Source organism: Dromiciops gliroides, chromosome 3, assembly GCF_019393635.1.
Source record: "Dromiciops gliroides isolate mDroGli1 chromosome 3, mDroGli1.pri, whole genome shotgun sequence".
NCBI classification, from domain to species: Eukaryota; Metazoa; Chordata; class Mammalia; order Microbiotheria; family Microbiotheriidae; genus Dromiciops; species Dromiciops gliroides.
This window is the reverse complement of record NC_057863.1, coordinates 170,278,522-170,422,700: the sequence shown is the minus strand read 5'-3', so window position 1 is coordinate 170,422,700 and position 144,179 is coordinate 170,278,522. Positions and strand designations below refer to the sequence as shown.

At 36.1% G+C, this 144,179-nt stretch overlaps 3 protein-coding genes across 11 annotated transcripts; 1 reads left to right on the top strand and 2 right to left on the bottom strand.

Annotated features, from left to right (window-relative positions):
• Positions 1–10,815: 10,815 nt before the first annotated feature.
• TNFSF13B (TNF superfamily member 13b) lies at positions 10,816–57,061 on the bottom strand. The gene is made up of 6 exons (XM_043998783.1): positions 56,699–57,061; positions 56,502–56,589; positions 44,198–44,254; positions 15,763–15,875; positions 15,520–15,670; positions 10,816–10,928 (listed from the first exon to the last, which is right to left on the bottom strand). Exons 1-6 carry the CDS (start codon positions 57,059–57,061, stop codon positions 10,816–10,818), a joined length of 885 nt encoding a protein of 294 aa, XP_043854718.1.
• Positions 57,062–85,557: 28,496 nt separating this feature from the next.
• Positions 85,558–111,588, bottom strand: ABHD13 (abhydrolase domain containing 13). 2 transcript variants are annotated; one of them, XM_043994594.1, is made up of 3 exons: positions 111,446–111,588; positions 89,976–91,009; positions 85,558–86,383 (listed from the first exon to the last, which is right to left on the bottom strand). In XM_043994594.1, exons 2-3 carry the CDS (start codon positions 90,972–90,974, stop codon positions 86,363–86,365), a joined length of 1,020 nt encoding a protein of 339 aa, XP_043850529.1. In that variant the 5' UTR covers positions 90,975–91,009; positions 111,446–111,588; the 3' UTR covers positions 85,558–86,362. The 2 variants fall into 2 exon arrangements, with proteins under 2 accessions (XP_043850529.1, XP_043850530.1); XM_043994595.1 differs by lacking the exon at positions 85,558–86,383 and having other exon boundaries at positions 89,832–91,009.
• A 287-nt stretch (positions 111,589–111,875) lies between these two features.
• Positions 111,876–126,338, top strand: LIG4 (DNA ligase 4). 8 transcript variants are annotated; one of them, XM_043994588.1, is made up of 4 exons: positions 111,884–111,955; positions 114,693–114,902; positions 116,383–116,486; positions 122,568–126,338. In XM_043994588.1, exon 4 carries the CDS (start codon positions 122,596–122,598, stop codon positions 125,329–125,331), a length of 2,736 nt encoding a protein of 911 aa, XP_043850523.1. In that variant the 5' UTR covers positions 111,884–111,955; positions 114,693–114,902; positions 116,383–116,486; positions 122,568–122,595; the 3' UTR covers positions 125,332–126,338. The 8 variants fall into 8 exon arrangements, 7 of the variants coding, with proteins under 7 accessions (XP_043850528.1, XP_043850523.1, XP_043850525.1 ...); XM_043994586.1 differs by having other exon boundaries at positions 111,896–112,030; XM_043994587.1 differs by having other exon boundaries at positions 111,940–111,955; positions 114,588–114,902.
• The last annotated feature ends 17,841 nt before the right edge of the window (positions 126,339–144,179 follow it).

Genomic DNA, 144,179 nt, shown 5'->3' with positions numbered 1-144,179 from the left:
ATTCTAAATACCCTGTGTAGCTACAGTAGCAGAGAACACAGTATAGAAAGCAGCACAGTATAATGGGAGTCAAAGCATCTATTTTTAGCTTTGCCACCTATTTAAAAGTCTATAGGAGGGGGGGCAGCTAGGTGGCGCAGTGGATAGAGCACCGGCCCTGGATTCAGGAGGACCTGAGTTCAAACCTGGCCTCAGACACTTGACACTTACTAGCTGTGTGACCCTGGGCAAGTCACTTAACCCTCATTGCCCCACAAAAAAAAAAAAAAAAAAAAAAAAAGTCTATAGGAGGGCAGCTAGGTGGCGCAGTGGATAGAACACTGGTCCTGGATTCAGGAGGACCTGAGTTCAAATTCGACCTCAGACACTTGACACTTACTAGCTGTGTGACCCTGGGCAAGTCACTTAACCCCAATTGCCTCACCAAAAAAGAAAGAAAGAAATATTGAAGTTCAAATACAGGGAGGTAAGAATGGCAAAGTAAGTATGATATATACTCATATATGAGCTGAATGAAACATTAGATATAATTCCATCATTACTATTATTAATTTATTTTGTATATATTTTGTTTTGACTCAGCAAAAAGTTAAACAACTCCACTTGCAAAAAACATTTCTCCCAAAAATCTAGCAAAAACAATGGATTTCATGACTATGATCGATAGTCCATTTTCAATTTTTAAAGTTGACCAATTATTACCAGAAAGAAAGAATGTGTACTTTAATTCTGAAGAGTTTGGTGGCAACTTAATCCATTATCTTTGGATATTTTATTTCAGCAATTTCTCATAATTGGAATCTTAGCAAGGAAGAGAATACAAATGTGGAGAAGGGGTAGAAGGGAGGCATTCAACCTTATCTGAGATGGACAAGGAAATACTAAATATACATACATAGAGATACAAATACACAGTTTGTATAGAAATACATCAAATTCAACAGGAAGACAAGCCAGCATGGTGGAGAGGAGGGCTAAGAGAGAGGATAATACTGGGGAGGGTATAGTCTCAAGCTAAACAAATCGTCAAGCTCCTGAATCATCCATTAAAAGGAAACCAACTTTGGGGGCAGCTAGGTGGCACAGTAGATAAAGCACTGGCCCTGGATTCAGGAGGACCTGAGTTCAAATCCAGCCTCAGACACTTGATACTTACTAGCTGTGTGACCCTGGGCAACTCACTTAACCCTCATTGCCCTGTAAAAAAAAAGGGGGGGGGGAACCAAGAAAGGCAAAGAAATAGTATTTAAGAGAGTTGTCTTCATTTGGAGAATCCTTTAACAAATAATGTTATGTGGATGCAATAAAATATTACTGCACTGTAAAAATGATTAAACTATTTTTAGAAAATCCTGGGTATTATGAATTGACACACAGTGGAATGAGCAGAACCAGGAGAACAATTTATATATTAACAACAACATTGTAAAGAAAAACAACTTTGAAAGATAAGGACTCTGTTCAATGCAATGATCAACCATATATCTGGAAGTCCTATGAAGAAAGAAGTTACTCATCTACTGACAGAAAGGTGATCTCCATGACTACCATAGAATTTTCAACAAGATCATTCCCTTCCCATACCTACTTTAATGCTACATATAAATATATTATCATGTGGAAATACAAAATCAAGCTGCCTGTTTAAACAGAGAAAGAGCCAAATAAATTACGGTGCCTGCATTTGGGGTATATTTCATGGAGAAGGCAATCAGTCTATAAAGACTGCAGACTCCATAAATGGAAAACAGCTTTAATAAGAATCATAAACTCCTTACTGATAACTCTGCTGGAAGAGTGCCTACATTCATTATTTTTACCTTGAATTGACAGAAATACCTTAAAATTTTTGCTAACAAAGCACTACTTTTAAAAAAAGTGGAAGGAAAATTATTATTTTGTAAATCAACAAACCAGAAATTACATTCCATAAAGGATTAAAATGGGTAATACAGATGGTAATCCCTCTAATTCAGCATCAATGAGATACTGAATTTTCCAGGTAATTAAATTCCATGCCAGCAGCCACAGATTGCACCTATTAGATGAGATTACTAAATGTGTTCTAGGAACCACAACTTAAATACATATGTAAATTATAAAGATTATCATACACGCACTCAGGCTTAAGCATATAACACTATGTTTAGAAGCCCCATTAAGTGTGATTAATTAAAATGACAAGAAAGCTATTCCCAAGTATACATTTTATTTCTGATCTCCCTGCCTGTATGCATGTGTTTTCTGGGTACTGATTGAAGATGATTGATATAAAAACAACAATTCTGTGGAATTTTAAGTGAACATGCAGTCTTAAGACCAAGCCCCAAAGGCTATGTGAAAGTGTTTGGGAGAAGAAATAAACTCACTAATGATGGGCTGTCTAGACATCCCAGTTGGTTGTTCATTTAGAACTGTTATCTCAGCAACTACAGTTCCCTGAAGGGAACGTCTGGGGATTGACTCAGGAACACCTGTGCATTGGCTGGTACCATTGCTGATGTACAAGGCCTGAAATTATTCCTGGCACGAGTTGTGCATTGCATAAGGGGTTATACGGAGGTGGCAGCAGCAGCAGCACTAATCAGCTGGCCACATTCTCTTTAGCTTTCATACATACTTAAAATGAAACAGGGAAAAATGGAAGGAAGTCAGTCAATGCAGAACTGACAAGCTCTGAGTCAAGGCCTGTGGTTGGGATGGACAACAATGACTTTTCCTCTTTATTGTCATTAGCAGTTTCTATCTGAACATCAAGTTTCATGCCAAAGCAACAGCATCTCTGTTGAATCTATTGACAAAAATAACCAGATGGATAGATTCTTCCTCCTTATTCTTTCTCCCTCTTGCCCAGTAAGGAGCTGCTTATCACCACTGGGCTGGCAGGATGGAACATATTCAAAAAGCCTACCTCACAGTGATATGGGCATTTGATGCCTTCTTTCACTGATGGGTTTGTCCAGGATTCAAAGTGGAGTGCACATAATCTTGTAATTACCCTTAAGGAAGGGGCACAGTGTGCCATGGTGGGTGTTTGGGTTCACATCTCCCTCCTGACACATTCTGTCTATTACTCTAAGCACCTCTCCCTGTTTCAGGCAACTAAGACTATGAAATACAGAACAGGTGTTGAACCATATTGGCAGAGGAATTTCCTCATTAGGAGTTCCCATTTATAATGAAATCACAGGCCCAGTAAAAGCAACAAACAATTATAATACCTTGCAAAGCACATTTCCTTAGTATTCTATGATACTGAATCTGATTTTGTTCTTCTTGGTTTTCTCCTATCCGTTTAGTTCTTAAGTCCTAATATGGTAACTAGAAACAGAGATGATCATGGGCATGGTAAATTTAAGGCAATTGTCAGAGGTTGAACATTGGGGGTGGTTAGAAGTATGAGCTAGGGCAGTGCCTTAAGGAAGCTGCCAGCAGGGGGAAAAATGGTATTTCTCTGAACTTGTTTGAAAAAGAAACTCAAGAATAATAGAGATATGGGTAAAGTAGATAAAGTCCTTCCTGCCTCTCCAGATATCTGCCTAATATGCATCCTGTTATATTAGGCCTTCCTCTTGTGATTTCCCTCTGCTCGAAGCACCCCTCAATGTTCATTTTAACATGGTTTCTTCTGTTTCAGAGGCTCAGAATTAAGCCCCATTACCTGTAGGAATACCAGGCTGTTAGCCTATAATCTGATAGGTGATGAAATTTGCTCCTCACCTCTTCTGCAGCATTGCAAGTCAAACATTTTCCAGGCATTGGAAAACCTTAGGAAAAATAAATTTTCTCTATTCTTTGGGATCTACAGTTTAATGAAGGGCCATTTAACCAGATTGAGATACCACATTATTGTGTCCAGGCTTGTGGAACCAGAAAGAACAACAATGCTCAATTATTCATGTTTAAGTGACATCACAATACTTGCCCCAATATCCTATATTCTCATTAACTTGCTATTTAATGTTTATATAGTATGTACTATTATTATTGGACATTAATGACAATAGAGAGGATAATTAAACCCACGTGAGCTGATGAGTATAGAGAAAAAGACAGAGAGGATCATAAATTTAGATTTGGGGGACATCTAAGGCCAATCAATCAAATAATCAATAAGCATTTATTAAGCATATATTAAGTGCTTATTTCTTTATTAAGCACTTATTAAGTACTGTGCTAGGCACTGAGGATAAAAGAAATACTGGCCTTGATGATAGAACATGAACATATATAGGTATATACAAATTAAATACAAAATAGATCAATTTATGGGGGAAGGAGGAAGATAGCGAGTGATCAGAAAAGGCTTTATGTAGAAAGCAGCGTTTCAGCAGAGCCTGTAAGGAAGCAAAGAATTCACAGAGGTGAGGAAAGAGTGTGTTCTAAGGCACAAGTAAAACAAAGGCATGGAGACAGGTCAAGGAGTAATGCAGAGCTACAGGAGTTTATTGAGCAGATTGATGACAAACAGATCTGCCCTTTAACAAAGTCACTTTTTAGGCCATTTAGTCCACCCCCCCCCACTTTGTAGATGAGAAACTTGGGGCCCCAAAAGGTTATAAGTTGCCCAAGGTCACAGAGATAGAAGGGGACAGAGATAGTTTTTGAACCCAGATACTCTGAACCTAGAACTAGTGAGCATGCCATTAAACTATGATGCCTCTTCATTTCAGAATGGAAATCCATTCCAAAATTATCTCCATAAGCAAAGAAATAGGGCTTTAGAGTATAGACTTTGTATAATGTTAGACCATGTATAATTATTTATTCTGATGTCTTGACCATTTATTATTTTATTCCCTATTTATTCAAGTGGATTTCACTGGGGATTTTATGTAATTAGTTCTGTGTTTGTAACTGATTTGGGAGTTGTAGAAAACATGGGCATACATAACAACAATTTTCGTAAGACATTTCCTTCTCCTATAGCTTTTCTCGATACCGACGGCCCCCCCCGCCCCCCGCCTTTTGCTGTCACCACACCCACCAAGTGTCTCATCACATTGAATGTCTATGAGACTAAAATGAAAGGAAGACTAGTGAAAACAACCAGAACTTCCTATTAATGGATATGTGGTAACATTTCCCAAAAGTGGTGATTCATATATGGGGGAAATTTGCTAATACAAACCATACCTGCTGGGGTATCTGTTGTTAGCACCTTCATGGTGGCCTGACATAGTTACTTGACACTTGTCCTATCCCAATTTTGGCCAAAAAATATTTTGGTCTCATTTTCTAAATACTATCTTCTTCAAAAAATCTATTTAATAGAGAGGCTTAGGTTATATTAGCAGACTACTACATTGACTAAAAATAATAATAAATAACAAGCAGATTTTTATTGTCTCAACTCTTGAGAGTTAAATGCATTTCACAAATTTATAGTGCTTGTATGTGAAAATATTTAATACTATGAAGATTTTTTCAGATGGGGAAGGTAAAACAAAGACTTATAACTTGTTCAAAGCTATGTATCACATAGCATAGTTCCTAATTATCTATTTGTAACTTGGTACAGACTAATTTTTTGCTGGTATTATTGATTCAATTTGCTCAGCCATCTCAAACATCTCACCACTGGATTAGCCATTCCATGTTATTCATTTTGAAGGTATCTGAAAATGACCAGTCAGACATTTCTAATATTTTACTTTTATATGATAATAAAGATAAGTATTGTCACTTATCCTAAGAAGCAAATGTTTTTGCTGGTATAATATGTGTTAATATTTGGGTCTAGAAATTAAAGAAAAACAAGGCAAAATAATCCTCAAACCTAGATTTAACATAAAAATCAACAACAAATATCACAATTCACTACTGTATTTTTTCGTGTGGGGCAATGAGAGTTAAGTGGAGACTAGAACACAGGTCTTCTGATTTCTAGTCCAATACTCTCTTTACAATATACTCTTGCTCTTCTCCATTTAACTCTGAATTACATACCATCTGGTACTATTCTTGTCCTCTTGCTCCCTGGGTCTACTTTTTTTTTGCAGGGCAATGGGGCTTAAGTGACTTGCCCAGGGTCACACAGCTAGTAAGTGTCAAGTGTCTGAGGCCAGATTTGAACTCAGGTCCTCCTGAATCCAGGGCTGGTGCTTTATTCTGCACCACCTAGCTGCCCCCCCACTACTGTCTTCTTAAAGTATTTTGTGGGAATTCAATGGTACAAGCTTACAAAATAATTTCAATTACAAAGCAAGGCTAACTCTACAAATTTAATATGCTAGTAGAATGATGTAAACATCCTTTTTTACATTTTGACTTAGACTTGTGATCTTATGGCTACAGAAATTTCCTTGGGAGGAAGTGAGGGAGAAAACTCTCTACCAATGCAAAAATTGCAATTGTCTTGCAACTTATACTCTCAGAATTGTCAGGTGAAGGGACTTCCTGCAGGTCACACAATTGGTACCAGTCAGAGGTGAGACTTGCAACTAGGTTGTCCTGATTCTGTGACCAGCTCTCTATCTACACTCAATGTGCCCTCCATTTGCCTAGGCCTAGGGTTCTGTCTTTTGTTGTTAATGATCAGGGTTATTTGAAGACTGATATTGTGAGAGAAGTACTGGGTCTAGAGTCAGAAGACTTGGGTTAAAGTCCAGGTTCTAGTACTTATTAGTAATGAGAAGGTGGGAAAAATCAGATAACTTCTATAAACTTCAGTTTACTCATTTGCAAAATGGTATTAATAATACTTATGTCCACTACCTCAAAAGAATATTGTGAGGATAATTTTTGTAAACCATAAAGCATCTTATAAATGGAGGTTGCTATTATGATTGTTTTTATTATAGCAAAAAGAGACACTAGAGCATTGATGTCTATAGTGAAAAATTTTATTAGAATTAATCAGAATAACAATTTTGAATGCTTTTATTAACATATGAAATTATATTAAAAAGACGGTCTCCACTTCCAAGAACCTTAAAGTGTTCAAATAGATTGTCCTAGGATATTTATCACTCCCTTATATAAAATGAAGTTTCACAGGAAGCTGTATTAACCTTCTAGTCCATCACAGAGCAGCTACATGATGTAGTACCTTAATAAATCAGAATGGTGTCAGGACAGGATTATAAGCTATTTTGGAAAACTGTCATGCAGTGGAATATCAAACAAAATTATTTTCTTTTTATAGTTACATTTAGGCAGGCCTTTGCCCCCCAAAATAATAATTCAATAGCCCCTGTTATCTCGGAAATAAAGTCCAAATTCCTGATCCTGGGATTCAAGACCGTCTTCAATTTAGCTCAACCCTCTTTCGAGAATTAACTCACATAGCAGGAAACCTAGAAGAACTATTAAATCCCAAACCAACACTCTACTTTCTCACTCTTCTATGCCTGGTTCATGCCATTCCCTATGTCTGGCAGGCTCTCCTACCCAGTTCCTTCTGTTGAACTACTACTTATCCTTTCAAGCTCAATTCATCCACCAAGTCTTCCATGAAGCCTTCCATGATATTTCCCTCCCCCATTCCTTAATGATTTTTATGTTTTCATATTTTGCATTATACTTGTGTGTATGGGTGTGACATTGCCATACCAGATCATAAGCTCCATGTTTTATCTAGAATAGAGAAGCACACAAGTGGCCTGGAGTCAGGAAGACTTGAGGTCAAATCTGGATTTAGACACTTACTAGCCATGTTACCATGGACAAGTCATTTAGTCTCTGGTTTCCTGAACTTTAAAATGGGGATTAAAATATTCCCATACAGAGTTGTTATGAGGATCAAATAAGATAATATTTTAAAAGAACTTAGCCAAGTTCCTGGCACATAGTAGACACTATATAAATGCTAGTTGTTTTTTAAAATAATAGTAGCCAGAAGAACTTAAATTTGAAGGAGCCTCTGGATCATGTAGTCCAACATTTACCCAAGTTAAGAATCACATTGACAAATAATAAAGGGTCATTCACTTTTCACTTAATGATCTCCATTGACAAGGGATTCACTAAACCAAGAGAAGAGCATTCCATTTTTGTGCAACTCTAATTGTTAGGAAGTTTTCTTTTCCTTTTGTAGAGCCAAAATCCAGCTCCTGGAACAAAGATAACAGATTCAATCATTCTTCCATATTTATTCCCCCCCACAACAGCCAACACAATGACATAGCAAGTACTTTAAAAGAATGGTCATTGAGTTGAATTTGATTAATTTATCCATTTATTTTCACATTTACCAATGCAAAGTGAACCACACTCAAAATCTTTTGGAAAATGGATTAACATAAAACATTTAATGTTGCCATTTGCTCTCCCTTACTATCAGAATTTGTTCAAATCATTTTTTAAAAAGATGCTTGCTCTGGGGTATATCTATATGTGTATATTTCCTACTAGGATGTTCTAATGTCATCTTGAACTGTATGAAATAAGAGCTTAACTCAGATCTTAGTTCACTTGCAAATTTTGTTTTCATTTTGGGTACAGATACGTGATTTCATGGGTACAGGAACTCTCAGGGAAGAAACTTCCCCCATCCAATAAGGACCTGCAGTTATTCTGCAACTTAATAAACTACAGAGTTGCCATGGATGTAAAGAGGTTAAATGACTTATAAAGGATCACATAGTCACTATGTGTCAAAAGTCAGACTTGGAAGCCAGGTCTCCCTACTTCAGAGACCAACTCTCTACGTACTATTCCATCCTATTTATATTTTACTGTAATATCTTTTGTTGTTCATGATCAGGGTTATGTGAAGATGGTTCTCATGTAGTTAGTCTAAGTTCCGGCTTTAAAATGTGTTCATTGTGTGACTGTGGACAAATCGTTTCATTTCTCTGAGCTTCAGTTTCCTCATCTGCAAAATGGCAATAACACTACTTATGCTGACTGCTAGTTAAGTAACTTTCCCAGAGGCTCATGGACAATGTTTCAGACGAAGACCTTGAATCCAGGTCTTCCTGACTCAGGCCATCCTTCATATCCACTATGTCATGTTGTCTCTTTCAAGTGTAATAGTCAATTCAATCATTTTCAAATATAGAAAAAAATCCAGATTTTATCATCTATTTGAAATATAAACATGTCAATTTTGAAATGTTTTATAACTGTGAAGATGAAAAATTGATTTGGTGACACATGGGAACAAACCAATATACTTGGTATAGGTCTTTCATATAGGGAAAATGAGGAATAAAAAGTTAAATTATTTAGTTAATTCAAATTGGCAACAATGTAAGTAATATATCAAAGAACTCCACATTAGGCATAGTCTACCACTCAAAGTTTCCTCTTTTTCAATTATGTGTAGGGGAAATGCATTGATTTAAAAAAAATTTTTTTTATTATTTTTGCAGGGCAATGAGGGTTAAGTGACTTGCCCAGGGTCACATAGCTAGTTAAGTCTCAAGTGTCTGAGGCCGGATTTGAACTCAGGTTCTCCTGAATCCAGGGCTAGTGCTTTGTCCACTGTACCACCTAGATGCCCCTGAAATGCATTGATTTTTAAATGAAAACTATTAAATTAAGTTTTAAACAATGTGAGTGGAAGTTAATTTTAAACATATTGCATAGTTGGAACCAAGGTTTCTTATTTTTGAAATCTTCTCATTTGGGAACTTAACCAATTCAATTGATTTTTTTACACTATAAAATGAGAGAAAAGGTTGCAACAATGTTAGCCATGGTTCTTACTGAAAGAAAACTCAGGAGATGTGTTGGCTTCCGGATTAACACAATTAAAGATCAGTTATAAAATGTGACATGTTGTACATGCTAGAATGCTACGACTGCTAATTACCAACATTTTCAGTACCATTTAATTGTAAATTACAGTAGAAGTAATTTGAAACAGTTATAGGAAACAGGATATCACAGGCTATCAAACTATAAAAATAGAGTATGCTCATTTCTTATGTCACTGGAATTGCAATCACTTCTGCAGTTCACGTAGCACATGCATCCAAATTTTAGATTTGGGATTTGTAACCAAACCACATCAAATTACTTGTTGCTGTTTAGCTGTTCAGTCCTGTCTGACTAGTCTTGCCCCCATGGACCATAGCACACCAGGCCCTTGTATCCTCCACTATCTCCTAAAGTCTGTCCAAGCTCTTGTACCAAATTGTTTAACTTCTTTTCATTTTCTCTGATGATTCTGATACATCCTCATACTTAATTTTTTGTTTACTTCTTATGACTTTGTATGTCATAAAGTAATTCATAAAACTAAATATAAAGAGAAACATAATATAAAACAAATCAAGGCTCTAATACTCTTAAGACAATGTTTTGGACAAAATTATTTAATATACTACTATAATTGTAAATCTCTTAAATTTTGTTTTTGTTTCATAGATATGATTTTGTTTCTGGAATGTCTTACTTTATATAACTTTAAGTAGAAAAAAACTGGTCTAATGGACACAACATAAAAATTGACTTCTATAATATTCTTATCAATGGCAACATTTTGTTGACACCCTCACTTAGTTTTATGAAATTATGGAATGTGACATTTGAATGAATCCTCACTTTTTAAGTGAGGATTTTAAGTTAATGTGACCTCCTGAATATGAAGACATAGTCAAAGGACAAAATATATCAACAAAGTTTAAAATTGTTTCTAATTCCTTCTCTATTAAAATGGGCTAAATTTGTTATCATTCATATGACTGTAATTTGGCCATGGCTGGCTGTTAGGTTTCCTGTTTGGGTCTAGGTTCATCAAACCAGGACAAATGGCTCACAGAAAAGACTAATGTAAGCCACTTTTTGGAAGTTCCAGTTCCAGTTCCCCAGCCCCTTTCCAGGAGGTATAGGAAAACAGAAGGAAACATGGTGTTAATGAGTATGTCACAGCAGCTTCAGTGCACCAAAAAAAGTGCCATCTCCATCCTGGGATATTTTGGCATTCTCACGAGGTATAGCAAGTTGAAGTTCATCCCCTTCTTCTAGCTTTGCAATGCCTGGGGAAACAATTTACAAGAAATTTAAGTGCATATGCAAAAAGGAGAAAAATCCCACCTTACATAATCAGACACTTTATGTAGAAGCAGAAATGGGTTTTACTATTAGTCATTACTTTGTAATTCAAACAGATTTAAATCTAAGTAGAGTCTAATCTAAAATCAATGTGGGTACTGTTCAGTTTGAAAACAACTATTAGCAGAACCCTGCAAATTTATTTTTTCTTTTTTTTTTTTTGAGGCAATTGGGGTTAAGTGACTTGCCCAGGGTCACACAGCTAGTAAGTATTAAGTGTCTGAGGCCGGATTTGAACTCAGGTCCTGCTGAATCCAGGGCCAGTGCTCTATCCACTGTGCCACCTAGCTGCCCCTAGAACCATGGAAATTTCAAAAGTAAACTAGGTAATTTTTGATGCAGTGTGTATACATTAAAATATCCTTTCACTTTTCCAAGTAGAAGAGCAAACAAGACAGATAAATACACATTTTGAAAAGTTCTACATAACAATTCATAAATAATCCCATCATTCACCGTCTTCACCAAATTGTTTTTTTTTCATGATTAATTATAAAAGACAATTGAACTGAGACTAAATAAATAAATTATCCAGAAAAATATTTGTTAACTATGGATTATCTTAATAAATAGGAATAGATAAAAATAATTATAAAATTATATGATACACATTATTTTTAATTCTTTAGGGCATAATCTTTTATCCTTAAATTTTCCAGGGGGCATCTAGGTTGCACATTGGATAGAGCACCAGCCCTGGATTCAGGAGGACCTGAGTTCAAATCCGGCCTCAGACACTTAACACTTACTAGCTGTGTGACCCTGGGCAAGTCACTTAACTCTCATTGCCCCACCCCAACCCCCCAAAAATTTCCAGACTATACAATAAATCTTTTCAGTAAAGTTATTTTTCCCATCTACAATTAGCATAGCTATATATGCCAATTTTTTTTAGAAAAGGTAATGTGCTTTGTTTTTTGGTTTTTTTTAGGGAGGCAATTGGGGTTAAGTGACTTGCCTAGGGTCACACAGCTAGTAAGTGTTAAGTTTCTGAGGCCGGATTTGAACTCAGGTCCTCCTGACTCCAGGGCCGGTGCTCTATCCACTGCGCCACCTAGCTGCAGGGGTAATATGCTTTTTAGGGAAAAGATAGTGGCAGTGGGGAGGGAAAAGAAGATGGAATTAAAGGATTGGCTATTTGAGATTTTTTTCTTCTTTATCCCTTCTTCTACCTACCTGCCTCATCTTAGTTGAGATCTAGATCCCCATTCTAAGAACACTCCTGAATAGTAATAGTCTAATATTGTAGGGGAAAGGTTGAGAAATTTTGGTTCTTAGGACAGAGAAGGTACTGTTTAAATGGAACAAATATCTCAGTTTAATAAGAACTAGGATAGAAAAGCAAGAGTGGTAAAAATAGGATTATATCTGCATATATTACCATATAACAATAAATTCAAAATGGATATTCAGCCTAAATGTTAAAGGTTGCATCATTTTTTTAAAACTGGAAGAAAAGAAAAGGAGGTAACATTCAAGATTATGCCAAGATGAAGAATTCTTAATAAAAAAACCAAAAGAGTAGATAATAAAAGATAAAATAAATAATTTTGGTCACATAGAATTAGAAAAGTTTTGCACAAATGAAATTAATGCAGCTAATGGAAACTACTGATTAGGATGAAAAAATTTTCATCAAATGATTCTAATAAATTTCTGATATCCAAAATATGTTGGGAATTAATGTAGATGCATAACCAAAAGCTATTCTCCAATAGATAAGCAGTCAAAGAAATGAGTAAACATTTATCAGAAGAATCACAAACTATGGACGATTGAGCCAAATCAAGAACAAGAAAATTATTAGTTAAAATAACTCTGAAGTTTCATCTGACACCAAATTGATAAAGATGACAAAAGTGTTAAGTTTTTGTACAATGACAAGTTGGATTGTGGTAGGGCTGGGATTCAACCATTCTAAAAAATAATTTCAAATTATGTATGGGTGGAATGGTGACAAAAACTCAGAGATCCCACTGCTAGACATATGACTGATGGTCAAAGACAGAAACTTTTCATTTAAGGCAAAATATACACATCTATACCATTTTTTTTTTGCTAGCAAAGAACAAGAAACTAAGTGGATACCCAACAATTGGGGAATGGCTAAAGGAATTCTGATAGAAAGCTGTAATAAAATGTAATCATTGTGTTGTGAGAAAAACAGCAATTATGAGTAATCTCTAGAAACAAAGAAATATTGTATGAGCAGTTGCAAAGGAAATAAGGAACCAGAACCAGGGAAAAAATCCATGAGTATAGAAATGTAAATTATAAAAATAATCAAACAAAACAGAATGCTGGGTAATAACAATAGCCAATCTTGGCCTCAGAAAAGAGCAAATGAATCCCCCATCTTTTATTGCCACAATAGGGAACTAGGGCTTCAGATGAGGTTTTGCTTAACTAATTTTTTTTTTGGTCTTTGTAACAGAAAGAAAACACACTGCAAGGAAGTGGTATATATGGTAACAACTATATAAAAATAAGGAAGAGCAATAAATTTTTTAGAAATAAATGCTGGAAAAAAGAAATGGTATCCTGTAGCCTCAAAGAGTTCATGAATATGACTAGGTACTAAATAATCAAAGGGAGTTTGCTATTAAGGATGCTCAGCAACATTAAAGCACATGGGTTCCATCATTATCAGATTATCAGTTACATTTCTGATTTTTTAATCAAGTTTCTTTATGAAAATTAAGTGATTCCATCTTAATGTACTTCTTCATAATGCCTACTGTGTGTTCTTTGACAGCAGTTCTCCAAGTGATCTCAGCTTCTTAATCTTGAAGTGTTTTATTTTATTGATTTTTTTTAAAGTCACTAGATTTTCCCCCTCTATACTTCTGAAAAGTAAGCCTGTTTTTTATTTCATCATTAGAGGCTACTAGAAGCACAATGGATAGAGTGCTGGGCCTGGTGTCAGGAAAATCTGAGTTAAAATCGAGCCTTAAATACTTACTAGCTACGTGACCCTGGGCAAGTCACTTCATATCTGTCTGTCTCAGCTTCCTCAGCTATAAAATGGAGAAAATAATTGTGCCTACCTCACAGGGTTGTTGTGAGGATCAGATGAGATAACATTTGTAAAGCAGCACATTGCCTGGCAGTTATTAAAGGCTTAATAAATGCTTATTTTTTTCATTCCCAATGGCACATTAAAACAGTTATAACAGCCTTCAATGCTTTTAATAAAGAAAAATAGAGAACATGAAATAAGGAGTTTTCTAAAAACCACATTTAATCATCCTCTTTTTGCAGATGCTATTAAGTGGACTACTGTTCAGGCATGAGTTAGACTAATTGACCTCTTAGGTCCAACCCAGAGATTTTGTAAAAGGCAATAAAAATTACACAAGGAGTTTTGGATCTCAAAACAACTGCATTCCTTCCAAGAAATGTTGCAAAACACTCTAAAGATTCACTTCATACCCAGGAAATTGGCAAAGATAACAAAAGATGGAAATAGTTAAAGTTGAGGAGTTTTGGGGAAGACTAGCACACATTATCACACTGTTGATGGAATTAGAAACTGCTCTAATCATTCTGTAAAGCAATTTGGGATTATGTTAAGAGATCTTGGTGTACAACCCAAGGATCCCATATGTACCAAAATATTTATATCATCTGTTATTTTTTTTAGTAGCAAAGAAGTAGAAAAAATAGGACCCCACTGATTGGCTAAACAACTTGTAATAGAGGAATGTCATAGAATAATTACTATCCTTTGAGAAACAATTGCTATGATAATACAGAAAAGCACAGGAAGACATATGAACTGATATAAAGAGAAAAAGAAAAAGAAGCACTGAATCAATAGACACAATAACCAAAACAATGTAAATGGAAAGAATAATAACAAAAAAGTGATAGTGAATGCTGTGAAATTACAGTGACTGAGCTTAGCTCCAAAGAAGAAATATGAAAAGTCACTCTTCTTTTTTTTTTTTTTTTGTTGGGACAATGAGGGTTAAGTGACTTGCCCATGGTCACACAGCTAGTAAGTGGCAAGTGTCTGAGGTTGCATTTGAACTGAGATCCTCCTGGATCCAGGGCTGGTGCTTTATCCACTACACCACCTAGCTTCTTACTTTTTAACAGAGGTTGGATCTATGGGTGTGAAACAATACATATAATGGCAGAAAATTTTGATACGTTGGTTAGTTTTGTTCAACTTTTTCCCTTTTTTAATTCTCTGTCTGTTATAAGCTATACCTTTCTGGGAATGGAAAGACTATATATTGGGGAAATATGATATGAAGTAAAAAACCCAAAATATTTCAATAGAATTTATTTTTTAAATGTCACATATCTTAACCTAAATTTTATACTCTAATTTTCCTCCACCTCTCAATAAATACACCTAAAGTTAAATATGACTACTGAAAGGAAAAATGTCATCTCAAATCATCATGAAGTAGGAGCTTGAGTTGTATCCTGGTTATACATTAGTGGCTATTAGCAGACTTTCTTGATTTTAATGCCCAGTAATCAAGTTTGAGAGCCAACATTTACCAGCTGTGTAACAGGAATTATTAGGGAGAGTTGCTGGCATGTTTTGGATACACCGGAACAAAGTCACCAAACTCAGCTCATTCCCAAAAACGTGGACCTTTTTCCTCTGTATGAGATGTCCCATAGCAAAGGTGGTATCTGTGTACAAAACCTGAGAAACAAAAAAATAAAAAGTCTTTAAGCACTGAGGTGGAAAATCATAGACATACAAAAAGCTGTACATAAAATTATCCATGAAAATACCTGGCCATATATGAAAAAGTAACCAGTTTCTTTGACAAGTATTTTATTTTCTCTTTCTTCTAGGGCTCTTCCTCTTTTAAAACTGAGAAGCCATGGAACAAAGGTGTAATGACCTATAATGAAGAGAATTTATATTAAGAAAGGAAAAAAACCATGAAAGATACAAAGTTTTTTTTTTTTGTCATTTCCACTTAATTCATTGCCTCTTGGGGGAGAATTTCCCATGAAAATATCCCCAAATACTGCATTGGTCCCAAAGGTTCATTAATGCCTAACCAGAGTCCATCAGACAGCTGAAGTTGTGTATTTTCTGTAGACAAATATCTTCTCCTTTGCTCCTTTTACATTGTTTCCAATGTTAATTAGAATTAATTATTTTCACAAGGAGTGAAAATAAAAGTTCCAATGTAATGAAAATTATCTTTTCCTATACCTGGAATGCACTAACTCCTCACCTCTAGCTCTAGTAGTCCATCACTTCCTTTAACTCCTAGCTTCCTACATGAAGCCTTTTGTGATCTCCCATTTTCAGTGCTGATTCTCACCCCAACATCCTTGTATTTACTTATTTGTATGAATGTCACATCCCTAGAAAAATATAAGTTCCTTGAGGACAGGGTCCTTTTCATGTTTATCTTCAGAGTGCCTAACACAGTAAATTAAAGATAGTAAGTATTTAATAAATGTGTATCTAATGTAAATAATACCCTATCCAAAATTTGCTCTTGTCAATACTAAACCTGAGAAGCCCTCAAAACTATAATTGCTGTTTCAAATTACATTAGCCTGTCATACCAGGGTTGTTCCTCCTTTAAAGATATTTTATTGTAAGACAAAACATACACACACACACACACACACACACACACACACACATAAAAGATGCTGAATTTTTCACTTCCACTTAATTTTATCTAAAAGGACAAAGAACTGGCCATTAAAATCTCCCCTAAATACTTCATCAGTTTCAAAGATTAATCAGTACATGTATCATTTCTTCCTATTTAGTATTCTTAGAAGACAAATGATTACAGGACCCTGGATAAAGCACTGTGTACCTTGACATCTATGGAAATTTTACACAGGTTAAATTTGGTTTATATAGAATGATCACTGGCTGTGCTACCAGCCTGGATGAGATTAGGAGATACAGGCTCCAAAAAAAAGTAGTCATGGAAGGAATGTGATATATTAGAAAGATCAATGGGCATAGAAGCAGAAGGTCTAGATTTGAATCCTGGCTCTGCCCAATGTAACTGGGTGACCATGGACAATTCAGTTAATTTCTCTAGGCATATCAGTATTGATTGGCTGTGCAGATATTCAGTGTAATGGTAGAGAATGTAGGGACAAACAGCAGTTATTAGATTGGAATTAGATGGGATTAGATTAGAATTCTAATTAGATTGATATGCCTAAAAGTGAACTACTTTGTATGTATTTTATATGTCTCTATCTCTACACCTGTTGTTTTCTCCATGAGAATATAAGCTCTTTAAAGGCAAGGAAAGGGGTGTTGTGAAGGTCAAATGAAATAATGGATGTAAACTACTTAAAAAACCTGAAAGTGTTGTATAAATACCTATTTATATATCCTCCTCCTCCTCTTCCTCCTCGTCCTCGTCCTCTTCCTTCTCCTCCTCCTCCTTCTCCTCCAGTTACCAGGCCTCCATTCTGGTAATAACTTCATTCCCTGAGCCTTCTACTGAACTGCTGTTGAGGTCAAGTACTATTTATAGAGCAGTACAGGAGTGTGCTAGTAAATATTTAACAACCAGGCTGAGGGAGGACGGGAATGTATGACACACTATTTTCAATTTAATTTGTATTATTGTTGTTTTCCCTTCATTTTGAAGAGAATCAATGATATGGGGGGGTGATTTCTTCAATCATATGTGAATTGCATTTAAGTGAGGCAGAGGTGCACAAAGTCATCAGTTTCATTCTCTCTTCCAAAATTATTTCTATCCATTGGGAAGACAAAAGTCATGATGACTGGTGATAGCCCAGGAAGCAGTGGATGATCTTGGCTTCATCTGAACAATCTCTAAGTACTCCATAGCACCTGCTTCAGCCACTTTCATGGCTGTTGGAACAAATTGTTCTCATCTGCCCATTCCAACTGGAGGCAGGAGCGGTGGGGAGTCTTCACATGCTCAGGACAGACATCCTCCTAACTCAGAGACAAGTTTGAGGCCCTTTAGTTACTTTCAACCTGGTTTGGCCCAACTATAGAGATGGTTTTACCCAGGTGTGGCCACTGTACCATGCTACAGCTTCTTAAAGCCACAGGTGAGACTTGAGTGAAGATGGACACCACAAATGGCTTGGTAAGCTCTCATACTAGAGGTGCTAGTCCTCCTTGAACACCCCATACACCTGCAATTTGCATTATTTTTTTTGGATGAGGCAATTGGGGTTAAGTGACTTGCCCAGGGTCACACAGGCAGTAAGTGTCAAGTGTCTGAGGCTGGACCTGAACCCAGGTACTCCTGACTCCAAGGTTGGCACTCCATCCACTGCGCCACCTAGCTGTCCCCTGCAATTTGCTAACATTTTCTTAAATCTAGACAATCAACAAAATGATAAATCAAGCCTGGATCTGTAGGGATTTTGATTTCTGAGGAGCAAATGATCACACTAAAGTGAGTAGAACTGTTCAGCTCAGCCCTTGGTATCCTGGTATCCCTAGGATTTAGTACAGTGCTTAACTGACTTACTGATTGAATTCATCATCTTCCACTACACCCCCCCCCCAACTTCTTTATTTTTTGTGATGTCACCACCGTTCCATTAAATTCAACATACATTTATTAGCACTGTGGGGGAGGGGGAATGATTACATGTACCCAGGTAAGCATAATGAAAAGTCAAAATATCATAAGGATAAAGGAGAGAACCAGATAAAATCTTCTAAGAAATCTAAGGAGAAAGAGATTGATTTCAATTTAGGGGAACAAGGAAGACTTTGTGGAAGAGATGGCAAACAAAGGAAACAATGGCCATGTGTCAAGTAGTATGAAATGGAAAAAAAAAAAAACCTGACAGAAGAGAGACTATACCTGGAGGCATTTATTTGCAAGATATTCATGGACAGTTGATCACTGAAGCCATGAAAGCTGAGGAAATGGTTAAGGGTGAGACTGGAGAGAGAACAGAGAAGAGAGCAGTGGACAAAGCTTGGGGGAAGTCTATACTTGAGGGTCAGGGGTAGGGAAAGCCAGAGCTCAAATGTCATCTGCTTTAAATAAATTCCCTTGATTATCTCAGCAGAGAAAGAGAAAGTGAACTCTTTCCCCTTTTTACAATCATAATATTTCAGATTAGTCTTATCTGCTTTACAGAGGGGGCAGGGCCAAATGGCTAGAGAGCTGACCTCAGAACCAGGAAGAGTGGAGATCAAATCTTGCCTGACATATACTGGCTGTGTAGTTATAGGCAGGTCAGTGAAAATCATAAGAAAGTACTGACTTACATTGATAGAGGATGTTTCTTTGATCAAGGAGTTCCCTATACCAATGAAATTACAAGTCCTTATACATTTAAGTACTCAATTCCAAAAAAACATATATGTTTTAGTGTGGTTTTAAGCTATTAATAAATGAAATCCATTAAAATAATTTCATAGTAAGTATATAACATTAATACATAAATTTATTAAAGCTTTAATGGCTTAAAATTGCAATAATTTCTTGGAAGCCAAATTTTTGGCATTTTGGGAACACCTTGTATTTATTATTGAGAAGATAAGCCACCTTTGGGATAATTTCCAACTCTAAGATTCTGTGAAACAGAAAGGGAAAGTCAGAGAAGTAGCAGGAACTATACTAGAAGAGTGTAGTTTCACAAAAGCCAATGGAAGAAAAAGTATGGAGAAGAAAGTGATGGAAAAGGTGCCAGATGCTACAGAAAAGTCAGAGGATTAAAGACTGTGAAGAAGCCATTGATTTGGCCATCAGGAGGTCACTGGTGATCTTGGAGAAAGTAAATTGCTGGGAGTATAAGGAGTAAGTGGAGGTAGTGAATAGAAGCTACTTTTGAGGAAGTAAGACCATGAAAAGGAGGTGAGTGATAGGACATTAACTTAAGGGAATAGCTTTTCATTAATTGCTCAGTTACAAATTCAGAACAGCAAATGATTATAAACTATATACTCATACACATGTTAACAACACAAATACACTATTAAGTATTAAGAAGCTTCTGGTTTTATTCAAGATTTATAAAATTCAGTTGCTATGGTAGCATATCAATTATCATATTCAGACTATCAAGAGTCAACTTAAAATTTATAGATGGTATAAAAATGATGTTATTTTTAGCACATTTTCTCCAAAGAAAAATACAAAATGGTCCTCTATCCTATGTAGTCCTGTAGTGCTTCATAAATCTTATAAGAATACAATTAACATAATTAAATGATAAGAAAACTTTTATTCTCACAATGGAGTGGTTGAGGTAGATGAGAGTCAGGTTATATGTATTACAAATGTAGGTCTTGTCTAAAATTCTGAAATTACTGTGAAGATTTACTTTTGGTACAATTTGAAACAATTTCTAAATATAAAAAGTCAGCAGTATAGAAAATAAGTGCTGTCTGATTTAATCAGAGCTATTTAGCAGCCATTGATTGGAATTAATTATATTTCCAAGGTCTATGACTTGGTAAGTAAAAAGCTTTTACAAATAAGCTGCATTTCCATCTCCATTTTGTTTAGTAACCTTTTTTTATTTAAAAATATTTGATGATACATTCTAAGTAGTGTGCCATTTGGGAAAACCTTTAGCTATTCAGATAACATATGTCTAAGGCCAACACCAAGTGATGTAGTAAATATATAACAGTACTCTGTGTAAGCAGTGTTGGGTTTAAGAATCACTTATATTAATATTAATATAAAAACATTAAATAAAAGTATGGATGTAAAAGATAAATAGGGAGATAGGAAATATAGGAATGATACCTCTTCAACATGGAACAGAGAAATGGTAAACTCCACAGGCTCCGGAGAGAAGGTAATTGGAACATAATTTGGATCACTTTAAATATGCCATACTTAGGAATGCCAAGTAGAGAGCAAAGAGGTGTCCACAAATTATTTGCCCAAGGCACTCTATCTTTTCAGATCACATTGGAATAGGCAGTTAATTCATTCATCACTGTGTCTAATTTTAATGCTATAAAAGCAGGGCTAGAAATGAAAAAACTGAGAGGTCCCGTGTTTGTTCTAAAAAAGGTTGCTCTACCTAACAAAGATTTTTGAGGGGGACAATGAACACAGTCCAATAGATATTTTCTTTCTTCTTTTTAAATTTGTTAAATAGAGTAACAAACCACCTTAATTATGATCAGTGTAAACATTTTATTGAATTTCAGAAGCTTAAAGAAAGTGCTACATTCTGAAAGTTCTTATCTGGGCTATTTCATACCATTCTGAGATAATCCTTATACACTTCCCATATTTTCATATTTATTTTAGTTACTTATTCATCTATATTATGTGCAAAACAATATCTTAGGTGCCTAAAGGGCAGGGATTGTTTTTGTGTAAAGCAATGGATATGGTCTTTCTGGAAAACTATATTTTTGTTAAGACTGTGCATCAGTCCCACAAAATAATGATGTCTCCACATTCCTACTACCATGCTGTTACTAAAGGTTCCTAGCAAGATGCACAGAGGCTTTGGAAGGAAGACCAGAGGGAAGCTGGAAGATAAAAGGACATTATGTTCTCCATGTTTATTTTAAGTAGAGATTAGAATCGGGGGCAGAAGGGCAGGATGGTTAGTATTGAGACGTGAACCACTAAATGTCCCTTCTGGTCTCTGTGCACCTAAGACTTACTTCTATAGCAAGGAGAAAAAGGCAGTACCAATGGTAGCCCACATTATTACCCAAAGTCCTTTTCTGCAGTGATGAGAAAAAGAAGGTTTACTTGGGAAAAGGTAAAACTGCATAGACTGCTCCCCATCTATTGGGTCAAAATACAAGGAAAATTTAGCACCGAATTTTCAACCTAGAGATTGGGAGGGGGGCTTTCTGAGATGATGTTAAGAGAGTATGTGGTGAATGTATTTTCCTGATTTTGTCCCACATTTATATTTTAAATAAAATTTCCCTTTTTAACACAACAATGAGTGGCATGTAATTAATATAGTGGCTGTTCATGGGGAGAAAATTCAGAAAGAGAAGTCAACAATAATGGGGACTTTAAGTATTTTAGTTTAGGTAGATATGAATTCACATTCAGTTTAGATATCTCATAGTAACAAAAGGAATTTGTTATATTTCTCTCTCACAGTGCTTAACACAGTACCTTACCTAAGAGAGTAAATATTTTTTATTGAATTATTGCTGTTTCTCCAAAACAGGATATTTGTTATGTCCCAAAAGCATGCCACAGATTAAAAACAGAATTGGATAGACTCAAGAGTTAACATTTTTACTTCTTTTTCTAATTTATTTTTATTGGCATGATTCTGGCTTGCTTGTCCAATTAATCTACCACTTCAATTAACTGCCAAATGACAGAAATCCAAAACGTAAAGTATTAACTTATACTCCTCAAGTTAAAAAAAAAAGGGGCAGCTAGGTGGCGCAGTGGATAGAGCACCGGCCCTGGAGTCAGGAGTACCTGAGTTCAAATCCGGCCTCAGACAATACTTACTAGCTGTGTGACCCTGGGCAAGTCACTTAACCCCAATTGCCTCACTAAAAAAACAAACAAACAAACAAACAAACAAACAAAAAAAAAACACCAAAAATCCTCTGTCAACAAGCATCTACCAAGTGACAGACAACTATGTGGTAGAATGGTCAGCCAGGTGGAAAAGTAAAGTGCCGTAGAGTGCCAGACCTATGTCAGAAAGACTTATCTTTATGAGTTCAAATCCAGCCTTATATACTTACTAGGTGTGTGACCCTGGGTAAGTAATTTAAAACTCTGTTTCCCTCAGTTTCCTCATATGTAAAATGATCTGGAGAAGGAAATAGCAAAACACTCTAATATCTTTGCCAAGAGAATCCTGAACTGGGTCACAGAGTTGGACACGACTGAACAGTGACAGACACTATACTACCTTCTGGGGGCACAAAATCATAATCAAAGTAGCTCCTGCTCTCAAAAGGCTAAGGGAAACCATATGCACTAATATCAGTCTATATAAAATAAGTAGCCACAAATTAAATACAAGGTAATTTGTGGGGAGGGGTCATTAACAACTGTAAGGATCAGGAAAGCCTCACATATAAGTATGTGATTTTGGAGAAACAGATTCCCACAAGGAGGGAAATGTATGTTGCAAAGTTAAAAAGGGAAATGGTGAAATCATATATGGCAGACAATTACTGTGACTCACTAAACAGGGATACCAGGCTCCACTTTCACCCAACTCATTACGAAAGAACAACAATTCCTTTCACTCATTAGAAGAAACATTTTAAGAATGAGATAATATATGTGAAGTGCTTTGCACGTTTTGGAGAGCTATATACATGTTAGGTATTATGATAACAGAAGTAATAAAAAATAGCTGGCACATAGTGCTTTGTAGTCTTCAAAGTGTTTTTATGTTCAGTGATTCATTTGATCCTGACAGCAGCCCTATGAGATAAAGTAGGTAATATCTCTATTTTGCAAAATATATCTTTGTACTTTAGGGCATCACACTCTGACCCTTATTTATTTTACCTAAAATAAGTGGCACATGTTAATATTCACAATGGATAGGTTATATAATAAATCTGCATAAGCCTAGAAGAATATAAAAGTATAATAGTAGAGAAATAGTAAACAAACAAAACAACAACTAGGTTCTTTAGATCACTTTAAATAACTTGATCCAGAAGAATTCTGTGCAGGGAATTGAAATAATTGGTAGGTGTGGTTATTTAGACAAAGTCAGTGATCACTGAAAGGTTGTGGAGCATGGAAGAGGGGGCACATCCCTGGAGAAAGGTGATCATTTTCTCAACTTAAAAAATTTTTTTTAAAAGGAGAGCAAGGGATATGCAAACTGTAGCCCAGTGGAGATTAACTTCAATTCCTGGTAAAAATTTTAGAATATATTACTAAGGAGATGACTAGAAAAGATTTAGAAAAAGAAGACACAAACACAGAAATCATTATGGCTTTATCAACAGAAGATCATGCTAGATCAATTTAATTTTCTTTCTTTTTTTGGATATGATTACTAGACTGGTAGCCAAATGCTATAATCATTTAACAATATATTTTATGAAATTTTTATGGATGAAATGGAGAGAAGGGAACTCAAGTATAATACATTTAAGTGGATTCATGAATGATTAAATAGTTAAAAGAGTACTGGTTAATGGCCCAGTATTAACAAAGGAACTTTACAGAGTCTCAGAGATGTGTCCCTGGCTCTTTGTTATTTAGCTCTTTATAAAAAATTTGGATAAAAACATAGATATACACATCACATTTATGTATGACAAATAACAGGAAGGGTTTGTATTAGATGAGAAAGTCAGAATCCAAAAAGATCCTGACACCTTAGAACACTGGGCTGAACTTCACAGGTATAAGATGGGAAGGATACAGCTAGAATGGAGTTCATCTGAAAAGTCTTAGGTGTTTCAGTGGACTGAATGCTCAATATGAGTCAATACTGTGATAGGACAGGCAAAAAACAACTGACCCAAACTTAGGCTGCATTTGAAGTGTTCTGAATGAGGGAAGTAATAGTTCAACTGTGCTCTGGCCTAGTTAGACCACATATAAAATGTTCAGTTCTGGGTGCCAATTTGAAAAAAAAGGGGGACCTCGTGACAAGATGGCTACCTAGAACAAAGATAGACTACTCAAATCCTATATATCTACTCCAGCAAAATCTTAAAATTTACACCAAACCAAATAATGATACAAAGAGAAACCATAGTAAATGATTTCTACCCCAGAAATATACAAAAAGCCAGCCAGAAACATAAGGGAAATAGAAAAGGAAGTTCTCTCAAGCAAAGCAAACCCCAGCATGACCAGAGATAGAACACATATCGATTGTAGGACTCTGGATCCAGAACCAGTGAGAGTAGAGACTTCCCCTCAAAAGCTTTGGTGTAGTCAGAAAGCCTCAGGGTGAGAATCTTGGAAGCCAGGGGGAACAGTGATAGATAGTGACCTATATGGTGCCAATTAGTACTCAGAGCTGAACTACCCAGGCCCAGGAGCCCTAAGGGTTCCCTAATACTCTGTCCTGAGATGGCAGAAAGGGTCCCACATATATAGCAAGGAGAACATTAAAGAGCTAGGGGGAGGAGGAAAGAACACAGGGAGATCAAAGTTAGCAAAAGAATCCAGAGGGTCCATAGCAAGACTAGGTAGAGTCAACTACCCTATTTAAAAGTTAAGCAAGAGCTGAAGCCTGGCTCTGGCTCGAAGCTCCAATTCAGGAACTAAAGCTGCAGAGTTAAGTAAATACAATTTTAAAAAACCGGGGCAGCTAGGTGGCACAGTGGATAGAGCACCGGCCCTGGAGTCAGGAGTACCTGAGTTCAAATCCGGCCTTAGACACTTAACACTTACTAGCTGTGTGACCCTAGGCAAGTCACTTAACCCCAATTGCCTCACTAAAAAAAAAAAAAAAAAACAAAAAAACACCAACCAGTATGTTTTTAAATGCATATATAACTCTACAACAATAGCAAACTCAAAGAATAAAATGGATTTTTCCACAAGGATTACATGAATAGCTTAAAGAACTGAATATATATAGAGATAGATAGATAGATAGATAGATAGAGATGAAAATATATGTGTGTGTGTGTATGAATACATATATATACACACACATGTACACACATATATATCTATATATGTTCCCCCCCCCCAAAAAAAAGAATTGGAAGGAAAAAAAAGCTTTGATCAGAAAGTGGTAAACATTATCCAAGAAATAGAATTACTGAAAACTAGAATAGGCCTAAACTAAACCAATGAGACAACAAGAAGTATTAGAGCAGAATCAAAAGACAAAATAAAAGATATTATATTAATTATTTTTTTCATTCTTTTGATTCTGTTTGATGGATTCCTGGTGTCTCATAGAGTCATTAGCTTCCATCTGTCCAATTCAAATTTTTAAGGCATTGTTTTCTTCAGTAAGCTTTTGTACCTTCTTCTCCATTTGATCAAATGAATTTTTTAAGGAATTGCTTTCTTCAATCTTTGTGCTTCCTTTTCCAAACTGTTGATTCTTTTTTTCATAATTTTCTTGTGTTGCTTTCATTTCTCTCCCTATTCCTCTCAATTAGTTTTTTAAATCCTTTTTGAGCTCTTCCAAGAAGGCTTTTTGGTCTTGAAACCAATTCCTCTTCCCTCTTGAGGCTTCACATCTAGGCAATTTGAGAGTATTGTCCTCATCTGAGTTTGTGTTGACACAGAAGCTCTCAATGGTAAGAGCCCTTTTCTGTTTCTTACTCATATTGTAGCTTATTATTATTTTTTTTGGTGAGGCAATTGGGGTTAAATGACTTGCCCAGGGTCACACAGCTAGTAAGTGTCAAGTCTCTGAGGCTGGATTTGAACTCGGTTCCTCCTGACTCCAGGGCCGGTGTTCTATACACTGTACCACCTAGCTGCCCCATGTAGCTTATTTTTTTAAAGTTGAGGTCTGCTCCTGGGGCACAAGGATCACTGACAAGAGTCACTGTGCTGGGAGATAGGGGCTGTGTCACTGGCTTTCTGATCTGAGGCATCTATGGCTTGTGGATTCCTCACTGGAGCTTGCTCCAGGTGCTGGGATGGCCAGGTCCAGTTGCCTGTCCCATGGGTGGCCCTCCAGTTGGCAACCTGCCCTCTCAGCTGGTGCCGGTGGATCTCACAAATGGCCTGCTGCACCACCAGCTTGCTGAACCAGGATCAAGGTGCCTCAGTTAGTCCACTGTGGCCAAAAGCTTCTTGCTGATTTGCCCAGATCCCCTCTGTGCTGCACTGCTCTGTGTTGAGCTGTGCTGCACTCCCCTTTTGCCCAAGTGAGAACGACATTTCCTGAAGTCTTCTAAATTATCTCAAGTTGGAAGATTTTTGTCTCTCTGTCTTTTTGTAGGTTCTGTTGTTTCAGAATCCATTTAGAGGCTTGATTTAATGCTCTTTTTGAGGGAACCACAGGAGAGTTCAGGCAACTTGCCGGCTTCTCTCCACCATCTTCGCTCTGCCCCCACCCCCATGTCAGATATATGATATTTCAAAAAAGAGATTTGGGGAAAAGGTCAAGGAGAAGTACTTAAAAATCACTGAATCCCCTGAAGGTCATGATTTTTTAAAAATCATTGATATTATATTTTAGGGAATCATAAATGAAAACTGTCCTACTTTATTAAAATCAGAAAGTAAAGTAAGGATAGAAAGAATTCACTGATCATCTCCATAAAGGAACCCAAAAAGAAACAAACCCATGCATGGCATAGCCAAAATATGGAGCTCCCATTTCAAAGAAAAAAAATACTGAAAGCATCCAGAAGAAGCAGTTCTAATACCAAAGAATTATAATTAGGATCACAGGTTCTAAGATAAAGGCTTCCAGCCAAAAATAACTTATTTTACAAAGCTGAGTATAATCCTACAAGATAAAACATTAACCTTTAATGGCATGGAGTACTCTGAAACTTTTCTGAAGAAAAGACCAGAACTCTGTAGGATCTTTGGAACACAAACACCAAAATCGAGAGAAATCTAGAAATGTATGGGACCAATTGTTAAAGAGCTTTATTAGGAAGAACTGATAGGTATCCTCAAGTATGGGGAAAACTTTTATGTGAAAGAATCATTTTCTTTTTTCTTATTGGCTCCTGAAAGCAGAACTAGGTACAATGAGGAGAAGATGGAGAGGCACAGATTTGAGTTCAATATAAGGGGAAAATGTTAGAACAAAAGGGAAATGGGTTTGCTTGGTAGGCAATCCTTTTCTCTTTACTAGAGGCCTTCTAGCAAAGGCTGGATAATAACTTGTCAGAGATGATGTTTATCTGTATGGTTAAGAATTGATGACATCCCTCCCAATCCCGAGACACTACTTACTAAAAGCAAAATATCAGTGTAAAGCTATGTGACTAAAACCAAGCAGGAAATGTCTTAATGGGGATTACTATTCTTAGAGTAATATTGTTATTTTGTTGTGACTGTTTTTCTTAACATTGATATATTACTTTTCCTTACTGCAGATGTTTTACAACTCCAAATTATAAGGACTACTGTTTCATATTAGACATTATTGCTTCACATAAAAAGGGTGCAGCATGAGGGAATAAAATTCTGGGATTTCCCCTAACTCCCATGATGCAAATTGTATGATACCATTTCCAAATTTCCTATTACTGTGGCTTAAGTTTTGATATGAAGGCACTTTGCCTATTTGTTTTCTGATTTCCCCTCCAAAAATCTTGAGTTTCCATGGTTTACTAAACTTAAAGAATCAATTCCTAATTAAGACTCACGAGAATAAATTTTGTAGTCAAAACAGTTTTAAAGTATATTTTTTATATCTGTTGTGTGTGTTTTGTTTACTTTATTTTTGGTGCAGGAAAGTACTTATCAAGCCAATATCCTGCTACCTTTCTCCCTTCCATAATTGGAAACGAAATGCTATGAACTGTGATATAGAAAGAACTAATTTTACACATAGCACACATGATAAACATTTTATATAAAGTTTTTTTACTTTTTTTTAATTACATGTAAGAATTTCTAAAACACTAAAATTTTTTTTGAGTTCCAAATTCTCTCTCATTTTCTCCCTTTCACTTTGATAGAGCAATTTGATAACAATTGTGCTTGAGAAGTTATGCAAGACATATTTCCACATTACCCATGTTGCAAAAGAAAATAAAGACCAAGATAAAAGTTAAAAAAGTATGCTTCAGGTGCAGCTAGGTGGCACAGTGGATAAAGCACCGGCCCTGGATTCAGGAGGACCTGAGTTCAAATCCAGCCTCAGACACTTGACACCTTAGTAGCTGTGTGACCCTGGGCAAGTCACTTAACCCTTATTGCCCTGCAAAAAAAAAAAAAGTATCCTTCAATCCACATTCAGACTCCATCAGTTCTTTCTCTGGAGGTGGATGGAATTTTTTAGCATAAGTCCTTCAGAACAATAGCTAAGTCACTCACAATGTATTATTGTACAATATTCCTGTTACTATGCACAATGTTTTCATGTCCTGCTCTCTTCACTTTGCATCAATTCATATCTTCCTAAGGTTTTTTTTCTGAAACAATGCTGCTTGTCATTTCTTGTAGCACAATCTTATTTGATCACAATCATATACCAAACTTGTTTAGTCATTTCCTAATTCATGGACATTTGCTCAATTTCCATTTCTTTGCAACCATAAAAGGCTGCTATAAATGTTTTTGTACATAGAAGTTCTTTTCCTTTTATATCTTTCTTTTTTCTTTTAGGGCAATGAAGGTTAAGTGACTTGCCCAGGGTCACACAGCTAGTAAGTGTCAAGTTTCTGAGGCCAGATTTGAACTCAGATCCTCTTGAATCCAGGGCTGGTGCTTTATCCACTGTGCCACCTAGCTGCCCCCTTTTATCTCTTTGAAATATATACCTAGGAGTTGATAACCTTTATCAGTTGGGTGGCTCAGTGGGAAAAAGTATTGAGCCTGGAGTCAGGAAGACCTGAATTTAAATTGAGCCTCAGACACTTCCTGGCTATGTTATCCTGCCCAAGTTACCTAACCTCTACTTACCTTAATCCACTTGAGAAGGAAATGGCAAACCATTCTAATATATTTTCCAAGAAATCGTCATGGACATAATGGTCCACCTGGTCATGAAGAGTTGGACATGACTGAATGACTTAACATCAAGAAGTGCTATTGCTGAGTCAAAGGGTTAAGCCCTCTAGGTATATTTCCAAATTGCTTTCCAGATTTGTTGGATCAATTCACAACTCAACCAACAATGCATTAGTGCCCCAATTGTTATACATCCCTTCCAACATTTGTCATTTTCCTTTCCTGTCAAATTAGCCAATCTGATACTTGTGAGCTGGTATCTCAAAGTTATTTTAATTTGCATTTCTCTAATCAATAGTGATTTGGAGCATTTATTCATATGATTGTAGATTGCTTTGATTTCTTCTGAAAACTGCTTGTTAATATCATTTAGCAAATTATTATTAAAGAATGACTTGTATTCTTCTTAATTTGAATCAGGTCTCTATATATTTGAGAAATGAGGATAGATGTAAAGAAACTTGATGTAAAAATATACATTTTCCCCAGTTTCCTGCTTTCCCTCTAATCTTGGCTATATTGGTTTTGTTTATGCAATTTAATTTGATCTAATCAAAATTATCCATTTTTCATCCCATATTGCCCTCTATTTCTTGTTTTGTCAGAAATGCTTTCTTTATCCCTAGATTAAAAAGGTAAAATTATCCAATGCCCTCCAAATATGCATATGCTATTACCCTTTCTGTCCAAATTATGTATCCATCTAGACCTCATTTTAATATATTGTTTTTAGATGTTGGTTTCTATAAAATTGCTCTCCAGTTTTGCACAAAATGTTGTGAGTTCTTGTCCTAATAGCTTGGATCTTTGAGTTTATTAAACACTAGATTATAACGTTTATTTATTACTGTGTATTGTATACCTCATCTATTCATTGTTCTGCCACTCTGTTTCCTAACCAATACCAGATTGTTTTGATCATTGTTATTATTGTTCTTAAGTCATGTTCTACTTTTTGTGACCCCAAGGACCATACTGTCCATGAGGTTTTCTTGGAAAAGTACTGGAGTGGTTTTCCATTTCCTTCTCCAGTGGATTAGGGCAAGTAGAGCTTAAGTGGCTTGCCCAGGGTCACACAGATAGTGTCTCTGAGAATGGATTTGAACTCAGGTCTTCCTTACTCCAGGGGCCATATTTTTTCCTTTGTTTTGCTTATAGCTGTTTTGATATCATTGTCTTCTTTTGAATTTGTGTCTTGATCTTCCCTGTCATCATAGTAACTTTTTTATGGTCAGGTTCTTTTTTTGTTGTCTGTTTTTCCAGCCAGTATTTTTTTTATTTTAAACTTTATCTTATTTTGTTTTTCTTGATAGTATTTTATTTTTTCTAATTACATATATAGTTTTCAACATTCATTTTTGTAAGATTTTGAGTTCCAAATCTTTCTCCTTCCCTTCCAGCTCCCCAAGACAAGAAGAAATCTGATATATATTATATGATAAACACATTTCCACATTAGTCATATTGTGAAAGAAGAATCAGAACAAAAGGGGACAACCACAAGAACAAAACAACATCAAAAGTGGAAATAGTATGCTTCAATCTGTATTCAGACTCCATAATTTTTTCTGGATGTAGAGAGCATTTTCCATCATGAGTCTTTTGGAATTGTCTCTGATCATTGTATTGCTGAGAAAAGCTAAGTCTATCACAGCTGATCATCACACAGTGTTGCTGTTAATATGTACCATGTTCTCCTGGTTCTGCTCATCTCACTCAGCATCAGTCCACTTAAGTTTTTCCAGGTTTTTCTGAAATCTATGTGCTCCTCATTTCTTACAGCAGAATAGTATTCCATGGCATTCATATACCACAACTTGTTCAGCCATTCCACAATTGATGGGCATTCCCTCCATTTCCAATTCTTTGCCACCACCATAAGAACAGCTATAAATATTTTTGTGCATGTGGGTTCTTTTCCCTTTTCTATGATCTCTTTGGGATACTGACCTAGTAGTGGTATTACTGAATCAAAGGGTATGCAGTGTTTTATAGCGCTCTGGGCATAGCTGAACTTTATTTCAAAATTGGGATGTGCTTCCTAGAAGGAAGTCCCAAGCTTCAACATTTTCATGCTGCTCTTTTCAGAGCTTGTTCTGGGGTCTATTGATTTTTTTGGTGGTTCTAATGTGGCATGATCTAAGGAGAGGTGTAGTCACTGGTCTCCTGGCCTTTGCTCTGGTCTTTACCCAGGAAGTTATCTTGCTCCCCATACCTAAAGGTGCTAATGCTCCTCTTGGCCCTGTAGTAATGGCTAGTTCCATTGCTCTACTATAGCAATAAGTACTAGTGCTCCTTTCTGCCTTACAACTAAGACCAGTGTCACCTTCCTCCTTATGAACAATCACGAACACTCTTCTCTACCTTGGAACTTTGACCAGAGTCCCTACTCCCTTGTGGCCATAAGTGTCAGTGTACTAGCACTCCTCTTTGCCCTGAAACTGTGACCCTGAATTGTATTGTGTATGGGCCATGCAATAGGGTCCTGAACCTAGTACTATCAAACCCTGTAATCTTTTTCTGACGAGTTGTCAGACTCTTTTACCATATGTAGGCTGAAAGTTCCTGAAACTGCTTCTGCTTCTGATGCAGCTACCTCTAAGGCCTGCATCTGGCATTGCTGTGGAGGACCTACACTAGACACCAGACCCAACCATCACCCCAGTGAGACAGACTTTTCCTGGTGATCTCCTAAGTTGTCTTAGATTGGAAAATTGTTCCACTCTGACCTTTTGCTGGTCTTCCACTCCAGAATTCAATTTCAGGCATTATTTTTGTTGTTTAGAGGGGAGTTTGGAAGAGTTAAGGTGAGTTCCTGCCTCTGCTTAACCATCTTCAAGGAAAATATTTTTGAGAATGTTGCTCTCATTGTGTGTTCATTTATGATTATGAATTCTAGATGTAATAGGGAAAAGTCCTGGATTTAAAAAAAATTCTACCTAACTTCAATATAACTCAAATATAATCAAAACTCATCTAGTCTACTCCAATAGGCAAATAGAATGAACTGTTCTTTTACTAACTCTTAAAATTTACCAATTGTTTTTCTTTAAGTTAAGCCCCAAATATTACTCACATTTGACAAATCTTCCAGAGTCCTAAAGTTTTATTTTATTTGCAAGAAATCAAATACTTTATTTTACATGTTGTAAAAGGCTAATTGTTTGCTTCTAGCATTAGACCCCTCATACAGCTGGTATCCATAGCAACCAAATGACCATCTAAAAGAAAACAGAGGGGGCACCTAGGTGGTGCAGTGGATAAAGCACTGGCCCTGGATTCAGGAGGACCTGAGTTCAAATCCTGCCTCAGACACTTGACACATATTAACTGTGTGACCCTGGGCAAGTCACTTAACCCTCAATGCACCGCCCCCAAAAAAGAACCCAGAAAACTTCTGTTTCAGATATTGACTAAGCATTCTGACCCAAAAAGTACATCACTATTGCTGAATTATTTTATCACTAAGAGCCAATAAACTGAAGATCACATGGAAACTTCTAGTGGTCCATTTGCTTCTGTTAGCTCTCTCACATTAAAAAAAAATGCTTGTTACTTCAATATTGATTTTAGTGTGTAATGATACTTGTTTCACTGAGAGAAGTTATAGTCCCCACTGTGTTTTATTACATAGTCCCCATGGGTTAATTTGGTCAAAAAGATTTCATCAACTTCACCCCAAAATCTCTCAACACTGTTCTTGGACAACAGATAGAGCATACTAGTCTCATACTCAAAGCCTCTCCAACCTGGGATGCTCAAAAGTCAAGGGTCACTTTTCTGATATGATAAAGCCTAAGAGTAGTAGGAAAACATGTATTTTATATTGACAAGATCTGATGTGATCTGCATTTCACATGTGTTATGTGAATCTTCAGTGGTCAGATGGATTTTAGTCACTGCTCTTGGGAAACAGTGATGAAATCAAAGTTGTTGCTGCTACTCCTGTTTTAAAGTTTCAAGTTTATTCTCCTTTATTCTATTCCATAATTTGTCAGTGGCCAATGAACTATATTATTCAGTCTACATATAGATCAATCACTTTCACTTTTTCTCCCCCCAATAGGCACAAAATGCAGACCTGCCATTACACAAATATGTGTTACAATCGAATGCGGTTGGTTCAGTATAAACCCATTACCATTACTGAAAGAATAAGACCTGAGCTTCCTCAGGATCCTTCTTCCATTCCTCAAAATTTCTCTGCATATGGTCTTTTTCACCTCCCTCCCTCTAGTCATAGAAGAAAAGACATTCCTACTCCTCTTTAAAGTTAGCTGATACATTTAACTCTACCCTTATTCATATGTCTTCTCATGTTCTTTGAGACCTTGCTCCAGCAATCATTGAACTCTTTCTCATAAATCTTCAATCTTTTCCTTTAGTATGGAAGATTGAAAAAATACTAGATTTATAATCAAGAGGCCCTGGGTTAAACTATTGGCTTTGCTATTCACTATCTGTGTGACCTTGGGCAAGTCATTTAACTTCTGGTTCTCCACTGCAAGAGGGAGTTGGACAAGGTAATTTCTAAGGTCTCTTCCAGGGCTAGATCTTATTATCTTTGCCACTGGATCTCCATCCTCATATTTTTCTCAGTATGTTAATGTTTCTCTAATATGTGAAGAAAAAAATTAAAACCTTCCTTTGATTTTTCTGCCATCCAACCAATGTTTCATCTTTTCTTTCTCATCAGGGGAAGGTTACATTCAATGCCTCACCACCGACTTTCTTCATACCCTTACAACTGGATCTTCCCACCCTCAACATTATACTGCTATTGCTTTCTGGAAGATCACTGCTACTCATCAAATGTAATTGCCTTCTTTCAGTTCCTATCCTTGTTGACCCTTCTTCAACATCTGACACCATTAACCATTCCCTCTTGCTAGGTAATCTCTACTCTGCTGGCTTCTGAGACAACACGTTTTTCTGATTCTCCTCTAAACCCTCCAACTATTCCTTTTCTTTCTCCTCTGGCTCCTTTCTTCGTTATCCCCTAATGTGGGTATTATTCAAGGTAATGTCCTTATTCTTTGTCTCATCTTAGAGTACATTCATTCTTTGGATATCTCATTCATTCCCAGGGCTTAAACAACCATCTCGGTGATAGGTGACACAGTAGATAAAGAGCTAAAGTAGGAAGCAGGAAGATCTATATTCAAATCTCTCCTCAGATATTTATTAGCTATGTGATCCTGGGCAAGTTGTTTATCCTCTCTGCCTCAGGTTCCTCATCTGTACAATGGGGATAAGAAGTGCACCTACCTCACAGGGTTGTTGTGAAGATAAAATGAATTATTGTTTATAAAGCACTTTCCAAATATTAAACATTATATAAATGCTATCATTTATGCACAGGATTCTCAAATCTCTATCTTTAGCCCTAAACTCTATTCTGAGCTTAACTTTAACACCTATATCCTTACTGGTGTGGCTCAGTGATGAAAAGGCACAAAAGACCAGGCCCAAGACTCCAGCATAAGTCAGGGACAATGTATTCATAAAGAAAGAAAAAAACACTAAAACTTTGGAGAGATGGCTTAAGTCAAACTGTCAGTTCCTTTGATACAACTCTGATCTTGCCTTCTTGATAGTAATGCATGCTGAGAAGAAATAGTCCTTGGATTTCAGAGCTCTGACAAACCTCTGGCACTCTCATAGCCTGATCTTTTGGTTATGCTTCCTTCATAGAGATTGCATTCCTCCATCCTGGAATTTGCTTGATCAGCCAGCCACACATGTAAGCCCTGTCTTGAATGGAATAGACTAGACTTCAGTTACCTGAGCAATCAACTATAATATCCCAATTCAAAATGACTAAAAAAAAATTTCCTTCTTCTCCCCCCCCAAAAAAAACCCCTGCTCTTTCTCAGCTTCCCATTTTTGTCAGTGATGCCATCTTTCTTCAAGTCTCCCAGATTTGAAGCTTTTGGGTTATCTTTGATTCATCCCTCTTCCTCAGCTCACAGATCCAAGATTTTACCCATTCCTGTTGATTTCACATCCACAGCATCTCTTTTATCTCTCCTCCCCTTTTTCTCCCTACTCCATCTACGCTAGTTTGGGCTTTATTATTCTATTTCAAAATTCTCCAGACTGATATTCTTACCTCAACCCTTTCACCCCTATAATCAATGTATTTACTTTGTCTTTTCTTATTCCATTCCCTCTGCCTGGAATATAGTTGTTCCGCACCCTCACATGTTGAACTTGTATTTAGCCTCTAAAATTCAACAGCTCAATTGAAAAAAAAAACACCACCTTCTATGTGAAGGCTTGCCTTGTTTCTATAAGATTTTCAGTTCCATTTTTTTCTCCTTCCCTCCCTTTCCCCTTCCCCAAGACAGAAAACAATCTAATATAGATTATATATATATATATATATACAATTCTGTAAATATTTAATAAATGCTTGTTGAATCAATGATCGGATGAGTCAATAGTATCAATTTAATATGCAAAAATTACAGCTTAGAATTATAAAATACTTTACTGCATTAATTTACAATGCTTTGTAAGTAGGTATTGTAAACATTTTTATTCCCAATAATATGTAAGTAAATTGAAACAAAGGGAGATTAAATGACTTAGCCAAGCCCACATAGATAATAAGCTTCAGATCCAGAATTCAAACACAGGACCTTAGCCTCTAAGTCTAGTGTTCTTTCCACAAAAATAGATATGACCTCATAGAGAGCCAGATTCTCACAGTATCTCAGTTATCTCAGGGTAAGTTATCTCTGCAAGTTATGTTACCTCTATCACTATTATTTCCCAGATGATGTTCCAACACTTAGATATTTGTGTCACTACAGTTATTTACTAAAATAGTGTACAGCACAATGCAAAGTCAAAGATCCTATCCCATGTGAATCAATTAGTTCCACTCTGTTCTGCTGCATAGGAGGTTACCTCTAACCTCAGCCAATGATCTTATTGCTACAATATTGTCAGTGACCAAGAGGAGAGGGTGCCAGATGTCATAAAAAAATAAGTCCCTATTTAATGGAGAAAGAACTTAAATAAAGTCTTCAGTGACGGTAAGTCAAAGTATCATCTTAAAACATGAAACATAGCATATTTATTTACCAAGTCAGACAAATCCTTCCTTCATGTGTCTCCCATGTGAACCAAACTGCCAAAGATTATCTTGATAAATATGGTGATTTTTTCAACAGCTTCCAGAAGTTTCCACGTTGTTTGAAGCTAGGATTTGATCTGAATATAATTTTTGTGGTTTTATTTTAGTTCTGAAAAATTTGTTTTTGCTTCCAGTTAAATGTTACATACATCTGTTGTTGAAAACCAGGACAAAGAGCAAATGCTTCTTTAAATTTCCTTTTACCCTTTAGTAAAGTTTGTGAGGAAAATCAGATTTTACAACTTTGAAAAATCATAGTCAAGAGAGCAAATATTTTTAGTCACTTAAAAAAATTCATAAATCAACTTAGTAAGAAATTTTCCCTGGAGAAAATAAAAATTAAACTTTGGTTTTAAATTCTGTTACAACATACATTATTTCCCTCATGAACTAGGTACTTTGCAGATATTAGCATATGACATTTATAATATCACTTTAACATTTGCAAAGTACTTTACATACATTATCTCATTTGAGCCTTGAACTACTCTTTGAGCTAGATACTATGGGTATTATTTTCATTATTATTCAGAAGAAGAAACTGATATTCATAGAGGTTAAGAAAAGTTCCCATGACTAAATATTTAATTAATATCAGGGGTAGGATTTGAACATATAGGTCTCTGTGACTCTAAGTCCAGAAGTCTATCCAGATGGTGTGCATATGACCTAAGGTAACCTTTAGGAAAACTTTTTTTTTTTTTTGGTATGCTACAATAAATTAATTTTTATTCAGAACACAGACAATAGGATGTTGGAGTTCTGGGAGGAGGAGGATTTTTTAAAAAAAGTTTTCCTCATGACAAAGTGACAAAAAATAAGAATATAAGCTGATAACTAAAGAATTATTTTTGAACAACAAAACCACCACCACCCAAAAATCAAATAAAATTTCCACATCACATCATAAAGTAATTTTAGCTTTAAGCTGGCTTCATATGCTTTCTATATCTATACTTCTGTTTCTTGGAATCCCTTATTTCCCTGCACTACTGCTATTATCTTTCAGAAGCTTGTGTCAGGACTAAGAGACTAAAAAGCACGACCAATCAGAGTGTCTCTTTCTCTGTCTCTCTCCATCTCCTGTCTCTCTCTGTCTCTCTCTTCTTCTACCTCTCTCTGTCTTTCTGTGAGTCTTGATTTGTCTCGATCTTTGTGTCTCCATTTTTGTTTATTCTTCTTTATTTCTCTGTCTTTATTTCTCATCTTAAGGAAGCTGGCAGAGCAGAAGCTTGTAAGATAAAAAGTAAGTCACCTGAGGATGTGTGTGTGTATGTGTGTGTTGTGTATGTGTGTTAGTAATGTCAGTAGTGTAGTCATTAGTGAGAAGGAAGCTATCTACTTGAGCGAACTTGAACTGAAGCCACTGCCAGGATGAAAAGAGGAAAGTACAGCCACTGCTGCCTGGAACACCCTGCCTAAGCAGAAGAAACCGAAGTGAGCCGATGCAAATTGCCACAATACTGGAGGAAAAACCTGATTTCTACTCTTCCCAGTCAATAAAGGGATGATTCTGCTTTGCTAATTTTTTATCTTGAAGAGTTTGTTTTGCTTCTTCATCATTTGTTTTAAAAGAAACCAGTTTCTCTACGATAATGTGATCATTATTTGTGGCACTGATTGTTACGTACCCTTATGAGTTAAATGGAGCTGAGAGTGTGATGATGGGTGCAAAAGTACCCAGGGTGAAGAGAGGTCAAGTAAGACTAAAAAGAGATTTCTGTGATTCATATTTCTCTAGCAGCCCTAAAGCAGCCTAGAATGAGAGTAGAGGGATGATGTAACAGAAAAGTACCTAGAGTTGAACCAAATGAGTCTACCGGTGTATGGGGTTAAAGCTAAAAAGGCTGGTGATTGAGACACCTAGTTATTTTTTCTTGACTGGCCCCCACTATTACATGAGAGGTTCCAACAACTATTCTTAACTTCTAGAATCCACCCAACTACCTCCTTGTTGTCCATTTCTCAGACCACTATGCATTCCTAGAGAAAGTCACTGAATCATTCTGACTTCATCCACAATAAATTTGCATAACTTCAATTGGGCCTTCATTATTGGTCAGCAGTCCTTCTATTCAGCTCTTATTATGCTCTACAAGGATTATCTCAAACCATTTCCTTCAGAAAATTACCTACTCTATTATTTAGGTCAAGACCATTTGAAGTCCATCCTTTTGACCACCTTAATCTAAACCTAACAACTCAGTATAATCACCCATTCGCTCTCTTTCCCATCTTAGAGGATTAAGTGTTATTATTTCCTGTCAATGTTAACTTCTCCACTTACATAATGGTCCCATCCCTGCTGGATTACTTCAGGGACTTTACTTCATTAATTTTCTCTACTCATTCATACTTCTTCAGTATCACTCTCTAAAGCCAGTTCCTTTCCATCTGCCCACAGGTTTTCTCTGATCCTATTCAGGTTTCCCTGATCCTAAAAATGTTTTTTCTTTAATTCTTTTACCACATTAAGCTATCACCCTATATTCTGGCCTCCATTATGTCTAAATTAGTTTTAAAAATAGCGACATCTAATGTCTGTACTCCTTCACCACCTACTTATAATTTGAAAAGCATCTCAAACACTCTGACTAAACTGCTTACAGTTTGTAACACTGGTGTCCCCTCTTTTTGAATATATATTTCCCTTTTCTTCAAAGGCACTGCATTCTCTTAGTTTTCCTCATACTCCCTAACTTCTTCTTGCTTTGTTAGCTTTTTCTTCTCACCAAAGCCCTTATATTATTCTCCAAAGTCCTGTTCTCAGGCCTAGTCCTATTTCTCTAAACTCTCCCCTTTGTTGATTTAATTCCCTCCCAGTTCAATAATCGTAAGTATATAGATAACTCTCAAATCCCTATCTACAGCATTGACTTTTCTCTTGAACTTCAGACATGCATAGAAAGCTTACCATTAAGATGTTTCCACACTGAATGTCTGTGATAGGAGAAACACCTATCTGGACAGGAAAGTTGAGGGGGGAGAGCCAAGATTGAAGAGTAGAGGCAGCAACCTAGCAGAACTATACCAAAATTCCCTTCCCGAAAACTTTCAAATAACACTTCAAATTAAATTCTGGAGTAGTTCAGGAACTCTAGACTCAAATAGCAAGGAAGTTTGACAGCTGGTCAGAAAGAGATAACAGGGGACCCTTTGCTGGAACTGGATGCAGGGCCTGGTACTGTTTGGCAACTCTATGGCACAGGTGCAGTTCTGAATTGCAGTCCTGGGTTACAATTCCAAGACAGAAAGAAGCCCTTGTGGTCAGTCACAAGGGAGCAGGGAACTTGGTTACAGTTCCATGGACAAGAAGAATGCTAGTGCTTGTGGCTATAGGGTAACACCTTTCTGGGTAAAAACCAGAGCACAGACCAGGAGAGCAATGACCATACTTTTCCCTAGGTCACACCACCTTAGAAGCACTGAAAACTTGGAGACCCCCAGAACTAGCTCTGAAAACAGCAGCACAAAAGCCTCAAACTTGGAACAGTGCCTACCCTGTTCTAAATTGAGCAGAACCCAACTTTAACACAAAGTCTAAAGTCAAGAAAGGGGATGAGAAATTGAGAAAATAAAAACTTCATAAAAACTTACCTTGGAGGCAGGGAAGACCAAGATATAACCTCAGAAGACAACATAAAAACATTTACAACCAAAGCCTCAAAGAAAAAAATGTTTAGGACAAAGGTCCAATAGGAATTCCTGGAAGACTTAAATAAAGAGATATGGGTGGGAGAGGAAAAATTGGGAAAAGAAATGAGTGATGCAAGAAAACTATGAAAAGAGAATTAACAGCTTAGTAAAAGAGGCACAAAAACTAACTTACAAAAAGAACTCCTTTGAAACAAAGTTGTCCAAATGGAAAAAGAAGAACAAACACTCAGTGAAGAAAATAATTACTTAAAAATTAGTTGAGCAATTGAAAGCTAATGACTCTGTGAAACATCAAAAAACAATAAAACAAAGTCAAAAGAATGAAAAATACAAGAAAATGTGAAATATACCATCAAAAAATAAAAAACCAACTAACCTGGAAAATAGAATGAAGAGAGAGGATTTAAGAATTATTGGACTACCTGAAAATAATGATTTTTTAAAAAAGGTCTATACATCCTATTTCATGAAATTATAATGAAAATTGCTGATATCTTAGATCTAGTGGGTATAATAGAAATTGAAATAATCATTGATTACCTCCTGAAAGATATCCCAAAATGAAAACTCCCAAGAATACTATAGGCAACTCCAGAGTTCCCAAGTCAAGGAGAAAATATTATAAACAGCCAGAAAGAAACATTTCTGTAGAGCCATACTCAGAATCATGCAAGACTTTGTAGATTCCACATTAAAACAACAAAGGGGGGCAGCTAGGTGGCACAGTGGATAGAGCACCAGCCCTGGATTCAGGAGGACCTGAATTCAAATGCAGCCTCAGACACTTAACACTTACTGGCTGTATGACCCTGGGCAAGTCACTTAACCCCAATTGCCTCACCAAAAAATAAAAAAAATTAAGTTAAAAAAAAGAGCAAAGGACTTGGAATATGATATTTCAAAAGGCAAACAAGCTAAGATTATAATCAAGAATAACTTACCTAGAAAGGAGTGTAATTCTTCAGGGGGGAAAATGAATATTTAATGAAATAAAGAACTTTCAAGCATTCCTGATGAATAGACTAGAGCTGAATATAAAATTTGACATTTAAACATGAGACCAAAGAGAAGCATAAAAAGTTAAACTTTATAAAAGATAAATCTTAAGGTATTCAGTATGGTTAAATTGATTGCCTTTCTATATGGGAAGATGATACAAATAACTCCTAAGAACTTTATTGTTATTAGGAACCTACATAGACTGAAGTGCTGGGTATAAGTCAATTATGTTGGGATGATCTAAAAAAAAAATGAAGTAGTGAAAAAGAAGCATACACCAAGAGAAGTAGAAATGAGAAGAAAATGGAGAAAATAGCTTTGAGGGAAGATATATACACATATACATACATGCATACATATATACACCCACAATTAGGTGGGTGTAGAAAATCTATCTTACCTAGTAGGGAAGGAGGGGAAAGGATTAAGAGAAAGGTGGGGGAGGGTGACAAAAAGGAGGGCAGAATAAACGAGGCAGTAGTCAGAAGCAAAGCAGAATTTTGAGAAGGAAGAGGGTCAAAAGAGTGAGAAAGATAAAAAGAAGAAAATAGGATGGAGAGAAATACACAGTTAATAATCATAACTGTGAATGTGAATGAGATGAACTCACCCATTAAACAGAAGCAGATAACAGAATGGATTAGTAACCAGAATCCAATAACATGTTGTTTACAAGAAGCACACTTTAAACAGAAAGAGAAAAACAGAGTTAAAATAATAAACTGGGGTAAAATCTATTATGCTTCAGCTAAAATAAAAAAGGCAAGGGTATAATTATAATCTCAAACAAAGAAAAAACAAAATTAGACCTAATTAAAAGACAAACAGGGAAACTACATTTTGATAAATGGTGCCATACACAATGAAGTAATATAAAAAATTTTTTACAGCAAGTTTCTCGGATAAAGTTTTCTTTTCTCTAATATGTAAGTTATTACATCAAGTTTATAAAAAAAGAAAAGAGACAATCTCCAATTGATAAATAGTCAAGGGATATGAACAGGTAGTTTTGACAAGAAGAAATCAAAGCCATCTTTCAATAGTCATATGCAAAAATGCTCTAAATAATTACTGATTAGAGAAATGCAAATTAAAACAACTTTGAGGTACTACCTCACACCTATCAAAAATGCCAAATATTGGAGGTAATGTGGAAAAATAGGTACACTAATGAACTGTTGCTGGAGTTGTGAACTGCTCTAACCACTCTAAAGAACAATTTGGAATTATGCCCAAAGGGCTATAAAACTTTGCATACCCTTTGACCCATTATTACCAGGTCTGTATCCAAAAGAGATTAAAGGGAAAATAATTTTTTGTACAAAAGTATTTATAGCAGTTCTTTTTGTGGTGGCAAAGGACTAGAAATTAAGAGGATGCCCACTGGGGAATGTCTAAACAAGTCATGCTGGAACACTATTGTGTTGTGAAATGTCAAGGGAGATGGTTTCAGAAAAACTTGGAAAAACCTATTTGAACTGGTACAAAGTGAAGTGAGCAAAACCGGGAGAACATTGTATACACTAAAAGCAATATTTTATGATGATTGCCTGTGAATAACTTAGCTATTGTCAGCAATGCAAAGATGCAAGACAATTAGGAAGGATTCATAATAAAAATTAATATCCTCTTGCAAAGAACGAATTTATGAACTCTGAATCCAAATTGAAACATAATTTTCTTACTTTTTTGCAACATGGCTAATATAGAAATATTTTCATGATTTCACATGTATGATGGGCATCATACGTCCAAATGAATCAGCACTGTATCTTTACTAAGTCTTCCCATCATGTTAAGTAAATATACTTAAAAAAAAATGTCATACAGTCTGAATCACTGGGGGAATGGGAATATATGTGATATCACAGATCCATTTTGATATTTGCAACTAGGGAAGAAACAGCCCCAGGCCTAATGAATATTCTTTTCAACAGATCAGAGAAACTTGGACTTAAAATCAACAAAGGATTCAAGTGCTAGTTCTACCACTTAATCCTTGCATAAACTTGAGAAGCCACTTTCATTGAACTTCAGCCTCCTCTTCTGTCAAATGAGGGAAATGTTATAGTAGATCACCTCTAATATTCTTTCCATCTCTAGATGGTGCTAGTTTTAGTGACCCTTAGTTAGGATTACCATTTATTTTGTAAATAATAGGCCTGGAGACTAATGAGATTCTTACAAAAGGAAGGAAAAATAATTTGTTATCTATGCTCCCTAAGTTTGCCCTATTTTCCAAAAGGCCTGGCTATAGTTCTTTATATATAGTTGTACTACCATCCTATTGCTTTAAGGTTTATTCATTACATTTCTCTGATAGTCTTATGGAGAATATTTAAATTGTTATTTTATATATTTCATAAATTAGAAATTCTATAGGACACCAATTATAGTCTTTTAATTTAGAATTTCTACTGTGATATGGAAAATTTAAAAAGCCAAAATAAAATTAGGCTTCATCAATAGAATCAGACTGCCCAGAGTAGAGTTGTTCTACTCTTCTTTGGAGTCAAAATACATCTGAAGTATTAGGTTCAGTTCTCCGTAACACATTTTAGGAAGAACACTGATAAACTGGAAAATGTCTAGAGAAGAACCCACAGAGCCTTAAAGAACTTTTATATCATTTCACATTAGGATTAGATGAAGAAGGGTATCTTTATCCCAAGGAAGAAAATAGTTGGGTGAAGGGGTCTACTGTAGAAGGAGTTTTAAGGTCCATCATGAAGAAAAAGTATTAGACATAATAGTTTTGAGGCAGATATGTTGTTTCACTTGTAATTCAGAATGACAGCATTATATTAATGTATCTATTACCATTTAATCTACTGTCTAAGTGTGTGTGTTGCGGGGAGAATGTGATTATTACCTCTTTGTATTGTGGGATTGTCAACATCAGCAATCAACTGCAAGCAATCTTGTATTCCTAAAATGCAAAAATGCTATATCAGTAGAAATAATAGTAAACTAATACAAATTACTTTCCCTGAGAAATGAAGCTAATAGTATATTCATTACTTCTTGGCTGAACTTTTGCAATAACTTGTGAATTGGTCTTCTTGCCTCAAGGCTCTCCCCACTCCAATCCATCGTTCACACAAACACCAAAGTAATTTTTATAAAATAGAAAATGAAACATGTCACCCCCTTCCCCTTGTACCTCAAAAAACTCTAGTAATTCCCTAGAGGTAATTCTAGGATCAAATATAATCTCCTCTGTTTAAAACTTAAAACTCTTCACAATCTGGTCTCTTCCTGCATTTCTAGCCTTCTTACCTAATTAAGTTCTTCAATGTAATCTATGGTCTAGCCATATTCACACATGGATACTCCCATCTCCATAACTTTGCACTCTATGTCCCCCAAGACAAATGCTCTTCCCCCTTCATTTCTACCTCTTGGAATTCCTATTTTCTATCAAGACTCAGCTCAAATACCACCTTCCGTGGGAGGCCTTTTATGGTCCTTCCCACTGCTACAGCTTTCACCTCTAAAATTATCTTGTAATGTGTATGTGTTATGTATTGCATATGTACATGTACACATACATGTACACTACATATACACACATATATTCATATACTCATACATGTTTTTGTATGCATATATGTGTGTATATATGTAATTTCATTTTTGTCTTTTGTATCTCTAAGACATAGCACAGTGTGGCACACCCTAATTTAATAAATTCTTATTGATCTATTACTAACTATATATACCAACATGTTACCACAATATCCAAGAAACATTTTCCCCATTGTGTAAAGTGGAGTCCACAACTACTTTTGAGATAGTTTCTTATTAGATGTGTCACTGTAAGTGTGAAGACCAATTTTTCAAAATAATGTGCACTTGTACCCATATAGTCCTAGAGCATCTCCAGAAACTGACAGAAGCCTTATAATTCATCTTTAGTGTTTAATCCAATTTGGTTTAAAATGGCAAGTGTTTATCTCAGAGGCTTCAGTAAGATTAGTCTATAAAGTACACTGAGGTTTAGAAAAACTAGAGAAGCTATAACATCCATTTTGATTATATTTAGTTTAACATGCAGCATAATCAGCTGGAAAATTTAACAATGAATAATGAGTTCACTTAACATCACTGAACCAAAAAAGTAAATCAACACTTTTTCCAAATAAAATATGAGTTCTTAATGAGATTGCATAATCAAGCAATTATATTTCGGGAAATAATCTTCAGCTGTCTCTTCCAGGAAAGAAAAAAATTTAGAATAAAATTTCAAGTCTATAAAAATCTAGAATAGTATACACTAATCTAATGCAGAATATGCTCCTCTTATAACATTGATTATTTGATTCTGAATTGTAAAAAAAAAAAAACCTTTAAAGAATTAATTCTGCATTCCTTAATGTATTTTATTACTGTATGAATTTCCTTAATTCATGAGATTGTTCTTAGTGGATAGAAAATCCTATGTAAATATTCAAAGTGGATTTGGGGTTTTTTTGTTGTTATTCTTGTTTGTTTTTACAAAGAAAGGCTAAAATGGAGAATTGTATTATATAAGGATGGAAAATATAACATTTTTTTAGATTACACTATAACCAGATTTACTGCTGGATTAATCTAGTGATTTACTAGAAGGTCAAACATTTTGGACTCTGGTTTATTCTTAATTCATCAGACCAACAACAGCCAAGTTTAACAAATAGAAAGAATGTGGTTTACTACAGCTATCAATAGTAGAGTAGGGCATCTTTTGCTGGAAAAAAAATACAGATGTTTGCACCTTGTTTATAACAGTGAATAAAAAAGAGCAATTTCAACCAGTTAACCAATAACAAATAAGCATTTGTTAAATGCTTACCATGGATCACATACTATACTATTTGATAGGAAATCAGGTTTAAATATCTTAAGCAACTAAATTTCCTCCTTCATAATTCAGTAGGTATTATCCCTTTCCAGTCCACTGCTGCCACCTAGACAGAAAGGCAACATGCACTGTTGTTACTTTGGTCTCCTTCCTGGGGCATTGAAAGAGAGCTAAACTTACTAATTCCCATTACTTTCCATTACATACACTCTCCTCCACAAATTAAAACAAACCAAAAAACCAAAAACAAAACAAAGCAGGTGTGGGAGGGGATAGGATGTTTATTAATGGAGAAAAGTTCATATAAAAAATTTCCCAATTAGATAAACCAAAGATCATATTCCTTTCTTCGGTTTTCGGTCAAGCAGGACCCAGAGCAGTTTGAAGGCAGAGAGTAGCACTGGTACCTGCAGTTACAGAAGATCAGGGTACCTGGTCACAATTCCAGGGCCAAGGGGACTACAAGTACTTGCAGCTGCAGGGGAACAGGGACCCTTCCTGAATAAAGTCCAGAGCACAGAATGACTGAGCAGTGAAACCTCTTTCCCCATATCATATGACCTTGGAAGTACCAAAAACTTGCAGACCCCCATAATTAGCCCTGAAAATAGCATCATGAAAAAGTTCAAAGCTTTAGACAGTGCCTCCCTACAGCAAGGTGAGCAGAATCCAACTTTAATGTAAAGTTTAAAATCCAGAAACAGGCTGGAAATATGAGCAAACAACAACAAAAGAACTTAACAATTAAAAACTATTATGTTGGCAGGGAAGACCAGAACATAAAGTCAGAAGAAGATAACAACATAAAAACAGCTATAAGCAAAGCCTTAAAGGAAAATGTTAATTGGGCATAACCAAAATAATAATTAATGGAAGAGTCAAAGAGAGAGATGAGTGGTAGAGGAAAAAATTGGGGTGGGGGGGAATGAGAGTGTTACAAAACAAATTAGAAAAGAGAATTAACAGTTTGGTAAAAGATGCACACAAAAAAAACAGTGAAAAAAAGAGTTTCTTTAAAAGGAGAATAAGCCAAATGGAAAAGGAGTCACAAAAATTCATTGAAGAAAAGAACTCCTTAAAAAAGCAGAACTGGTCAAATTGGAGTCGGGGGGGAGGTACAAAAGTTCACTGAAGAAAATAATTCCTTAAAAACTAGAATTGGGGAACTGGAAGTTAATGACTCTATGTGACATTAAGAAACAATAAAGCAGGCCAAAGAATGGGGAAAAATGAAAAAAAATATGAAATATCTCATCAGAAAAACAACTGACCTGGAAAATAGACTGAAGAGAGATAATTTTTAAAATATTGGACTACCCAGAAGAAATTTATAAAAAAAGATCCAAGACATCATATTTCAAGAAATTATCAAGGAAAATTGCCCTGATAGCTTAGATCCCAAAGGTAAAATAGAAATGGAAAGAATCAACTAATTACTTCCTAAAAGAGATCTCATTATGCATACCCTTTGACCCAGCAATACCACTACTAGGTCTATATCCCAAAGAGATCATAAAAAAGGGAAAAGGACCCACATGTACAAAAATATTTATAGCTGTTCTTTTTGTGGGGGCAAAAATTGGAAATTGAGGGGATGTCCATCAATTGGGGAATGGCTAAAAAAGTTATGGTATATGAATATAATGGAATATTATTGTGCTGTAAAAAATGGTAAGGAAGCAGATTTCAGAAAAACCTGGAAAGACTTACATGAACTGATGCTGAGTGAAATGAGCAGAACCAGGAGAACATTGTACATATTATCAACATTTTGTGATGATCAACTGTGATAGACTTAACTCATCTCAGCAGTACAATGATCCAAGATAATTCCAAAGGACTCATGATGAAAAATGCTCTCTACATATAGAAAAAAGAACTGGGGAATCTGGATGCAGATTGAACCATACTGTTTCTACTTTTTTTTTTTTTGAGGTTTTCCCCTTTTGTTCTGATTCTTCTTTCACAAAATGACTAATGCAGAAATATGTTTAATGTGATTGTACATATATAACCTACACCAGAGTGCTTTTTGTCTTGGGGATGGGGGGGGAAGGGAGGGAGAAAAATTTGGAACTAGAAATCTTATAAAAATAAATGTTGAAAACTATCTCTACATAGGCCTGGAAAATAATAAAATACTTCTTTGATTAAAAAAAAAAGATCTCAACATGAAAACTCCTACGAATATTATAGCCAAATTCCAAAGCTCCTAAGTAAAAGTGACAATATTGAAAGCAGCCAAAAAGAAACAAATTATTGTGGAGTCAAAATCAAGATTACATAAGATTTTATAGCTTCTATGTTAAAGTAGTGAAGGGCCTGAAAAATGATATTTTAGAAGGCAAAGGAGCTAGGATTACAACCAAGAAGAGTCCACCCAGGAAAACTGAGTATAATCCTTCAGGGGAAAAATGGATATTTAATGACATAGAGGACTTTTAAGTATTCCTGATTAAAAGATGAGAACTGAATAGAAAATTTGGCATTTAAACACAAGACCCAAGAGAAGCAAACAAAAGGAAACATGAAAGAGAAATCATAAGGTACTTAATAAAGTTAAATTGTTTATATTCCTATATGTGAAGATTATACATGTAACTCTAGGAATTTTATCATTCTTAGGACACTTAGAGTCTACATAGACAGAGGTCTTGGGTGTGAGTCAATTATATTGGGATGGTATAAAAAAATGAAGAGTTGAAAAAGAGGCATGCACTTGGAGAAGGGGAAAGAGGTAGAATGGGGGAAATTTCCTCACATAAAAGAGGTGTGCAAGAAAAAGTGGTAAATAGGGGGCAGAAGCAGGCAATGCTTAGATTTTATTCTCTACATAAGTGGTTCAAAGAGGAAAGAATATATACATTTGTTTATATATATGTATATATACATACATGCATATGTATATATAAACATATATATGTACACACATACATACACATTCAGTTGGGCACAGTAATCTATTTTACCCAACATAGAAACAGGAGAGAAAAAGAATAAGAGAAGGTGGGGTAGAGGTGATAAAAGGGAGGGCAGATTAATGGAGGCAGTGGTCAGAAAGAAAACAGACTTTTGAGGAAGGACAAGATAAAAAGAGAGAGAAGAAGCAGAAAAAATAGGATGGAGGGAAATATATATAGTTATTATTGAACAGCTGTGAATGCGAATGAAATGAACTCACCCATAAAAAGGAAGTGGATAGCAGAATGAACTGGAAACCGAAATCCAATAGTGTATTGTGTACAAGAGACACGGGTTTAAATAGAGCTAAAATCAGGGCTTGGAGCAGAATTTATGATGTTTCAGCTGAAGTAAAAGAGTCAGGGTTGGCAGCAAAAATGGACATAAGTAGATGGGGAAATGTGGAATTGATCATGATACATTATATGGGTTCAGAAGTAATTTCTAGGCTTTACTCACAGTAGTTGTTAATGGTTCAGTGTCAATCTAGCAGGACTTCTCCATTGGAGCATGTCATGGATCTGTGCTTGGACTTGTGATGTTTTGTTTTAAGGTACTGATGGCATGTGCATCAGATATATAGATGACACTAAACTGAACAAACCCCTTGAGATTAATGAGAAGCATTTATCTTTCTTTACATCTCCAGAGTTTAGTACAATGTTTGACACATATTAGGTGCTTAATAAATGTTTAGTAACTATCTGACTAATGAGAGTCAAGATTTAAAATATTGTGACTGGCAAAAGCATTGTGCTGAATCTGATCAGATGAAATTTGATAGGGATAAATGTAGTCTTACCTTTGAATAAAAAAAAATCAAATTCACAAGAACAAGACAAAGTAGGCATGACTAGAGAAGTTTGTTGGGAAAAGATCAAAGTGTTTTAATGAATTGTAAATTCAATATGAGTCAGCAGCTAGAAAATTTGGCAGCCAAAAAAGCTAATGAGATCTTGGGCCATATTACAAAAGATATAGCTTCCAAAAGTAAGGAGCAGGTAGTTTTTCTGTACTCTAATTGTGTCAGGCCTCATATGGGGTTATTATATTCAGTTCTGAGCATCACACTTAAAAAACGATGATAAGTTGGAGAGCATCCAGAGAAAAGAAACCAGGACAATGAAGGAACTCAAGCTTATATCATGTGAAGATACTCTGAAGAAACTGGGATTGAGAAGATTTAAGAGACACCATGATAGCAGAAATAGGAGGAGAGCAGTTAAGAAAGAAGAAAAATATCGGGAGAGAAATAGTCACGAACAAAACAAACCTCCTGATCTTGAAGGGATATTAAAAATGGAGGGAAAGAACAAAAGTGAGAATTTAAGTGGGTGCCCTAGATTGCCTCTTGGATAGCTAAAGAACTGCTGAACAAATTGTAGTATACGAGCTTAAAGGAATATTATTGCACCATAGATATGATGGGATAATTTCAGTGAATCCAGGCTATTAAGGATTGACCCAGAGTTAAGTGAGCGGAACCAGGAGAACAATTTATACAAAGCCAGCAACATTGCCAAGAAAAACAAACTTTGAAAGATTTAAGAACTCTGATCAATGCCATGTGTCTGGAGGACTGATAATGAAACATGTTAACTCATCTCCTGACAGAGAGGTTATGTATGTAAGGTACAAAAAGAGATATATTTTGGTTACTGTATGTAACTTTTTGGTTAACTATTTGCTTAACTATGCTTATTTGCTACAAAGTTTTTTTTCCTGTTTCTCTCCATTTTTAAGTGAGAGCGGGTCAAGGGTAAGAGTGTTAGAACAGTATGACAAAATATAGGGGCTCTTGTAACATTTTTTAAAATTCACATAAGAAAAATGAAAGAAACAAACAAGAACAAGATGAAAATAACTTGAAATTTATTATATACTTAGATGTAAAATGTTATTTTTATTTTTATTTTTTTTAAGTGAGGCAATTGGGGTTAAGTGACTTGCCCAGGGTCACACAGCTAGTAAGTGTTAAGTGTCTGAGGCCGGATTTGAACCCAGGTACTCCTGACTCCAGAGCCAGTGCTCCATCCACTGCGCCACCTAGCTGCCCCTTATTTTTATATTTATTAGTCAAATCCATATGAGAAGAATCTCTTCTATCACAATCTCATGAAGCAGTCAGTTTATTCTTTCTGATACCAGTTTCTTAATCAACTAGTCACTTCACTTTAGTAATCTTTGTTTCTCCCCAAGTTCCTAAGCTCAGTGTTCTGCATGTAGTAGATATGTGAAAAAAGTTTATTCAATTATCATGTAATGCTCGCATAATAGACATGCTTTATAAAAGGCAAAAAGGAAAAATTCCTTCAATACAAATGACAAGGGCTTGGAATAAACTATTTCAAAAGTGTGGCATCATCACATTAGTATCCAAAGTCTAAACAATTCCTAAAGATCTAAGATTTACTGTCAAAATTCATTGTATATATTATTCCATTATAACAAATAAAACATTTGGGATAATTAAGGGTTCTAGATAATCTAGAGTACAATAATGATTCTGAATAAGTATACATTTTTTCTACTTAGCCAATGTTAACAAGTACTTTGTTTATCTAGACACACACACACACACACACACACACACACACACACACACACACACACTGCTTTCTCTGGTCCTTGTGTATTTGAAAATGAATATAATAAGAAAAATTGATTACATGCTCTTACCAGATTATATCTCAATTGATAAATACTGTTAGCAGCATTACAAATAATAATACTTTATACATACTTTGTGCTTTACACAATGTTTTACCTGATTTGACCTTATTCAATTCACTATGGATTTTATATCTTAAGTAGTATGGGAAGAGATGAATTATAGTGGACCTCAACTCTTTTGTCATCAAAACTACATCTTTTTTCATCTGTCTATACATCAAATATCCTAAATACCTTCATGTACCACAACTACACCATAAAATCACTGAATTAAAGAACATGAAACATTTTTCAAAGGTGCAGGTGGTGCAAATTCAATTGTGCATAAATTATGCATCTTCTTCCCACAAACTATATAAATCACTTGCTAATTTAGTGTCTTTTCTACCATTTAGAATCCCCTCCTCCACCTCTACATCTATTCAGCTCCTACCCAACCTTCAAAGCACAGCTATTCCATAAAACCCAAAACCAATCAATAAGATTAAGCCCCCACTATGAAGCCCCCATACCAGGCACTGAGGGTTCAAATACAGAGAACAAAATGATCTCTACTCTCAAGAAGCTTACATTCTACTTACAAAGACAATAGGCACACAGGTAAGTACATACATAATAAATACAATCCATATACAGGGTAGATTGGCAGAAAGGATACTGGAAGATGGGGCAATCAGAAAAAGCTTCATTTAGAAGCTTCTAGAAGCTAGAAGAAGGTGCTTATTGAGCTACATCTTGAAGGATGACAAGGATTCTATAAAGCAGAGAGGAGGAAGGAATATATTCCTGGTTTAATAAACAATCAGTGCAATGCTGGACTTGGCTCTTCCCAGCAATGCAATGATCCAAGCTGATGCCAAAAGACTTATAGTGGAAAATCCTCTCCACATTCAGAAAAAAAACCTGAATGTCTGAATGCAGAACGAAGCATACTATTTTCACTTTTGTTGTTGCTTTTTTGTTATTGTTCTTGTTTATATTTTCTTGTGTTTTTTCCTTTTGTTCTGATTAATGTGGAAATATGTTTAATATGATTGTAATGTATAACATATATCAAACTGTTTACTGACTTTGGGAGTAGGAAGAAAAATGTGGAACTCAAAAATATGTTTACATGTAATTTTGCGTGTATAATAAAAAAAGAAAAACAATCAGTGCAAAGGCACACATCAAAAGGGATGGGCTTGGAAAAAAAAGTAGTAAATTCTGTTTGTGACATTCTGACTTTGAGATGCCTCTGGGACATCCAGTTTGAAATGTCCAAAAAGCAGTTGGTGATGCAGGACTGAAGCTTAGGGGAGAGACTGGGGCTATATATAGAGACTTGGATGTCATATGCCTAGAGATAGTAATTAAATCCATGGGAGTAGTCAGTCACCAAGAGTTTAGAGAAGGTGAAAAGTTCTAAGACAGAGCCTTGGGGAACACCTAGGGTTAGGGGGCATGGTATGGATGACTGCTGAAAAATCAGCTCATTACTAGTATCTTGGTCCCTGAATGGGTTAAAAAAAATAAACCTTGAATGTGTGAAGAAATCTTAAGTCATTAAATCTGTTTCTTCCAACCAAATGAATGGCACAGAGATGGACAACATCTCTTTTGAGTGAGTTGACTTAAAGAAAATGTTCAACTTGTTTCTTGGCTCTTTAAGTTCCTAAAATGTCAAGCTTAACAATAACAGGGTTCAAAAAAATATGGTTGCTAGGTCACAGCTGTCAATTGCATATTCCACTTTGACAAATAGAACAGATGTTTGTCTCTTGCAACATTGGAAACCAAGTTTCTGATCTTCTGATTCAGGAAAAGAAAATCCTTCGGGGACAAATTTTGGCCAGAGGGCATAGTGTCAGTAGCCAGCTGGCTCTCTGCTATAGCTCTTGTGTGGAATGATGAAGGAGAGGTTCATGATTATTTTCCATGGAGGCAGGAATGTAGGACCCCTTGCTACTCTTAAAACTCTATACTGCACTTTCCTATTATGTTTCTCTGGCTAAGCATCTTTAGCCTCTTCTCACTATAGCTTTGCAGTTTGCAACAGATTTAGAATGCCAAAGGAAACAAATTTGAACAGCTCCTCCAAAAATAAATATGGAAAGAGGAGTGAGCTATAGAAAATAAATGGTGAACTTCTAGAATGTCTAAGAACAAAGAGTCATGCAAGTAGGGTTGGAGGGTTGCATAGTCAAGTCCTCACCTAAAAAGAAATGATGCTACATACTTTCCTTTGCTACTAATAGTCAAACTCTAGATATTTTTATGGGTTTGAGCATTAAATTAATTTGAGCAACTTTTGGTTATTTGGCACCTCTTTTATACTGGATTTCCCCACATTTCTGTTTGTTAGATTTTAATCAGAAACAATCTTGTGAAATACTTTGAACCCAGGCTAAGTCTTTAATTTGAAAGGTTAGAAACGATTAAGAAAAATATTGGCACTGAAGAAACTCCAATTCATCAGAATTATAAATGAAGGAATGTGTGAAAGTAGGTGTTTCTGGTACCATTCTACTCAAAGTTTCAGGGAGCTATCATCCGTGGCTCACCACTACCACCAAAAGCCCTAGACTGCATTCTTGACTAGAACTCTATACCTCTGTGGCAGTGTTTTATGTTTTTTTAATAAGATGTATCATATATGAACTTTTAATATTTCATAAAATGTTTTTTGATTAAATTCAAACAGAAATGAGAAGAAATTCAGAAGGCATACAATGTCAAGTAACCTCAAAATTACTCAATTCAATATCACTTTAAAGTTCCTATTCAATCAATCATGATTTATTTACATGTACTATGTGCAAGGGACTATAGTAGGTACTGTGGAAGGACAAAGTTTCATCCTTCTCCCTTTTTCCTTCCTTCCTCTAGGAGCTTCCAATTCTATTGGTAAATAGGACATACACATACAAATGTAAGCGAGACTAAAAAGTAGAATGTTATAAATCCCAAATGAGTATGACTTGTACAAATGATAACTCTAAGAGCTCACAATAAGAGGAGATTACAATGATCTGGGTTGGTCAGGAAATGCTCCACAAAGAAGATACAGCTGCAACTTGAACTTAAAAGATGAATTGGGTTTTGTGAGCACATATTTAAAAAAGGAACCATTAGGGCTTAAAAAAATTTGATGGCAAGCATTGCATTAGAAGTGATATTTTGTCAACTCTAAAACATAAATTCCTGAATTATTATAAAGAGCTTTTCTGATCATGGGCAAATGAGTTCTGGATGGCTAAATGCAAAACAATACAAATAATCAAAGGTATCTGGCATTTTGTCTCTCTGGGCCTCAATTTCCTCTTATATTAAATTTCACCAAATAGGGAGGATTCTAAGGTCATCTCTAACACCTTGTAATGCTATAAGCTATTGTAGTAAATGAGTTCATGGTTAGAAAAGATTAACTAACAGAAGAATAGAGATTGAATCTCTGATTACACTAGATAAGGAAACTCCCAGATGAGGGAACTCTGCCTAGGAGTGTAGGTAGGTACCTTCACAGCAAATAATTAGAGAGTTGATTAGAAAACTTAGAAGTTTAAGTAACCTTTACAGAATTGCACAGCCAGTATGTGTCATGCGCAGGAGAATCCAGGTTTTCCTGATTCAGAGACCAAACCTCTATCCATTCTGACACTTCACCTCTCAAAGATGTTTAAAAATTAAGAGCTCCATGCAGAGTTATGAAAAATAAATAAATACAAGATTAATAGTACATTCTGTTTTCATATGGAAGGGCTGTTAAAAATGTCTAGAGAGGGGGCGGCTAGGTGGCGCAGTGGATAAAGCGCCAGCCCTGGATTCAGGAGGACCTGAGTTCAAATCCGGCCTCAGACACTTGACACTTACTAGCTGTGTGACCCTGGGCAAGTCACTTAACCCCCATTGCCCTGCAAAAAAAACAAAAAACAAACAAAAAACAAACAAAAAAAATGTCTAGAGAGAAGTAATAAGACTAAAGCAGTACACCTGTTTGGGTATAAGTATCACAAAATGGTGCATGCCAGAGATGAGTGTATTTAGCTAACTCTGTCCCAGATGAGCACATTTTAATAATACAGAAATGAAAACATTTGAAGGAAAGAATGAAAAAAAAAAACATTTAGTAAGGACTTACTATATACCAAGCATTCTGTCTAGCTTTGAGCATATAAGTACAAAAACAAGCAAAGGCAGTCCCTAATTTGATTATGGTTCCAGAATTGGAAATGGGGTAGGAAAGGGTGGGGTTTTATTAGGTGAGTCATGGGCAATGCTTCTGACAAAGTGGCCTTTATTTTATTTGAAGATTAAATAAACTGCTTCCTTTATCTCAAGCACAGGTGACTTATTTCACCAATGAAATCTGTTGTTTAGGAACATTAAAATACCGACCAGCTTATTGAGTTTACCATGAAGAGTCAGAATAATAAAAGAGATATTTTTCCTTCCCTTCCTCCACTCCCCCAGATGATTCCAGGGCCCATAAAGGCTGACTGTTAAATCTGTTCTTCATTACAATATGAAATAATTGAATCAATACTTTCAAGAGCTCTCTTGCTTTAGAAGAATACCTGGTCAGGTTTTGTTTGCGAGCAGCAAACATAGATCTGAGATTCAGGAAGGAAAATGAATTCATCTAATTCTCCCCACTTTTGTGCTACAAGTGTTTGCCCCAGTTGGGAGGTTCCTGAAAGACTGCTTCCCCTCAACTTACTAGTTTCCCCTGAGTCTGGAACACTTCTTCTGTTCCTTATGCTTTGTCTAAGGTTGGTTTCTTCTGTGATAGAGTGTACCCCGAGTTCCTGTTAATGGAAAAGACCCAAGTTATTTTTTTTTAAATAGCAGAGGTGGAAGAAGTAGGAAGCAAGGGGGGCCCTGTATCCAGGGCTAGGTAGCTTCTTGGTAACTCACTTGCAGTCCTGTGATGGCAGCAGCTTCTGACTGAAGAATAGTAGGGTGGGTTCCTGCTTTCTCCTCCTTCAGGCCCTGCGGTTGCTCAGTTCTGCTCTGATAAGCCTGGAGTTCATGCCGGAGACTCCCCAACTCAGCCTGCAGGGTGAACACTTGGTACAACGAGACCAGTGCTAGGCCGCCGGAGAGAAGTGTCAGTAATAGAGTGGCTGACAGGAATCCTCCTCTTCTAGCCTGGCATGCAGAGCTTTTTTCCTGAGGAAGGGTGGGCATACAATCCATGAGTTTCATTTCTTCTCTGTTCTTAAGACAAGAAGTGAAGAAGGAAAGCTTAACTGCTCCTCTTTCTCTGTCGTCATCCATTTCACTACTTGAACTTTGAGAGTTAGAGAAGGCAGAATAAGTGACCACATGGAACGGATCATTTCCTGTTAGCCTTGTTTGCTGATGTCCAGTACTGAGGGGATCTTAGAGCCTGGCTTGCCTCTTCAGGAGGGCTCTCCTGAACTTTCTTCCTTCCTCTGCTCTGCATCTCTGTAGTTACCATAGAATAGGTTTTTAGTGGCGTTCTCTCCTCTAATTTATTGCTCAATCAGCCTTCCTCTTTTCACTTTCAGTTTTTGTTATATGTTTTTATTGGCATCTCTAAAACTTCCAGGAGCAAATGGGCTCCTTAGCCCTTCTTTCTTAAATGCAGATTTGAACTTTGGCTAAGAGGTATATCGGGGAAAATGTTTGAGGTCCCAAAATAACAGATTAGCAAGTTTCAGTAGCCATATATGAAACTTGCATTAGACTATCTCTAGTTGGGGACTGTCCACTTTAAGACAGATGAGGCAAAACTGGAAAGAGTCCAGGCTAGGGCGATAAGACTTGAATGATTAGGTAGGGTCAGCTAAATAAAGTACAGGATAGCTTTCTGTGGTGAGGGATGACTCAAAAGTCATCTAAAGCACAAATTCTCATTATGTGAGAAATGATAATTACTAGTTTTGATTACATCTAGCAACATAAGAAGAAAGGTGCCTAAATTGAAAGATAGATTTAGGTTAGCTATGGTAAAGGGGAAAAATCCAATATCCTATAATATTGAAAATTTCCTGCAGGATTCTGCATACATTTCTGTTTTGTTTTGTTTTTGCAGGGCAATGAGGGTTAAGTGACTTTCCCAGGGTCACACAGGTAGTTAGTGTCAAGTGTTTGAGGCAAGATTTGAACTCAGGTCCTCCTGAGTCCAGGGCAAGTGCTTATCTATCGCGCCACCTAGCTGCCCCACTCTGCATACATTTCTAATGGAAGACAGACTGAAACTCTTTAAGAACAAGCAACAATCACCTATTTGGGATAGATTCTTCATAGCTTTCCACATACACCATGCTCAGTCCTACCTCTATACCTTCCCTTAAGCTGTTCTTCTGTACTAAACAATCCTTTTCATGCTGGGAAGTCCCTCTTCTCCTGTCTGCCTATTCAAATCCTATCCATCTTTCAAAGCTGAACTCCAGGAAATTTTTCTAAATCACAGGATTAAAAATAAAAGACTGGAAATCAATAAAATGAAAGCTTTCAATCAACAAATATTTATTAAGCACCTGCCTTGCTAGGTGCTTTAGATACAAGCACAAAGAATGAAAAAGGAACTCATGTTCTAATGGAGGAGACAAGTATATATAAAAATCTATATGACACAAATATAAAGTCATTGGTCATCAGGATAACTAATAACAAAGCACTGAAAAAGGAAATGAAGTTTCATGTATGAATAACATAGAGAATGCCAGTCGGTCTGTTGTCTGCTTCACAGAGTGTAAGGGGGGCAATATCCAATGAGTCTGGAATGACAGACTGGATCCAGGTTGCATAGACCTTTTAACAGCTAAATTGAGAAGTTTATATTTTATCTTAGAAGCAATAAGAAGCCTGGAGTTTGTTGGCTGATCAGAAGAATCACATAGTATTAAGTGATTTGAAGAATTGTCTTATGTGTTTATGGAAAATTACTTTGGTAATGTAAAGAATTAATTGTTATTTGAGTGATAATGCTTGCAAATTGGAACTATTACCCCTGTGGGAGTCTAGTCCAGATCCACTGTGTATTTTTCCAGGTAAAGGAAAATAAATACTGGAAAAATTTATGAGGTTTTTTGTTTTTGTTTTTGTTTTTAAATTCTAGCCAAGGGGCAGCTAGGTGGTACAGTGGATAAAGCACCGGCTCCAGATTCAGGAGTACCTGAGTTCAAATCCAGCCTCAGACACTTGACGCTTACTAGCTGTATGACCCTGGGCAAGTCACTTAACCCCCATTGCCCCACACAAAAAAAAAAATTCTAGCCAAAACATGGGGTCATAAAAACCTCAAATAACAATTAATTCTTTACAGTAGCAATGTATAGGATCAACTGAATTGTGGAGAGATTTGAGGCAGCTAAACTAATTAGCAATAATCTAGATGAGAGATGAAGACATGATCTAAGAGAGAAAGGGTTGAATTTGAGAGATATTATGAAGGCATAAATGGTAAAGTTAACCAACTTTTTGAATGTATAATGTGTGAAAGAGTGAAAAATTGAGGGCAAGGCTAAGGTCATGAACCTGGAAACCTTGAAGGATGCTGTGTGCCTTTGGCAGAAAGAGCAAAGTTTGAAGAAAAAGGAAGTTTAGGGAAAAGATAATAAGTTCAGTTTTGGAAATATTGAATTTAAGATATCATTGGGGGGAGCAGCAGCTAGATGGCGCAGTGGTTAAAGTGCTGGCCCTGGATTCAGGAGTACCTGAGTTCAAATCCAGCCTCAGACACTTTAACACTTACTAGCTGTGTGACCCTGGGCAAGTCACTTAACCCCCATTGCCCCGCAACCCCCCCCCCAAAAAAAGATATCATTGGTATATCATACTTGAAACATCCAATAGTCAAGTGGTGATCAAGACTAGAACTCAGGAGACTCAGGATAGGTTGTTGTGGGAGTCATCTACATAGAGATGATTGTTAAAGTCAGGGGAGCTTATGCAGAGAGAGAAAAACAGAAGAGAGATAGAGACAGAGAGAGAGAGAGAGAGAGAGAGAGAGAGAGAGAGAGAGAGAGAGAGAGAGAGAAACAGAGACAGAAAGACAGAGAGAGACAGAGGCAGTTAAAGAGACAGAGAGAGAGAGACAGAGGCAATTAAAGAAACAGAGAAAGAGAGAGACAAAGACAGAGGGACAGAGAAAGACCAAAAGAGAGGCAGAGACAGACAGAGATAGAAAGAAAGACAGAGACAGAGACAAAGAGGCAGAGAAAGAGAGAGAGGCAGAGAGACAGACTGAGACAGATAATGAGACAGAGACAGAGAGACACAAAGAGACAGAGAGATGGGGAGAAGAGACAGAACTTTGGGGATCACCCTCAGTTAGAAGATGTGATATGGATGATGATAAAGCAAAGAATAAGAAAGAGCAGTTAGACAGAAAGGAGGTTAACCAGGACAGAACAGTATCATGCAAACTCAGAGAGAGAAAGGATACCCAGGAGAAGATGGTGTTCAACTGTGTAAAATACAGCAGAAGAGGCAAAAAGAATTGGTACTGGGAAAAAATAAACACATTTGGCAAATAAAAAAAATGACTGATAATATTAAAGAGAACTGTTTCAGTTGAGTAATGAAACTGGAAACCAGATTGTAAAGACTTGAGGAATGAATGGAAGGAGATGAAGTGGATGCAATGAGTGTAGATTTAAGTCTAGCGAAGATTCTTTTTTAAGAATGGAAAAGATTTGGGCAGGTTTGAATGTTTTAGGGAAGGAACCAGTTCATCAGGATAGGTTGAAAATTTGAAAGAGTGAATTATTTAGAATGCAATCTGATGGAGAAGACAGTATGGGATGAAATCAAATGCACACACAGAGAGGTAAACCTTGACAAGAAGGGATACACCCAATATTTATAGCAGCTCTCTTTCTGGCTTCAAAGAATTGGAAATTGAGGGGATGCCCATCAATTGGGGAATGACTGAACAAGTTGTGGTACATGAATGTAATGGAATACTATTGTGCTATAAGAAATGATAAGCAGGCAGATTTCAGAAAAACCTAGAAAGATTTAAATGGACTGATGCTGAGTGAAATGAGCAGGACCAGGAGAACACACTAACAGCAACATTGTGTGATAATCAACATTGATGGACTTTTAGCTCTTCTCAACAATACAATGATCCAAGACAATTTCAAAAGACTCATGATGGAAAATGCTCTCACAGCCAGAAAAAAAAAAAAAAAAACAACTGTAGAATCTGAATACAGACTGAACTCTATTCTATTTTGTTTTCTTTCCTGAAGTTTTCCCCTTTTGTTCTGATTCTTCCTTCACATCATGACTAATGTAAAAATATGTTTAATGTGATTGTACATATATAACCTATACCAGTCATGGGCAGGGGGAAGGGAGGGAGGGAAAAATTTTGCAATTCAAAATCTGATAAAAACAAATGTTGAAAACTATCTATACATATAACTGGAAAAAAACAACAAAAAACTATTAAGATTAAAAAAGGGATACACAAGGGAAAAGAAATAATAGAATATGACAAAGAATTTTGAAATTAAATGACTTGAAATGCCATTTAGTCTAACTCATACATGAAAAAAAAATCTTTATAACATACCTGACAAGGTATTCAGTACCTTGAATTCTTTACTTGAAGACTTCCAATGAGGGGGAATCCAGCAGTTACCAGGGGAGCTGATTCCATTTTCAGATAGCTAGTTTTTCATTTCAACTCCCTATATTTGTATCTTTACAACTTCTACTTATTACTCCCTAGTTCCAATTTCTGGGGCCAAGTGGAATAAGTGCAATTCTCCTTCCATGTGACAGTTCTTCAAATACTTGAAGGCTATTAATGCATCCCTCCTAACTCCTATCTTCTCATCTCATTTATTGTTTTTAATGGCATAATAAAATGCCATACATTAAATGCAGACATTAAATTCTCTTCATTCATTCTCTATTTGGTGGGCACCTCTGTTGATTCCAGATCTTTGCTGTTCCTTTTATCCTTGTAATTCCCTCTTCAGGATTAAGTCATTTATTTTACTTAATTTCTTTTGTCTGAGATCAGGTTGGTTGGATTATCTCATTCCTATTCTGTTAATCTTGGTACTTCATCCCTTTGGAAATATTTTTAAAGTGTTTTTAAAAGTAACATGTTTAATTAATCAATTGTTTCTCTATTTTGTTGTTATGAATATTTAGAGGTATACTTTTTCTTTATAATTTCTTTACTTATATAACAAAGTATGTAATATCATATCACTACTCTAATTTTCTTTTAAATAATGGTTCATTTTTTTATGATTTGTTTTCACCCATTCATTATTTGGGATTAAATTACTTAAATCTTCACTTATGCCTAAGTTCCCTCCTCATATCTACGTTGACTAGGCCTTTAATGTTATTGTCGGGAAAGCAACTGCTTAATAGTGCTCATTTTCTGCATTTATTTATAAATGCTCTAAGTCCTTGCATGTGATATTTTTTATAAAGGTATATACACACATATACATGCATATATATTCATATGCATATACATATATACACATATATTAATGCATATATGTGTGTATATACATACATACATACATACATACACATGCCATATTCAAGGGGTAGAGACAAGATGGCAGAGTAGAAGCAGGAACTCATTAAAATTTCCCTCCAAATAAGTAAAATAATGCTTCAAATCAAATTCTGGAGTGACAGAACCAAAAGATCAGCATAAAATCTATCTTACCCTACAGGAAAGTAGGAGAGATTGCTGATAGAAGGGAGGACAGATTAAGTGAGGCAGGGTTCAGAAATAAAACAAACTTTTGAACAGGGACAGAGAGAGAGAGAGAGAGAGAGAGAGAGAGAGCGAGAGAGAGAGAGAGAGAGAGAATGATAAATAAGGGGGGGTAGGATAAAGGGAAATAAACTGTAATCATAACTATGAATGTGAATGGGATGAATTCACTCATAAAATGGAAGTCGATAGTAGATTTAAAAAAAAACTCACCAGCATCCTACAATATGTTGTTTACAAGAAACACACTTGAAACAGAGAAACAAAAACAAAGTAAAAGGGGGGGAGAGCAGAATTTCTTATGCTTAAGCTGATGTTAAAAAAAAGGCAGGGGGAGCAATCATTCTCAGACCAATCAAAGGCAAAAAAAAAAAAAAGATCTAATTAAAAGAAATATGCAGGGAAACTACAGTATGATAAAAGTGCCATAGACAATAAAGTATTATTAATACTAAATGCATGCACCAAATAGCATAGCACCCAAATTCTTAAAGGAAAAGTTAAATGAGTATAGGGAGGATATGGAGAATAAAACCATACTAGTGGAAGAAATTACCTGACCCCTCAGAACTAGAAAAATCTAATGAAAAACAATTTTTTAAAGTAGTTATAGAGATTTAGCAGAACTTTATAAAAGTTACATATGATAGATATTTGGGGAAAAATGAATTGGAATAGAAAGGTATATTCCTTTTTCTCAGCTGTACATGGTACTTTCACAAAAAAGACCATGTATTAAGGCATAAAAACCTCACAACCAAATGAAGAAAAGCAGAAATATTCAATGTATCCTTTTCAGATCATAATGCAATAAAGTTCTATTTAATAAAGGGTTGTGGAAGCATAGTTTAAAAGCTAATTGGAAACCAAATAATGTAATCTCTAAGAATGAGTGCATCAAAGAACAAATCATAGAAACAATAAATAATTTCACTAAAGAGAATGACTATAATGAAACAACATACCAAAAATTATTGGATGCATCAAAAGAAGTATATAGGAAACAGTTCATATCTTTAAATATGTATATCAATAAAAGATTGAGAGAAGATATAAATGAATTGGGCATCCAACTGAAAAAAAATTAAAATCTCCAAATTGGCAACCCTGAAAATCAAAGGATTGATTGATAAAACTGAAAGAAAGCTATTGAACTAAGAAATGAACTAGCAGCTGATTTTATGGGGGGAAGAGATAAAATAAATAAACCACTGGTTAATTTGATTTTAAAAAGTTAACCAAATGACCATTATAAAAAAAAAGAAAAAAGTTTAATTCACCACCAATAAAGATGAAATTAAAGCAGTTATTAGGAACTATTTTGCCCAATTATAATGCCAGTAAAACTGACAGTCTAAGTAAAATGAATGAATATTTACAAACATATAAACTTCCCAGATTAAAAAAAAGATGGAGAAAATGGAATACTTAAATACCTCATCTTAGAAAAAGAAATTGAACAAGCTATCAATGAACTCCCTAAGAAAAAAAAATTTCCAGGATTAGATGGATTCATAAGTGAATTCTACTAAACATTTAAAGAACAGTTAAACTTTATACCATATAAACTATTTGGAAAAATAGACAAAGGAGTCTTACCAAATTCCTTTTATAACACAAATATGTGTATGATTGTGATGGAATACTACTGTGCTATAAGAAAAGATGAGTAGGATGGTTTCAGAAAAAACCTGATAGGACTTACATGAACTGATAAAAAGTAAAATGAGCAGAACCAGAACACTGCTCACAGTAACAATACTGTATGATGATCAACTATCAATGACTTAGCTATTCTCAGAAATACAAAGATCCAAGACAATTCTGCAGGATTTATGCTGAAAAATACTACTCACTTCCAGAGAAAGACCTGATAGAGTCTAAATGCAAATCAAATCATAATTTTTAAACTTTATTTTTCTCATTGTTATTGTTCTGTATTTTCTTTTGTAACATGGCTAATATGGAAATATGTTTTGCATAACTACACATGTATAATCTATGTCAAATTGCTTGCCTTCTCAAGGACAGAGCAGGAGGAGAGAATTTGGGGTTCAAAATTTTAAATGTTTAAAATTGTTTTACATGTAATTGAGAAAAATAGATTTAAAATTGATATGTGGTAATCAGAAAATGTCTCCAATAGCTTCATTTTCTAATGTTCTATTAAGATTCTTAACTTCTAATTTGTTTCTATTAGGTTTCTCTAAATATGAAAAGATATGTTGAAGGTCCCCCACAATAATGACTAGCCAAGCCTTCCTATAATTTAGCTTTCCCTCCAAGTACTGTATATTTGTCATTATTTCACCATATATGGTGCCTTTAGAAACAGTGTAGTTTCCTGGCTTTTCTCTCTTCAATAACTATTTTTATTCCTTTCTCATGTAAGATAAAGATAGCTATTTACTTTTGATTTTTCATCTTCTGCTGTGGTGTAACAATTTCTAACACTTTATTTTAATTCTAGGTGAATCTTATGTTTAAGTGTGTAGCCTATAAACAACAAATTGTTGGGTTTTCCTACCTAATCTATTTTGCTACTCTTTTCTGATTAATGAGAAAATGCATTCATTTCTCTTTCATAATAGGATAGTTGCTTTTTTCTCTCTTTAAACTACTTGTATAATATTTATTTTTCTCTGTCCTCATTTATTTGAGGCTATTTCCATTTCAACTCTATCTTCCCTCAAAAATCTCTCTACCCCTTCCCCTTTGTTGTCCCAGTTGATGCCTCCATCTAATTCACTTATTAGCACTATATTCTTTTGTTTGTAGGCAAGCAGGATTAAGTGAGTTGCTCAGGGTCACAGAGCTAGTAAGTGTCTGAGGCTGGATTTGAATTCAGGTTCTACTGACTGTTCAACTGGCTGTTGCTCTATGGACTGCGCCACCTAGCTGCACCAGCATTGTATTATTTTATTATTTTATTTTTAAATGTTTAAACCTTTGCTTTCATAGTACAGATAAGATTGAGATTTTCCATTTCTCCCACTGACTATAATTATGTTCGAATAACTTGCAGCACTCTCATTACAAGAAATAGTAAATTCCTCCATCCTCCTCCACTTTTTTCCATTTGGATATCCTTTGCCCCTCCTACTTTTGAAACTTTAAGCCCATAGTTTGTCCCTTTCTCTGACCCGTCACTTAGGAGTAATACTCTGAAGGGACAATATATTCTTTTCCTCCTTTAAGGATACAAGTATTTGACCATCAGATGTTTCAATTTGGGTTTTGATTTTTGGGGTTTTTTGTCCCCTGAGCTTGCCTTTCATCTTATCATTTGTCAAGTCCGATCATTTCTACCTTCTCAGTATCTCTCTTACACACCCTTTCCCTATTCTGACCCTGACAGCTTCCTGGTGCAGAACCTTATCACTTCACATGTGAACTACTGCAATAGTCTTCTGGTTATTTTTTTCTACCTCAAATGTCTTCTTATTACACTCCACCCTTCATTCAGCTGTTAAATTAATCTGTCTAAAATGTAAATCTGACCATATTCTAAACCTGTGCCCTGCACTCCACACCATTAAATCAACACCTATACACTTTTCCCATTCCCTTGCAATCCAATTTCTCTACTTGCTTCTTGAATGTAATACCTCTGAATGTTCATTGATGACCACCTAACTACTAAAATAAATGACCTTTTCTATTCCACATACTCTTTAATTTTCTGCAGTTTGGGGCATTTTTTAACCACTCGACTACTCCCCACTCCACTGGCTCCAGATATATTGAATTCTGCCCAATTCTTCTTCTAATGGGGGCAGCTAGGTGGTACAGTGGATAAAGCACCGGCCCTGGATTCCAGGAGGACCTGACACTTGATACTTACTAGCTGTGTGACCTTGGGCAAGTCACTTAACCCTCACTGCCTTGCCCCCCCCCAAAAAAAAAACAAACAAAAAACCCAATTCTTCTTCTAATTCTCTATTATTTGTCTCCTAAACCTTTTTTCCAGATCTGCAACGTGAATTTTTTATCATTTAACTTCTCCTCTTCTATCCCTACATTCTTTCCCATGCCAATCTCATCATTCCCATGAGTGCAGATATGACCTTAATGAAGAATATTACTAAATCTCCAACATTGCTCTTGCTTCTGAACTCTACAATCATATATTCAAAGGCCTACATCTCTGCCTGGATGTCACACTGTAACCTCTGATTCAGTATATCCAAAATAATCTTAAGACTTTTTATCCCTAAATCTAATTTTCCTTTTGTCTTTGCTATTTCTGCATGTGATAAAATCATTCACACAAACTCCCATGTTTGAAGCCTTGTTTCATATTTGATTCTCCTTGCTTCTTTATTTCTCATATTTAATAAATAATCATCATATTTTCATCACCTTGGTGTCTTTATCGGTCCCTTCCTTTCTACTACCATTACCATTTGTCAGGGCTATTTTAATAGCTGCCTAATAGGTGTGTTTGTTTGTTTTTTAATTTCAACTAAATTCACCTCCACTACCTCAATCATTCATCAATGTGCTGTAGGAATCTTAGGAAAAGACCTGGGTAGGTTTACCTCTTTTAAAAACCATTCAGTGACTTTATCTACCAAATAAAGTTGTTTCCTTTGACTGGCATCCAAAGTCCTCTACAATCGGACACCACCCAAACTTTACAGCCCCACCCCATTTTTTTCCCTTCCTTGTATTCTATGACCCAGACAAACTCTGAAAATTCTGGACTTTCCTAACTCTCTGCCTTTTCTCATGCTGGTTCTAATGGTTATAATGTCCTCCTCCTTCCTCTTAATTTTTTATTTATTACATCCTTTACAGCAGAAATTAATAATCTTTTGGGGGGTCATGGACCCCTTTGACAATTTGGTAAAGCCTATGAACCCTTTCTTAGACTGAAATATACTTATCAATATATACATATATTAACAAGTTCATGGAGCCTGGTTTAAGAACTCTTACTTTAAAGTCAAATGCATTCTCCTATAAGATGCTATCTCTAATGATCTCTTTCCCCTTGAACTTTACATATCATTTTTGTTTTATGATTCTTAATGCACTTATCATGTGCATGTATCTACAGTATATAATCTGTAGTATATTTTTCTACAAAACTATAAGCTTTGTGAGAGAAGTGACCAAGTTTTATCTAAGCATTTTTTCACCCTTAGCACCCATCGTAATGCTTTGCACACATACCCTTAATAAATTTATTAAATAAATGATGTGGTGATATCCATATCACTTTATCATGGTAAGGTAATACTTTCCCAATGTAGTCCTAACACACCATATACATCCTAGTAGATATAATATACTTGTCCTGTTATATCCTAGTATGATATAGTGAGTCTATCATCTTATTTTTTCTGGACACTATTAATGAAGCCCAAGGTTGCATTATGTTTATTTTGGGGAGGGGGAGGAGAGAGGAAGCTGGAGGCAATATCATCACAACACTGACAATATTACAATATGTCAACCATATAGCAATATGAATTTAGTTTGCTTTCAACTAAAACTCCTAACTTGCTCACATGAACTATTATTTATATGTTTAATCCATTACATTTTAGTTAAGTAGAACTAAAAGCAGAGGTGGGAGATTTTTTTTCAAGTTCAGAATGTTTCATTAATTAATATTCTTTAAGTGTAGTTGCTCAATTAGATAACAATTCAATTTATCTTGCTTAGATTGTTCATGTTGTCAACAAGGATGTCATATCATGAAATATAGATATTGCCAGAACCAATTGAGATAAATGGTTTGGCCAGGTCATCTTTATGAGACAAAGAGGCAAGTCCAAAAAGATTCAGACAAGTACAAGAAAAGTGTCTATTCCCCTAAGTTCACTGTCATAATGATTTACTTCCTATGAGGCAAAGCAGCATAATGGAGAAGATTGAAACATTAGCAATAAGGATACTTGGCTTTGAGTTCTAGCTCTGTTACCAACTAATTGTATGACCTTCAGCAAGTTATTTAACTTCCTTAGACCTACCTTCCTTATCTCTAGGGTTTCTCCAGATCTAATCATTTGTGGCTATTATAACTACCTAGCAGGCTGTTTATGATTACATATAAGCTACTGCTCTTTCCCCTCTAAGAACTAGCATGACTATTCCTCTCTCAATGCTGCCCTTTCAACACTAGTACCAACATGTAATTTTCTATCTCCTTGGTTTAGTTTCAGATGTCCTGCCTTTCCACAAAAGACCTAACAATCAGACTACAAAACTTTGGTTGTTCCATTTCTAAACCTGAAAATTACTTCCTGGCATCCTCTGTAACTGGAGGAATGAGGTTTCTTCACTAATAGCTTCTAGCTGCTGACATGAAGATTCTGCCTTGGCCTTCGCCTCCATTCTCTTGGTATAAGCCTTTACTGTTATAAACTCCTTTAGAGATGTAAAAAATAATCTCTATCGGGGCAGCTAGGTGGCGCAGTGGATAGAGCACCGGCCCTGGAGTCAGGAATACCTGAGTTCAAATCCGACCTCAGACACTTAACACTTACTAGCTGTGTGACCCTGGGCAAGTCACTTAACCCCAATTGCCTCACTAAAAAAAAAAAAAAAAAAGCTCTATCTATGGCATGTTGCTGATCTCATAACTTTATAAACAAAGAAAATGAAGTTAGTTTGGCATGACATTCTTAGAGAAGCATCCTGACTCTCAGTGACCCTCATTTTATTTTCCCACTTATTGACAAAACATTCACTCAGTAATCAATTCTAGAATTTTTTTTTTTTTTGGTGAGGCAATTGGGGTTAAGTGACTTGCCCAGGGTCACACAGCTAGTAAGTGTTAAGTGTCTGAGGCCGGATTTGAACTCAGGTCCTCCTGAATCCAGGGTCGGTGCTCTATCCACTGCGCCACCTAGCTGCCCTATAGAATCTTTAGGACTGAATTTGAGCTCACTACTCAAAAGTTCTTGGAATCTTCCTACCTCTTTTGAAAATTAAAAAAAAAAGTCTTAATCTACAGTCTTCTCAAATCTTTCTAATTATTCAAGACTTTGATAGATTACTGAGAACATTAACATTTCAGCAATCATAGCTGTTAAAGTTCTTTCAGTACCATGTAATTTAATCCATTCAGACCAGAACATCTGAACTCACTTAAAGAAGCCAGGTACTTTTTTAAAAAACTGTCTTCTCACTTATCTTGGCTTCAATTTCCTCTTTATTTGTTCTACTTATTTCACTAAATAGAGAAGACAAAAATGAAATAAAAGTTGAGTTGTTCTACTTTTTTGTCTGACTTTTGTTAACGTTACATCATCTGTGTCAAGTAATGGGTTTATGCATTTTCTGTTTATTCTTTACCTTAATATACATTCAAAGTTTTTTTTCAACATCCCTTGTGTTTTTCCCAGACATATCTCATATTGGACTTTAGCTTTACTTATACTGTTAATAACAGTCTAAATTTTTAAAAATCTTAATCTGTTAAATTGCTCTCCCTCCAACTTTTATACATATCTCTTTAAAAGTGAAGTTTATTCAAGGAATCTTGGTGGAGCTACATTCATCTCGTTAGATGACATTTTCTTTGGAAATGTTCAGCATTGTATTTTCAGAAACTCTCATATTGCTTCAGCTATCTTTGCTTTTATAATCTCAAGTCACAGTAGTATACTTATCCAGAACTTTTCACAAGGTCCCCATTACTTCCACTTCACCAAACTTTTCCTCTTTGATGTTACACATTTAATGGAATTTACTTTTCTTCCTGCTAAAAAAAAACAAAATTAAAATTTTGCTAATAAGTCATGAGTCATCTTGATTTCTGCAAGAACTTAAATATCAGTTTCATTTGAAAATGCTTTCTCAATTTGTTTGGTGACTGCTTTTGGTCTTGGTGTTCATGAATGTGTGTGTGTTAAAAGTAATTATTTTCCTTCCTATTTTTAATTTAATGAACACCCAAAAAAGAGTATGTCCATGTACAGAGTAGAACAGAAACAGTATTATATGTGAAAATGTGAATCTCTCTTATATGTTTAAGTATATAATAAATTCAATGTTGCTTTCAAAACTTTCTTGTATGTTTCCTTCTGAACCTCTTTCAGTATAGTCTTCTACTCATTTCAAAAATGTTACACTATTTACTTTTTTTTATTTGTTTGTTTGTTTTTGGTTTTTTTGCAGGGCAATGGGGATTAAGTGACTTGCCCAGGGTCACACAGCTAGTAAGTGTCAAGTGAAGCCGGATTTGAACTCAGGTACTCCTGAATCCAGGGCCGGTGCTTTATCCACTGCACCACCTAGCCACCCCCCACTATTTACTTTTTTAAAAAAAATTAACACTCTTCATGATTCTACCCTCCTTGATTTCTTATTCTTGACATTGCTACTAGCATTTATGGATGCTGAATAATAGTGATGATAATGTACATGCTTGCTTTAGCTCTAGGCTTACTGTAAAGCTTTCTAGTTTACTTCCATTACACATAATGCTGATTTTGAAATCTATGTGGCTAATTATCCTTAAAAAGAAAAGTAAGCTCTACCTAATAAAGATTTACAGTTTCATGTGCAATCTTCTTTTTCTGTTCTACTATGTATTAAGGGAATGGTCATTTAATTTAGTGGTTGTTAAATTCAGAATTCAAAAATAAACATATAATGCTAGCTCTTGGTTTTATATATTTACTGTATTCAGTCCATTTATTCCTGTTGTTCAGTGATTTAAATAGAAATGGGTATTATATTTGGTCAAAAATTTTCTTATATCTACTGATATAAACATGTTTTTGATATTCTTATAGTCTATTATGTTTAGTTTACCTCACATTGAGGCAACTTTGCATTCCTTGGTATAAAAAATAAAAATCCCATCTGGTCACAATGTATGATCTCTGTTATGTCTCTGTATCCTCTACTCATATTTTATCTCAAATTGTTGTGTTGGTATTCATTAGGTATATTAGTATGTAGGTCTCTTCTCTGTTTCTCCTTGGTTTAGGTTTCAAGGTCAATTTGGTAGTATCACTTTTTTTCATAAAAGTATTTTATTATTTTCCAGTTACACGTAGAGATAGTTTTCAACATTGGGTTTTTGGTTTTTTTTTGTTTTTTGGTGAGGCAATTGGGGTTTAAGTGACTGGCTCGGGGTCACACAGCTAGTAAGTGTCAAGTATCTGAGGGCAAATTTGAACTCAGGTCCTCCTGAATCCAGGGCCAGTTCTCTATCCATTTTGCCACCTAGCTGCCCCCTCAACATTTGTTTTTATAAGATTTCTAGTTCAAAATTTTTTCCCTCCCTCCCTGCCCTCCCCCCTCCCCAAGACAGTAATAAATCTGATATAGGTTATATATGTACAATCACATGAAACATATCTCTGTATTAGTCATGCTGTGAAAGAAGAATCAGAGCAAAAAAGGAAAAACCTCAAAAAACAAAGAACAAAAAACAGAAATAGTATGGTTCAATAGGCATCTAGATTCCATAGTTGTTTTTTTCTGGATTTGGTGAGCATTTTCCATCATGAGTCCTTTGGAACTATCTTGGACCACCATATTGCTGAGAAGAGTCAAGTCTATCACAGTTGATCAACACACAATGTCGTTGTTGAAAGTGTGTACAATGTTCTAGGCTTCTCGATTTCTCTGTAAACTTGAGTGAGCAAAATGCACTTACTGTAGTTTCTACTTGATCATGAGTCACTGCCCTTTTTTCCTTTTTAAGTCCTTGTTGAAAGGCTTATAAGTGAACAGGCCATTTGGCTTCCACTCACTACACTACTTTTAAGAGAGTGATTTTCAATTTTAATAGTATTTCTACAATGGAGTCATTCAGTTCATCATCTTTTAGATTACTACCACTATATCTCATGCATCTTTACATTTAACATATGATTTCATTGTTTTTTAAAAGTATTGAATGTATATTCATTGTGATTATATGTTATGACTGTATAAAGACTGTTTATTCCATGAAGAGTTCTTATATGTTGAATGTATATACACACATACATATACACATATATATTTGTGCCATTGAATAATCAATACCTAAAAATGGTTAGATCCGCTCCACTACATGCTAGCCATTTTTTAGAACCACTACCATTATCATTATTATTTTTGATTGAAGTAAACAGAAGTTTTTACATGCTTCTTATGAGAAATAGTCTTGGTACTAAAAAGTAGTTATGTTTAGTCTGTTAATCACAAATAAAAGGTATTTGCTTTTTTCTTTCAAGGCACATTAACTTTTCTTTTGTTTTAGATTGTCCTGAATGATCTACACTTAACTTTCCAAATTAAGTTACATACTCATCATCTAGCTATCTATCTGAAACCCATATTAGAGCCTGCTCAGTTTGCCTAACATGAAGCTCATTGAATCTACTATCATGTGGTTGGCAGTCTCCTTTGATTGGCTGAGTCTTTAAAACCAGTGAGACAGAGCTAGTCACCTTCTCTTTTTGCCACCTTTTCTGCTGTGTTCTTATCTGTTGTGCCTAGCATGGACTCCCTGAAGGGAACAAGTGAGGAGGTGGGGGGAGACACTCCTTCCTCTAATTTCCCTGGCTCCAAGAAATGGGTCTGTGTTGTGTGTCCTCAGTTTCAGATGCCAGTCAACATGGGCTTGAGAGTTCAATTGATGGAGATTTTGAAGCCAGAATTGAAAGCAGGCAGTACAGCCAACAACACTAACATAGAAACCCTGAAAAGCCAGAATGTCCAAGACTTGAGACCCAGGCAGGTTTGAATTAGCAAGCTAAGTTATGAACAAAATCTGCTATCCCTCCCCAGACACTATGGTGTAGACAGGGAAGAGAATTATACCTCCTCTGTGTTGGGGCAGGGGGGGAAGTATGTTTGTATATTTGTGATTATCTTTGGCAGTAAATATACCCCCTTGTAATAACTGCACTGTTATCTATCAATCTATCTATCATCTATCATCCATCCATTTATCATCTATCCATCCACTTGTCTACACACACATCTCTATCTGTCACAGCATGGAACAAACGCATACATACATGCTTATGCAGAGCCGTCACATCATGATTCAAAAGAAAGTATCAGAGTAGAACTAGCACATTTATTAATTAGGATCTTTTTCATAGTATTTGTTTGTCTAAGACATTTGTAGATACAACAGCTTAAGACCCAATAATTTATCAAAAATGTCACTGTGTGAAAATATTCAAAGCATCTGTTTTTATTAAAGCAACCTGTATGGAATTTACATGTGCTTGCAAAGTTCTCCTATCTTTCATTGGCAAGATAGGATGTATATAATGAACTGAGAGGAACATATTTCAAACCAAATGATTAGAACTGACAAGAGAAATATAGCCTTAACCTTGATAATTAATGAATTTGTTAATTCCTGGCACTAGCCTTAATTTGATTACTTACTTTGTAAAAAAAAATGTACATTTTTAAGTGTACTGTGATTGAGGCAATATGCTATGACCAGGCCCAATCATCATGTGAGAATTTACAACATGATTCCTGGAAAGCAAGTGCCATAAAACAGGGGAAATAATAGCACCTCTCTCTGGGTTGTTGTGAAGAGGAGGAAAAAAAATGCACTTTGCAACAAGAGGCAGCTGATGTTCTAGCAAATAGAGTGAGGGCTAGATCTGTAATCAGAAAGACCTGACTTCAAATTCAACTGCAAACCCTTACTAGCTATATAATACTGGGCAAGCTACTTAACTTCTGTTTGCCTCAGTATTCTCAACTGTAAAATGGAGATAAATAGCATCCAAGGGACAGCTGGTGGCACAGTGGATAAAGCACCGGGCCTGGATTCAGTAGTACCTGAGTTCAAATCTGGCCTCAGACAACTTGACACTTACTAGTTGTGTGACCCTGGACAAGTCACTTAACCCTCATTGCCCTGCAAAAAAAAATAAAATAATAGCACCTATCTCCCAGAGTTGTTGTGAGGATCAAATGAGATATTTGTAAAAGCATTTAGCACAGTGCCTGACATACAGGATTCTCTATATAAATGTTTATTCCCTTCCCATTGCCACTTGCATAACTATATATATTATTATTTTCATCATCACTGTTACATATCTGAATAGTTCTCATCCTCTCCACCTCAAACAATGAAAATAAGCACAATAAAATATTAAAAATTACAAGAAAGAAAATAAAACACCCATAAAAAACCTACTAAAGGTAAAAACAAAACAAACAAAACAGAAAGCTATATCAGAAAGCTACTTTCACTAGCTTCACCCAGAAATCCCTCTAACCAAACTGTCTTGTCAGGCAAGATCTGATTTCAGAGGTGTCAGTTCCACATCTACATCATGGGGAAAGAGAGCACTAAATCTGTCCAGTCCTAGCAATGGAAAGAATGGGTAATTACTGATGTTGATGTGATGCTAGCAGATACAATCCTATTTAGTACAGAGAGGAAAGAATGTCTTTATGATGTCCAAGGCAAAGGGGAAATATAAACCTAGTTTCAGTCATTTTCCCTCAGAGTATCCACATGTTAGGGATAGAGTTTATTGAAAGTGGTCACTGAAACTCCAGTTTTGGAATTCATGAGAAAAGAAAATGAATGGCAATAAATGAGAGAAGTGACTCAGTGATATTCTTAAAACATTAAGTAGAATGAAAAAGAAAGGAACAATTGGAAAAAAGTTTGAGAGAAAATTTGGGCTCAGTTCAGGTGAAACCATCAATGAAGTAAATAAAGATAGGAAAACAAGCAAAAATCTTGGGAAAGGCAGTAGTTTTATTTTTTCATTTTATTTTTGTCTTCCCATTAAGTTTTATTTTACCAAATCACATGTAAATACAAATTTTGACATCAAATTTTTTTTTTAAAACTTTGTGTTCCAAATTCTCTTCCTCCCTCAGCCCCCACCCCCAAGAACTCAAGCAATTCAAATTTAAACTACACATTAGCAGTCATGTAAAACATTTCCACATTAGCCAGGTTGTGAAAGAAAACATACAAAAACAAAACTTCTGATAAAGGAACTAACAAATAAACAAAACTGTGCTTCAATCTGTATTCAGACACCATTAGTTCTCTCTCTGTAGATGGACTGCATTTTTCATAGAACCTTCAGAGTTGTCTTGGATCATTGCATTGCTGAAAATATGCAAGTCATTCACAGCAGATCATCTTACAGTACTGCTGTTATTTTGTATATAGCACATTTCACGGTGCATCAGGTCATGTAGGTCTTTCTGGGTTTTTCTGATAGCATCCTGCTCTTTATTTTTTTTAATAGTAAAATACATTTATATAGTACTTTAAAGAGAGATTTCCTTACAATAAACCCATGAGGTTGATGATTGCAACAACAGTAACAGATAACATTTATATATTACCTTATACTTGAAAAAGAATTTTCTTCACAATAGCCCAGCAAAGTAAGTACCATACAGTTTATCATCAATCAATTCTCATCATCATCAATCCATCCTTATTGTCATCGATCCCCACCTTCATCCAATCATCAATCATCATCATCATCTAACATTATTCTTGCCTCTACTTCAAAATTTCTTTTGTTACTATTGTTAACTGTTTTCCTCCATCCAATTCCATTCCCCATGATATTTACTCTATTTTCTATCTTCTTTTACCCTTGTAACGATTGGAATTACACCACCTGCTGGAGACATACTGTAGAAAAGCTCCACCATGAGGTGAAAGTCTCTGAGGGCAAGACCTTTTCTTTGGAGTCAGGAAGTGTCGTTTGCTAGTGGGAGGAAGAAGGGAGAGCCTGGCGCTCTAACTCGCTCTCTTTCCTGAGGATCCCAGTGGAGAAGGGAGCTAGAAATGCACTCTCCCTTTAATAGATAGATGAATGTAGGCCTTTCTCTCTCTCTTTACCAATCCTTAATAAATGCTTAAAAGTCTAACTCTTGCTAAAGCTTATAATTTATTGGCAACCACTCATTAGATTTTGGATAGCATAGCTAGAATTTTAGCCTTAACACCCTATCCTTCCTCAAAAGTGATTTGCTTCTGACTATCCCCTCCCCTAATCTGTCCTCCCTTCCTCCCTCCTACTTTCCTGGCAGGGTTAGATAGATTACTCCACCCAAATGAGCGTGTATGCTATAGCTGCCTTTAGCCAACTCTGATGAGATTAAGGTCTTTAAACCAATTCTGATGATTGTAAGGCTCATTCATTGCCCTGCTCCTCCCCCATCTCTCCCCCCACTCCATAAGCCCTTTCCTGTTTCTTTCATGTGGTATTTCACCCAATTCTACCTCTCCCCTTCCCCCTCCCCCAGTGCAGTCCTCTCACCCCTCAATTTTACCCTATATGTGTCATTATGGGGCAGCTAGGTGACACAGTGACAAAGCACTCTCCTGGATCCAGGAGGACCCAAGCCCAACTCTGGGAAAAGGCAGTACAATTAAGAAATACTACAGAGTAAAATACAGTGACTTAAAATCAGTGATAAAAGAGACAGCAAAGCAATAAATTTAATAATGATCCCATAAAAGTGGACCAATAGTAAGAAACTCCAGAATGGTCCAAAAAGGAAATGAATTTAAAGAAGAAATAAGATCAAGTTAGGTTAAAAATAAGAGCTCTCAAAGAAAAAAACTCAAATACAAGAGTAGGTTTAGAACATACGGTAGAGAATCTATTAAAAACAAAGCAGAAGCAATGAAAAATAGAATAGTAGGGGCAGCTAGGTGGCACAGTGGATAAAGCACTGGCCCTGGAGTCAGGAGGACCTGAGTTCAAAACAGACCTCAGAGACTTAACACTTACTAGCTGTGTGACCCTGGTCACTTAACCCCAACTGCCTCACTTAAAAAAACAAAACAAAAAACAAAACAAAAAAAGAAAAATAGAATAGTAGAGTTGCAACTCAAAAATACAGACAATGGAAGAAATTTTAACAATAAAATCACATTCCTACAATGTTTTGAAGAACACAAGTTCTATCTAAATCAAATAGATTGATTTTCAAGATTGGATTCACAGTGATAACTTAAGAATCATGGGCTCCCCTCCCCCACAAAAGAAGATGAATGTAAAAACCTGTGTATAATATAAAAGAAAACAAGAAGATTGCTAATTAAGTATTGGAAATGGGATAGGGTCCAGGGAGACAGGAGAAGACACAAAGTGCTGCTCAACAGAATCTAGTAGGATACCAAAAAGAAAGAAACCTCAATAATAGCTAACCAAGAGGCATAATGTTCCAATTTCCTAATTTCAACATCATCAAATGAAAAATGTTGCAAGCAGGTACAAGAAAGTCTTTCATCCACCAAGGTGAATCAGTTTAACTCATTTGGTAATACTCTTCATCCATTGAAAATGAAATAAAAAATCTAAATATTACATTTCTTTTAAAATATAGTTTTCCTTTGCATTATGAGGATAATGGAAAACCAAACCACAAACAAAAAGACAAAAAAAAATCAATGAAACAAAAAAATAACCACCAATCAAACAGCTTGATTTTGTGTGAAAAGTTGAGAAGAGGAAGCAAGAAAGATGTAAAATCCCTTTTAACACTTTCTTCATTTTAGAGGACATGATATGTGACATTATTACTCAAAGATGACTACATAGTGGCTCTCATTTCCTGGCACTCCACTGCTTTTGAAGTATGCAAAGCATTGATACTCCTAAATGTGAAGAAATGTCTCATAAGCCAAAGTAGGGATATTACATTAAGTTCTACATGAAGTTGAATTCCAATACCCTGAATGGGATTATTTTGAGATATGGCTGTATTCTAAAAAAAAAGAAAGGAGATGAGTTTGAATCCCAAAATATACTACCCTACAAAACTGACATCAGTGACAAAAAGATGGTTTTTCAGCAAGAGAAGAATGTGAAGTTACTTTTAAAGAAACCACAAGTTGAGCAGTATATTCAACATATGAACATTTCAAGCAAGAGAAACAAGAAAATTAAATAATTACATTAAACAAGAAATGACTAAAAATGAATACTCCCATTTTTAAAGCGAAACAAGTCTGTTGTTTAAAACAATGAGTTCATATTAATTGAAGGTCAAAGGAAACCATCATGAAATGGGAATTAAATTGTAAGCTCCTTGGGATCAGGAATTATCTTTTTCTTTTCTTTGTATCACTATCACTTAGCAAATTTTATCTGACATATATAGTAGGTGCTTAAAAAATGCTTGTTGATTGGACATTTAAGGATAAAAGAATATAAGTAGGCCAGAAGAGCCATCATGGGAGAGAAAGGGCATACAGAAAGAAGTCATGAGGGAGAAGGAGTAAAGGAGCAGAGGAGAGTCAAAGAATCAAACCTGCCTTGCTTGGGAATAAGAAAAGAGGGCAATTTGTGTTTTTTTGTTGTTGTTGTTTCAGTCTCTAATCCCCTGGTCTTGTGGTCCCATTCTACTTCCTCTGGGATAGCAGTGAAGTAGATGAAATGGAAGACAGAAGAATAACTCCTAACTTTTCATTGTTAAGGTAAATAAATGAGTTGGTAGAATTAGTTCAACAGAAAGGAAGCATTATATGGTAGAGTGCTTGGAAAAGGGGGTCAAGAAGATATGGGTTTTAATCTTACCTTAGATACACTAGTCACATGACAATAAACAAGTCAATCTCTGAGACTCTGCTACTTCAATAAAATGGAGAAACAGCCCCGTCTCATAAGGTGATTGTGCAGAACAAATGAAATATGCACAACACCATAAAAGTAATATCCTGTACCCATATGAAATAATAAATATTATTTCCCTGAATACCTGGTCATCTTGCTTTGTAGTACACAAGACATGCATAAACATTGGCTACTATAAAGGTAAAGACACCTTATGTGCCAGCATCTGTTAGAGGATAAAGGAGTAAGGATCTCTGAGAAGAAGCTAATAAGATCATACAAACTAAGTCAACATATATAGTTTGTTATCTGCACTACCAGATTTATGATTTCTTTGGTATAGGGAGCTCCTGAGGAGAAAACTCTCTACAAATGCAGATTAGCACCAACTTATGCAATTTACAGGATACTTGGTGATATGGATGTAAAGAGGGAGAAAGAAAAAAAAAGTGTGCACGTGCGTGTGTGTGTGTGTGTGTGTGTGTGTGTGTGTATGGAAATGTGGCTCACTTTCAAAGAAATAAAAGGAGTCAAAGACATGTAGTTTATGGAGACGTGTCACACATGTACATCATTTATGCTTTTTAAAGAACAGAGTCAGAAGGCATTTAAACATGGTGGGCACCATAAAACACCTCCCCAGTATAAAGAGACATTTTAATAGACAAAGAATGATCGCTGACATATGTTCATTTAAAAATAAGCTATGTGAAGGTGAGCAAAGGTCAAAATGAACATAACATTAAAAGAAAGGAAATGGAAACAGAATAGCTATAAGTAGACTTATGGAAAATAAACTATTGACTCTATAAACAAATATTTATTGCTGTCTTTTCTTAACATGATAAAGATGTTTGCCATCATATGTCTACCTTCCTCTAAAGGACACTCCATGTACAAATTTTTTTTTCAACAGGGACAGAGACAGAGGCAGACAGAGACAGACATAGAGACAGAGGCAGACAGACAAAGAGACAGAAAGGATTTGTAAAAATCAATAAAACATCAAAAAAGGAAAAAAGAGTCCTTGCTCTCAAGAAACATACATTCGAATGTAGGAGACAACATAGAAGAAACAGTCCAGGTGATGAGGGCCTGCACCATGAGGGTTGCAACATCAGGGGTAAGAAGAGGATGTATATGTTATTGAGAAGATAGAAACAATAAAATTTAACAACTGATTAATTGGGGGTGGGGGGAGAGCTGAGAGTGAGAAGTCAAGGATGACATCTAGGTTTTAAGCCTGGCTAACTAGGAGGATGGTATTACCCTCAGTAATAATAGGGAACTGAGGAGGGGGGGAGGAGACAGAGTTTAATTTTGGACATGTTTTTAAGACATCCAGTTTGATATGCCCAACAGGCAATTGGGGATGTGAGACTGGGGGTCAGGATAGAGATTAGGGACAGGCAAAAAAAAATTCTGAGGATCAAGTGCATAGACAGTGGTATCTATGGGAGCTGATGAAAAAATATAGGGAGAAGAGATGATAGCCCAGGACAGAACCCTGGGGAACACCCAAAGTTAATGGATGCAACCTGGACAAAGATTCAACAAAGGAAACTGAGAAAGAGTTGTCAGAGAAGGTAGGCCGAGAACCTCAATCCATTGTAAAAATCTGAAAATATATTCAAAGTATACAGTGATATTTAGGCACAACCCACTTTTAAGTTTATTCTACATTATTAACATTCTCTCCATCACTTTCTTAAACCTAGGCAATCAACAAACAAATCAAGCCTTGATTTCTAATGTTTATCAATTTCCAAGGTGTAAATGTTCACATTGAAATTCTAAAACTCAGGAAGTAGCTTGGAAGACTGAATAAAAAAATAATCCCGCCCAGCAACTGGGGAATGGCTGAACAAATCATATGTGATTATGATGTAACACTATTGTGCTATAAGAAAAGATGGGCAGGATGCTCTCAGCAAAACCTGGAAGAACTTACATGAGCTGATGCAAAGTAAAATGTACTGTGTACAAAGTAACAACAATATTTTTAAATGATCAGCATGAATGACTTGGCTATCCTCAGCAATACAAAACAACTCTGAAGGACTTATGATGAAAAATGCAATTCATCCCCAGAGAAAGAACTGATGGTATCTGAATACAGATTGAAGCATATATTTTGTTACTTTATTTTTCCTGAGATTTTTGTGTGTTCTCTTGTACAATCTAATATAGAAATGTTTTGCATGACTACACATATATAACCTACATTGAATTGCTTGCCTTCTTAAGGGGTGGGGGGTGGGGAGAGAGGAAGGAAGAGAATTAGGAAAAGTTTTAAAACTTGATGTTAGAAATTGTTTTACATGTAATATATACATATATGTACATATATACACACATACATACGAGCTATTGAAGAATCGGGAAAGGAATTAGCAGCTTAGCACCCGAGAGGTACCTTGCCTAAGCAACAAATTCCTTGAAAATTAGGATGGACCAAATAAAAGCAAATTACTCCATAAGACAACAAGAATATTTCAACAAAGCCATAAATGGAACTTACATATAGCAAAAAAAAATTATTTGGAAAATAGATTGAGGAGAATAAAATATTAGGAATCACTAGACTACCTCAAAGCTTAGGCAAAAAAAAATATCTAAACACTAAATTTCATGACATTTTAAAACTGCCTGGATCTCTCAGAACCAGATAGCAAAGTGGAAATTGAAAAAATCCACTAGTTACCTTCTAAGAGAAACCTCAAAATGAAAATTCTCATGAACATTATAGCTATAATCTAGTTTCCAGGTCAAAGAAAAAAATATCACTAACAAGCAGTAAGAAATAAATATTTCAAATAACAAGAAGCCACAGTCAAGACCATACATGATTTAGCAGTTACCAGGGTACCAGAAAGATGGAAGAGAAAGCAAATTTTTGCCAACTGAAAAAAATTATTTTTCTAAACATGTTCTCATTTGTATGTATGCATGTCTGCATATGTGTATATAGCTTAAACAAAATGCATTTGATTAGGTAGAGTGCAAAGGATTTACAGCCTCTCTTTGGACATATCAAAATTAGACAAAATTCTGTAGAATGTGACAGAAACAATCTGGTCCAATGTTCCTCTAAACATAAAACAGATACATGCTCCCCAGAGGAGGTGCTGCTCACTGGCACAGAAGAAATTCAGTATAATGTCCAAGTTAAGGTAGGATTCCTTTTAGGTTATAATTTCTTTAGAAGTCCTTTTTGCAGATGACTGTGCTGCTTGCATTAAGCCTCAGAACACTGAAAAGCCACCTAAATAAGGTTCTTAACCATTCTAAAGATTTTGACATTAGGATGAACACAAGGAAATCAAAGTGAGTGAAGCTTATTATCAATATTAATATAAATAATTCAATGTACAACCATAAAAACCCTTGTCCATCCATGAGTATCTGTGTTGTAACAGCAATGTAAGTTGTGATGGGTCTACTGAATTAGGTCTTCATTTAAAATTTCAAGTAACATTTGAAAATAAAATTTTGTGTATTTTATTTGCGAATGAAACAGAGGGGATTTAAATTTTGGTAAGAGTCCTACCTTAATACCCTAAGTATAGATGTAGTATTTTCAGTGATCTTAAGTTGTTTACTGCCAAACACTCATTTAAAAATATTATACTTCTACTGTGATACTGTATGGCTGTGAAACATAAAACAGCTTAGAATCACAATTGTAGCAGACCCAACAGGCAACAGTGAGTGTAAGTAATACACATCATATTATTGATGATGACTTGCACATCGTTAAGGATATTATGGAAAAGGAAGTGGAGGATCATGTAATAAAGGTAAGGGATAATAAAATATGTAACTGAAGCAAAGTACTAGTAATAATAAACGGGCCTCGAGAAAGTTGAGTAGATGCTGAAGGGAAAATTTGTGGAAAGAATAGACAAGCATCACATGGGCTAAGGTACCAAGGAGCTGTTCTCTAAACCAATGGAGAGTTCACTATGAGAGCACAGATCCACTGAAACAGCTGAGAGTCAATTATTTGAAATCAGGTATGGAATTAAATAGAATGAGGAAGTTAACATAAAACTAGAGGTATAATATTTGGGGGTTGAGTTTTTACTGTGTAATTGAGAAAGAAGAGTGAAAAAAGTTTTTGATATCTACTGCAACCTCATTTGGTAGATGAAGAAAGAAATCCAACCTCAGTCTCATCAGTGTACTCTCCACTATACAATTCTGCCTAAAACAAATTGATCACATCCAAAATGGAATTCATCTTCCCCACTTCCTGCCTTCCCACTCTCATCTTCCTAACTTTCCTATTACTGTCAAAGAATGCCACTATCTTTCCAATAACCTGGGCCAGTATTATCCTCAGATCCTTACCCTCTTCTCATCACCAGTATATTGACCAATCTGTTGCTAAATCTTGTTTTTACCTTTGTAATATCTCCCATATATATCCCTTACTGTCCTCATTGCCACCACTCTGATGCAGGTCATCACATTACACCTGAACTATTGTACAAACCTACTAGTCTCTCTGTAGCATCTCTCTCCACTCCAGTTCATCTTCAACTTAACTATTAATGATCTTCTTAAAGTACTGGTGTGGCCATGTCACCACCACCATCAATCGCCACCACTATTCCCCCCTTCCAACTCAATCAATTCCAGAGGCTCCCTGTTGACTTCAGGATAAGATATAAAATCCTTCCATAAAAGACTTCCCTAACTTGGTACCCTCCTACCTTTCCAGTCTTCTTACACCTTACTTGCCCCACTCCCTACCCTCATACATATATCTCCCATACTTTGTGATCCAAAGCATTGGCCTCCTTACTGCTCCTAGAACAAGACACTATCTCCCAACTCCATACATTTTTCACTGGCTATACTCCATTCCTGGAGTTCACGTTCCTCATTTTCTGCCTCCAATTCCCTGGCTTCCTTCAAGTTCCAGAAAACCCCTTTCTACAAGCCTTTCCTGATCCTATTTAATGCTGGTGCAGTATTTCCTATATACTTAAATCTCCAATTTAGTATACCGTACAGACCTATATCTATTTAGATAGATATACATAGATATATCTAGCTTGTAAATAGTTGTCTGTCATACTGTCTTCTCCATTCCACTGTGAAGTCCTTGAGCCTTGTCTTTCTTGGCATCCCCAGTGCTTAGAACAATGCCTGGCACATAATGACTGATTTGACTGACTCATTTTACACTGTCCCAAAATAAGTTTCCTAGGACTGTCAATACCTTTAACTTCAATCACTTACTTATCATTCCCAATGTCACCACTTTAAATCAATGTCATAGCTATCATCTGGAATAAGCAATGGACTTCCCTAGTTCATCTTTTCCTCTTCTCAATTCAATTCGTGGATCTTCCTAGTACACAAACATTTTAATGTCATTCCACTACTTTAAAATCTTGAACACGTGCTCAACAGATTACTCAATGAGACAAAGCTCTTAAAAACCTGGCCCTAACCTACTTTCATATATTTACTTCATAATATTCTACTTCCCATACTTCATACTTTTCAAACTCCCAAGATGGATTATTTCAAAGCACACAAATGCATCCCATGGTTTACTCAACTTACTGAGTTTGGCTCCAGTTTTCTATACCCAGAATACCACCTCCTCTCCTCCATTCATTCTTTTATTTGCCATTAGGCCATTTTGTATGCCTTTTTCTATGTACGTGTCTAATAGAGCCCTTCCTGACTGTAAACAATTAGAGTACAAGAATTCTTTATCTACATTCCTCCAAGAATCTATCCTAATACCCTGCAGAAAGTTAAGAGTTTGTCACAACTTTAAGAATTCTGGGGCAAGTCCTCTATAAAAAAGGATAAATAGTAGGGATGGATCAATTGCCCACTGATAATGAAAGACCAAGTTATCTCAAGTATGGCACTAAATGAGCTGCAGGGAAGTAATAGGAAGCATTCTAGTCTGGCTAAGTAGTGTCTGTCTAGGGACTACTCTACTGCCCAACATTTTCAGGGTTTCCTTTTCCCAGTAACTAATTTGGGCTATCCATAGCAAATCTCTCTCCTACGGAGTATAGGGATATGACCCCAAAGGTTGGTAAATTATTGTACATCTTTTTAAAAGTTTAATGATTCCTTTCATTAGCATAATTAAACAAGAGGGAATTCTTAGGAAATATATTTTTTAAAGCTATTAGTCAATTTGTCAACACATTTACAATATTTCAATCCCAGGTTCATTTTTCTCAAACACTGGAAATGCTTCTAGGATTTCTCCTATTACTCTCAGTTAATAATGTTCAGGGAATGCACACTAATTTAAATATTAGCCTAAATTAAATAATTAAGCAATTTACCTTAGAAAAAAATCTCTAACTTCTAGGTTAAAACATTACAACGCCAGAACAGAATGCTAAAATTTTTTAATAAACTTGGAACATTTTATTTTTATCATTAACTCAAGACATAACTTACTATGGAATTTAAAATACATTAGCAGGAAAATGAAAACAAACAACTACAGATTTTTTAGACATTACTCCAACTTTTAATGTATCAATTTATTGCATATGTCAGTACAGAAAAATAGAAAGTGTTTTTTAAAATAAATTTATTGTAAAAAATCAAAATGTAAATGTTTAAGACTGCCATGGTTAGCACATAAATATACTGCAATGTTTGAATTTAATTTATAAAATGCATTACACCACTATTCAAATAAGAATGGCAAGGAAATGAAAAAATATATGACTTACATTATGAATTCAGAATACAATTTTTTTTTACATCCTGAATTTATTTTACGTAGAGAATTTAATTTTCAGTATACACTGTACTGACTGGAATTCTGCTAGCATTATAAATCATTTTCAACACCACATACCACTCTTCCCTGTTAAATGTGTATTTATATATGGCACTTTTATAAAGTGTCTCTTGTTCATAGTCCTATTTTAAAGTATATATAGTTCTAAAAATATGAAATATAAATGGAGGTATATTTGTGTCACTTGGCCAAGATGGATTGATTCATGGAGAAGATGAGTTTGCATTAATTTCACCATATGAATGAATGTATGACACTTTTGATTAGCCAAGAGATGCTGATGTGCATATATTATATATAAACAAACAGAAGTGCATTTCACTGACTACCTTCAACTGGGAGATTTAGAAATAGATGTTTGTGCTATGTCATTTTGTAACTTTACCTGAGTGATATGAAGGAAGATAGCTCAATTTAACTGGATAATCTGAAAGCATTATTTGCATTTTTTTCAAAATTTCATAAATGATGCCAAAAATAACGAGGGAGTCGTAGAATCCTTATTAGTAGTCTCCATTCATGACCTAGAAGAAAAAGTGATTTCTGAGAGACATGCTTATGATCTTATCCCAAATTTACTTCCAACTGGAATGGAATGCAATTTAAAATAATACAACAAAATATCACTTGGTTTGGCAAATTTTACAAGATAAAAATTTACATAAAAACTGTTATGGCCTTAAATCTTGTAAACCACAAAGTAAATCTATTCCCTCTACTGCTATTGACCAAGTGTATTGACAAGTAAATACTAAAATAAAACAATAGCCAAATGAAATGAATCTATACCACTTCTAGCAAGCCAGAACACAGCAAACGAACTAGTGAATAGCAGAGAGATGCATAAAATTAAAGCTGGAAAATATATAAATCTAGAATTATCAAGTGACCAAAATATCCACTGTAAAACAAGGGTAAGCTTCTCCAGAAGTTAAAATCCAAGTTCCATCCCCAGACCCTTTTTAAAAAGAAAGAAAAAAGAAACAGTAATGTAACATAATTTCAAAACTACTTGTTGCTCAGCGTGTGGCAGCATCAAACTAGTGCCTTTATGTATTTCAAAAGTGCTTTAAATGCATTAACTTCTATTGTATGCTGGTCAAGTTTCTTGCTTAGCAAACTCATTTTATTACTGCCTTCCTATACGATGAAGTCTATTTAGATTTCCCTTTCTGGGTGTGTTTCCCATTTCCAATTGGGTAATATAACTTCCATTGTTGAAGTATTTTGTCCAAGTACAATACCAAATTCGGTTTCTTTTATAACTCTTTAATGAAATGTCCTTATCCTGACATGATCCCATAAAGATGGAGTTTTGCTATATTTTAAGCAAGTTTTTCCCATAAACAACAATTACTTATTAAATTTAAGTTTCATCAGGGAATATTCTTATGGTAACTATTGAATGATAGAATCAGAAATTATATATATATATATATATATATATATATATATATATATATATATATATATATATATATATATATATATATATATATATCCATTATATATATATATATATATCCATTATTTCTGACAGATGGTCTGAAAGAGAATAATTGAATTTTTTCATTTTGTTATGACCAGATGATCACTTTCCATTATATATATATATATATATATCCATTATTTCTGACAGATGGTCTGAAAGAGAATAATTGAATTTTTTCATTTTGTTATGACCAGATGATCACTTTCCATTATATATATATATATATATATCCATTATTTCTGACAGATGGTCTGAAAGAGAATAATTGAATTTTTTCATTTTGTTATGACCAGATGATCACTTTTGGCCACACAACTTGAAATCTGTTTGAAAACAGGTTGCCATGGGTTTCATAGACCTCTGATGTACCATTAAAGACTGTTTCCCACCCCCTCAACCATCTGACTAGAGTCCTTCCCAAATACCTAGCAAAGAAAGATACAGCAAATCCCATATACAAATTGCTCAATACATTATAGAAGTCAGATCTGCTTTTCCTCCAAAAGACAGAGGGCATAATACACTAGCACCCTTAAAAAATTGCCTTTTAGCAATTTTTTTGATTTAACCAAAAGAGGGGAGGTGGGGTGTGATAAACATTTAGCATAGAAGAAAAAGGTTTGGTTTCAACACAAATTCCTAGTGTTTACAATTAAGTGTTGGTGTGTAAATGTGGACATTACTAATTGTTCATAACTTTCTAGAATCAAGTTATTATGTAATAATGTTAGAGCATGATGAAAATGTATGTTTTCCTTTGCATGATATTAAAAATATAAAACTTATTGGAGCACATGGACAAGACATTATGTTTTTATGGTGGAAAATTAATCCATATAGATTATGACACTTTCCAAAACCAGGGAGCTTTTCTTATAAGAAGAGCACTTTTCTCAATTGTTCAGTTATATGAAAAAAGTACTCCTAAATTACTCTCACTGACTTTATATCTTTAATATTGAAGTGGATTGTATTATAAAAATGTAATTTGTGAAAAATATTTCTGGTCCAAACTTCATAGAACAAGTTTTAAATAAGGCCAAAATTATTACTGATTTACTGAATCTTTACGCTATGGCTGCTTTTATTAAGTCAAGGAATGCAAATTGAAAAGGTATGAACTTAATGAGAACTATGTTTTAAAAAAAATTTGTATTGAAAAGTTGGTACATATGTAAAAACCTCATTTACATATAACTGTCAAACAATATTGAAAACAACTTACCGTATCTATGGCTCATCTGCTACATTTTTTGGTAAGGTAGCATTATGGAATACTCCAAGAATCAAAGGGAAAATATTTCTGCAAACATATCTAAATACTACTTCCATTTAAGCCTACTAAATAGTATAGCCTAGAAACCTTAAAAAAAATACTTGTGAAAATATGCTTTATGGCAAAGTCAGGAAATGCTCTGCCCTCCACTTCTACATGGATAAATACTTCCTATAAAATCTACCATTTGATGTAGACACTGTTCCTTTTAATAGCAGACGAAGGAGGAAACCAAAGAATATGATCTTTTCTCTTTTTTTTTTTCCTTTTTTTTCTTTTTTGGCAAATCCACTGAGCTGACATCCTGGCTTTGGCTTGGGGTTTACATGGATTATTGGGACCTTAAGATTCAAATAAGGGTTAAAGTTTAACTCTTCTATAGAACATATACAATCACAGAATGAGAAATACTTTCAAAGTTAGTTCTCTAAAAAGTTCAAATCTTTGTTATGGCTGCTATTAGTATGTCTAGCTACAGACTGTTAGTATTTACAACAGCTAAAATTCTCTTTGCCACCAAAATGACTATAAATGTTTAAAAATTTAGATAAACACAACCAACCGAAGCTGCAGTAAAATGCTAAATATCTATTTTTGCATGCCAAGGGGTTTGGTTGTACGCAACAGAAATACTATGATTACATTTTTCTACTTATTACTAAAGGGGGAAAAAGATCTCAGCACTCACAGAAGCTAAGTCAATGGCACCCTGCACATAGGCCTTATGGTTTATCCTTTTGACAAACATGTAATAAAATGTTTACATAAAAATAGATCTAACCCAGATGATAGTATACACTAGTATACTACTGGTGCTATTTACATTAAAAATGGTGAATTGCATAATTCAGGGAATAAAATACTGTCATGCATTTTGTACTAATTCTTGAAGTGAAATATGCTGTTATAGAACATAGTCTGCTAACCATGATTGTCCCAATATTTCCTAAAGTGAAGAATACGGAAAAATGTCTTGATATCTCCATTTTTTCTTCCCATCTCCCTCCCTTCCCCCCAAAGTATAAGAATAGCATTGATTATAGATTATTACCACTGCTGTAACCAGGAACTTTTGAATAGTCTCCATTATACTGGCATAAAATATGGATACCTATCCATATTGAAAGGTTTGATGAAAATGTATGAAACTATTCCAACAATGACAGTTCTTCAAATGTAAAAACTATCTGGATCATCACAGAGAAGTATTAAAGACCTTTCAAAGTTTAATTTTACTCTTTAGGCAAGTACAGACATAATACACATTTAAAAATTAACATTCTTTATCACTTCACACAAATCAAGATACAGTGCATTAATCAGAAAAAGAATATTATATAATTGTTACATTAGATGAAGTCTTTGCCATTTCTTCAGGGGAGTGACTTTTTATAACTTCTTTGATGAACTGTTCAAGTGCGGTGAAGTAACCCTGGCACTGCCATGTGTCATTATGAGTTCCATCAGGAAAAATTGCTAATCTCTTAGTCCGAGACGGGGAAAGTTCATAAAGCTGCTTCATCATTACTGGTGGAATTAACTGGTCTGACAGCCCAGAGATGAAAAGAGAAGGCATTCTGCACTGAGATATTTTTCTGTAGGACAGGAATTTATTTTTGTAGCACCACAAAGGAAGATATCTCATTGGAAAAAAAGAAAATAAAGTAGTGGCCATATGTGGTATGCTTAGAAACGTGTTCTCTACCATGATGGCTGAAATCCTATGGGAATTTTCAGAAGCTAAGTGAATAGCCACTGCTCCCCCCAGGGAACGGCCAAAAAGAAAAATTTTTGTTTTATCGAGATCAGGTCTGGTCATCACATAATCCAATACAGCTTCAGAATCTAAGTAGAGTCCTTCTTCACTTGCTTCACCTTCACTTTTTCCATAACCTCTATAATCAACTAGTAAAAGGTTAACTTTCAGGTTAACCAGCATAAGCAAAGCATTTGGGAGCCTGTGACCAATATTGCCTGCATTCCCATGAAAATAAATGATAGTTGGGGAGTATGTTGAATCATCTCCAGTGTATCTCAGCAAAATAAGATTGAGAAGCACTCCGTCTTTGGTTCTGATGAAAATGTTTTCATGTGGAATGCCAGTAGGCATAGGGACATAAAGGCGTGATGATGATGGCTGTTCTGGAAAATAAAGCAACACATCCTGGAATTTATATAGAATACCTGCTATCGACACAAATATCAACACAAGTAAGGTGATGCCTCCATACAGATGGAAAGTCACTATTAAAGGTAAAAGAGAAATACGGCAGAGAGCCCAAGACCATGAAGCTAAGGCCAACAGCCATCTTTCAACAAAGGTCCACAACATCCATGACTTTTCCATTGTAGGTCGCCTTGAACTATTATTCCATATGTATCCTAAAAAAAAGAAAGAAAGATATATATACATAACCAAAAATTCAACAAAGCATTTCATTTACTAAATTAAAAAAAAAAAACACCTCCAATCATCTTTTTTATAATATGTGACAATAGGTTTTAGGTTAATGCATGTGGACAGGTATTAAACACCCCTCACCCCCCCCCCAAAAAAAACAACAACATAGGAAAAGGAGGCATTTTGTAGAGATTTTACAACTAAGAACTTACTTCTTAAAAGTTACATTTAAATAATTAGAATATCAGATTAAGACGCTTTCTAATATAGTTACACAAAATATATTCAGGGAACAGTTTAGTCAAAGTTCATCTCAGGGATCACTTAAAAGAATTAGTGTACAGTAGAGTAAAAAAAAGATACTAAAACCAATAGAACTCTATTTTTTAAAAGTGAGATCTTGTTATAATAAATTGGTTCCTAAAATAATCTACTTTTTGCAGCTTTCAATCATCCCCTTTACTTGATCAATTCTCAGACTGAAACTTGACTACTCTAGCCCACACAACACATATCTATAACCCACCTAACTCACATTTCTGAAATGTACCAATTTATGAAGCCAGGTTAACTTTTATAGTGGTAGCCATGGCTAAAAGGAGCACTGCTTTCCTATTAAGAACACATATGAACTGATGATATGAATAATTTTTATATAAGAAAAATTATCATTAAAAAACTAGGAAAAAATCTATAAAAAAATGAAAAAAAATTCTTCTTTCCTTAAGGCATAATGACTTAGTTCAAAAAAATCTTTTTTAAGAGGCCTTCAAAACCAATTATTTCTTAGTATTTGAAAAAAAAATTTCCCCTTGCAAATGAGCTAAAAAGTGATAAACTGAAAAAACTGGCAAATTGAATAAGTTTTCTTCTTCAAAGGCAGAAAATTCAATGCCTTATGATTTTATAGTTATTTTTCATTTTTTAAAGTTTCACATTACTTATCATGCCAAAAATACATATGTAGAAATCATGTGAGAAAGACTGAAAACAACAACAAATTTAAGATAACACAGAAAATAGAATAAAATTACTGGGAAAGAACTACTAAAAATGTGAAATAAACCAATATAGACAGAAAGATATTAAGAGTATATACAGGGGCAGTGGATAATGCAACGGCCCTAGATTCAGGAGGACCTGAGTTCAAATCTGGCCTCAGACAATTGACACTTAATAGTTGTGTGACCTGGGCAAGTCACTTAACCCTCATTCCCTGCAAAAAGAGTATATAGCATGATTCCTTAAGGCTCACCAACATATTAAAATGTAAATATGGTATTTTAAAAATACACTGAAATCTTAACTTACCTTCATACTGCAACATTCTACTTGAGAGCAGAAAAAGGCTACAATCTTGTGCTACTATTATTCATTTTTAGACACTACCACCAGTATTTTTAATTTCCTCATTTAGTATAACAGAATTATAAATTTAGAGCAGGAAGAGATTTTCAAGGTCATTTAGTACACCTTTATTTTACAGATGAGGAAACTGAGTTTTAGAGAGGTTAACTGACTTGTCCAGAAACATAGGTCTTCTTGACTCCAAGTCCAATGTTCTATTCTCTCCACATTCTCTTTGTTGGTTAATAACTACTTAGCCTTACATGCTAATTTGATAGGCTAAAAATATAAGAACAGATTTTATGACCTAAAGAGTAATAATGTATATGAACATAAGTATATTAGAAGTGATAAATATGAGGGCTTAAAGAATGCTTTAAAAATAAAGCATAATTTAGACGTTTTTCACTGTGGTATTGATAATCAAACATTTATAGTAGTTCTCATTCTTAAATTGTTTACTTTTATAAAGCTTCTTTTCCAAAATTGAGTTATACATTAAAAATGTATTAGGCCTTTCTCTACATCCCAGGAACCAATACTGCCACCAAGCTGTAGTATGCTTTATTACAGTTAGCAAATCTGTTCAACCAGATTATAGACAATTTAACAGAAGAAATGGATATTAGAAAATATTAAATCAAGTTTAGGAAACTGCATACTTGTGACAAAGTCAGGTTACACTTAAATGAAAAAGGAATACTAAATAACATTATACTAAAAAGTTTCAGTCCAGAAACTTAAAAAATAAATCCTTCAGTAATCATTGCTAATAATAATTAGAGAAGGCTATCTGCTATTGTCATTTTTAGAATTTAAACCTCACTGTAATGTGTAACTGTTTTAAGGTAATTTCTTTTTAAAAAGCACAAGCAAAAAATCTCTATTGGTATATTCAATTTATAAAGAAACAATAAATCATTCCTTTACTCTAAAATTACTCTGGTACAAATTGGAAAAGAAGTGATATATTTAATAATAAAAATTTTGATATATTTTACAATGATAAATAAACATTAAAAAGAGGACAAAAGAATAATCAGATTAGGTTTAGAAGATATAATATGTTTTACAAGGTAACTAAAGGAAATAGACAATTGAGAAACAGTACTGAATTTCAAATAACTGCTAATTTGAAAACCTAACATCAAAATTCTACTGTTTTTGTTATGATTCACAGGGAAAGAAGCTCCTTGAACAGTGAAGCCAATTCAGAACATGAACAGGGGCAATTATATGAATTGTATTGATCTGAATAAATCCTACTGGAAATAATCATGAGGTCCTAAGAGAATTGAGCTGAGCCCTCCCTAGGTGTTTTCAAACAGTGATGGAAAATAAGACTAGACACTTCTGGAAACAAAGTCAAAGGCTAAATATATAACTATTTAAAAAATTTTTTTTAGCTATTTACTTAGAATTTTCCCCACCTTACATGTAAAAACAAATTGTAACATCGATTTTTAAAACTGCGTTCCAAATTCTCTTTCTTCCTCCCTATCCTTCCCCTTAAGAACTCAAGCAATTCAATATAAGTTATACATGTGCAGTCATGCAAAACATAGCAGACAAAATAACTTTAGAAAAAGGAACTAACAACAAAAACAAAAAATATACTTTCATATGTATTCAGATACCATCAGTTCTTTCTCTGTAGATGGACTGCATTTTTCATAAGTCCTTCAGAGTTGTCTTAGATCACTGCATTGCTGAAAATAAGTCATTTACAGCAGAACATCTTACAATATTGCTGTTATTGTGTATACAGTACATTTCACTTTTCATCAGCTCATGCAAATCTTTCCAAGTTTTTCTGATAGCATCCTGCTCATCTTTTTTTAAATAGTAAACTACATTCATATAGTATTTTAAAGAGAGATTTCCTTACAGAACATCCATAAGGTTGATTATTACAACAATAATAGCTAACATTTATATAGTACCTTATACCTGAGAAAGAATTTTCTTCACAATAGCCCAGCAAAGTATCATCATTCTCATCTTACATTGCTCTTGCCTCTGCTTCAAATTTTTTCCCAGTTACTATTGCTGTTTCCCTCTATCCTATTCGCTCACCATGATATTTACTCTATTTTCTTTTACCCTTTCCCTCCTCAAAAGTGTTTTGCTTCTGGGGCAGCTAGATGGCGCAGTGGACAGAGCACCGGCCCTGGAGTCAGGAGTGCCTGAGTTCAAATCCAACCTCAGACACTTAACACTTACTAGCTGTGTGACCCTGGGCAAGTCACTTAACCCCAACTGCCTCGCTTAAAAAAAAAAAAAAAAGTCTTTTGCTTCTGACTGCCCCCTCCCCAAATCAGCCCTCCCTTCTTTCACCCCCCCATTCCCTTTCCTTCCCAATATATAACTATTATGTCTGCTTTGTCAGTCCTTCAACCTGCCTCCACCCCCACTATATTCCTCTGAAACAAGGGAGGAAGCAGAAATTTGGGGAAAGAAATATGAGTTTACATTTATATAGTACTTCATAACCCACAAAGTGTTTTGTTTGTATCATGTTCCTCACAACCTTTTGAAGAAATAAGTATTATCACCACTTTACAGAAGAAACTTCCACAGGTGATGTGACTTGCACAAGATCACACAGTAAGTCAGTACAGAGCTATCTATGCTTCTTAGGTCTCCCAAATCTCAGTCCTAGGCTGTTCCTCCTAATGAGGATATTCAGCCTCAGTCTGAGAAGTGACAGGTTGTGGTGATTGTTGTTGTTATCATCATCGTAGTTGCTGTTATTGTTATTATTATTATTACTATTATTATTATTATTATTACAAACTGGGTCTTCTCCAACTAACCCAGGCTGGAAGTGTAGGGGCTACTCACAGGACTGATTCAATTACTGACTGGCACGAGGGAGCTTTGATCTGCTCAATGACCTATCTGGTGGGGTAAATTCCAACATGAGGAGGGGGCAACCTGGTCTCCTCTCACCACCTTTCCTTCCTTGGCACTCATTATACTAACACCAAATGTAGGCGTTGCCCATTGCAGATCAGAACTCCCGAGCTCAAGAGACCTGCCAATCTCTGCCTCCCTACTACTAGCTGAGATTACAAGCATGTGCCAACACTTAACTACAGAAAAAAACACTGTGCTAGGTGCTCTGTGATACAAGGAAGTATAAAGACAGTCTCTGGTGTCAAGATATTTACAATTTAGTTTAGGAGACAAAACATATGCACGTGAAAAGGTAGCTAAAAATATAAGGCAATACATAACTCACCAATCCACATCCCCTTTCCTGTAACCTTTCTCCAAGTCATTAGAATCATAATTACTATTGCCTACTTTCTCCACTTTGATCTTCCATTAATACCTCGAGTCCATTCAACATGTCTCAACATGAAATCATTTCTCTGAAATCTGTTCCACTTCCTGGTTTCCATTTGTCAAAGGCTAATCATTCTCTTTCCTGCCTAATACTCATAATCTCAGTCATCTGTGACTCCTTCCTTTCCTTTTATGAACAAATATCCTACTCTGCACTAACCCTAACCCTAACCCAACTCCATTTCCACTGCTATCACCAATATTTAGGCCTTCAATATCACTTATCCAAACTTTCAATAGCCTCCTGACCATACTCCTAGTATCCAATACAACCTATCTACAGCCAGATTGATTTTGCTAATACACAGTTCTGATTATATCACATAACTGCTAAAAATATTCAATGGCTTCCGGCTGCCTTTTCACTAAAAAAAAGTCTACATTTTCAACATTCAAAACTGTATAATCAACTTTTCAACCTCTCTTTTCTTTTTTTCTTTTCTTTTTTTTTTTTTTTTGCAGGGCAGTTGGGGTTAAGTGACTTGCCCGGGGTCACACAGCTAATAAGTGTTAAGTGTCTGAGGCCGCATTTGAACTCAGGTACTCCTGAATCCAGGGCTGGTGCTCTATCCACTGCACCACCTAGCTGCTCCCCTATCTTTCCTTATACTACAAATGCATAGCAGTTTTATTCTAGTTAAAATAAACCAGTCACCATACCCCAAACACTGTCTACCGTTAATTTAGACTTTCACTTCCCAGATTTCACTGTCACCTGATCTCTTCCCTACTCCTCAAGTCCCTACTTAAATACCGCTTTTTCCATAAAGCCTCCAGATTCCACCAGTTTGAAGGATCTTTCTTTCCTTCATCTGATTTCAACACACTTCATTTGTACTTCTCATATGCACTGTCTAATTTGTTTTTCATTTCTGTATGTTTTCTATTGACTTATAAATCCTAATTTCATTGCCTCCTTGGTCCAAAGATTTATTTCTAATTCTCCTAGTATACTGCACACAATGGAAAGTGTAAGGGGAAGAACAATGATATCAAAGGCTAGTGTTTGGTAAATGGAAAGCTAAATTGGAGTTTGGTAATTAATCTGCACTCATAATCAAGATTTCATTTACCTTCTGAAAACCATTTAATCGATGTCAATGAAGATTTAACTGTAGTTACCCACCCTTATTTTGCTACCAAATGTGTTGATAGCCTCTAAAAAGTCTTTCTAACATGCTTCTTAGGCTTTTTTCTTTTGTTTTAAGACAGGCACCTCTTTAGAGAAAGTATTCTAGCCAAAGATTCTCTAAACTTCTTTTGTGTTTGAATTCTGAATTGAGAGATTACAGTTATTTGAGGGCTTTAGTTTCCTGAGTAATGGCCATTCAGAATATTGCCATTAATGTAAAACAATTTTTACCTCTGAAAATACAGTAAACAGTTCCTGAAAATTGAATTCTCAACTCAATTAGGAGAACAATTACTTGTCCATTGCTATTAAGTAAAATCCCGCAATGATTAAGTAAAAGCACACCAATATATAAAAACCAACATTCAAAAAGTCCTTCTTTCCTCATAAAAAATCCATGAATGTAGACTGTTGATGTAGCATGATTTCTAATATACAGATAAGAAAATGGAAGTTTAGAAGAGGCAAGGCAACTTACCCATGGTCACACAACTACCAGAAAAGTCATAATTGAACCTAGGTTTTCTAACTTTCCTAACAGTTCTCATTCTATTATTACCACAATACCTCTTGGGGGGAAGAATGAACATTTAGTCAGAAAGCTGAAGGGTATCTTGTAAGATTTAAATGACTCTTAAGAGAACTTTCTAAATGAATCCCAGAAGCACAACCTCCTAAAGAATGTCCAGAGCTATGGGAGAGAGCCACATAAGGTGAAGGTAGGGCTAGTGTGATCCTGGTTTATTAATTAAAGTCATTTTTTTTAAAAGTTTCCAAGTGTTTATTAGAAAGAATGCAGACATTAAAAAAAAATTCCACTGTTCTGAACACAAATAGAAAGGTTTTTGTTTTTGGTTTTTTTTAGCCTTATGTTGAGCCAAAAAAAAAAAAAATCCAATAGTGGATTATACATTTTTTCCACTTGTTTTCCATATTGACACTGGAAATACAAATTTGCTCTAAATGTAGAGAATGACAAGAAATAATGTATAGCTATTCTTCCTCTTCCATACTTAGATATAAAACCTTAAAGGTGAAACAATACCAAATGCACAGGCTTCATAACCATTTAAATTTGGGCTTCATGGGGCAGCTAGGTGGTGCAGTGGAAAGAGCACTGGCCCTGGATTCAGGAGGACCTGAGTTCAAATCCAGCCTCAGACACTTAACTCTTACTATCTGTGTGACCCTGTGTAAGTCACTTAATCCCCACTGCCTCACCAAAACCAAAAACAAACAAAAAAAAAAGTGAATAAATTTGGGCTTCACTATTTTTAGCTAGGATACATTTGAAACACTAGTGATCATTTAAATACAATATGAAGTGAAAAAAATTTAAAGAAAACATTAATGGAACAATCCCGGAGACACTCCAGAGGTACGGCAATATCATCAGCTCAAGTTGTCAGTAAAACTTGCACAAGCAGTTTGATTCTCTGTACTCAAATCTGTACTAAAATTTAAAATTCTCTCTAGTCTACCCTGCTGAATTAGGGGGAAACTTCTTAAAACAAGCTATGTTTTCCCAGTCTCTGTGTTATGAAGTACTAAAGAGATTCGGTAAACTTTTTTTTTAAACTGCAATAACTGTGTTCATTGTCTATACCTCAAATGCTTCTTGGAAGTCTGAAAAATGTTCATGAATAAAGGTTATTGCCTCAGCTGACTTAAAACTGATCCATATAACAGTACCCATCAACCTTTGGTGAACCAACCCTTTTAAAAAAGATGGAAAATGGATTAAAGGAGGCAAATACAGTATCTTCCTTTAGAGCAGTAATTCTCTCTATTATGAAAATTTTACAATGAAATTATCCTTCTTTCCCCAAGCCCTGAAGAAGACACTTTTTTCTTTACTCCAGATTTGGCATCTTTTCATCATCACTGTCTGGTGAATCATCATCTGTTCTGGTAAATCTGCATCCTTATCGCCCCGCCATGCTCTTCATCATCGCAGAGAAATGGTCAAATTTGGATTTGTCTTCACGCCCAAAATTGGACAAGTCTTCATCATAGACCAACATCTAGCCAGTCTCAGTTCCATGTGTTTTATGTCACTTCAGCAGAATAACCAGGGAAGAATTCCAAAAATACTATTTGGAATTCTCTGGCATCTGGGAACTCACACAGCTAACCCCAGAATCTTTGGGGTATGGTCAACCTGAGCCCCATATTTCAGGAACAAGAATCCCATGTCTGTAGTAAGGATTCACTTTCTCTAACACAGAAGATTGGGGGGGGGGGGAGAACATGGCAACTTTTATTTCCAAACTTTTACTTTTTGTTTCCACCTAAGAATACTGATTTCATGTTAATTCATGTTAATCATGAGACAATTATATATGAAACTTTAAAAAAGGAAGTATAACTAGAATTTAAATCTATCCCCTACCTTCCCCAAAAGATGGATATGATCAGCTAAATATTCTGTTCATTCCAATAATTAGTATACTTCTCTTCATTTCCTTAAAAGGAGAAAGAGGGAGAGAGAGAGAACACACACACATACATACTTCTATACATGTGGAAAATCATCTTTTCAGACAAACAGGGACTTAAGCTAATTTTTCTCATTATATAAAATAATCTTTCTTCTTTCTCTAATTGACTCAATGGCTTTGCCAATGTCAACAATGTATTTCAAAACAAAGTGGCCAAATTTCAAGTCAACTCAACAAGCATTTATTAAGCACCCAATTATGTAAGAGACACTATGTTAAGTGGAGGGGATACAAAGAAACACAAAAGTCCCAGTCTGTTCCCAAGGAGCTCACAGTCTAATTGGGGGGGGGGTGGGGATGGGGGCAGGGAGCACAACATGAGGAAACAACTACAAACAAGATATATATTGAATAAATTGGAGATATACAACAGAAGGAAGGTACTGTACCAGCATAAGGGAGATAGGGAAAGGATTCTTGTAGAAGGTGGGGTGACTTTAGCTGGAATTTGAAGGAAGCCACTAAAACCAGGAGGAGATGAGGAAGGAGAGAATATATGTATGGGTGTGTGTGTGTGTGTGTGTGTGTGTGTATACACACACACACACACATCCACAGTCATATATAAATATGTATGTGTATGTATGTACATATGTATGTATTATACCAGTTGATATTTATAACAACTTTTGAAGTAGAGCAAAAACAATCTTCATTTTATAGATGAAGAAAATCAAGCACTCATTAAGCCCCTGAAATGAGATACTAGGGACACAGAGAACCTAATAAAACCATCTCTGTCCTCATGAAGCTTACATTTTACTGGGATGGACAATATAAACACATATAATTATATATAAAATAATTATAAAGAGAGATGTAGGGAGAAGGGAGAAATCCGAAAAGGCTTCATGTTGAAGGTAGTATCTCAGCTGAGCTCTGAAGGCGACTACTCACTAATGTAAAAGAAGTATAGGAAAGGAATGACAGACTATGCAAAGGCTTGGGGCCAGGACTCAGAGAAATAACTCACCTAACCCAACTAAGCCTTCTGATGCCACCTAGTGGTTCAAGTCTTACCCACCTCTCTAATGGCAATATATACTGATTGAAAGGAAAAATTTAAAACATTTTATACCTATGTAACCTCAAACTTTATTTAACTTATAAAAATTTACAGCAAAAAAAAAATGTACAGCAAGCCAGTTAAGATGTCCATCTTAATGTTATCTACAATAATACAAACAACTACTAATAAAATATATCTTTATAACTAATGAATAATACAGTCTATACTACTATAGATTACTGGAAATTGATAAAAATAAAATTGATGAAAAAATTAACAGAAATATTACTTAGGGGACTGATACATTTTTGTTACTAATATTCACTGGTATCAAATGCCTCAACGCAAGGGTGTTGATAAAATAAATAAAAAGCAATAAAAAGGAATGGTTGATAAAAGTCTAATGGACTGCTTTAAAAACTATCAATCCATATGAAATATAAATATCTGCAATAATGAACAAACTATTGCAACACAACAATTAGGAAACTCAATCAGGCAATAATCAATAATCAATAAAGGCAGTGCTCTTAATAAATAGAATGAATGTATACCACATTAACAGGTAAAAAATGTATTTTTTGATTCCACACTTCAATAACATTTCTTTATATTTATAATTTATGTTATTCTTAGTAACTTCCCATAATGTCATATTTCCCCTTGGAAAATTAATTCAAGATTATGTTTATAGCTGTAAATAAGCATAGGTATCCAGATTACAGTGAGGGTGGTGAGAGAGCACCACTATTCAATCACAGTTCCAGATGCTTCTCTCTCCTATCTCACTTCAGTTAAATTAAGATTGAGATTCAACATGCTCCCAACATCCCTATTTTTTTTGAGCCAAGGATTGAAAATTTGAGAAACCATGCCATCTGGACATCTGAAATGGAGACACAGATGTGCTTCATCAAAAAGTTGGAGACTGTAAGGGGGTAAAATTCTAGCTATACTGTCTAAAATTTCTAATGAATGGTCGCCAATAAATTATAAGCTTTAGCAAGAGTTTAGACTTTTATCTATTATCTATTTTTCTATTAATTTCACATAAGACAATCAAGAAAAAAATATAAATTAAATACTCATGTGAGGTGAATGAACAGTCACTGGCTATTAATAAGTTAAATGGCAACTTGCTATTGTAATGATTGGAATGACGCCGCCTACTGGAGACTTGCTGTGGAGAGCTCCACCATGAGGAAAATGCCTCAGAGGCATTGTGGCTTTTCCTTGGTGTCAGGAAATGACGTTTGCTCATGGGTGCTGTCTATCAAGTCTACCAGCCAATCAACTGGAGGAGCCTCCTATGGTCTGGGAGGAGACAGGAAGGAGGAAAGGGAGCCTGCGCAGGGAGCGCTGGCCTTTTTTGGCTTCCGGACTTGATGGTGGTGGTGGCAGAGGACTTCACAGGAGATTTGAGGATAGGAATGCCAGGCTGTTAGAATTCTGTTCTCAATCTTTTTCTTTCTATTTTCCAATAAACCCTTAAAAACCTAAACTCATTTTATCAGTGATTTTTAGTCAGTTTCCCCCAAACTGGGGGAACACATTAGAATCCACATTTAGAATCTTAAATTACACACTATCCAAGAACATTTCTACAATAGTAAACCTTTCTGAACAAGATTTGAGAATGCTTTTAATTTATACTGAGTTAGAGCAGCTAGGTGGCGCGGTGGATAAAGCACTAGCCCTGGATTCAGGAGGACCTGAGTTCAAATGTGGCCTCAGACACTTGACACCAGCTGTGTGGCCTTGGGCAAGTCACTTAACCCTCAAGTGACCACCCCCCAAATATATAAGTATATATGTGTATATATATGTATGTGTATATATGTGTGTACACACACACACACACACACACACACACACACACACATAGTCTAAGCACCCTATACTTGAGTATTAGATCCTAAACCCAAAGAGGATAGCATGTTATCATGGAAGAAGTCATCATAAACTAATCTGAAAAATCATATTTAAATAAAAATTGATTGAATCTAAGTTCCTTGAAGTCAGTGTTTTAAAAAAATTTTTTGGTTTTTACTCCCTCCCAAAACCAATGACTAGAATAGAGCCTTTAAGATATGTACTTAATAAGTGCTTGCTGAAAAATAAACATTCTTATAGCCAAAACTAGGGCAACAAGGATGAAAAAGAGTGAAAAACTTTAATGTTGTAGTTAAAGTATTTTCTTAAGAATCCTAATCCTTAATGGCTCCAAGACTTACAAATGGGTTGTGTAAAGAGTTTGCTTTAAATCAGTTTTATAGAATACAGAACAATTTCCTGTAGACACAATGTTATTAAACATGGCTTAGGTTCCTAGACAAAGCTATAAAAGTCTATTTAACCAGTAATGCAGATGAAAAACTTCAAGTTTCTAATGAAAAGAGTATTATTAAAATAGTAACAATTAAAAAGAATAAAATGTAATAAAAATAGAATTTCTAAATGTGTATTAGAATATACTGGTGCTTGAGAAAAGGGATAGGTACTAGATCTGTGATTTCACTGATCAAGGGGGTTTAGTGGATAGAGAGTTAGGGCTGGAGTCAGAAAGACCAGAGTTCAAACTTGGCTTCAGAGACTTACTAGCTGTGTGACCCTGGGCAAGTCATTTTTTTTTGGGGGGGGGGGTGTGTGCAATGTGGGTTAAGTGACTTGCCCAGGGTCACACAGCTAGTAAGTGTCAATTGTCTGAAGCTGGATTTGAACTCAGGTCCTCCTGAATCCAGGGCCAGTGTTCTATCCACTGTGCCACCCAGATGCCCCCTCAATGGGCAAGTCATTTTAACTCTATCTGCCTTAATCCACTGGAGAAGGAAATGACAAAACACTCCAGTACCTCTGCCAAAAAAAAAAATCAAAATGGACTGTATGGTCCAGGGGATCCCAAAGAGTCAGACACGACTGGAAAACAATGCCAAGTGCTAATAATAGTTCACAAACTATCATTATTATATAAGGTTGTTGGTGACATTTTTTAGGTGCCTGAGTGGATAGAGTGTTGGGTCTAGAAGAAAGAAACTCAGGAAGACCAGAGTTCAAATCCGGCCTCAGACACTTATTTACTAGGTGTGACTGAGCAGGTTATTTAATCCTGTTTGGCTCAGTTTGCTCATCTGTAAAATGAACTGGAGAAGGAAATGGCAAACCACTCCAGTATCATTGCCAAAAATATTTCCATGAACAGTATGGTCCACAGGGTCACAAAGAATTGGGACAACAACTGAATGACTGACCAACAACAAGGCAAATCTGGGACAAGGAAACTCCTTCACCAATACAAGATAGTCCATTTGCTGCAACTTGATGTCAAGAGAGATTTCTAGAGAGGTTAAGTGACATGCCTAGGGTCACATAGCCAATATGTGCCAGAAGTGAGGCTTGAACCTTGGTTTTGTGGCTCTGAGGTTCACTCTCTATGCACTACAGCAGAGATGTCAAACACATAGCCTTGTGTATGTAGCCCCCAAATCAATAAAAATAAAACGTAGGGAACATCACATTTTAAAACTTATATGTGGCCCACAGGGACCCTATGTACAAATTAATGGCCACCATTTCTATTTCAGTTTGACACCACTGCACTACAGTTCCATGTTGTCTCTCTTGAGAAAAAGAGTATTTAGTTACAAAAGGGAGAGGTTAGAAACAGACTCTGAAGAGAATTTCTGGATACTGAAGGAGTTTAGGAAAAAATGGTTTACCTCAGGAAATTAGGCAAGACTGAGGACAAAAGACAAGGTAACTGAAAAAACAATATCCTCAGCACTGAATTCAACTGTGTGTTAAGTGGAGATGGAGAAGAGAATCAGATAAGGGAAAAGAACACCTTTCAGAACTCATCATCTTTACTTCAAAATACACCTCTCCTTCAAAATTCCTTATTACTGTTAATGGCACCACTCCTCTTTCCAGTCAGCTAAGTGCACAATCTCAGTCATACTTGCCTCCTTTCTATCCCTTAGCTCATCCATCCAGTCAGTTGCCAAATCTCTTTCCAGCTCCAGAGCACTGATTTCACAACTGTCCCCTTCTCTCCACCCTCAGGCTCTCAACACCACTAGATTAGACTAATGAAATATACTGTTCTTCATACCTCCAGTCTCTCACCATTTCAATCCAACCTTCACACACCTGTCAAAGCGATTTTCTTCCCATTCAGTCACTCTCTGAAAGCAAATAAACCTCCTTTGACTTGCACTGAAATTCCTTTACAACCTGACTTTAACATACCTTTTCAGCCTTATATATGCATGAATGCATGATTCCCCTTCAAAAACTATAGTCCAGTCAGTAAAGCCTTAATTTTCACTATCATACATGATATCATTTCCCATTCCCTTTCCATACACTGACTCTTCCCCATCCCTGGAACATGCAACACTGTATGAGACTTAGTTGAATCCTCACCTTCTGGATGACAGAAGTGGATCTAGTGATGGAAGGGACCTTAGAAGTCATCTAATCCAATCCTCTTATTTTACAAATGAAGAAAGTGAGACCTAGGGAGGTTTAGAGACTTGCCAAAAGTTCGAACAGGTAGAGTGGTAGAAGGACTGAAACAGAGGTCCATCCTTAGAGCACTGCCTCCCCCTTCAGTGCTCTTTTCTCCATACCACCTTGCCTCCTGAAGGATTTCACACAAACCTCTTCAACAAATTTACTTTGTATACATTGATATATGTCCATGTCTTCACATCCTTTCATTCTTCCACGGAATGTAAGCTCCTTCAGGACAACCTGGCATAATAGACAGTGGACTCTGGAGTCAGTAATACCTGGGTTCAAATTCTGCCCCCAATACCTCCTAGCTGTGTGAACCGTAACAACCTTTTGGGGCCTCAGTTTCCTCATATGTAAAATGAGAGAGTTGCTTATAAGATCCTGTCTTCTTTTTCACTTTGTGTCTCCAGCATGTAGCAAAGTGTCTGGCACTTGGTAGGTTCTTAATAACTGCTTACTGATTGAGATCACCACTGAAGAGGCAGAGAAAGAAAAAAGAAAAACTGTATCTGGGGCCAGATACTGTGTAGCTAACACAACTCGAAGACACCTTAAAGAGGTGGTATGCTTAAGTGGAAAGTGCACTGGATTGGAAGTCAGAGGATCTCTTTTCAAATCCTAGCTGTAACACCTTGTACAGATTATTTCACCTCACTAGGTCTCAGTTTTGTTATCTATAAAATAACATGACTGGCCTACACATCCATTCCAACTCTTTATCTATGATCCAAAGATATCCTAGGTAGGTCCAGAAAAGGGGTGAGGGAAAAACCACTGTGTTCAAATAAATGCTTTGTGTATGTATGTCATAAACACTTTTTCCTTGTTCAGTTATTTTCGGTCTGACCCCATTTGGGGTGTTCTTGGCAAAGATCCTGGAGTGGTTTGCTCATTTCCCAGCTCATGTTACAGATGAGGAAACTGAGGCAAACCGAGTTAAGTGACTGCCCAAGGTCACATAGCTACTGAGGCAAAATTTGAGGCCTGTACTTTATCCACTAGCTGCCCCTTGTAAACTCTTAGGTGTCTTCATAAATTCAGCTGAATGGTGAATTAGTATAAACATGCATATATAACTACTATGTATATGTATACGCATACATATATAATGTATACATACCACCTCTTTCCTCATTGTAATAAAATCTCTGGGTCAAAACACATACAGTCAGCTAGCTGGTGGCACAATGGATAGAGTGCTGGGTTGGAAACTGGGAAGACCAGGTTTCAAATCCAGCATCAGATACTCAGAGCTATTAAGCTGTATGATCCTGGGCAAAGAATTTATCCTCTATTTCTCTCAGTTTCCTCAATTGTAAAATGAAGATAATATCAGTACCTGTCTCACAGGGTTGTTGAGGATCAAATGAGATTATATTTATTAAGTGCTTAGCACAGTGCCTGTAGCATAGTAAGTACCACTTTTAGTTATGCCATTAAAGCATCAAGCACATTGCCTGGAACATAGCAGGTGCTATAGAAATGTCTATTTCTTTCACGTTACCAAATATCTATATAGTCACATACACAGAAGACATGTATACACACACTGTACATGTATGTATATACACGAGTTATATATGTATGAATACATGTATACGTAACTATCACAAAACTACTGTTTATTATACATAGTTATAGCATAATTGAATCATTTCAGAAGGCCTTAGAAATGACTGGTATAAATATGAGGTATTTTCTCTTTTGCAAATTAAAGGTGTAGAATCTAACAACACCTGAATAAACCATCACTAACAAACTACACAAGGATTATACTTAAGTTTATTTAGTTTATATCATTTTAATGGTCTTAGCTTTGTGTTTGAATAAATCTAGCCCTAAACCCAAGATGATGTCCTGGAAGAAAACAACCATAATCTGTCTGTTAAAAAAAAAAATTAGAAGATCAGATAACTTCAATTAAAATGTAAATTCCTTAGGAGCAAAGTGTTTTAAAATTTTCTTTTAAGCCCTCCAGCCTCCCATCTCCCCACCACCCCCACCCCCCCCAACCCAATCTTTCCTGTTTTCATGAAGGTCATGATCTAACATTCACCAATTATTATATTATGAAATGAGACATCATAATTGCATAAGGAAGAGACAAAGTGAAAACTAAGAGATTCTCAGGAGAATGTATCACTACTGACTAATAAGGGGGTTTGGGGGAGATAAGAAAAAAAACAACAGTGAAATATTCATGGAGAAGGCAGCATATAAACTAGAACTTAAATTTTTAGTAGTTCCCTTTTGCCTTTAGGAAAAAATATCAACTGCTCAGCTCGAATTTTTTAAAGCCCTCCAGAATCTAGATACCCTCAACTTGCCTTGATTTATTTTACATTACTCCTCACAAACGCTATGGACTCTATATCTCAGCTAAAATAGCCTACTGGTGAAGTAACTCCACCTTCTCTCCATGTCTGTTCCCTTTGGACAGGTTGTATCTCCTCATGTCTGTAATATAATGCCTTCTCATTTTCACTCCACAGACTTCCCTAGCTTACTTATAGCAAAGTTTAGCTTTTCATGAATTTCCCCAATTGCTAGTGCTCTCTCATTGCTGAAATTTCTTTACATCTGTGTATATGTAACCCCAAGGAGAAAGTACACTCTTTAACAGCAAGAATTTTTTCATATTTTTGGCTCTGTATCCTTAATACCTAGCATGGAGCCTAGATCATAACACATATTTTTTAAATGTTTGCTGAATTTTATGAAAATACTATTTCAAATGTGGTAGAACACTGTATACAATGAAAACTCTCACTCTCTTCTTAAAACTCTTTACAGGGGGGCAGCTAGGTGGTGCAATAGATAAAGCACCAGCCCTGGATTCAGGAAGACCTGAGTTCAAATCCAGTCTCAGACACTTGACACTAGCTATGCGCGCCCCCCCCCCCAAGTCACTTAACCCTCACTGCCCTGCAAAAAACAAACAAAAAAGGAATTAAAAAAAAAACTCTTTACAGTTTGACTTCCAGTAACATCATTTAACTGAAATCGATGTCTGCAGTTACCAATATCTTGTGTTAAATCTAATGGGCTTTTCTCAGACTACCTCTTCCCAACCTCTGCAGCCTGTGACATTGTCAATCATCCTCTTCACTTGGATAGTCTGTTCTGTCTAGGTTTTCATTACACTACTTTCTCCTGATTTTCCCCTTACTTGTATGATGGCTCCATTGCTTTCTCCATTGCTGGAACTTCATCCACATCACACTGGATAAGAGTGGGGGTCTCTAAGGCTCTGTCCTAAACCTAATTCTCTTCTTCCTCTATAGTTGTTCACTTGGTGATCTCATAAGCTTCCATGGTTTCAATTATTATCTCAGATACCTCTCAGATCTACTTGTCCAGCCCTACCTTCTGTCCTGACCTGGAGTCTGGAATCTTCAGATTCCTTTTAGATATTTTAAACTCACTCTCTCTCTCTCTCTCTCTCTCTCTCTCTCTCTCTCTCTCTCTCTCTCTCTCTCTCTCTCTCTCTCTCTCTCACACACACACACACACTCCCCACCCCCAGCCCTCCTTTCTTCCTGTCTTTCTAATTACTGTCTAGGGTACCACCATCCTCCCAATCATACAGGCTCACAACCTGGGTGTCATCCTTGACTTCTCACTCTCATTTATTTCCCATTTCCAATGAGTTGTTAATTCCTATCATTTCTACATAACATGTCTCTGATACAATGACCATAATAGTGCAGGTTCTTATCACCTCAGGCCTGAACTGTTCCACTAACTTGCTGGTTGATCTCCCTGCCTCTCCCACTACAATCGATTGTCCACTAAGCTGTCAAATTAATTTTCCTGAAGCAAAAGTCTGACTATGTCACTTCCCTATTCAAATCTCTAGTGGTTATCACCTCTAGAATAAATATAAAATCCTTTCCTTGGGCACATCATAACCTGGCTCCTTCCTACCTTTCCAATCTTCTTACATCTTACTCCTCTCCAAATATTCTTCAATCCAATGACACTTGTCTCCTTGCTGTTCCATGCACACAAGGAACTCTGGCATTTTCACTGGTTATCTTCCATGCCTGGAATTCCCTCCCTCGTCATCTCTACCTCCTAGGGTCTCTTGGTTTCACTCAAGTCTCAGTTAAAATCTGAACTTCTGCAAGAAATCTTTGCAATGTATCATGCATATATTTTGCTTATATCCAGTTGTTTGCATGTTTTCTCCCCTATAAGAATGTCTTTTCCTTGACAGCAAGGGCTATTTTTTTGCCTTTCTTTGTCTCTCTAATATTTAGCATAATGCCTGAAACATAATAGGAGCCTGCTAGTTTACAATGCTAGGTCTCTGATTGACTAATTAGTGCCACTGACACAAATGTCAGTGGAAGGGAAGGGAAGGGAGACACGGTTTTTGAATCTCAGGTCCTCTACATGAAATCCAACCTCATACATTTACTTAGCTGTGTGACCCTAGTCAAGTCATAACCTTTGCCAGTCTGAGTTTCCTCACCTTTAAAATGGGGATAACAAATAGCACCTACCTTCCAGGGTTGTTGTGAGAATCAAATGAGATAACATATGTATTTGTTGTATGTGTATTTCACAAAACTTCAGGTGCTAGATAAATGATAGTTATTAAATATCTAGTGAGCAGTTGGAAATGCAGGTTTTATATTCAGTTAAGAGTTTAGGGATAGAGATATTTAGAATCATTTGTGTAAAGGTAACTGAATCTATCTAAATGAATGAATTTGCCAAAGAAAGAGTAAAAGGACAGAAAAAAAGGGGGGCAGGGTGCAACCCAGGACAGATTTTTAGGAAATACATTTAAAATGGCAAAAATAAAAGAAGAGGAAGAGAAGGAACTATTAGATAAGAGGGGATCAAGAAGGAAAAAACAAAACATACACACACGTTCGAGTGACAGTCCATACTGACTGCTAGTTTGTATTGGGCAGAGATAATGCTTTTTAACTATTTAAATATAATTAGTTTCCTTCATAATTTTATGTATCTTATTTTATGCATTTCTCAATATTATTTGGAAAAGGGATCCAAGGATTTCAGCAGACTGCCAAAGGAGTCCATGACATCCAAAAGAAGGTTTAGAACTCCTAATCTCCAGTATTCCTAATGAAACCAATTCATGAAAGCTGAACATCATTATAGCCAAAAGAACATCAGGAGCCATTCCTCCAACGCTTTCATTTTTACAGTTAAGGAAACTGAGTTTGGGGGTGGGGGTAGAAGGATGGTGTTAAGTGACTTGAAGTTAGGCAGAGTAAGTTGGAGGTTAACTTCAACCCAGCTCTCTCAATTTGAGAATCGATGCTCTTTGGCTTTTAGGCTAGATCTAAGCAGAACACTATCCTCAAGAAGCATATCAAACTACCTTGTCTGGTTTCTTTTCCCTCATACTCAGTTCAAATCCTACCTTCTTTAAGAGACCTTTCCTCCTACGGCTAGTGTCTTTACTCTGAGATAACCTCCATTTACCTCTTAAATATTTGGGAGACCTATATAGTCGTTCGAATGTTGTTTCCTCCATTAGAATATGAACTCTAGAATGTGAGCTGTTAAAGAGCAGGGACAGGTTTGTTTTTTGTTTTTGTTACTTTTTTACTTTTGTTTGTATCCACAGCTTCCAGCAGTTTTTCCACACACAACCATGCCTGAATGACACAGGGTCCTTCTTACCACTACCTCAGTAATAAAATCTCCTTGAATGAGATATGAAACAAATATCAAGATGCTATGCTGTAGTAAGGTTTATTCGGAAGACTTAAAAGTCACCCCTGAACTTTCTCAAAATTATTTTTACTTATGAAAATTGATGTTTTCCTTTTAAAATATTTGATGCATTTTATTTTTACATCACTCAAAATTACCGTCTCCACCTGGTCCACTTAGATTTTAAGGAAACATCATTTATACCATGCCAAAAAGCTGTGTAGCTATTCGTTTTTTCCCCTGCCTCAGTGTTTTCGGGGAGGAAGGAGGACTTTTAGGGTACCGACTTGTCAATCTAGTTGGTGCAATTCAACACAAGGAGCATTTAAGTTTTTGGCACCGGAGTGCGCCGGCTAGGGATGCTTGGTTACAAGTTCCAAGCATCAAATGCGCGTCAGGGTAACAAGTCCCCTTGTTTTCCAAAAATGGCTTTTCAGCTACTAGGTTACAGGATGAAGAGCCGCCCCTGGGGTGACAGGCAGACACTCCTGCCCCGTAAGACACACATCGGCGGTAACCAAGGTTCTCATTGCAGCCACCCACGGCTCCAGCCAAATGCGCCCAAGAAACAGAACCCTTTCCTCCCGGCCGCGGGGGCGGAAGCGAGCGCTTATTTCACTTTAAGGTCGCCTCTCGGCCGGCTCCGATCCGGGAAGAAAAGGAAAGTAAAGCAGGGATACTGCTTCAGTCCAGCGAGCCCAGGGACACGGACTTCTTTCGGGGCGTCCGTTCCGGCCCCCGCTGCTCCCGGTCCCGGCACCTGTTGCAAGTCATTTCCCCCCGGGGGCCGCAGCCGCCCGGGGTTCGCCTGGAGGAGAGCGCAGCCGACCCTGGCCCCCAGCCCTCCCCCGGGAACCTCACTTACTCAGATACGCTCCTCGGCCGCGCAGACAGCAAGAAACATTAAACCGGGAAGCACGCAACAGCCCGGACCGCCGCTTCTTCCGTCGTTCTTCATCCTCCTCCTCCTCCTCCGCCTCCTCGCCCCGGTCCGCAGCCGCCACCGCCGCCACCTCCTCCGGAGCTCCTACGGCGTAGCTCCAGCCACTTCCACTTCCGGCCCACGTTGCGTGTGTCACCGCCTAATGTCGCCCCGCGGGCTCACGCTCCCGACTCCTCCGCCTACTCCCCCTCCTCCGTCCCTCGCCGCGTCAGGAACCGCAGCTGCCGCGGCCACCCGCAGCAGCGTCCCTAAATCCACTACCTGCCTGCGCACCTAGACATGCGCAGTGGTGTCAGCGTCCAGGGAGGGCTGGGTCTGCATGGGGGTAGGGGCGGGACTACGTCCGCAGTTCCGGAATTTGAACGGTGGCCGCCGAGGAAAGAAAGCTTATAGGTATCCGAACCTGGGAGTAGAAGCGGAGAGATGAAAGAGGTTAGAAGCCTGGGAGTTAAAAACCCCAAGATTCGGACTGCGCAGGTGTTCCTCAGTGATGTCATACACGGACACGTGAGCTCTCCCACGATGACTACCCCACTAGGGTGCCAGGCTGGGCTTAGTCTCAACTGGATGTCAGCGCTCTCAGGAGCCCGTGGGAACTTTCCTCTCCCAACATGTCCTAACGTGCCCTAACAAGTCCACAGCCCAGCAAGTTTTCTTGCCTCGGCTTCATCTACAGGGTTCTTCTTTTTTTTCCTTCTGTCTCCCCAACGCTTAAATCGTTCACTCTATTGGCTACCCTTTAAAAGTTCTGTTTTATTTTGTTTTTAATTGATGGTGAGACTTACGGAGAGTAAGAACTACCCATAGAATATGTCAAAACAAGTTTTCATTAATTCGGAGAATTGAAAGAAATATCGAAATGCTGAGGGGGGAGGGTGTTCGGTCAAGACGGTTTTTGAATGGCTTTGAATTTCGTTTGGAAGAGGAAAAATTAATTGAAATAGCTTCATGAGATAACAACTCGTATTTTTATAACCCTTTAAGGTTTCTAAAGCATTTTTTTCTGAAACGGAACCTAGGAGGCTTTAGGTTGCGACTTATCCAAACAAATTGCTATTAAGTACCAGAGAAGAGATTAGATTCTGGATCTAGTGTTCCTCTCATACCCCTCAGCCTCTCAAAGCCTTTGTTCTTGTCCCAGTTCTGTGACTAATTGTGTTTGGACAAGACGTTTAAGCTTTCTTGGTTTCTTGTTCTTCAGAAGTAACGATAAGGTTATTGTACTAAATTATTCCAAAGGTTCCTTCTAGCTGTACAAGTTTACGAGTCCTTAAAGCCTAATTAAGGAGGAAAGCTCTTTTTTCCCCAGGTTCAATACAACAAAATTTTATATTCAGTCTGATGTATATCGTGTTTTAAAACTGAATTAAAAATCTGAAGTGAGATGCAGAATTTTAGAGGTGGAAGGAATTTTTAAGACATTCTAACTCCCTTGTTTTACAAAAAGCTGAAGAAGCTGAGCCACAGAGAGGTAGAATGGGGGGGGTAGGAAGGGGGGTGACTGCTAAAATTTAGACTACACTCTAAATGTCAACTTCTTGTTCAGAATTTTTTCTCTTGCCACCATTGCAACCTCTCTTTTCCATTTTAAATTATCTAGTATTACCTCTTACAGGAAGCTTTCTCTGATCTCTATAGTTAGGGCTTCCTCCACCCTCACATTTTATGTGAGCTGTAGCACCCTTATATTTATCCATTTAAATATGTTTATGTGTATGTATACATTTGAATGTGTATATTTTATTTGTATACATAAATATCCACTTAAATATGCCTGTGTATATGTATGTTTTTATATTTAAGTATATGTACATAGTCACATATACAAATGGATACATATGTTGATATGTGCAGTATAATGCAAGTCCTTTAAGAGAAGTGACCAATTTTCATTTTGTTTTTAAAGTTCCCAGTGCCTAGCACAGTATTTTGCCCATAGGAGGAACTTAATATTGAGTGAATTGAATTCTCTTACTTTTTGTTTTACTGTTGCTGAGTTATTTTTTTGAAGCCACCAGGATTTTTATTATTGGACAGGCTCACACCCTAGGAAAATAGCTCTAAATAGATGTTTTCTGAATACTCTTATTAACATGGCAGAACAGATCCAAACTAAAAAAAAAATAGATTTCCCCCCCCATGGATACAGATAAAACAGTGTGGGACACAATTGAGGGAAACAATACAGGACACATGGAGCAGGCTTCTATCAATAAGAGACACCAATAATCTCTTCCATTTGATTAAAAGTTATTAGAGAGGATGTGAAGATAGGAACTCATTTCTAAATTGAAACAAAAGATGGCATTTTATTGATATCATGGGAAAAGCAAAGTGTTTTCCATTATATGTCCTAAACTGGCCTCAAAACAACCGTGTGAGATTAGTACTACAGATATTATCTTTGTGCCAGGCACATATTTAGTGCCTAATAAATGCTTATTGATTTTGATTTACAAATGCAGAAACTGAAACTCAAAGATGTCAGAACTTTAGTAAGTACAGAAAGAAAGGTCATTCAATTCCAATTCTTTCTTCCTCTTCCAGCCTATATCTTCTCCCTCACATCAGCCTGATTTCCTCTGATTCCACTGAGTTGGGACATTTGTGTGTGACAAGTTTCTTGAGAAGGCACTAGGCAGCTCAGTGGATAGAGCCCTAGAATTGTAGTCCGGTAGACCAGAGTTTGAATTCAGCCTCAGAATTCAAACTGTGACCCTGGGCAAGTCACTTAACCTTTGTGCCTCAGTTTTTTCATATGTAAGGGGGGATTATAATAGCACCTATCTAACAGGTTGTTGGGAGCACCAAATAACATGTGAGGCCCTTTCGAAAAAAAGCTTAAGTGCTACGCTATTAGCCACTATTTTTTTTTCCTAATTTTGACTGCCAGGAATTCTCTCTTTGTAAATAACACCTGTTTCTAGGCAGTGGTGTATTCAGGGGTGTGGGTAGGGTAGTGAATACTGAAAGAGCTCTTCAGAGTCCTGCCTCCCCAGCCCTTCCGTGCCTGTGTTCAAGTCCTTGTTCTGCCTAATTCTGAAACCATGGGTATATCATTTAGTCTTTCAGCCTGTTTCCTCTTATGACCAAAGGAAAGGGTCGGACCAGTCTTGATAAACGCGTTTGGGTCTTTTCCATTTCCAACACTAAATTCTAAATCCCATAGAGCAAGTTGGCTTTTCGGGATTCTGTGGGCATGCTCAGTAGCTCCCGTGGTTGTCCGGGCCAGAGATTCTTCCCTACTGCGCGTGTGCGGGCTTCATGTGTCTACGGAGCTGACGGCAGTGAGCAGAGTTGCCCTATACAGAGCTTGGGACCCAGCCGAGGTGCCCGAGGAGCCTGAGAGTGAAGTGAGGCGGGGCTGGGGAGCTTCGTGGTGAGTGTGGGCTCCTCTCTCTTCTGCCTCTCTTCCCCGCAGTTCTTGGATCCCATAGCTGCGCCTTTCCCCTGCATTCCTTTCCCCCTTAGCAACCTCCTTAGAGCATCCCCCAGCCCAGGTACAGGACCCTGAATGTGCTGACGCCTCCTTTTTTTTTTTTTTGGGGGGGGGGGGGGGACTAAAAGGAGGGGAGAAAGCAGACCTGGACCTGGTTCTGAGCTCTAGGCTTGGAGTTAGAGGAACTTGGTATGTGTCCCAGCCCTGACATTTACTAGGGTGTGTCCCAAAGTATGTCATAGAACTATTATGAAATCAGCTGGAAAGGGATCTCAAGAAGCTATCTAGTTAAAAGGCCTTTCCCTTATTTTACAAATAAGGAAACTGAGGCCCAGGGTGTTTGAGTAACTTGACTTAGGTCACATAAATGCTAAGTATTAAAGGCAGGTTTTGACCTCAGGTGCTTTTTCTCCCTCTACCAAACTGCCTGTTTTCTTCTCCGGGATATGGAAAAGACTTCTTGTGCTACTTGTCTCATTGACATCCTGTGAGGAAAAACATTGTATAAACCTTAAAGCACAATGAAATGAGCATTATTAGTTTAGGAAGGACCTTGTGAGTATCCAGAAACCTGGGTTCAAATGCCATTCCTGACATTTACTATTTTTGTGAATTTGACTCACTTTAACCTTTTAGACTTCAGTTCCCTCTTTTTTTAAAGCAGAAAGTTGGCCTTGATGACCTCTGAAGTCACTTCCAGCTCTATATCTGATCTCTATGAACTGAAAACTGTAGCTTAGTAATTCTTCCTTACCCTACCACAAAACCATACTGAAGCAATACTTTTGCCTCACCCCCAATCCTTCATTACCTCATTTATGAAATGTCAGCTAGCTTCTTTTCAACACTTCTTTCCCTTTTGGGGCAAGTTAGCAACAATCTGTCCTTTACTCATCATTTTGTTTTCCTTGGAATCCTTTCTTTATCATTGTGAATTTGAAATTATTCTCCCTTACCATCTCTGCCCCCCACCCATCTTAGTTGCTTTTACTTTTATAATAAGATGACAGTGACATGATTACTCCATCCAGTAGTACAGATCAGTGAGTGCCTTCTCTTCTAGTATGATCCTTGTCTATGTCCCTACCACAAATCCTTCACAAGGGGTTCACCCAATTATCTTGTGATTTTTCCCCCCAGATCTCTTGACATAAGGGTACCAGTGAAATACAAGAACCTTCTACATTATATATTGTTCCTGATACTTGACCAGACCACCTCTTTTCTCTGGCCTTTATCCCTTTCATGGTACATTTTAGACTACTTTGGGTGTGAAGTTCTTTATTAACATGCCCTTGCTGATTTGCATTCACCCAAATAGGTATCAAATGATATTCTCTAAATATTCCTCATTTACTTGATTTTAACTTGGTTCATAGTTAAGTCAAACTCTTTTAAATGATTTTGGATCTGATTTTAGGGAGTTCTGGATTTACATGTGAAGGACATAACCATCCATAAGGAATCATTCTTCTGTTTGGACTCAGCAGTAGGTATCTTCAAGGACAGTGGCAAACATCTTTGGTGAGCATGGGTCTGCTTATTTTATGCTTCACTTGATTATCAGTGGGACAGCAAAGTTATTTCTGTGTCATCCTCCAAAATATTCTGTATGTCTTTAACATGAGTGAATGAATTAATGAAAAAGCATTTATTAAGTAAGCACTATGTGCCAAGCACTCTGCTAAGCACAGGGGATATAAACAGAAACAAAAAAGAGGGGACAATCTCTCCTCTCAGCTAGCTCACAGTCTAATCAAAAAGACCACACATATAGCAAGTTACAAGTTAAATGGAAAAGCCCCATGGTCTAGGGATGCAGTGGAAAAGCAGATGGAAACACTTTGTTGGAGGAGAGCTTTTAAGGCAACATTTTTGTTCTACCAAATGAGATGTCTTTTTATAATCAATAAACCATAAACTCCATGAAATCTTATATTTTCTGCACCTTCGATTTAAATGTGTGGCTACAAGGATAAGATAAAGTTTTTTATAGCGTATTTTTTGCAAAAGCCTACATATTTACTACTTTGACCTTCATCAACTATGTCCTCACATAATTAAAATAAAGATGTTTGAAGTGATCAGAAACTATACACAGATGGCAGTAGTTATTGATGTATTTTCAATGGCCCTTTTTGGGTAATAATAATATCTGATTTTTGCAAAGTATTTGGAATTGTTCCCTCTTTTAAATACTCCATAGTGATTAATTCCTTAGTGCTGTCAAAGTTTCATTGACTTCAGCTTGGACCACTGCTATGTTTTCTTGCTTTGGTCTGTTTTTCCCATCTTTAGTAGTGCCATTTCTACAGCAAATTGGGAACTGTGATGTTAGAGACCATGTGTGAAGGCTTATTTGGCATTGACTTAGAGAGTAGTTTATTGTAGTGATCTGGACACATCTTTTTACTTTTATGTCTATCAGTTGGCCTTGAAGTTTCCTATTTAAATGCCCTTGGGATGATAGCTTAATTGAATCCCATGTCAGGATTTTTATAAACATTTTTCCCCCTTCATGGCCCCTTGATATTTTGTAGAACAATACTCAGAATTTTTTGGCCTTTCCCTCTCTAAGAAGAAACAAACAAATTTATATTCTAAAACTGTTCTAAACTGCTATTCTTAGTTGTCATATCATTCTTCTTAGCACAGATATGAAGTGTTTATTGGCAAAGGTTTGTGTACTTTTAGTCCCCTTTTACAAGAGTTTATTCACATTGGGTAAAATTCCTTAATAGATGGCAATAATCTATGTTGATGTTCCATTGTTGTTTTTTTCCCCCTTGGCAGTAGGGATCAGTGTCTTCTTTAAATAAGTCAGGTTGAAATTATTTTAATTATATATCATGTCTTCTCATTTTTCTTCTTATTTTATATTAATTTTCATCTTTGGTCTTACAGGTTAATAGTCTGACTTTATAAAGACCAGCTGATTCAGAAATGACTCTAGCATTGTTAGCCAGGTGTTTCCTGTCAGTTACAAGATAATCTATTTCCTTTTTGTTTTTTGTTTTTTGTTTTTTGAGGGGGGTGGTGGTGATTTTACTTGGTGTTAGAGCTTCCCAGATCTCTGTTGAATAAAATTTTGTTGACATATAGGTGTAAGGTTTCTATGTAAGGTATATTTGATCACCTTTGTCTTTTTCCCCTGAGTTATATTTTCCAACTGCTTTTTTACCATGTTCTTTGCCAATTTTTTTCCCCATTGGAGTCACTATGTATTAAGGCAAAGGTTAATTTTATTTGGAGGGTATCTTTTTGGATTTTATATTTTTTAGTTTTTCATAGAATTTCTCTTCCTCCATTTGCATGAGCACTGGAATGTGAAATTTCAAAGTAACATAAGTAATGTTTCTCGTTGGGTAATGTTTCTTGTTTATGTAGGCTTCTGCATTGGTAACTTCCACTTGTTCCAAAACACTCTTACTATATTTTCCAAGTGAGGCAGTAAGTAGTGCATTGGAAAGAGCTCTGGATTTAAGAGGCATTAGAGTTGGGTTCACATCTCTCTGCTACTCACTACCAATATGACCTTGGTCAAGTCACAGTGCCTCAGTTTCTCATCTATAAAATAAGGGGGTTGAACTGGATGATCTCAAAACTCCCTTTTAAGTCTGTGATCCTATGCCAGGCCCCATACAAGACACTGAGGGTAATGTTATACTTTATCAGGAAGAATAACTTATACATAGACAAGTAAATACAAAAGAGTATCAAAATAATTTCTGATAGAGAACAGGCTGGCAACTGGAATAGAGGAGTGGTAGGCAGTTTTCTGTAGGAGATGGCATTTGAACTGAGTTTTGAAGGATACCAGGGATTCCACAGGGTGTAATGAAGTGAGAGTATATTCTAGGCATGGAGGGATTGCCTATGCAAAGGCATGAAGATGGAATATCTTGTATAGAGTAACATGTAGGCTGTTTTCCTTGAACATAGAGTATGAAGGTGATTAATGTACATTAATCCTAGGAAGTTAAAGCCAAACAGTATTGGTTGTTTTCTGTTGTAGAGGGAAGAGGAAGCTACCAGAGCTTCTATAGCAGAATAGTAACATGGTCATACTTGTGATTTATGAATGTTCCTTTGGTGGCTATGTGAAGGTTGGATTGGAGAGTGGGGAGACTTGAGTTAGGGAGACCATTTAGGTTTCATAAGGATCCAGGCAAGAAATTTTGAGTGCTTGAACTCTGGTACTGGAGTGTGAGTCAGAAAAAATGGTATTAATGTGAAACATATTATAGAGGTTGTTGAATCAATAAGACATGGCCCTTGATTGGATGTAGAGAGCAAGGGAGAGGGAAGTCAAAGATAATTTAAGGTCTGTACACTCAGGTGATCTGAAGGATGGTGGTACCCTCAACTCAAATAGAAAAGTTATAGAAGAGGGGAAGAAAAGACAATGAGTTCTGTTTTGGACATGTTGAGTTACAATGGTTGGATGGATAACTGAAAAAAGTGTTTGTTAAGCACCTACTTATGTACCCAACACTAAGCTAAGAACTAAGGATAGAAATACAAAAACCAAGATAATCCCTGCATTAAGGAGCACATTATATTGGTTCATACAACACATTTAGGGAAATGGTAACCAGGCAGGGGTATTTTGATTTTAAAAGTTACAGGGATGATAACTAGAATTGTAGAGGAATAGATTCATCTACCCTTTCCAGGAACAATAGAAGGAGGAAGAAGTAATACTGCTGGCAGCTGTTGATGAGATTGCCAGGAAATGAAGTGCATCATCAGAAATGTCCATGGGACAACTAACTACAACTGAAGCTGTCAATATTGATATAGTTCAGCCTATCCAGTAATATGCCAATTCTAAACATTAGAAAATAATCTGACATTCAAAATACCAACAGTAAATGTTTTAGTCTAAAAACTGTTGTAAAAAGCATGTTGGATTTGGTTATGGAATAACTGAGTTCAGATCTTGCACTTGATTCTTACTAACTTTGTGACTATGGTCAAGGTACTCCTCTGAAATACAGCATCTCAGTTTTCTCATCTACAAAATAATGGTAATAACTCTAGTATGCTCCTTCATGAGATTTTGAGTTTCAAAATAATCAGTGTAAAATGTTTTGCCAACTTTAAAGCATATACATTTAAGTTATTATTTTTAATGATAACCTTTGCATTTCTTAGGATCCTCTGTCACCTTTATACCACTCTACCATCATTTTTATACTAGTGGGGAGGGCAGACAGAATTGAGGGCCATTTTGCTCTTTTTGGTTTTTGGGTTACCGTGGCCAAATGTCCTAACCACTGGTGATGAGGCTCTCTGTACTTAGGTAGGTGAAGCAGAAAGCAGCCATTATCTCTTATAGGAATCATACTGGCAACCTTTCCAACAGTTCAATAGATCCTGGAATAACTCGTACTCCTTTGACATAGCGTTTGAGAACTCAGGATAGCTTCATGCCACACTGAAGCATCAGCATAGAATTCTTAAGAACAGTTGATTTGGGTGATGTAAAACTGGTATTAAAAATGTTGCTGGGGCAGCTAGGTGGCACAGTGGATAGAGCACCGGTCCTGGAGTCAGGAGGACCTGAGTTCAAATCCAGCCTTAGACACTTAACACTTACTAGCTGTGTGACCCTGGGTAAGTCACTTAACCCCAATTGCCTCACCCCCCAAAAAATGTTTCTTAGGAAAACTTTTTTATCATTTTGGAATCTTAGAACTACAAGGGAGATAAATAGCCTCCCTTATTACAAGTAACTGTATCTCACACTGGATTCAGACAGTTTTGTTATTTCATTGGGTTCTCTTCAAAAAAAGAGAAATGAGCTGTAGTGACAGGTGTTAAAATAAAAGGCCAGAGGGAAGGAAAGAGTACAGCAGTTACCAAGGTATAGCACCCTTAATGTTTAGCTGCTTTGTAGTGGTCTGCCCACTAATTGTTCTGTTATGTGTACAAAGCAAGTAAGTCCTAGAGCAGAAGGGTATAATGCTTATTCAGTTAAAAAGTTGACTTCCTATTCATCAGATGCCATGGGTTCAATTATTAGCTTTATGCAGATGACTCCCAAATCCATATTTTCATCCCTGACCTCTCTCTTAAGTCCCATGTCACTAGCAACCTAGTAGACATTTCAAATTGATTGGTTTAGAAGCATCTCATCAAAACCTCCTCTTCCTAATTTCTTTCCAGTCACCCAGGTTCACAACTATTGTCATCCTTTGCTTTTTTCTTCACTCTCCCTCACCTCACACATCCAATCTCATCAGTTGTCAAGTCTTGTCTATTTCACTCTAATAAGGTCTCATTCTTCTATCTTTTCTCTAAAGCTAACACTATGCTAGTTTATGACTTCATAATATCTTACTTGTATTGTTGCAGCAGCCTCCTATTTGATCTTCGTGCCTTGTCTATCCCCTGCATCATCTATTATCCTTAAAGCTTCCAAATTATATTCCTAAAATGCAGACCTGATGATATTACTCCCCTGCTCAAACTATAATGACTCTCTGTAATCTCTAGAATAAAATACAAACTACTTTGATTTTTAAAGCCCTTCACAACTTTACTTCATGTTCTCTTTCCAGCCGTGTTAGACATTACTTCCCTTCACAAATTCTCCAAGACAGCCAAACTGCCCTTCTTGCTTTCTTCACACATACCATTCCATTTCCTCTTTGCTTTACACAGTCTGTCCTTCATGCCTGGCTTGCCCTTCACCGTCATCTTTTAGAATTTTTGATTGCATTCAAAGCCTGACCCAAATGTTGAGTCCTCTTTGAATCCTTTCCATATCTCTGAGCTGCTAGTTTTTCTCAACCTTCCACAAATTCGTTTTGTATTTCTTTTGTATATATCTTGTATATACTCACATGTGTACATATTGTCTCCTCCTGCAGAATGTAAGCTTCTTGAGAAAAGAGACAGTTTGATTTTTTTCTTTGTATCTCAAGTGTCTGGTATGCAGTAAGCATTTAATGGTTGTTTATTTTTTTGTTTGTTTTTTGCGTGGCAGTGAGGGTTAAGTGACTTGCCCAGGGTCATACAGCTAGTAAGTGTCAAGTGTCTGAGGCCGGATTTGAACTCAGGTGCTCCTGAATCCAAGATCGGTGCTTTATCCACTGCACACCTAGCTGCCCCCCTTAATGCTTGTTTATTGATAGACCTGAAATCAGTTTTCAAGATCCTGAAAAACATCTTGGACATAGAATCATAGGTTTCTTATGAAATGGGAAAACAGAAAAGTCTAATGACTAACATTGAAGAGACAAGTCAGTTTGAAGGAATGCCATCAATTCTGTGTATCTTAAGAAGAAAAGTAACTTAATAAAACATATATAAAATTAGGTACAATATAAAAGTGACATTGTATTTATGACACTATAAAAATATATGAAATCACCTTACCTACCAATCTTGCTGGCAAGGTTTAACTCTGGCTCTCTACCTATGCATTTGTTTATGATGTTAGAACTGAGGTAAAATAGTTAACGATGCAGGCAAATTTCACTTCAGTGACTTGACTTATGAACATAGTGATCTTATATACTCACATATGTTGAGCCTATAAGCAACATGTAGCCTACTTTAATCTTTTTTAAAGTTGTTTACTTTTTGTCTCAATAGGTAAATCGAGGGATTTGTTTGCTTTGTAATGGCCCCTTCACAATCTTCACGAACAGTAGCATCACAGGTGCCTTTTTCAGACTTATGTTCAACTTTAGAACGAATACAAAAAAGTAAATCCCGTCCAGAAAAGATCAGATACTTCAAGGATTTTTTAGATTCATGGCGGAAATTTCATGATGCTCTTCATAAAAATGAAAAAGGAATCACAGACTCTTTTTATCCAGCCATGAGACTTATTCTTCCACAATTGGAACGAGAGCGGATGGCCTATGGAATTAAAGAAACTATGTTTGCTAAGCTTTATATTGAGCTGCTTAATTTACCAAAAGAAGGAAAAGATGCTTTGAAGCTTTTAAACTACAGAACACCAACTGGAACTCGTGGAGATGCTGGAGACTTTGCAATGATTGCATACTTTGTGTTGAAGCCCCGGTGTCCAAAGCAAGGGAGCTTAACCATACAGCAAGTCAATGATGTTTTAGACTTGATTGCTAGCAACAATTCATCCAAAAGAAAGGATCTGGTAAAGAAGAACCTTCTTCAACTCATAACTCAGAGTTCAGCTCTTGAACAAAAGTGGCTTATCCGAATGATTATAAAAGACTTAAAACTCGGTTTTAGCCAACAGACTATATTTTCTCTTTTTCACAGAGATGCTGCTGAGTTGCATAGTGTTACAACTGATCTAGAAAAAGTCTGCAGGGAACTTCATGATCCCTTGGTCGGACTCAGTGATATTTCAATCTCACTATTTTCTGCTTTTAAACCAATGTTGGCTGCTATAGCAGATATTCAGCGGATTGAAAAGGACATGAAACACCAGACTTTCTACATAGAGACAAAACTAGATGGTGAGCGTATGCAAATGCACAAAGATGGAGATGTATATAAATTCTTTTCTCGAAATGGATATGATTACACTGAACAGTTTGGTGATTCTTCCCTTAAAGGTTCTTTAACACCATTTATTCATAATGCTTTTAAAACAAACATACAAAACTGTATTCTTGATGGTGAGATGATGGCCTATAATCCCAATACACAAACATTCATGCAGAAGGGAACTAAGTTTGATATCAAAAGAATGGTAGAGGACTCTGAACTACAGACATGTTATTGTGTTTTTGATGTGTTGATGGTCAATAATAAAAAACTAGGGCATGAGACCCTAAGGAAAAGGTATGAAATTATTGAAAGTGTCTTTACATCAATAAAAGGTAGACTAGAAGTGGTACAGAAAACAGAGGCTAACACCAAAAAAGAAGTCATTGATGCCTTAAATGATGCAATAGATAAACGTGAGGAGGGAATCATGATTAAAAATCCATTTTCCATTTACAAGCCAGATAAACGTGGTGAAGGGTGGTTAAAAATTAAGCCAGAGTATATAAATGAGTTAATGGATGAACTGGACATTTTAATTGTTGGTGGTTATTGGGGTAAAGGTTCGCGAGGAGGAATGATGTCTCACTTTTTGTGTGCTGTAGCAGAAACACCCCCTCCTGGTGAAAAACCATCTGTGTTTCATACTCTTTGTCGTGTTGGTTCTGGATACACCATGAAAGAACTATATGACCTTGGTTTGAAATTATCCAAACACTGGAAACCTTTTCATAAAAGAGCCCCACCAAATAGTATCTTATGTGGTACAGAGAAACCAGAAGTTTATATTGAGCCTTGTAATTCTGTCATTGTTCAGATTAAAGCAGCAGAAATCGTCAGCAGTGATATGTATAAAACTGATTGTACCCTACGATTTCCTCGAATTGAAAAGATAAGGGAAGATAAAGAGTGGTATGAGTGTATGACTGTGGATGACTTAGAAAATCTCAGAGGGAAAGCATCTGGAAAGCTTGCTTCTAAACACCTCTCTATAGGTGGTGACGATGAAGAACCACAGGAAAAAAAACGTAAAGCTTTTAAGGTTAAGAAAGTGATTGGAATCATTGAGCACTTAAAAGCTCCTGATCTTTCTAACATAAACAAAATTTCTACTGTATTTGAAGATGTGGAATTTTGTGTTATGACTGGAACAGACAGCTATTCAAAACCCGAGCTGGAGAATCGCATAGCTGAATTGGGTGGTTATATTGTACAGAACCCTGGCCCAGATACATATTGTGTGATTGCAGGTACTGAGAATGTGAGAGTGAAAAATATCATCTCTTCAAACAAGCACGATGTTGTCAAGGCAGAGTGGCTCTTAGAATGTTTTAAGGTCAAAGAATGTGTTCCATGGAAGCCTTGCTTTATGATTCACATGTGTCCATCCACAAAAGAACATTTTGCCCGTGAATATGACTGCTATGGTGATAGTTACTTTGCTGATACAGATTTAGTACAACTGAAGGAAGTATTCTCAAAAATTAAAAATGTTAAGGAAAATAGTACTAAAGAAATGTCTTCTGTAATTGCAGATTTAGAATATCGTTATTCTTGGGACAACTTCCCTCTAAGTATGTTCCGACACTATGTTATATATGTGGATATGTATGCTGTTGTTAATGACCTCACTACAGAAATCCAGGGAACTAGGCTATCCATTAAAGCCCTTGAGCTGCGGTTTCATGGAGCAAAAGTTGTTTCATGTTTAGAAGAAGGAGTGTCCCACATAATCATTGGGGAGGATCACAGTCGTGTTGAAGAATTTAAAGCTTTTCGTAGAACTCTTAAGAAAAAGTATAAAATCCTACAAGAACTTTGGGTAACCGATTCTTTGAAAGAGGGTGAGTTGCAGGAAGAAAATCATTACTTGATATGAAGCTAGCTTTCCTGATGAGCAGAGCCCTTCATTTTGCCCAAGAGGACTCACTGAGGTAGGTAGCTGGCATATGCAAGATATTCTTAACATTTGCAAGTTCAAAACCTATGTTTACAGAATATTATTAGGTGTAACAAAACAATTTTAACTTTTCAGGAATTGAAAGAAACTGGACGATTAAAAACTGAAGGAGTAATTACAGAACATAGATCAAGAGAACTGGAAGTTTTAATGAAGTAGCAGTAAAATACATTTTCAAACATCTGAAATAATTAAAATTATCTGTTTTAATAATAGCTGCTAAAGTAATGGGCAGAACTATCATTTTTTATTGTTGCTTTTAAATACACTTCTTTGAAACTAGCACATATCTCACACATGAAGGATTATAATACTACAGATTTTCCTAATTTTAGGTTTATGGTCATAGATTCTTTCTTACAATAAGGAAGTAATACACTACCACAGGTGTTAATTTAAGTTGATGGTAAGGTACATTAATAAAAATTGGCAATAAGATCTTTAGGTTAAGATAAATTGAGCTAGACTTAATATTTTGGACAATTATGGTTGAGTTCTAGATATAATAAAATGAATCATCTCTAGTTTTAAACAAAAGTTATGCTTCATGTTTTTAAGAAGATAATTTTATCTGAATTTTGGATCCAAAATTGTACACTCAGATTGGTTCTTCTAGAATTAATCAGAATTTACTTGAAATGAAAAACTTTTGTAACATACTTTATAGAGAAATAAACCACTTTATTTGTCATCCGTTTTAAAAACATTCATATTTAAAATACATAAAGGGAGAATTATTTATTATGGCTTTTAAATTATATAATCAATTTTGGGGGAATATTGTTTTAAATATTTTGAACACTTGCAAAACCCACTTTTCTATCACAAGACAGAAATGTTTAAAAATCCGTACAGCTGGTAATGATAGATGTCTCAAGTATTTTAGAAGTGATAAAAATGTGTATGTTTTGGTTGTAATTATTTAAATAAAGTATTGCATTTTTGCAGAAAAACCTTGTTGATATTTTGAATTATTTAAAATGATGCATTAACTCAGAGTAATCACTGTACTTTAGGCAACCACATGTGCTATTATATTAAGCAAAATATTAGATAACAAAACCCTTACTGATTCCTTCATGTCCCTTGTGTTCAAATTAATTCAGTTCAACAGACATTAATTGCACACCTACTGTGGGCCAGAGAACCATGCTAGGTGTTGAGGAAACCGGATTGATATAAATAAAACATTAACATTGTCATCAAGGAATTTACAATCTAGTACAAAAGATGAAGCACGTACATATGAGTATAAATTAAAATATAAATGCAAAGGAGAGACTGGGAGAAGAGATTGCTTTTGAATAGGGAAATGGAAGGCATCATAAGGGGGGGGGGGAGGGGGTCACCTTCTCCAGTTCAAAGGTTGGGTAGGATTTCAACAGATGAAGGTGGAGGAAAATATATTTCTAACGTGGAGTGCTGTAGTCAAAGGCTTCTCATGTAAGTAGGTAAGGGAAGGAGGGGTTCGATTCATTTTGAATAGTATGAGTGGACTAGAACATATAGTAAGTGAAGGAGAATATTATAAGAGAAGTATGGAATGGTAGTTTGGAAATAAATTGGTGAGAATCTTGAATTCCATGATAAATAATTTGAATTTTATTCAGGAGGCTTTAGGAAACCCTTAATTTTTAGAGAGGAAGTACATTGGGAGTATTAAATCAGCAGCAGTGTGTAGGGTGGATGGGAGGTGAGAAGAGAAGGGACTGGAAGCATCCAGATCAACCAGGATTCTTATAAAGTCATCCAAAGAATATTTAAAGGATCTAAACTAGGGTGATGGTAATGGAAGTGCAAATATAGAAATATGGGTGATTCTATAGGGTTGTTGTAGGAGAAATATCTCCTGAGTTCATGTGGTAGGTAACTGCTGCCAAAATATATTTACCACAATGCACAAATTATCATGGTAAAAACATAGGTTCTATCATTATTATTAGGTTCAAATATAGATCCGGCCTCAGAGAAAACCTGAACCCTTGTTAGAAGTCCTCATAGGCAAAATTGTGTCAGAGTGATAGAAAAGTAACTATTTTACATATTGAAATTTCACATTCCTCTTAGGCCATAAAAGTTAAAGAAGATGGATCCATAATCCCAATGCTTTTTTCAATGTCATAAAAATTGAACAAACTTAAACAGTCATGAGTTCATACATAAACAAGTCAAATAGATTCTATAGGACAATTAAGTGATGTTACAGATTAAACTACATTTAACAGGTTCAACAATAGGCTGATTGAGGAGGAAGAGTTACATGTGGCCAAGGAATTGGGGACAATTGAGTTTCTTCCTCTGGCTTTTTATCTAAGGAACGTTTAGGCTTTACATTTTCACATCCCACAGGGCAGGTTTTGGACAGGTAAGGTTAATGTGGAAAGAAGTCTGCCAAAATTTTCAGGAGGGATGGCCCTAAGTCCCAAATAATACAAGGGAATTAAAAATTCTCCTAACAAGGGTATTCATTTTCTTTTTTTAATATAAGCTTAGCTAAAAAGGACTTTTTTAAATTAAAAAAAAGATAATACTTGCTCTAAAGAAGCTCACATTCTAATGGGGCGAGGGGAAGGGCAGGAGAGACAATATATAAAAGGGAGTTAAAAATGGAAAAACGGGGAGAAGGTGCTCCCAGCATGGGGGCATGGTAGAGAAAGTCCTGGAAATGGGTCAGCTGTGGAGCATGGAGAAGGGATCTTTGGCTTGATTCTCCTTAAATTGGAGGTTTGCTTAAGTATTTTATCAGTGACTTGAACAAAGCCATAGATGGCAGGCTTTTCAAATTTATAGGTAATAGAAAACTGGGAGGGATAATACATTGGATGTCAGAACTGGGTTCCGAATAGATTTTTACAAGCAAGAATGATGAGGAAAGAAAGCTATTAAGATGATATTTAATAAGGAAAATCTAAGATCCTTATATTCGGTTTTTTAAAAAATATATAAGGACTGCATGGGAAAGATAACTCTAGACAAAAAAATCCTGTGGGTTTTAGAAATCACAAATACACATCATGTGCAATCAAAAAAATCTAATATAATCTCGGGTTACATTATTAAAAAAAAAAAAACAGAACAAGAGAGGTGATACAAGCCCAGGGTACAAATTATTGATCAGAACACAACTTGAATAAGTGTTCAGTTACAAATTGCACATTGTAGAAAGGGTTCCCACAATCTGGCCTGTGTCTAGAGGAAGGGTAACCAGAACAAGGAAGTGATGAACTCATGTCACATATGGATCAACTCAAATATCTGAGTATGTTTATTCTAGAGAATAAATTGAGATTGAGGAAGAACATAATTGCTGTCTTCAAACAGTTGAAAGCATTTGTTCAAGCATTTGTTAAGCACTTTTTTTTTAATGTTAGGCACTGTACTAGACACCTCCTGTTTAGCTTCCGTAGTAGTAGCTAGTAAACATTTATATAGAGCTTTGAGGTTTGCAAAGCACTTTGGCATATGTTAAATCATCACTACTCCACGAAGTAGGTGCTAATAGCCCCATTTTACAGTAAACTGAGGTTAAGCGACTTGCCAAGGGTCCCATTTCTATTAAGTGTCAGAGGCAGGATTCAAACTTAGGTCTTTATTGATTCCCATGTCCAGCACTCTATGCATTGCACCCAGTCCCTTCTACTGTAGGAGGAGTGGGGGTATCATGAACACATAGTAACAAAAACAACATGAAGTCAAGTAAATACAAATTATATAGAGTATATTATTATATACAAAGTAAATATATAGGAATATGGAGAGAATGGGGAGGGGAATCACAATAGTATGGCAAGTTAAATACAATAAAGGTAAACAGGTAGTTCTCTGACCAAGATCCGTTTATTAATGATGATGCGTACAAGCTGTTAACAAAGTGGGTCAGACTGGCCCCCTCAGGAAGGTCAGTGACCTCAGTGAGAAGACCATATTTACTGACAAGCAGCAAAGCAAGGGGCTTAGGTAGTTGGAGTAGTTACAATTGGCTACAGGTGTGGAAATTGGGTTGGCATTCAAGTATGCCTGATCACAGCCCTCTCTGAGAATTTCCTAGGACTTTGTCTATTGTGTAAAATAAAACACTTCCCTACACACCTGTCCTTAGGTCTTTAAAACCCTTCTTTCCACATCCACAGAAGGAGTAAGATGATGCCATATGAATTATTGTTTTAGTGATGAAGGGGCCAAATAGTGGAGAATGAACACTGCTGCTTCTACTTCATTTGCTAAGACTGATAGACCAGCTACCTGCATCTTATTTGGAAAGGATAAAGGAAGTGTAGAGACATAATATTAAATGGGATGAAAAAGAGAAACTTCCACCCAAAGACCAGTGTTAGGATATTTGAGAATATTTCTTTCTCCTTTTGCCAGGTACCATCTGGAATACAATGGGAAAGAGTTTTGCATTATTCCTAAGCAGCTAATTTGGCCTGGGCATAAACCATCTGCCTTAATGCTTGTTAGTTTTCTCTATAAAAGATAGGTGCTTATTACCTGTTCACTTATATGACTGGCATATGGGTTAATTAGCACTTACAAAGTTTTTTGAGGATATAAAGTGCAAAATAAATGTTTACTGATTGTGAATTATCATCCTGGAATGCTTTTGTTCAGGGGATACCAGCTCCTTAGCACAGACAAGCCATTTATTTGAGATATAAGTATGTATTTTGCTAAATTAGGGAATTTATATAAAGAAGATAGGCATCAAGCCACACAAACCATTTATCAATAACTGATTTTTAACAATATATGAACTGTTTCATCAAAATACTAAAGGATTTGTTTTTAATACATTTTTAAACAAAAAAATTAAGTTTTCCATGAGTTTTGCAAAAGTACTTATTACAAGCATAGAAACAGGAGAAGGATGAGAAATAGGATGAATATCCATACATAGATTCAAGTCCTTAGAAATAAATAAAATGTTAGCCAAATGAAGTTTTGTTTCTTCTGTCTGTGCAAGTTCATTTTCTCTTTGTCCAGTAAATCACTGGGTAAATAAAGTGCATCAGATTCAACCAGAATAATAAAATGAGTTGCAAATACTTAGAAAAACATACGGTATAGGAAAGTAACTAACTGGGCACTTTATTTTGACTTGAAATCTGAGTCATGCCAAGCCAATTGAATTTCATTGTGTGGTATCTTTACAGACCTTTCAAAGATATACAAAAATGAAGATTTCAGAATCACTTTTCAGCTGGATTCATGTAAATTTTAAAAATATATTTCAAATGAGGATTGGTTCAATTATATGACCTTTATGTACCATTCTATTCATCATAACTGTCTGAATTTTGAGAGCTCAGTATTGCTCTGCAGAAGTATTAAATATAATTAGCAAGTTCTGGTTATTGAGGCATAGATATTTTGCAGTTTTCTCATTTCTGTTGTATTGTGTCTGATAGGGCCCTTTTGGAAAGACATTTGACTTTTCCCTCAGTTCCTGCCTTCCTTTACTGTTTCAATGATAATCTAATGGGGTCAGGCCTCCATAAATTTCTCAGGTCCTCTAGTGCAAGAAAACATCTTCAGGGACTTATCCAGCCAATTACACACTTCTCTCCCCCACCATTACCCATTAGTCTCTCATCATACTCTAAGTCAGTAGGGGAACAAGAGAAGAAAGCTAATAAAGGGAGAAGTTGAGAAAGAAAGTTTCTTTGGAATCAATGTGCAAATCATACACTTCCTTGTGGAGGATGACATGGACTGCGGGGGAGGGATGTTTAAGAAGGGGTAAATTGTGAGAAATGCTACAGGATCTTGGTAAATTGTGACAATTAAAAATATGAGATACACAGTTCCATGTAATCATTTTATTAATAGGTCAGCAGGTTATTAATAAAACAAGTTCTATCAGCCATCTCAAACTAAAGGACCCTGATGGCTGTGGCATCTCAGTTCATATCAAATCTAATGGGTTAACAACATTCAAATCTAAGTGGTAGACATAATTGGAAGTGGGTTATATCATAATGAAGTTCAGGGATATGTGACTCAGGGTCACTCAAATCTTGGTAAGATTACATCAGAGAAAGAAGACCCCTCACCCCAAATACTTCCCATCTAGGTTTGGTGGTATAGGCTAAAGTCCTTCAGCTTATCTAGACAAAAGAATCTGTCTCTACCCAAGATTCGTTGTAAGCTTGGCTTTGGCTTGACCCAGAGGAAGAGATTTGATGGACCTTCACAAGAAGAATTGGACTTGGGCAGCTAGGTGGCTCAGTGGATAGAGCACCGGCCCTGGATTTAGGAGGACCTGAGTTCAAATTTGGCCTCAGACACTTAACACTTACTAGCTTTGTGACCCTGGGCAAGGTACTTAACCCCAATTGCCTCACCAAAATAAATAAATAAATAGAAATTTAAAAAAAAAAAGGAAGAACTGGACTTTTTGGAGGAGTAGGGAGGAGAAGGACTAAGAAAGAAGGTGAGATCTCTAGGTGGTGCAGTGGATAGAGCACCAGCCCTGGATTCAGGAGTACCTGAGTTCAAATCCAACCTCAGACACTTTACACACTTACTAGCTGTATGACCCTGGGAAATTCACTTAACCCCAATTGCCTCACCAAAAAAAAAAAATTAAAAAAAGATATTTACTATTAATAATTATTTCTCACCAAATGAAGTAAGGAAATATCCAGGGATCGAGAGGAGATGAGGGCCAACATATAAACAATAACATAATCCTAAGGAAGATGCCATATAAAACCATTGAGAGAAGTATACAAAAAAGTACAGGGGTGAAGGGGAGAAGATTTTCACCCCTCTACTACCCCTTTAGCAAACAGTAACATTGTAGTGAAAACACCTGACATAGTCCAATAGAGAGACTCTAGTTACAGAAAAATTGAGAGATTAGTGCCTAGGCTAGAATCCTGCTCAGAAGACAGAAGGCCTCAGCTGGTACTTAAGTATAAATGCTGGTTCTTTTGAAAGTTCCTAGGCTAGGGGGGCAGCTAGATGGTACAGTGGACAAAGCAACTGCCCTGCAGTCAGGAGAACCTGAGTTCAAATCCAGCCTCAAAAACTTACAGTGTGATACTGGGCAAGTCACTTAACCCTGATTGCCAAAAAAACCCCAAACCAAAACAAAAAAACCCAACAAAATCAAAAACCAGACCAAAAAAATTTCTAACAGAGCCACAACATGGAGCTAGTACGCACTACAGCCTGTAAGTGTTCAGAAGCAACCATCTGGCAAAAACTTGAGAGGTCAGTGGGGCAATGAGGGAACAACAATATAGATTGTTCCCTTCATATCCACAAGAAAAATAAACTCCAAATAAAACCAATCATAGAACAAACAATTCCTTTCAATAATTTAGCAAAGCAGCATAAAATGTGTTTTGGACTAATTATACATGCAATTATCAATTTGTTATTAACAAATTTGTTGTTTATGAAATTTTTGAAGGCCAAATGCAAGGTAATACCAGTATTGTCCATTATATTTACTAAGAATTTTGACCTTCATGATATTTCAGGAAGTCTCTGTGACTGTTTTTGGATGCCATGTACTTGAGGAAGGCTTCTTCTTCTCTATATATGCCCCTCTTTCTGTATCTTTTCAAGAAATTTCTGGGAACTTCCAGTGTGTCAAAATTATACATTGTGTAGAACAGGGCTTCTGAAACTTTTTCCACTTGCACCTTTTTGCCCTAAAAATTTTTACATGATCCCAGGTATAAAGGTAATATAAAATAGCATACATAACCTTTTATTGTTGTCATTTTTTTGTAACCCCCACATTCAGTTATACATCCCCATATGGGGCCGTGACCACAGTTTAAGAAGTTTTGGTATAGGTGTAAACTACAATGGGACTTCCCTGAACTACTCTCTGAGATGGCCTAAATTGAACTTTACCCTCTTCCTATAAAACCTACAGCCTTCACCTGTATCTTTACCAGAACTGCTTTGAAGCAGTGATGACAAAGGACCCACTGAACCTGTGGCCTAATGAAGTGATTCCTTCTTCTAATGGAGACCCTGAATCCCTGAACCTTCTATCCTTTGTTCTTGATCCCTCATCTCTTGCTTCTGAGCATTTCATGTTGACCGTTAAGTCTTCCCTTACATGAGTTAAAATATACCCCACAAAACCCTACTTGTAAGTACTGTTATTGGCCTAACTCTTTTGAAAAAAACTTCCTGGAGTTCCTTGTTGGCTGCATGGCCTGGGACACTTAGCAGTTCTTTGAATTCTACCTTTTTCAATCTGCATCTGTTAATATAACTTTTCCCGTATTTCTTTGGTTTCTTTATAGTCACTATTTTTCTTTCATTTTTCTTTTTCTTTTTTTTTTTTTGGCAGGGCAATGAGGGTTAAGTGACTTGTCCAAGGTCACACAGCTAGTGTCAATTGTCTGAGGCCGGATTTGAACTCAGGTCTTCCTGAATCCAGGGCAGGTGTTTTATCCGCTGCACCACCTAGCTGCCCTAGTCATTATTTCTTACAATGTATAGTAGATGCAGTTTGTTCCCAGTTTTTTTTCTTTTTCAGGTAATTGTAAATAGTGTAATTATGACTTTTTATACAAAGTATCTTCACTAGCTTTCTTAGAAGCTAAAACTAAAATTGGAATTGATAGATCAAAGAATATGAATTTTTCTTTAAATTCATTGCTTTCCAAAACAGTCAAATCAATTCCTAACTCCACCACTAATCAGTTTGCATGCCTGTTTTCTCAGGTCTCCAATAACACTGCATTTGATCATTTTTTACCTTCTTTGCCAGTGTGTGAGGTATAAAGTGCTACCTCCATTAATTTATTTTTCTCTAATTAGTAATATTGATCACTTTTTTCAAATGGTTGTTGATAGCTTATCTTTCTTCTTTCAAGAACTACCTGTTTTAATCTCTGTGTTAGACTGATGGAGAAGCTGATCATGGCTCAAGTTCAAATTAAGAGATGGATGAAGAGGTGCACAAGAGACCTGTGATCACAGGAAAAAGTGAGGTTTATTGCAGGGATACAAAGAAACAGTTGTCCATCAGTAGCCCCATTAACAATGATTGCCGTTTACAACAAGCCCTGGACCCAGGCTTCTGGCTATTGGTGGGTCTCATTAATAAAGGAGCAAATGAAGCTGAGAAATAGAAAGGTTCCCTCCAGAGGTAAGTGCAAAAAATTTGATGCAGCTGATTTTTGTTTTGTTTAATTGTTTGTTTACACAACCCTCCAACTTCACTAGTTTCTGCAGGAGTGTGGTTGAGTCTATGACCCTGACTGGAGCTTTATCACCATTTCAAAATGGAATTTCCTCAAGCTAGCCTTACACTTGTCACCTGCATTAAGGCAGAAGCAAGAGAGGAGACTAATCAGTGCACATGTCCTTCCCTTTCTCTTTCTGAGAAGCCAAAAAGCCAAGAAAAGCTAATTCCTGGGAAACAGAGAACAAGTTGAAGAGCAAACCCCCAAATGAATAAGTACAACACATAAAAGATAAAACATATGATAGTGGAAAGATCACTAGATTTTTTTGCAGGGTGAGAACCTGGATTCCAATCATGACTTTGCTATTCTACTACCTCTATAAACCTTAAGCTGTTATCTTTGAACCTGAGGTTCCTAATTTGCAAAACAAGTTTAGATAGCTGACTTTCTGATGTATTCTCCAGCTTTAAATCTATGATCTGATGATCCATACCAAGATTTAGCCCTTTCAATTGCTTCATGGGCTAGTATATAACTGCTTTCCATCATAACAAACTTGACTTTGTTTGTAATTTGTCAGTTCCCTGTAGATTTTGAATGTCTGACTTTTGTCAAAGATATTTCATGCAAAGATTCTTTCCCAAGAAAAGATATATTCTTATACCATATGCATTACAAAACCAAAAAAAAAAATATATGACTTGCAAAAGATACAGAAAAAGCTTTAAAAAAATACAACCCTGGCCCTGTTAAAAAGCACTAGAAAGCATAAAATAATGGAGCTTTCCTTAAAGTGCTGAGTAGTATCTATCCAAAACTAAAACTTAGAACAAACAGAGCATCAAAATGGATACGACATAAATATTTAAAAGTTGCATTGTAAATAAATTAGAGAAGCAAGAAAGACATTACCTTTTGGATTTATGGCTAGGGAAGAGTTTATCACTAAACAAGTGATATTAAAGATCACATAGGATAAAATAGACAAATGAGATTACATAAAATTTAAAAGTTTTTACACAAAAAAATCTAACTTAGTAAAAATTAGAATCTTTGCATCAAGTCCTTAAGAGAAGGGACTGTCTTCTGACTTTAGATTTATAGCACTTAGTACAGGACTGACACATAGTAGGTGCTTAATAATTCATACTGAGTAGCTGACTGATAAAGATTCATATACAAGACAAAAAGGAATTTATAACAAATCTTATAAAACTCAGAGCCATTCCTCAATATATAAGTGGTCAGAGAATGGTGAAAAAGGAAGTTTTCAAAAAGAAGAAATCCAACTACCAATAACCATTAAGAAAATGCTCTAAGTCAGAGGTGCCAAACATAATGTCCACTGGTCTTACTGATGTCTACAACATTCCAGAGTCCAGTTAATCAAGATTAAAATATACGTGAGACATATTTAAACAAATAAATAATAATACAATAGAACATAGATGATGTTTATATGTGGTTTTCTAAGTCATGTATGGTCTGCAAGGTACTTATATAGACTTTTAGTGGCCCATTTCTCTTTGAGTTTGATACCACCAGCTCCAAGTCTTTAATAATTAGAAAACGGCAAATTAAAACAACCCTGAGGTTTCTACCTCATACCTATTTGACAAGCAAAGATTCTAAAAGAAGAAAATTAGGAATGTTGAAACACATAGGAAAATAGGTTCACTAATGCATTAGTGGTTGTAGATAGGCCCTGACATTTTGAAAATCAATTAGAATGAGGTCCAGAAAATGACCAAACGGTGACTACCCTTTGACCCAGATATACTTCTAGGCCTAATACCCCAAAGAATCAAAGGATTGATTGGCTTAGATTAGACATCTTAGAGGAGGGTTGTTTCCTTGTGGTCAGCTTCAAAGGCTAAGAGTTCAGTCCTCCTCCCCTTCCAAGAGTTTATTTCTTTCTTGTTACATTATTCTTCTATTATCTATGAATTATCTAATTTTTCTAGAGTGATGCTTTAGAAGGAAATTCCATTTCACTCTGGTAATGATATTAACAACTTTTTCCTCCAGGTAATAGCCTTTTTGGCCTCATAAATTGGAGGATGACTTCAGTTCAAATTTATTCAAAATAAGAATTTCATGGTATGTCTCAAAAGCTCTGGTGTGGTGAGGTTCATTAGCAGGTAATCAGCGAAACACCTTTTAAAAACATTCTGTTTCAACACCCCCACTGGTGGTAACAGCTGTCACACCACCTGACAGCACGTGAACAGGACAATCAATTTTACCCATATTTGGTCTTGTTAATTAGTGGAAATGAGCACACTAAAGAAACAGTTGTTAATTATCAGTTATCAGCAAATACCTGATGAAAGAGGTGGAGTTGGCATGCATAATTTGAATTATCCTCATTTATTTGAAAATAATGTGCAAGTGAAGAATTTACCAGTTTTGTGATTCTATTCTATGCTTGAATCTTTCTTTAATAATGAAAATGGCACACCTTTGATTAAGGTAAGTTTATACTTGGAAACCTTTTATTGAAAATAATACCATATTAGAAAACTTTTTTATTAACTATAACTTCCAGTATGAGTACATTTCTTATATCTTATTTAATATTCATTTTTTAAGATTTCTGTCCCCCTGGATATTTGTCCTTAATTTCAAAGTTTTTCAGTCATAAATGAAAGTAATATTTACTCACTTTTTATAAATGGTAAGAAGTTAGAATGGCCCTATTTTGTTGTCGTTAGTTGTATTTTGTTTTGATTACTTTGTCTTGTTTCCCAAGGCAGCTAGTTGATGCAATGGAATGAGAACTAGGCCTAAAGTCAGGAAGACCTTTCTTAATCTTTTATTTTATTTTATTTTATTTTTATTTTATTATTTTTTGGTGAGGCAATTGGGGTTAAGTGACTTGCCCAGGGTCACACAGCTAGTAAGTGTTAAGTGCCTGAGGCTAGATTTGAACTCAGTACCTCCTGAATCCAGGGCTGGTGCTCTATCCATTGTGCCACCTAGCTGACCCTGTGCTTAATCTTAATAGTTGTGTAACCCTGGGCAAGTCACTTAACTTCTTTCTGTCTTAGTTTCCTCAGTTGCAAATGGGCACAATAATAGTATCTCCCTCCCAGTGTAGGTATTAATATTTATAAAGCACTTGGCATAATATTTGGCACATAGTAAGTATTATATAAATGCCAGTTATTATCATCAGCCTGGCAAATATTCAGTCACATTGTTGTTGTTGTTTAGGACAGCTAAGTACACAGTGGTTAGAGTATTGGGCCTGGCGTCAGGAAGACTTATCTTCCTGAGTTCCAATATTATCTCAGATACTTACTAGTTGTATGACCCGGGGCAAGTCACTTAACCCTGTTTGCCTCAATTTCTTATCTGTAAAATGAGATGGAGAAGGAAATGGTAAACCACTCCAGTATTTTTGCCAAGAAAACCCCAAATAGGGTCACAAAATAAACACTATATAAATGCTAGCTATTATTATTATTATTAGACTGTCAAATATTAGGTACTTAACCATTCTTGTTAACTGATTGATTTGAAAGTAGGAAATGGTGTAATCAAGCAACATGAATTTTAAAATGCTTGTCGTTTGTAAAATACTATGTTATATGTTAAGTGGAAAAATACAAAAATTACTGTCCTTGACCTCAAGAAGAAGAAGTGGGAGGATACACCATATTCACAGATAAATAAATACATAATAGATACAAAATAAATACAAAAGTGTGTTTGTTTTTTCTGTGGGATGTGGGGAAGGATACTAACAATTGGGGCAATCAACAAAGGCTTAAGAGACAGAGGAGGAGGGAGAACATTCCGGGAATGGGAAACCGCCTGTTCAAAGATATGGAGAGCAAAGATGGAAGCGTAGGTAATAGGAACAGCAAACAGACTAATTTGCTGAAACATAAAGTGAGTAAGAGAAAGTGATGTTTGATTATCCAGTAAAGGAGAGCCTGGAGCTAGATGACAAAGGGCTTTAAAATGCCTAATGAAGGAGTTCATATTTTTTTTTCCTTGAAGCCAAAATGAGGCAGTAGAGATTTTTAAGAAGGAGAATGTGGTAAGATCTGAATTTTTGTAGTATCTGTTTGGTATTTGTGTGGGGGATTTTTTAAGTGATTAATAATTCAAAAGAAAGATGATTAAGGCTTGAGCTAGAATGCTGCGGGGAAAGAAGTAAATCTGAATTCAGAGGACCTGGGTTTAAGTCTTGGATCTGCCACTCGTTACCTGCATGATTTTAGGAAAGTCACAACCTCCCAAGGTTTCCTCATTTGTAAAATGGACTGGAAGACTTTCATGGTCTCTTGCAGCCTTTAAATCTATGACCCTAAAACTCCCCACATATATCATAATATCAAATATCATTAGTGCTTTCTCCTAGGAAGTTCAGTGTCAAGATAAAGAATTTACTTAGTGCAACAGGATTGAACAGCACTTGTATGGAGCCTTCCCTTATGTACAAGAGCACCTTGTTCACACACACACACACACACACACACACACACACACACACACACACACACACACACACACATTTTCTATTGTCTTAGATTTGAAAGCACAATTGAGAACAAATTTCGTAACAATAACTCAGGGATTAATTGAGGTCAAGAGCCGAAAACAGGCATAAAACTGCTTTTGAGTGAATGCTAGACTCAATAACAGAAAAAACAAAAACATCTAAAATAAATCCCCCCAATTTGATACTAGTTTCTTCATTGACAATTGATGATTTTAACATGTCCGTAAATATCTGAATTACCTTTATTGACTAAGTGTAGAATTTAGTCAATTACAAACATGAAAATGAAGCGGCTCTTGTCCTTAAAAGGGTCATATTCCCCAGCTGCTAGGTGGCACAGTGGATAAAGCACTGGCCCTGGATTCAGGAGGACCTGAGTTCAAATGTGACCTCAGACACTTGCCACTTACTAGCTGTGTGACCCTAGGCAAATAACTTAACCCTCATTGCCCCTCAAAAAGAAAAAAAAAAGATGAAAAGGTCATAGTCTATTGGAGGAGACAACATCCATAAATAAATACAAAATATATAAAATAAATACAAACTAATTGTTTTGTGAGAAGAGTACTAGTAGCTGGTATAACCAGGAAAGGATTCACGTAGTTATCACTTAAGCAAAGTTTTGAAGGAAGGGATTTTAGAAGACAGAGTTGACATTGGCACACATTCCAGGCACGGGGGACAAGTAGTACAAATATAAGGAACTGAAAGATGGAATGGTTTGTGTAAATAACAGCAGAAGCCCAGCTGGGCTGGACTGTAGGGAACAGGATGGAGATAAAAACAGAAATAATAATATTTTTGAAAAATAGGTTGGAGACCGGTTTAAAGGATTTAAATATTTTAAATTTAGCTTTAAAATATTTTAACATTAATTTAAAAAAATCAGTTCTAAAGTCTTTCCTTTCCTCCAGTCTTTTCCCTCCATTGAGAAGTTTATATGAAAGCAATTATGCATGAAAAATCATGCAAAAAATATTTCCACATTAGCCACATTGAAAAAAAAGTAAATAAAGTGAAAAAAGTATGCTTCAATCTAAACTCAGAATTCATCAGTTCTCTCTCTGGAGGTGGATAGCATTTTTCATCATGCATCCTTTGGAATTGTCTTGGATTATTGTATTATCACTTTCACCACTGATCAAGTTGTTCATCTTTATAATGTTGCTTTTGCTGTGTACAATGGTTTCCTCATTCTGCTCACTTCATTTTAAATCAGTTCATATGTCTTCCCAGGTTTTTCTGAAACCATCCTGCTTATCATTTCTTAGAGCACAATAGTTTTCTATCTCAATCATTTACCACAATTTGTTTAGCCACAATTTTTGTTTTACCACAATTTATTTTATTTTTAAAAATCTGCTTCAATATTCACTAGAGAAATTGGTCTATAGTCACCGTTTCCTGGTTTTGCTCTCCCTCATTTAGGTATCATAACAATAATTGTATTATAGGAGGAATTTGGTAGGATTCCTTTTTTTTGCCTAAAATAAATTGGAGCTTATATTTTATCTTACAGAGAATAGGGAGCCATTGAATTTTGTTGAATAAAAGACTGACAGGATTAGATTTAGAAAAATCTTTTTGGGTTTTAGAAAAATCACTTTGGCATCTGGGAATAAGATGGATTGGAAAGGAGAGAGAATTAAGGCAGGCAGGCCAATTAGGAGTTTATTGAAGTCATCCAGGCAATAAGGGCCTTAACTAAGCTTAGTGTAACCACGTGAATAGAGTAGCAGACAGATATGAGAGATATCACAGGGTTGGAAGATAGGGGAAATGATTAGATATGTGGGGTGAGTAGTAGTGATTAATTAATCAAGGATAGCACTAATGTTGTGAACCTGAGTGGCTTGAAGGATGGTGATATCCTCCAAAGAAATAGGAAAATTGGGATGGAACGTGAATCTGGGAAAAGATAATGAATTTTATTTTGTACATTTGAACCTGAGATACCTATGGCATATCCAGTTTGAAATGTCTAATAAACAGAGATACACAACCAGAGCTCAGGAAAGAAACTAGAGATAGGGAGATAGATGATAGATAGATGACAGATAGATTTGGGAGCATCTGAATAGAGGTAATAATTAGACCCAGGGGAGCTGATGAGGAGAGAGAGAGAGAGAGAGAGAGAGAGAGAGAGAGAGAGAGAGAGAGAGAGAGAGAGAGAGAGAGAGGAGGTTCTGGTATATTAGCAACAACAAATTGTAGGTTAGCTGGAAATGAAGTAGACACTAATTGGGAAATAGCTGAATAAATTGAATATAATGAATATATATATGAATATGAATATAATATCAATATAGTATGAAATGAGCCTTGAGGAAAAAAAGTGTGAGGAATTCAAAGAAACATAAAAGACTCTCCTAGAGTACAAGTACTCTTCAGGGCTATTGTTCTCCTAAAATGGAAAAGCCCCTAAGTGAAAACCTGGTGAGGAAACTCTTTTTAAATACTACCCCACCCCAACACAATCCCCAATGTTCTTCTATGCAAATAACGAGGCTGATCTAGCTAGAGATTTAAAAGACAAATAATCTTAGTTTCATTCTTTCCTCCTGCTACTCTAAGAAAAAAAGAATCTGGTTTCCCTCTCCAATCTGGAAAGTTGAGCTCAGATATTTGTAAAGACCAATCTTGATCCTGAAGAACTCATTTCCTCTTCTCAACAGAGAAGTGGGGAATTCCATGAGTTGAAGTTTGTATACACTATTAGATATGTTCAAAATAATAAGTAGACAAGACCATGTGCTATACGGGCATCCACATAATATTAAGAAACCTAAAAGAGGTTTTCCAGCAGTTTAGGCTTAGTTGGGACTCTCATGCAGGGTTTATGGGAGGATGTGGATGAGAATTATATAGGCTGAATAGGCATGGATGTTGTATTCTGCACCACAGGAGGGAGTACATACATGGATGAGATTTTCCATTTATTGAAACAGGAGCATTTTTTGTATGATTTCAAATATATAATCAATATTATATTGCTTGCCTTCTCAGGCATGGGTGAGGGGCAGAAAGGAGGATTTGGAACTCAAAATTTTAAAAAGTGAATGTTAAAAAATATTAAATGCAATTGCAAAATATTCATAGAAAGAAATTATAATGTATTAAAATATTGGAGCATGCTTCTTTATATAATAATGAAGATACCATTCAAGTCGGTTAGTCCCCTTTTGGGTCCTCTTCCAACATTTTAACTATACTTTCCAGCTTTGTTTAATAGACAAATCAATAAAAAATACTGCCTTTACTTAATTTCAGTTACTGTTAAAAATGTTGAACCTAACAAGGCCACAGACACATTACTGAGGAACTCCACCAGTGAGTTGACATTGATTTATTACTTATTAATTTCTTTTTTTTTAGTGAGGCAATTGGGGTTAAGTGACTTGCCCAGGGTCACACAACTAGTAAGTGTCAAGTGTCTGAGGCTGGATTTGAACTCAGGTACTCCTGAATCCAGGGCCGGTGCTCTATCCACTGTACCACCTAGCTACCCCTGGTTCTGTGTTCGGTTTTTTTGTTTTGGGTTTTTTGGGTTTTTTTGGTGAGGCAATTGGGGTTAAGTGACTTGCCCAGGGTCACACAGCTAGTAAGTGTCAAGTGTCTGAGGCTGGATTTGAACTCAGGTACTCCTGAATCCAGGGCCAGTGTTCTATCCACTGCGCCACCTAGCTTCCCTTATTACTTATTAACTTTTGAGGTGAATCTTTCAGCTAGTCTTGAATACAACTAATTGTGCTATCATCCAGCCTATCCCTCTTAATTTTTTCTACGTGGGAAATTTTGCCAAATGCCTTTCTGAAATACAATTGTACTATGTTTACTGTAATCCTCTTATCTACCATTCTAGTGATTTTATCCTGAGAGGAAATGAGATTTGTCTGGTCTTCTTCATTCTTAATGAAGCCTTGTTGACTCTTAGAGATTACTCCTTCATTCTAAAAGATCACAAAACATCACTTTAATATGTTCTAGAGTTCTACCAAGAATCCACATCAAAACCACTGACTTACCTCTAGTTTGTGGAATCTGCCTTTTTCACCCTTTTGAAAATTGAACAGTATTTGCCTATCTCTATTTCTGAAGCCCCTCTCCTATCCCCCACAAAGCCTCAAAGATCATTGGCAATGGTTCAATAGCTACATCTACTTTCTTTCAATGCCTCATGGTTTTCTTCGGCCAGGCCAGGTGACTGGAATTCATTTAGTTACTGTCTTACCATATCCTCAGTTATCTAGGGTTTTAATTTCCTTTTAATAATGTTTATCCTCCCATTTCTGATGTGAAGATCATTCTCCTTGGTAGAGAAAACAGAAGCAAATAGGAGTTTAATAGATTTGCCTTCTCCATGTCATTTCTTCTTATCTGACATCCACCCTAAGCAAAGAACTTGGCTGCTACATGATCTTCTTCTTTCTTTACCCTGGCCCCAACATAGCTTAAAAATGAATAAACCCAAGTTATTGTCAATAACATATCATTATCTTTAGTTCACACTGGACTTACATCTTTCTCATCTTGCTCTAATAAGGTTGGAATTTTTATCATTATATTTTATCATTTATATATTTTTTCTCAGTTAACTGCTATAGCTTTCTTTTTTATCTAGTAGAGGTGTATAAACTATTCTGTGAGGCAAAAGAGTCAGTTACTCAGGCCTTGTATCCCCAGCTTCTCCTCCATCAGCAATGCCACTCTGAGAAGAGTTTTCTTCTCCAATCAAGTCTTGAAAAAAAAAAGAAATGAAAATAGTGAAGGTTCTGTCTCCAATAATATCCCATACTGTCACAGGCCTATCCTCACTGTTCCTCTGATAGTCTTCACTTCCTACCTCTACCCAAATCATATTGTGACTGGAGTTTTTTGCCATTCCCTTCTTGAGCTCATTTTACAGAGGAGGAAACAGGGTCAAGTGACTCACCCAGGGTTACACAGCTAGCAAGAGTTTAAGACAAGATTTGAACTCAGGAAGATGAGACTTCCTCATTCCAGGTCCAGCACTCTATCCAGTGAACCACCTAGCTGCCCCTGAAACCAGATGGCTTCGGAGGAGAAAGTGAAGCTGGTGACTTTGCTCA

Coding starts and splice junctions, on each gene's coding strand:
- TNFSF13B (XM_043998783.1), bottom strand. CDS start 57,061: ATGGATGACGACAGAGAAAGAGGAGCAGTTAAGCTTTCCTTCTTCACT. Junction 15,876..44,197: donor CAATCCCACAATACAAAGAG/GTAATAATCACA, acceptor TCTTCATTATAG/GTCATTACACCTTTGTTCCA. Junction 10,929..15,519: donor TAATTCCTGTTACACAGCTG/GTAAATGTTGGC, acceptor TTGTTTCCCCAG/GCATTGCAAAGCTAGAAGAA.
- ABHD13 (XM_043994594.1), bottom strand. CDS start 90,974: ATGGAAAAGTCATGGATGTTGTGGACCTTTGTTGAAAGATGGCTGTTG. Junction 86,384..89,975: donor TGGCAAAGACTTCATCTAAT/GTAACAATTATA, acceptor TTTTTCTTCTAG/GTCATGAATGGAGACTACTA.
- LIG4 (XM_043994593.1), top strand. CDS start 122,596: ATGGCCCCTTCACAATCTTCACGAACAGTAGCATCACAGGTGCCTTTT.